Raw genomic sequence first — 129,989 nt, 5'->3', positions numbered from 1 at the left:
CAGGTACCATGGCTCATGTCTGTAATTTCCAGCACTTTGGGAAGCTGAGGTGGGAAGATCCCTGGAGGTCAGGAATTCAAGACCAGCCTGGGCAACATAGTGAGATGCCATCTCTACAAAAAATTTAAAAAATTAGCTGGGCATGGTGATGCATGCCTATAGTCCCAGATAATCGGGAGGCTGAGGTGGGAGGATCACTTGAGCCCAGGAGTTCGAGGCTGCAGTGAGCTATGATTGCGCCACTGCACTTCAGCCTGGGTGACAAAGCAAGACCCTGTCTCAAAAAAGAAAAAAAAGTCTTGGAGTCATTGGGATGAAATCATCCAGTCATGAGATTTCAGGACCCCACTTCTATACAGCATCACCATGTTTAGCAGGGGGGTCCACTGAGACCCTTGGCTGTTTTCCTTGGGGGTCATCTCTCATGACTCCTCTCCCTGCACCTCACTGCACAGCCCTTGTGTAGCAGGCTTTTGGCAGAGCAGCTGCCGCCAAGACAGCTTTTCCCCTGTGTCTTTGCAGCCTCTTTACTCCGGGGCTATGGGCAGGCTGCAGGGGTTGGTCTACAGGTGTGATGAGATGCTCCAGAGCATTCCCCAGGTGGGGAGGAGCCAGAGGCGCCCGGGAGGGAGCACTGAACCGCGAGTCATGCATTAGGTGTCTCTGGGTTTTTCCTGCCTGGCTCTTACTGGAAATAGCAGCTGGTTATTCTTCTTCAGGAGGACACCCCTCCCTGATTTCATTCCACAGGGTTTAGACGGACTGGAGCACCGGCTGCACTTGGGCCAGTCCCTCCACTTACTGGGGGCTCCATTTCTCTACTTGTAGATTGTATGTTTCCTGGGGCTGTGGTAACAAACACAAACTGAGAGGTGTAAGCAAGTTCTGGAGACTAGGTGTCTGAAATCTAGGTGTTGGTGGGGCCATGCTCCCTCTGATGTTTTAGGGAAGAATCTGTTCCACGCCTCTCACCTGGCCTCTGGCAGCTTCCAGCAAAACTTGGCGTTCCTCGCTCTGTAGCTGCTTCACTCCTGTCTCTGCCTCTGTCTTCACATGGCCTTCTCTCTTCTGTGTGCTTCTGTGCCCGAATCGCCCTCTGATTTTCTTTTTTTTTTTTTTTAGAGATAAGTGTCTGGCTATGTTGCCAAAGCTAGTCTTGAACTCCTGGCTCAAGCGATCCCCCTGAGTAGCTGGGATTACAGGCATGAGCCACCATGCCTAGCAAATTCCACGCCCAGCAAATTCCTCCCTTCTAATAAAAATACCAGTCACTGGATTAGGACCCACTCCAAGCCAGTATGACCTCATTTGAACTTGGTTACATCTTCGAAGACCCTATTTCCTTAAAAGGTCATATCCCATGTAGCAAGGGTTAGGGTTTGAACATATATTTACAGGGAACACAATTCAACCCACAACAGAAACGAAAGGGTTGTCCTAGGAGCATGCTCACCTGACATCCCCGGATTTTCTGAAATAAGTGATGTTTCAGGGACTGAACCAAATGGTAGTTGATCCAGCCTTATCTGCAGTGTCAAAGCTCTCACCCTTTTCCAGAGGGCCCCACAGCACCCTGTCTGGGCCACTCTTAGAGCACAGCTCCCTTTCTACTTCCTTTCCCCTATTAGAGGGCGGGATGGGTCTGTTTCACTCCTTATCCATTGGCCCCTGGACCCACATCCGGGGGTGGCGGAGCAAACACCAGGCCTTGAATCCACCTCCCAGTTTTTTCAGTCCTACCTTCCAATATGGCCCAACTCACCCCATCCCCGCCTCCCCAGTTCCACCCCGCCCAGGCGCCACTGCCTCCAACGCTAACATCTCCCTCACCGTTTCCTTCCTGCCTTGCCTCCTCCAATCCACTCTCCACACAGCTGTCAGACAGCCCTTTCAAAATGATAAATGGATCATCTCACTCCCTGGCTCAAAGCTTTCAGGAGATTCCCCTCATTCTTAGCATAAAGTCCAAGCTTCTCCACTCAGCCTCCACATCTGGCCTCATCTGGCCCAGATGACCTCTTCCACTTGTGTCTGCCATCTTTTTTTTTTTTTTTTTTTTTGAGACAGAGTCCCATTCTGTCACCCAGGCTGGAGTGTAGTGGTGCAATCACAGTTCACTGTAGCCTCAATCTCCCTGGCTCAAGTGACCCTCCCACCTCAGCCTCCCAAGGAGCTGGGACCACAGATGTGCACCACCATGCTTGGCTAATTTGTTAATTTTTTAAAAAATTTTGTTGTGGAGACAAGGTCTTGCCATGTTGCCCAGGTTGGTCTTGAACTCCTGGCCTCAAGCAATCCTCTGGCCTCCGCCTCCCAAACTGCTGAGATTATGGTTGTGAGTCACCACACCCAGTCTGTGTTTGCCCTCTTGATCCTCAGAAACACTGACCACTTCTGTGGGGTGTTTTGCTCCTGTTGCTCCACATGCTGGCTGCACTCAGGAGGCCTTCCCTGATGCTTCTCGATCTTTTTTTTTTTTTTTTTTTTTTTGAGACAGGATCTCACTCTGTCGCCCAGGCTGGAGTGCAGTAGCATGATCTCAGCTCACTGCAACCCCCACCTCCCAGGTTCAAGTGATTCTCCTGCCTCAGCCTCCCAAGTAGCTGGGATTATAGGCGTGCACCACCACGCCTGGCTAATTTTTGTAATTTTAGTAGAGACGGGGTTTTGCCATGTTGGCCAGACTGGTCTCGAACTCCTGACCTCAAGTGATCCACCCACCTCAGCCTCCCAAGGTGCTGGGATGACAGGCCTGAGCCACTGCACTCGGCCATATCTCCATTTTTAACAAGAGGGAAGCCCCCTCCTGCTGCTTAGGGCAGGCCACAGTGTCCAGCTAGAATCGATGGCCACGTTGTTTTTCACTGTATGTATTTTTGTGGTGGTTTTTCTTATTATGGGCTGATACCATTTCTTTCATTTATGGTGGTGACAGAAATGTTCCATATTAAATGGAAAGCAGGGCCAGGTGATGGTGGATATGGCAGAAAATGTGAAGGAGGCCTGAGGGAAAGAAGGTAGATTCTGAATTCTGATCCGGCCCCTGATCTGGAATGGATGCTGAGGCTCAGAGAGGGAAAGGACGGGTCTGGAGTCACACAGAGTGCCAGGGGCAACACCAGTTCTCAAGCTCGCAGCCCAGCACTCCTTCCTCTGAGCGTTCAGCTGTACTGGGCTCCAATGCATAATGAATGGAATTCTGAGCTGCCGCTTTCCTCCCAGAAACCCCTCCCATCAAGTCCCTTGGGGACCCTCTCCCCACCTTGGGGTCCCTTGGCCCATTTAAAAACCCAGGCTGCAGGTGAGTGTGTGGAGTACATCCTTTTTAACAATACTCAGACAAGCAAGTCTGGTGCCTAGAAATCATGTTTCTGCTTTGAAACCTGCCACCGACTGCCTTTCCCACTTTCTGCTTAGCAAATCTTCACAGGCCGTGTTTTAAATACTCTTCCTCCTTTTGCTATGATCAAAGGAATTACTTGTTCTCCTGATAGGTGACAAAAGATGTCAGAGAAACGAATGAGAGAATGTGGTTGCAGCCCCCTTTCCTTCGCCTGGAGGAAGGAGAATCGCAAGGCATCTTGGGCTGGGTGGCTTTTAGCATTGAGTAGGGTGGGGGTGCAGAGATAAGGGAGGAGGCTGCAGGCAAGGGCAGAGGAGGGGTCCTCAGGCAGGCTGATAATTTGGCGCCAGTAGTTGACATCAGTTGGATGGGCTGCTCAGCCTGCATTTCCCCTTCTCCCGGGCAGAGCTTCCTAATTTTGCTTTAGGGTACCCACCCTTCAGGAGGCACTGACTCCATCCCCAGCGCTGGGGCTGTGTGTATGACTCAGACCTGGCCACAGTGATGGACTTCAAACTGGGCATGTGACCTAATCAGAACCAAACAGGAGCAATCTTGGGCTTTTTGAGATTGACTGCTCAGAGAGAGAGAAGACGCCCCTTCCTGCTGGGCTTGGGGTAGGGCTGTGAGCCTGGAGCTGCAGGGAGTTTGGCCAAGAGGAACTTCGGAAATGGAGCCAAAAGATGGGGTGGGAAATGGACAGATGCTGAGTCCTGTCCTGATGATCTCAAACTCCTAGATCAAGCTGCATCTGACTATGTAAACTGTCTTTTCTTTTTTGAGACAGGGTCTCAATCTGCCACCCAGGCTGGAGTGCAGTAGCACCATCTCAGCTCACTGCAACCTCTGCGTCCCGGCTCAAATGATCCTCCTACTTCAGCCTCCAAGTAGCTGGTAGCTGGGACTACAGGCATGTGCCCCCACACCTGGCTTTTTTTTTTTTTTTTTTTTGAGACGGAGTCTCGTTGTCACCGGGGCTGGAGTGCAATGGCGCAATCTTGGCTCACAGCAACCTCTGCCTCCCGGGTTCCAGCAATTCCCCTGCCTCAGCCTCCGCAGTAGTCACCACGCCTGGCAAATTTTTGTATTTTTTGTAGAGACAGGGTTTCACCATGTTGCCCAGGCTGGTCTCAAACTCCTGAGTTCAGGCAGTCTGTTTGTCTCGGCTTCCCAAAGTGCTGAGATTACAGATATGAGCCACGGTGCCGGGCCTGAACTGTCTTTTTTGATTAACCTGTTACTTCTTTTCATTTGTGACAAAAGACAGTAATTTCTGATGATCTTTTATCACTTGAACATGTATCTTCAGGCACCCCACCCCCTGCAACAATCCCTAAGGACTTGGCAAATACAGTTTTTTCTACCTCTAGCCACATTTCTAGGCACAATTTCAGCCCTTTCCAGGCTCATCACAGGCCAACACTGGAAGAGTCTCTATTAGAGGCCGCAAGTACAGACTGGGAAACTGAGGCCCTGTGTTGGTCCATTTTGCGTCACTATAAAGGAATACCTGAGGCTGGGTAATTCATAAAGAAAAAAGATGTATTTGGCTCAGCGTTCTGCAGGCTGTTCAGGAAGCATAGTCCTGGCCTCTGCTTCTAGTGAGGACCTCAGGAATCTTTCACTTGCAGTGGAAGGTGAAGGGGAGCGGGCATCCCATGGTGAGAGAGAGGGCAAGATAGAGACAGAGAGAGATGCCAGGCTCTTCTAAACAACCAGCTCTCCTGTGAACCTACAGAGAACCTATTCATTACCATGGGAAGGCACCAAGCCATTCATCAGGGATCTGCCTGCAGGACCCAAATACCTCCCACCAGGTCCCACCGCCAACACTGGGGATCACATTTCAGCATGAGATTTGGATGGGACACACATCCAAACCTTATCAGGCCCATTCAAATGGGATACCACAAAAAGAATTCCTGTCGTAGGTCACGCCTTTGCTGTGATCTCAGCCTGGGTGTCTTCCCACCCAGCAGACAGCCTGAAAAAATGATCAAAAGTCCTTGCAACCCTGTGAGTCCTGCAACCAATGTCCCTCTCCTTGAACCTGACAATCCCACTATACAGGTTCGGGAACTGAGCCAGCAGGGACAAGGAACTTTGGCATGCCTACTCTCACCTCCTTATCCTGGCACCCACTCAGTGCTTCCTCCTTCACTTTTCAGCTAGGAGAGAGGGAGACTGACAACACTGATTATGCTTCTGGATCCAGCCATGCCTGAAGGCCCTAGAGCTAGCTCTTGGATGTTTCCAGAGCCAATCAATCCTCTTTTAGGCATAAACCACATTGAATTTGGATTCTGTTACTTGCAACCAAAAGAGTCCTGATTATGTAGCTGCCTTCAAGTCTCTGTGGGGCTGTGTGTCTGGGACAAAGACAGCAGTCCTGAAAGTCAGGAAGGCCTGACACGGGGAGATCAGGCTGCCCTGGACCACACCCACCCCCTCAAGGTTATCCCAGTGGGTTACAGGCCCTGGTAGCAGTTGGGGGTGGGGACAGGCTGGCAGCGTGGGGATGCAGTGAGGATCAGAATGAGCAGGGTGGGGCACCAATGCCAGGGCAAGGTGCTCTGGGAGAGGGGCTGGTTTTCCAAGAACTGGGGGCATAGAAGCCTCAGACCAATGGTTCTCCAAATATAGTCCTCAGACCAGCAGCATCAGCATCATCTGGGAATTTGTTGGAGATGCACATTCTCAGGCCCTGCCTCAGACCCACTGAATTAGCAGCTCTGGGTGTGGGGCCAGAAAGGTGGGTTTTAACAAGGCCTCTGGGTGCCTCCAATGTTAACTGCTGCTTAAGCGCCACTGCCTCAGACATTAAATGAATTAAATATGCTCAGGGAAGAAAACAAATTATTTAGTATTGAGAACAGATGTCGGGGGCCCAGAGTATACTGTTCACAAGTGTCTAGGGGACCCTTCACAGCTACAGAGGCTGGGCTGGGATAAGGACCCCCGCACTTCTCCCCACAGGCCTGTATCAAGCAAGGTGGCAAAGCAAGGAAGGGCCACCACCTCCAAGTCCCTCCAGGCCCATTCTCCTGGGCCTCCTCCTGAGGACCCTCCTCCACCAAGGAGACCCCATACGACAGCCTACCTTGTCTGGCACACAGAGAGGAGGGGATGGCCCAGGGGCTGTGGGTGCCAGGCAGGGGTTGACCAGATGACCCTGAGCCTGTCAAACTAGGATCACACCAGCCAGATCCCTGAATCCAGCCCTCCCTCCCTCTCTAACTCCAGTTCAGAAACTCTGCCTTGTAGTCAGAATGGGCTGGGTTCTGTGGCAGGAATGTAAGTCTGCATACAGACAATAACCTTAACTCTCCATGGCTTCACGCATCACAGGGTACTTCTCGTGCTCACAAAGTCCAGGGCAATGCAGGCGACTCTCCAGGATAATTTCTTTTCTTTTCTTTTCTTTTTGAGACAGGGTCTCACTCTGTTGCCAGCCTGAGAGCAGTGGCACAATCACGGCTCACTGCAGCCTCGACCTCCTGGACTCAAGTGATCCTCCCGTCTCAGCCTCCCGAATAGTTGGGACTGACACCCAGCTGATTTCTGTAACCAAGACCCTTTTCTTCCATGCCACAGCTCAGCAAACCAGGCTCCTCCTCTCTTGCAGCTGTGCCATGTCAACACGAGGCTTTAGGGGCAGAGAGAACTAAAGAGACACGAACTGGCTCTTAAATACTTTCATCCAGGCAGTTCCACTCCCAGCCATAGGCCAGAATGAGCCTTATGATCCCATGCAGGCAGGAGGAGCTAGAGCGCAGGGGGAGTGTGTGCAGAGCCAGCGATCAATAGAAATCTGTCACCTGCCTGCTGGATGCCACCAGCTGTGGTCCACTCTGCCACCTCCCATGGGATCACTACCTCTCAAAACACCTGTTGGGGACTGACCTGACATAGACCTGGCACTGTGCTCAGCACTGGCTCTCCCATAATGACCAGAACAGACATGGTCCCATCCCATTCCTTAAGGGGTTCATATCGGAGAAGGGAGGGGATTGAACAGACCCTCCTCAAAGTTCCTGGCCCCCATTTCTGTGTCCCTTTTCTGTGAGCATCACCATCCTTCCTGACTCACAGACCAAGCTTAGTCAGCTCTCAACCCTGGAATGAGCCTCAGTTTTCTCATCTGTACAATGGGGATAAAAAGAGACTTAACAGAGGTCATCTGATGATCATGAGAAAGCAAGTCTCCAATTGGTGCAGCCTAAACAGCCACCAGGCAGTGGGACCAGGATTCAAGCTCCCTCATCTGATTCCATCGCTCGAGCCTCTTCTGTGGCCCTTCCTCTTCCTCCTTAGCTGGGTGGACCCTGCAGAGTTTGCCTCAAACATTGAAGCTTTTGCTAAGAAGGAGGGGATCTGAGAGTCCAACTTTCCAGCCACAGCCAAGGTGAGCCGGGCCTGGCCTTGAGCCAACTTGGTCCCCTGAAGACTGCCTGAACTAGCCCAGCCTGATCCCCAAGGCATCCCTGGAACTGGCCCTGGCTCAGGTCATTCCAGGAGGGCCACAGCAGCTGTCCTTCAACCCAGGACCCAGACAGGGCCAACTCCAAGCCCCTCACTCCCACCACCCTTTCTCCACATGTAGATGTGGTCAAAAACCTTACCATGGGACTGGTAAGGCCACCACGGCCACCATTAGAAACCTGATCCCGAGTTGCTGATTAAAACCTGGAGGGGGTTTTAATCAGCTGAGGCCATATGCTATTTAACCAAAGATGAAAGCACAAGTGATAAGCATCGTCTCAGAAAGGATGTCATTAAAGGAAGAGCAGAACAGCAAGAGGCAGCTTTTATCATTAGAGAAGCCCCTTGCAAAGCTCTCGTGAGGGGCTTTGGGGAACATCTGGGCTCGGTCTATTATGCAGTACTTACAACGTCATTGTGTTTGACAACGGCTCCTGAGCCCACGCCACACTAAACTTCTAAATATACAATTAATGTCTATTAATTATAGTTTTCAAATCAGCAAAATGAGCCTTCATTAACTTAATCGCCTCTTCTATTTTATCAGGAAATTGTACTCTTGGTGTTCATAATCCGCACATCTGAAACCCCCCTTTGACAGGCGGCATGTGATGCTTGGCTGACTGTTTAAGGGAAGGCCTGCCTGTCCTCCCCGCATCTAGGCACCCCGCCTAATCCACCCTCGGCCATGAGACGTGAAGCCACTGAGGGCCTCCGAAGTATTTCAAAGGGTTTGTGAGCAGGCATGTGGTCCGGGAGATGGTGTTGGAAGTGAGGCGGCAGCTGCCATCATGGTACCTGGTCAAGCTGGAGCCCAGCTCAGATGGAACTGAATCTGAACCAGTATGTGTCGCGGGGATGATGTGGACAGGAAACTGGCCACTGCCTCTTGCATCTCTTTGGACCCTAGGCAGCCCTCCTTCTCACTGTCAGCAGCCTTGGAGATTATCTCGCTGCTCACAACAGCCAGTGTCTTATGATGTAATTAACCCCATTGCAGACACGGGCAAACTGAGACTCACAGAGGGGAAATGGTTTCCTCAGGACTGCAGAGCAAATTGTTGGCCAAGCTGAGCCTTCAACTCAGCTCATCTAATGCCCAAGATAGGGCCTCACCCTGAGTTTGCATATATAATGGAGGTCACTGTTTTTCAGTGGACTTTCATCTTCTTCTCTCCCCTTGGCATGAAGAGTGCTCCCCTACCCCATGGCTTTTGGGCTTGGCCATGTGACTTGCTTTGGCCAATGGGATGGGAGTGAATGCCATGAGCTCAACCATGTAACTTGCTTTCACCAGTGGGAGAGGAATGAATGCAATGAGCTTGGTGGTGTGGCTTGCTTTGGCCAGTGGGATGGGAGTGGATATGATGAACTTAGCCATGTGACTTAGTTTGGCCAATAGGATGGGAGTAGATAGGATGAGCTTGGCCATGTGACTTGCTTTGGCCAATGGGATGGAAGTTAATATGATGAGCCTGGGCCATGTGACTTGCTTTGACCAATGGGATGGCAGCAGATAGCATGGGCTTGGCCACGTGACTTCCTTTGGCCAATGGAACAGGAGTGGGTATGATGTCCACCATAGCCCCTTCTTCTTGGGTGATCAGGAGATGTGCAGAGAAGAGGGGTGGAGAGAGAGAAAGAGAGAGAGAGCAGGTGAGACAGTCTTTGGACCTAATTGGGTCAAATGCCTTAGACAACTTACACAACTTCCCAGCTTTACCGTCCTCTGGAATAAAATGGACGTGATAGAAAGGCTGCCTCCTAAGGTTGCTGTGAGGATGAAATGGGCAGTGCTTTGCCTGGAAGGCTGGAGAGTGGCTTTGCCTGGTGGGATTCTGGCATCATGGCACCTCGCACCTCGCACCTCAGAGGGCCCAGAGCAAGGAAGTGGCTGTACCCCAACCCCAGCTCCATGGGTCAGCAAGCCCTGGACTGTTCAAACCCTATTGCAGCCTTCTATAAATGCAGATCGTCCTTATAGTTCTCTCCCCTTGGCTTCAACTTTGTTTCCATTGCCTTATTTTAAGCCCATCACCTCATCTCATTTATGCCTTATAGAAATTTATGGCTAAGTGGGGACAGCAGACAGGCAGCTGTGATCTGAGGCCTCTGCAGGAGGCCCAGGAGGGGCATCTACCCAAGGCTTGGGGGTCAGGGAGGGCTTCCTGGAGGAGCGGGGTCTTGAAGAAGGAAGGGGGCAGTTGTACTAGAGACCCACGGCCACCTGTCATTTCAGCTGCAGCTATTGAGGACAGTCTAGCAAGCACAGACTCACCTCATCCCAGCAGAACTGTACCTGGCCTTCCTGCCCATTCCCTGGGGCCTTCTCCAGTCCTGCAGGAAGTGAAGGGGCATCAACACCCCCAGAGACACCCCCAAGACTCAGGCTGGGGCCAGTGGACACATGCTCCAGCCTTTCACCCTGCAGCCAGACACCCCAGGGTCACTCTGTCCTCATCCTAGAGGGCCACATTCTCTAATGGTGACCTCAGCAAGGCACCCTCATGTCACTTTGTCACCTGCCATCTTGCCCTCCTGCCCCATCACTCCTCTCTTGAGCATCGCCCTACCAAAAACCTACCCCCAAGTCTCTGTCTTAGGCCAGGCCTTGGGGAACCCAGGCTCAGGCCAGGAGCAGCTAGGTGAGAGGTGAGGACAAGCACTGCAGGGAGAAGGAGCAGCATATTCTGGGCTGGAAGAGAAAGGAAAGTCCTCCATTGTGTAAGGGTTGTCAGGGAGCACAGGGCAGTGGGTCAGAGGGGAAAGGCAGAAAGTCATGGAGGAGACAGGAGACAGGGAGCTAGTGGCTCCTGAGGGCCTGGTCTGCTGGGTTGGGAGCTGAGCCCTTGTCCTGAGGGCAGTGGGATGGGTTTGCAGTAGGAAGTGCCATGGTCAGATTGGCGTTTTTGTTTTTGTTTTTGTTTTTTGTTTTGTTTTGAGACGGAGTTTTGCTCTTGTTGCCCAGGCTGGAATGCAATGGCGTGATCTCAGCTCACTGCAACCTCCGCCTCCCAGGTTCAAGAGACTCTTCTGCCTCAGCCCCCCGAGTAGCTGGGATTACAGGCACCTGCCACCATGCCAGCTAATTTTTTGTATTTTTAGTAGAGACGGGGTTTCACCATGTTGGCCAAGCTCGTCTTGAACTCCTGACCTCAGGTGATCCACCCGTCTCGGCCTTTCAAAGTGCTGGGATTATAGGTGTGAGCCACTGCACCAGGCTGGTTTTTTGTTTTTTGTTTTTTTTTTGTAACAGAGTCTTGCCCTGTCTCCCAGGTTGGAGTGCAGTGGTGTGATCTCTGCTCACTGCAAACTCCACCTCCTGGTTCAAGCGATTCTCCTGCCTCAGCCTCCTGAGTAGCTGGGATTACAGGGATGTGCAACCACGCCTAGTGATTTGTTGTAGTCTAGTAGAGACAGGATTTCACCATGTTGCCCAGGCTGGTCTCGAATCCTGACCTCAAGTGATCCACCCACCTCGGCCTCCCAAACTGCTGGGATTACAGGCATGAGCCACTGCACCCGGCCCAGATTGGCATTTTTAAAAGTGCTTTTTGTCTGCAGTGCGGGGACTGATGGGAGACAGCATGGCCAGTGGAGGAACCGTCCCCAGGCTGGGGAGAGCCGACAGGACTCTCTGCTAGGGTATGGAGGGGATGGGTAGAGTGGAAAAGGTCTCAGTAACTGGAGTGATGAGGGAAAGAGGAGTCAAGGATGGCACCCAAGCTTCTGGTCTGGGTTACTTGTTGGATTGTCTTGCCATCTGCTGAGCTAGGAGCAGGTTTTGGGGTAAGATGATGAGTTTGTTTTGAGGCATGTAGTTGGGACTCGTTGGCAGCAACCTAGAGACAGTCATGGCAGTGGACGAGATCCCAAGAAGTGAGTCCACGGAGAAGGCCAGGCAGCCAGCACTGAGATCTGAGCAACGCCACTATTTTTAAATTTTTTTTATTTTGAAATAATTATAAATTATCAGAAAGTTGCAAACAAAGCCCAGTCAGGTCCCATGTACCAGTTTCACTGCCACCATCTTTAAAGGAGGATTAGACGAATCTGACTGCTAAAAGTGGCCCAGGGATTCTGGAGAAAATCCAACAGGTTTGCTATCAGGAAAGCAATTTCACTTACAATTCAGGTTTGACTGCAAGTGAAAGTGGTTGAAACAAGTGAGAAGTTGATTGCTTCCTCATATAATAGTCTAAATGTAGGTGTCCAAGCCTGGAATAGAGGTCCTGGTCCTGTAAGTTCTCAGGAACACAGGCTTCTTTTAGCCACTCCACATCTCTAGGGTGTTGTCCTCATGGTCCAAAATGGTGACTGGAATTCCAGCCATCACATCTGCTTTCCAGGCAGCAAAATGGAAGAAGGGGCACAGAAGAACAGAGATGACAATAGGTATAAACAAGCTCTCTTTTTGAAGGAGATTCCCAGGAGCTGCTACATGACACTTACTGTTGACTAGAGTTTAGTCACAAAATTTATTTGCGAAGGAGTCTGAGAACTGTAGTCTTTATTCTTGGGCTCAAAATCAGAGGCTCTATTACAAGGAAGAAAGAGTGTATTCAGGGGAGCAACTAGCTTCCTGTGCACAGAATCCAAGGGCAGAGGGTGCTCTGAAAGGGGGGATGTGTCAGTATCACAAAAACAATCAAGAAGTCAAGAAAGGTAGCAATGAAATGCCCAGTGGATTTAGGGGCAAGAAAGTCCAGTGGCAACTTGGTGAGGATGATGGCAATTATCCATCTGACCCCAGAACCCTTGATTCTGAGTGCCTAATGTTTTCCAGAGTCAGCTTTTGTCTAGTGGATGGGGCAGAAAGACAGAGGTGTTGGAGTTGAGGGTGTTGGACCAAGAGTGCAAATCCAGGCCACAGGTGACAGTACAGCAGCAGGAAGTGGAAATGAGGGAGTGAAAGGGACTCTAGGAAGAGCCAAGAGGGACTGACTGTGAGAAGGACAGGAATGAAGACAGAAGGAGACAGCAGAGTGTGTGGCTTCCATGGTGTGGCATTTCTGGGTTCACAGTGGGGCCCAGGAGTGAGTGGCTACACAAGAGAGAAAAGGAGGCCTTCCTGGTGGTGGGGGCCATAACATTGAGAGATCGGGGTTCAGACACCTGCGGAAATCACCCAGGATGCTGGCAGGGTGTCAGGTAGAGGTGGACGCTGAGACTCTATGGAGTTTTCCCAGTTACTTCAACACCACTCCCAACTTTGCTGCCAAAAGAGCCTGTTTAATGTTCTTGTGGTTGACACCTGCCCCAAACCCTGAATGGCTCCCCCATGGATTCTCAGGAAATGTCCAAACCCCTCACCTTTTCCTTTGAGGTCCTTCTATGATCACCTGGGATGGGTTATGATGCTTTCAACTCTAAGCAACAGGAACCCCAAGTAACAGACACTGCCTGTGCCTGGCTTGTATCCCCTGTAGGAATCATTTGTGTTTGCTGGTCCAATTTCCGACTGCCAGTACCTGCAATTCCACTGAAGCCTATGCCTATGCACAGAAATAGCCCTTGACCAATGACTGACAAGGATGGGTGGGTAAATACCTCAGCTCCCTCCCTGTGCAGATGGGATAACTCTGAGGTATGTTCCACGTGGGCTCCTGGAGTGGAACTTCCCTTCCTTTTCTGCCTCACTTCCCCACTCTCCTCCCTGTCTTTCCCAGGACCACCTCAAAATCAACAACCTGCTCCCTGAGTCTTCATCTCAGGATCTCCTCCTAAGAAAAACCAAATAACTAAAGTGCAGATGCTGGCTGGCTGCCAGGTCATGTATAAGTGCTTGCTCAACATCATTCCCAAGGACCCAGCACTCTCTGTGTGTGCTCTGTGGTCCTCAGGCTGTAGCAAGATGGCCACCACCATGACATGTTACAAGTTCCTCAACAGACTTCCCTTCAGATCTCATTGCCCAGAATAAGGTCACACATGATCTTTCCTGAATCAGTCACTGGCAGAGGTGAGGGCTTTGCCATGTCTGGCTTAGACGAATCACCTATGGACAGAAAGGATGATGGGGTCAACTACAGAGACCACACCACCATCCCATCACGTCTTCTAGTATGACTCTACCACTGTAGATATGTAATATAGTGAAAAGAAAGAGCTGGTTGATGCTCCTTGCCAACCAGCTGTGTGTTCTCACGATCTCACATTCATTCATTCATTCACTCAACATGCACATATTGAATGTTGACTGTGTCCCTGCTAGTTACTGGGGCTGGGGACGTGGGAGACAAGAAAAGCACAGAGGGCTGAATGTGGTGGGGTCTGGGTGGCAGAGGCATGACCCTGGGGATATCCCGACCCAGCTGTTTTGCCATCTGAAATGTCCCACCCCACTGTCTTCCCTTCAGGATCATACCTGCCCCCTAGAGCCCCTCTCCTCCAAGAGGCCTTTTCTGATTTTCCCAAACCAGGAGCCCCCTTGGGTGTTCCAGGGTGTTGTTCTGGGCTGACACTGCCTTGGCTGGCTCTCAAGTGTCCTTTCATGCCCATTACGAGTGACAGTGTTCTTGTTTTCCCCATTAAGGCTCCTAGAGGGAGGGTACTGTGTCCCCAGGTCCTGAGCAACAGCCAGGCAGCTCAACCCTGCAGGGCTGACCCACAGCCTGGGTGGACCCGCCCGGCCCCAGTCCCTGCCTCCCAGCACCTGCCACAAGGCCGCCTCCTCCCCACGCCATGTCTCCCATCAATTTCTTATTTCATAAAAATCAATTTCTGTCCCGTTTTTGCCATGTACATAAAAGACTGTGGCATCAATTAGCCTTCGTTCTCTCTCTCCCCCTCTCTTTTTCTTCCTCGTCTTTTTTGGAAACCTCTTTGTAGGGAAAATCTCATATTTCAGCAATTTGCATTATCCACACACTCAGCTTTGAAGTTCTAAGTTATGGTAAGAAAAGGACCCACTTATCTGCCCATAAAAAATGTTCAAAGCTTATAAATTCCCTGAAACAGATGTACATTATCATTGGATTTGCCTTTCTTTTTGCTAGAGCATGCCTAATAGAGTTTCGGCCGCCCCCTGGCCCCCTTCCCCCGCCCCCGTTAGCATCTTGTCTCCACAGAAGCCCGCTCCCCACTGGGCCAGACCGACTTCAAAGGTCCCAGGCTGTCTGTTAGAAGCAAAGCACAAAGTGGGAACATAGGGGCCTTTTAAATCCCCCACGTTTAAGTCAATATCATGCCTCCCTCCTTTCCCCTCTCCTGGCAGAGGGACATAAGTCAGCCCTTCCCTTTCTGCCTTCATGAGAGCCAATTCAGCAACTACCAGAGAGAGGAAATCGGGGCCTCTTTCTCTCCCAGTCTCTCTGTCTTTGCCCTTTCTTTCTTGCCAACTTTTCTTTTTGTTCTTTCCCTCGCTTAAGAAGATGTTCGGCAGCACGGAAGGTAGTGCTGATCCCACATGTAAGCAAGCAAGCGGATCCTTGAGCGCTTTCATGGGTAAGAACGTCATAAACAACATGCATCCATTTGGTCGTCGTGGGATCCTACCAAGAGAGCCTCCTCTCCGGGCTACTGTTTCCAATCCCTTCTCTGCGTGGTGGTGGCTAGAGTGTCACATCCTCTCTCTCCCGACTGACCTTCTAGCTTCCTGATGTGTCTCTTGGGGTGACGAGCAGACTCTCCACCATTCAGGCCCCCAGGTCCTGCCCATACCGGGCCTCCCCGTTGCCAGCTGTACCCGGCCATACAGGCCTACATCAGTTCATCAAGCGTTCACCCTCCATCCACCCTTGAGGCCCTTGTACCAGCTGCTCCCTCTAACTTTCCACCTGGCTAATTCTTCCTCACCCTTGAGGTCACCCCCTAAATGTGGCTTCCTGGAGAGTCCCTCTGCAGTCCCCCATCTCCATCATGTCCCCTCTGTTATTCCCTCCCATGTCTCCCCAGAAGTTATCGCAGTGGATAAAAATGTCATTTCTGGGTGGAAGCAGTCCCCCCATCCCCCACACTAGATTAAAGCTCCACAAAGGTAGGTAGAGATGATGTCTGTTTTATCGAGTGCTGAGCATGGTTCCTGACACATAGTACTTGATCACTAAATCTTTGAAAGTACGGATGAACAGAAAGCCTGGAGATGATGGTGGCAAAGGCCAGCCAGGCCTGAGCAGGTCCTTTCTGAGCAAGAAGTGCCAAGTGTGGGTTTCTCTTTGCTCTGCCCACGTCTTGCCCAGAAGCTCAGTTTTGGCAGCTCCTTGCCACTGGGGGGTGGTCACACCACAGAGACTGGCCTGCAGTCTAACTAAACTGCTTAGCAAGACGGGGTGAGATACTCGAATGCCAAATTCTTTCTCCCCAGTGAAGAAAGGAGGGAGGAGGGAAGGAAGGGAAGGCGGAAAGTTCACATGCACCACACTGGAAATATTCTGGCCAGGAATTTCTGGACCAAATCACAATCAGATGCTGCCTTTTGAGGACAGAGTCAGAGGAAACGGAATCAGGTGATGTTGGCTAAGATGGCCAGGGGCCCATCTGGAGAGGATCTGGCCAGGGGACTTGAGCCACTCAGAGTCACCCTGGGCCCCGGTACCTAGATGTGCTGAGAGCCCACAGGCTGAGCCCACTGACACCATCTGAATATCCCCAGGAGGTTCTGGGTTTCCAGTCTGTCTGCATGCTGCCACCCTTCTCTGGTGGCAGCATCAACATTCCAACAACTCTCAGCATCAGGAACCCGCAAGAGGGGTGCCCCTTTTCCCATCTGTCTTTATGAATTCTATCAACAAAGACACATGGAGTGTCAACAGCAGGCCATGTGCTAGGTCCCGCTGGGGGTGGGTGGGGAGGCCAGGAATGTGTTGTCCTTCAGTCACTCAACAGACATTGAACAAGCACCTGTCTTTGCTGGGCCTTTGGGATTACAAGATAATCTGGTGAACAAGTGCTTTGGTGGAAACCAAATAATTAGAGGCATAGATAAGTACATACGGTGGATCCTCACCCTCCGTGGATTCTGTATTTACGAAATCGCCTATTCACTAAAATTTGTCTATCACCCAAAATCAATACTCATGGTGCATTCACTTCATTCGTGATATGCGCAGAGCAGTGAAAAGTTTGAGTGGCCCGACAACATGTTCTCAACTGAGGTCGAACAAGATGATGCTCTGCTTTCGTGGTTCAGTTCTCATCCTATACGCAAACATCCTTCTCACAGTCTGTTTAGCATCATGCTTTGTGCATGTTTGTGCTTTGTGTTGGTGATTTGGTTGCTTAAAATGCTCCCCAGGCATGGCGCTGAAGTGCCATCTTGTGCTCTTAAGCACAGAAGGCTCTGATATGCCTTGCAGAGAAAATATGTGTGCTAGATAAGCTTCATTCAGTCATGAGTTATAGAGCTGTTGGCTGAGTTCAATGTTAACGAATCAAGAATATATAGTAAATTAGGCATCTTTAAACAGAAGCACACATAAAACAAGGTTATGCACTGATTGGTAATGAAAATGTTGTGACCAGAAGCTTGCAGGAACCTAACCCTGTATTTCCCCTAGGATCAATAGTTCAGTATGCGCTAACTCAGTGTCAGAGGTGACTTTATAAGATGTAACTACTGCGATGAGTGAGAATCAACTACAGTTACAAACATGATCAATGTTATGAATGAAGGGGACCACAGGGCACCCTGAGAGCTTGGGGCACCATCTTGCTGAAGCTGAGGTCTCGGCCACACCAGCAGCCCCAGCTCCCCTTGCCTCATGTGTCCCTGGACTTGGCTGGAGTAATGGCAGACAAAGGAGTAGGACTGGTCTTTGTCAAACTGTATCAATCCCAGCAGGCTCCTGGAAAGGGAGGGTCATGTGGCTAGCATATGTCAGGCTTATGTTTAACCCTACCATGCATTAGCCACAAGTTAGGTAAGTTGCTTAACTGAACTGTAACTCTGTTTCCTCGTTGGTTTCCTCTCAAGGCTGTTTTGAGGACACTAGTGAATGTGGGCTGGGTGCACAGTAGGCACTCTGTAAGTGGCGGATATGGCATTGTGGACTCCTCAGCGATCCTGCAGCTTAGGAGTTGGGCAAGGACAGATCCAGATGTAGGGTAGTCAAGCATTGCTCCAGAGGCCACCTCTTTCCCCAAGGAAGGCACTGCTGGCATGGCTTTCAGGCTGCCCATCCCCACCACTACCCCTACTGTTTGTAGGACTTAGAGCTGCCACCCCCATAGTCTAGCTTCAAGCCAAGGGCAGTTTCATAATACAAATATGGTATTGAAGGCCAGAGACAGCAGGGGCTTGTCCAAGTTCACACCACAAGTCGGGTCTGGAAGGAACAGAGTGATCCCATCAAACTTGAGAGGGAAAAGTCATGTCCTCAAGTGTTTCTTGAGTGTGTAGCAGAGGCAGCATGCCACAGCAGCTGTCTCACAGGGGACTCTGCAGCCGGGGTGGGGGACAGGACTGCACCTCCTTTCCCATGAGCCTTCTGGAGTCACATTCTCCTAACTGCAGCTACTGTTGCTGTTTTACTTATCGAGGGCCTATTACGTGCCAGGCTCTGTGCTGAACGCTTCATGCCCACTGGATCGTTTACTCATAACAGCTCAGTGAGGTAGTTACCCCAATTAGCCCCATGTTAGAAAAAAACACCAAGGCACAGAGAAGGTAAGTCACTTGTCCCAGGTCACACATCTAGGAAGTAGTAGAACCAGGACTCAGCTCAGGTCCAAAGTCTCAACCATGGGCCAGTCTGCTCATCTTAGCCAAGCCCCCAAGCTGCATTCTGTGGTCCAGCTACTGGATCCTGCAACCTTCTCAGACTCTATCCATGAAGCCAAGTGCACAGGATCTAGGACATCAGGTCCAGAGAATTTGGGGCCACATCTTCCTGGACCTGCAGATGGGCAAGGACCAGACTCCAGCCTGAACAGTGAGATGCAGCCCAGAGAAGTGGGAATCCACAGACAGAGCCTGGCCTGAGACTCCTACTGAGACTGCCCATGTGGCCACTCGGGGAGTTCCCATCCCCTGCCTGATCAGCAGTCTTTCTGCTTCCCCCTCCAAGAGAGCTGGGGGCATTCATCCAGGAAGCCTGATATGTAACAAACTCCTTTCCCATTTCTTGCTTTGCTTAAATCTCCAAAGTCCCTGGAGCTGAAGCCAAGCAGGCCTCATTAGGTCCACTTTACAGAAAAGCAAACTGAGTCTCAAAGAGGGGAAGTCACTGAGCCAGGTACAATCCAGCCAGTCTTTTGAGTTGGGGCTTTCCACCTATCTTGGCTGTTTAAGGAGTGCTGGGCGGGGTCTCACACAGCCTGGGACCCTTTGCTGGGGGTTCCAGCCCACCTTGCCCCATCTAAAGGAGGAGTGGGGCCACACTGTGAGGGTCTCCAGGACTGCCCCGAAGACTTCCCCATGAAAGTCCTCCCATGCCTGAAGCTGCTCCCTTAGCCATCCTCCTGTCTAATGCTCTGCCCTGAACAGGTTTTTAAGTGGCATCACTGACCTCCAAAACTTAGGTGCTTGAGGCTGCGCAGGGGTCATGAGCTGAATCGCATCAAAGCCAGGCCTCAAAATCAGGCTGAGAGGGGCTCCGGGCGCAGGAAAAAAGGCATGTGCACCATTGGAAGGGGCAGGCGGATTGCAGCCATGTGGGAACGGGAGCCTGGGGTAAACCCACTTTCTGATTTTTATGAGAAAAGCCAAACATCCAGGTTTTTAGGTGAAACCCTCAGATTTTGGAAATTAATTAAAAATTTTTGAAACCCTTGATGGGTCAAACATGACACATCGATGGGCCAGGCTAGGTATGGTCCCGGTGAACAGAGAATTGACTTCTGGAGGCTTAGAGTGGGCAGGGGACAGGAAGGCAGGGCAGAGTTCCAGACTCCACAGCTTCCTGGGGAGTGTGGCTCTGAGCAAGTTGGCCTCAGGCCCACTCCAACCCCTCTACCAGGCACCAAGAGACATAGTTCAGCGCCGACCACTGAACTGGCCATGACAGGCCTGCTGATACAAGCAGACCACCCCCGCCAATGGCCTCTGTGGAGTTACTGACCAGTGTTGGAGGTTGCAGAAGCCCCCTCTCCAGACATCAGAGATGTCAGCCTCCCCCAAGTCCTTTGCAGACAGCTGAGGCCATGACTGGAAAAAGGACCTGCAAGCCGGTCTGCGCTCAGCTTTGGGAAGAACTGTCCATTTGGACTCCACACCCCCACCTGGAGTCTCAGGTCTCCCATCTCTAAAATGGGAAGAGAAATTCTAGCCCTACTACAATGTGTGGCTGACCAAACTTTCACTGATTTCCAAGGAAAGAAAACAAAACAAAAACAAAGACAACACAATGAGGTTGTTTTTTTTTTCTTTTTAACTTCTTTTGGTTTTTCTTTAAACAGTAAGGGACTGCAATTTTCTATTCTTTTTCTAATATCCTTATTTAGCAAAATTAAAAGTTGGCGATGATGTGTTGCTTTCCCAGACTTTTATTTGAAATGTGACTGCTTTGTAAAACTCCAGAGTCAAGGACTCATAGGCATGAGGATGTCATAAATTAACAGGAAAGGATGAGAAATCTCCACTCCACTCCCTCCTCCCTCCCTTGATCGCTCATTCCCTCTCTTCCATTCATTAACCACCCACTACATGCCATGCCCTAAGGAAGCAGCTATCTAAGAAGTCCCTGCCTGCAGGGGCTTTACAGACCAGGAGGAAGGCAACCCACAGAGCCAGGATCCTGATAACCACTGCTGACTGCCCCTCTGCCTAGGTACCAGCTAAGGTGGCTCCAAAAAGTGAGGCCTTGCTGGGAAGGAAAAAAACAGCAAAGGTCAGCTTGGATGAACCCACCCAGAATTTTGCAATCAGAAATATCTAGAAAAGAGTTATTTTAGAAGAACAGGGGGATGCCAGGGCTTGGGGACGAGGAATGATGTTTTCAGTGCTTAGGGCCCCTGGAGGTCTTGGTCTTCCTGCTCAGAAGCCCAGGGAGTCCCAGGTTGCCTTCTCCAGTGCTCGCCCTTGGTTCCTGGCAGTTCCTCCAAGGCTGTTGTACTTTAGTCCTTCTTCTAATCCTTGAATGCTCCTTCCTACCTACCTCTCTCCCTGATGTAGAGGCTGGGGAAGAGCTCTCTGAAGGGTCTGACCAGATGTGACCCCAAAACAAACCCTACTAGGGGAAGGACAGGGCCCCCATAAGCTTGGAACCAAGCCTGAGTTTGCAGTACAGCAAAATGAGACAGCTGGTAGTCGCAACAAGCCCTAGTCCCCAAAGGTGGCCTTGACCAAGGACCCCCAAGCAAAGTGGGAAGACTGGGAAGAGAAGTTTTCAAGAAAGACATTCATATCTCCCTAATTTCAGACCCTAGTCCTGAGCCAGAGGAGGGAAGAGAGTGTGTGGTCCATGCACCAGGGGCCACTGTGGACCCACCTTAGTTGGAGGACCTTAGGGGTCTCACTAAACGTGGCCGTCTTTCGCCATCTGTAATTTTAGGATGAGGGAGGAGAGGTGGGTTATCCAGAGGCCAGATGACAGGGCAACTAGAGAAAGAACTCAGCCCAAACACAGAGGGCTCTTACTAAATCCGCCAGCCTCATCCTCTGCTGCAGCATGGCTGCTTGCTCTAACATCCATGAAGTTTTTGGAGGTCCCCGGTGGGGCAGGGGGCAGGTGGAGCTGTCTCTGTCTCCCCTACCACGTTAATGCACATCCTCCTCAAGGCAGGGCCACTGGGATTCCACCCCACGTGCACCAAGGCACAGGCAACAGGACTCTCAGAATGTTATCTATGGGCCCAACCACAACACCATTTCCTGGAGGTGTGGAGCTTGTGAAAAACACTGATCCCTGCACTTCACCCCTGACCCACCTCAGCTCATCTCTGGGGGTGGGCCTGGTATCTGCATTTCACATGCTCCCTGGGGGATTCTTACGGCCCCTGAAGTTAGGCATTTCCCTCAAATCGGGCCCTCTGAGGTCATTTGGGGGAAATTGCAAGGCTCTAGGGGCTTAGCTGGGCTGCCTAAGAAGTCACCTGGGGGCCTGAAACATCATGATGCCTGGGCTACACCCCAGACCCACCACTCAGCATCATCAGAGGTGGGACCCCTGCACCAGTATTTTGTGAACTCTCCCCAGGTGATCCCAAGCATTCAGGGGATGAGAATTACTGGTGTGAGCATCCCCTCTGCCTCCCCGACCCATTGCCAACAGGCTGGTCAACGCCAAAGTCATGTCTAAAGGGCCTCATGTCTAGATAGGGATCTGTGCCAGGCTCATGGGCTAAATGTACCAGGATTCTTCTACTTTGTGGGAGACAGTGGAGGGAAGAGGAATCCCATTGGCTGGTCAGCTGGAGACAGGGAGTCTCCAACAGGCTCTGCCATTTTCTCCCCAGGGTCCCCGTCTGCTACTGGCAAATGGGTCTCACCTATTCCCCCTTCTCATGCTGGAGGCAGATGCTAGGTATAGAAAGCCCTTTGCAGGGAAATACATAAATCAGGAAAATCATTTGGGGGTATGAGCCCCTGAGCAGAGGGTTGGGGTACAAACGACTGCTGGTTTGGGAGATGATGAGACCGAACATCAGATCAGAGCCCCACACAAAGGTCCTGACTGTGGCAAGTGAGCAAACTTTTCATGACTGTGGAAGAGTGTCCTGAGCACAGGTTTTAGAAGTTAATAAAGCGTGTGGCTGAAACATCTGTCTTTGCTCTGCAAAATGAGGCCCTGCACACATCTGGAGAAGGGGTGCGTGTTGGGGGCTGGGTGCAGCTGGTCTGGGGAGGCCGAGGCAGGGGCCAGGAGGGTGGGTGCTGGCGTGTGGCTGGACAAGGGGCAGACTGCCTTGGGGTCTTTCGGGTGTGCAGCGACCAGGTGTCTGCTGTGTGGCAGGTAGCACCATCTTTAACGAGGAGGTGAGGGTGGTGGGTAGAGAGCGTTCACAGCCTGCTGGTACTCAGCACCTCTCAGGGGTCCCCTTTCATTCCTGAGAGCACTGACAGGCCTCACAGAAGCCAGGTTATTAGTGCTGGCATCTGACAGACACACCAAGATGCAGGCAGGCTTCCCCTCCTCCTGCCACACTTCAGAGGCTGCCTTCCCTCTAGCCCAGTAATAATTTGAGGTCTAAACACTGAGAAAACGGGGCTGCAGGAGTGAAAGAAACTGCTCCTAGCTGTTTCCTTTGCCAAAAAGTGTAATTAGCATGGCTGGATGTGAAGTGCAAGAGTCCCCTAGGCTCCTGACCCCCGGGCACTCCCAGGAGATGACAGCAGGCCCCAGTAGCTGGGATCCTCACCTGGCTGTCTGCCTTAAACACACCCAGTCCTCGGTACCCAGTGACAGATCAGCAGAAATCGGCATCCTCTCACCAGGAGTCTCCCCAGGGGAACCCCCATGCTCAGAGCTCAGGGGATGGGGCAGTGGCAACTGCTCCTCTGGAATGGCCTTCAGAAGATTTGCAAACAAGACCAAACCTCTCACCCATACCAGCCTGCAGGAAAATGTGCTCAAAACCTCACCAGCAATCATGGTTTCCCCTTCTAATTTTCCCTCCTTCCTTCCTTCCAACCTTCCTTCCTCTCTCTTTCTTCTTCTTCCTTTGATTCCTCATTATTCAGTATAACCTCTTTATTTATTTGAGATGGAGTCTCACTCTGTCGCCCAGGCTGGAGTACAGTGGTGCAATCTTAGCTCACTGCAATCTCTGCCTCCCAGGTTCAAGCGATTCTCGTGCCTTGGCCTCCCGAGTAGCTGAGATTACAGGCACACACCACCATGCCCAGCTAATTTTTTGTATTTTTAGTAGAAACGGGGTTTCACCATGTTGCCCAGGTTGGTCTCGAACTCCTGACCTCAGGTGATCCACCCACCTCGGTCTCCCAAAGTGTTGGGATTACAGGCGTGAGCCACCGTGCCCGGCCAGTATAACCTCTTTTAGAGGTCATGTACAATCGCATCAAAATTGAAATCACACTTGCTCTTGAACTCTGCAGTTCCACGTGGAAACTTTCTGTCGCCTGTGCTCCTGCCTGTGGGCACCGGGAGAGCTGTGTGCAAGGACTCTCAGCACAGTGTTCGCCAGAGCCTGGGATGAGAGATGACCCTTATGACCACCAGGAGGGGATGGGGCAAGCTGGTGACAGCACCTCTAGTCACAGAAGGCTGAGCAGCTGTTAGAGAGAAGGGGGCAGAGCTCTATGACCTAGGGAGGGAGATCTCCAAATATATTCAGTTACTGAAAAAAATAGCATAAGTATGAACACTATGCTCCTTGTGTAAAAATAAAAGGGTGGGGTGGGAAGAGGATTAAGCAGTAACTGCAGGGTTCCCCCCCTTAAAAATAGATCCGAAATAAATATTGCAAAATGTCAGCATTTGTAAATTCTGGGTGGTAAGTTCACAGTTAATGTTACACAATTTTCTGTTTCAAACTTTGTGTTTGAAATACTTTAAAAATTAACAAAATGCATATGGGAAGATATAGAAATGCATTTATTCTGGTAAAGAACAGCTAACACTTTCACGGTGCTCACAAGGGACAGGCACTCTCATGATCCCCGCCTTTATAAAGGAGAAACTGAGGCACAGTATTTCAGTTGAAGCACAGAGCTACAAGGAGGGAGTCAGGATTCGAACCTAGCAAGCTGGCACCAAAGTCTGTGCTCACAACCCCTACATTACACTGAGGGGCCCTAGGCCACACCCAGAAAGTCGGCATCAGGGATGCTGGCAGGCCTGGGATGGATGAAAGTTTACTTTTTACTGTACACCTTGTATATATACTATTTGAATCTTTTACATGTGCACATTACTATTTTTTTAAATAATGTTTTTAAAGTTGGGCAAGTCCCAGTTACCAAGAAGTAACAGAATCCTGACAGGTGTGGAGCTTAGGGAGGCAGAGGAACTGCTCTAAAACCAGTAGTCTCAACTCCGGGCTGGCCTCCAGGGTTGCAGCAATTCGGGGCCTGGGATGCCATTACTTCCTGTCCGATCTGCACCCCTCCCCTCCTGTCTTCCGGTACAAACCCCACCCCCTTGCGGCAGGTTGGCCACGTGACCCCATCTGGGATGTCATGATTGGTCCAGCTATGGGTGCCCATGGGATGGAAGCCCAGCCAAGCAGAATCCTGCCTTGGGCTTTACACTAACGGAAGGTCCTTTTTCTTATGGTTAGGGGACCCAGAAGGCCAGCAGCCAGGGTTCCCTGACAAAAGCATGTAGTTGAGTACAAGTATCAATCCGAGGGACAAGAGGGAGGGACAAGAACCAGTCTCAGCTGCATTCACATCCTGGACCCTGTCATCTCAAAGCCAGTTCCCTCCCTGCCTTCCAACTTGGTTTCGTTCACTTTGGATTGAGTTGCGTTCTCACTGAACAGAAACCCACAACCCAAAACAAGGGCAGCCCATGGCCGTGATTAAGCTCTGCACCAGTGGCAAAGGGATCGAGTGGGAGACCAGAATTCCAGCTCTGCCCTCTGTGCGGCCTCAAGGGAGTTATGAACTTCTGAGCCTTAGACATGCTTCCTGAGCTGCCACCAAGCTGCCTCATGGGGCTGTCCTAAGGATTAATGTATTAATCCAATCCCAGGCACATCAGTCATTAATAAAATTAAGAATACGGTGACAACTAAGCCCACTACCTTTGGAAGTAACTCCTTACTAACTACATTAAACCCAAACTCGAGGCTCTGGAAAAGAGGATGCCAGCTGGGAGACAAAACGGCAGAAAGCAGGGTAGCTGGAGTCACTTCTTCCTCTTGAGTCCCCCTAGATTCTCTCCGCTCTCCTCTCTGACCTGGGAACATGCCCGTGTGACCCACATCAACAAGCTCCCTTGGCCCGGTGGCTTCCAGCGGCCTCAGCCAATGGATTGAGGGGGCTGGGGGGCAGGAAAGCAGGTCAGGATATTAATTTCCCTGGAGGGTCCCCATGACTGGCTGCATCCTTTAAGCAAAGGTCACAGCTCCTTCAGGTGCCCCTCTCACTCCTCCAGCAATCCTCTGTCTGCTAAAGATAACTCCTTCCCCACTCAGGCCCAGGGGTGGGAATGGCGCCCCACACTGCTAGCCCCAGGGTTCTGCACTCTCATGGGAGGCTTAGCCCACACTTTGTAAATACTGCCTTTATTAAGCTCTGCTCAAATTACCCAATTTGAGTGTGTACTCTGCTTTTCTCTGAGACCCTGGCTAGCTGACTGGTTCTTTTTCAGGTTTCTCCAGGCTCTGGCCAGACAAAATCCTTCTCTGCAGAGGATGCTGCTCCAGGGTCCCAACTCTGGCCACAGTCCCCTTTTCCCACCAAGCTTCTGTACCCCAGCAGTTCTCTCCAAAATCCATCAGACCCCAAAACCCGAGAATGGACCTCTGATGAAAGCATCTGAGAGCTGTCCAGCCCCAAAAGGAGACAAGCAGGGTCACATCTGGGTTCCAGAAGCGTCCAGGGAAGCAAACCACTGATTTATACACACCAGAAAAGATACCTGAGAGTGTATATTTATAGAAAGATACATAGAAATGGACAGATGGCATCTATCTATAGATACAGAAAGCTCTGTTAGAGAACCGTGTAGGTACGTATATATCTGCCACAACCTCCACCACAACCAACAGCACACAATTGCCTGGATCTTGGAAAACCACGCTTGTTTAAGTGGTTGGTTCCCTCCCTAGCAGTTTCCAAAATGAGAAGGATGGTCTCAGGGATAGTCCTTAAATACGTGTGTGTATCACTGTAAAGTAGAGAGGAGAAGAAGGAGAAGGAAGAGAAGTGGATTTTCATGTCGTGCATGGCAGAAGAGATGGGACTCTTGGGGAAAAGGGCTTGATTCCACTGGAAAAGCATGAAAGACAACTCCAGAAAAGACAGCTAAGGTTTCTAGGTTGGGACATAAAAACACAACAGCAAGACGTTCGCACTCTGCAGTCCACTGAAATCCCTTGTAGCACATAACAATCAGTTAAGGGCAAAATAAAATCAGAATAATACTAAGAGGTAGCAGCTGTTTATCTTCTCGGAGATTTCGAGGGTCTCTGGAAGCCGGGCCAAGTAAGGGTGCTCTCCTGGAAGAGGCTGGGGTGGGGCAGAGTTGAGGCTAAGGGCTCCCTGGCTCTGGGAAGGGTGTGGGCTGATCCACACAGATGCTGCAGATCCCGAGCCCCGAGGGAGCCTCTGCCCATTACAGGCCACTCAAAACCAGAGTCATTTCCTGGGCTAGTTATGCAGTCCCCACAACATATAAATAAAAGTTTAGTTCTGTGTTTCCATAGATCTTCTACATGTAGGCTAGCTAAATATTAGTGGAGTAACAATAATTATTAATAACAATAATCATCATAATAACAATAATTAATAGAATAATAATGCCTTGGGGTGTCGGGGGTGGGGTCCTTCATATGGCAGGGTGGGGCCCTGGGGAGGGGCTCTATGTCTGGTAGAAGTGGTGGTAATGGTGGTGATGTTCATGGTGGTGGTGGTGCTCATGTCTCTGGACCGGCTGCCCGGCCTGGCTCTCGTACACCACCAAGGCGGGCAGCTCCCGCAGGTGCTCCCGCCCCAGGACAGGGCCACCTGAGGCCAGTGGTGCCTGCAGGCCCCGGCAGCCCTGCTGGCTCTCCTTGGCTCGGTGCTTGTGCTTCTTGTGCCCAAGGGGGGCTAGGGAGGGGAGGAGGGCCGGGCTGGCAGCCAGGTGGGCGGAGGGGGACACCGCAGGGATGGCGGGTCCCAGAGGGGGCTTGTTTCTTGCCCCTCTGGCCACGTGGCCCACACCCACACTCTTGCCCTGGGCCTTGGGGGACCTCACAAAGTGCTTGCTCCCGTCCTGGGTGCCCCGGAGCCGTTGCTGGAGCTCTGAGACCTTGGCGATTGGGGTGTCAAGGAAGTGGAAGGAGGCCGGGTCCACGCCTTGGGGCTTTCGGTGTGGGACGTGGATGGCTTCCGGCTCATGGGAGCGAGATCGAGTGGGATTGGAGGTGCGGGGGGGCAGTTCTGACTTCTGGGCCACGGAAGGGGAGCCTAGGAACCAATTCAACAGACATTTAATGAGCACCTACTGTGTGCTGGGGCTTGCGCTATACCCCAGACATCACCCCCGCCCCCAGTTCTCCAAAACCAGAGCTACCCCCCAATGCCCTGACTGCCCCTCACTGCCTTGGAGGAAAACTCTCTGAAATGGAACTTTCCCATCTGCTAAGTGGGAAGAACTGGTTCTTTGGTAGGTCTTCAAAAATACTCTCCGAGAGGGAGCCGAGAAAGACAGATGGCAGCAGAGACCCCGAAAACTATCTAAGGTCACTGGGGCAAGAAAGAACTCTAAGTATATTGCTAAAAACATACAGAAGTAACTCATAGAGGAATTAAACATATGAAGAGAAAGGGGAGAAGGGAGTTGTGGGAGTGAAATTGAGCAAGAGGTCAACATATGTCAAGGCTGATAAAGACACAGCAGTGCTGTACTTAGGGAAACCGAGGTTCTTGCTGGAAGAAACAGCCAGGAGAGGTCAAAGTGGTTGCCCCGGGAACAGGGCTTGGGTGGGCTGGGATGGGGCACAGAACTGTTGTTTGTCACTGGGTGCTAAGCCTTTAGATACTATTGGATTTTGTTCGATTTCGTGCATGTATTACTTTAATTTTGAAACCATTTTTAACGTCACTTTCTCCAAGAAGTCTTTGACCTGTCCCATAATAGCTGTCTTACCGAAGCCTGGGGTAGCAGTGAACACCACCCGCATGGCCCGCCTGGCCCGTCCAGCCATGCCCTGCCCTCATCGCCCATTGCAGGGTGCTTGAGTCCCTTACCAGGCCCAAACTGGGACGTGTAGTTTTCTATCCCGGCGAGATCTAAGTAGTGGTTTCTCCTCTCGATGTTCTCATCTACGCAATGGTGGTAGCAGCCAGACTGCTCCAGGCGGCTGTCACCCTGGAACCTACGGCAGGGGAGGCAAGTGAGTGGGATAACACCAACCACCAGGTGGGGGCAAGCGCATAGGCTACTAGGAAGCCCCCAGAATGAACTCTGGACCCTTCATTCATTTCCTTCTTGGCCTTCGGAGAGGGTGGGGAGGAACAGTCCTCTATACAAACTGTGCCTCCATTTCCCTCCTTGCCGATGGACAGACAGACCATAGACCACAGCCCACAGCCCGACCTCCCCGCAGCTTCTGGGAGGAGTGGACGGGGTTTTGCTCTGAACAGGTTCAAAGCTAACGTGAGAGGTTATGGGTCAACTTCTAAGAATGCCCCAGTGCCAGGCTTCAAGCCGTATGTGCCCACTGCAGGTAGGCGGCCTAACCCCTGGCCTGGTTCCTCAGGGGGTGTGGGCAGCAGAATCCCCTTAAACTGTTGGGGTTGGGTCAGGCAGACCCCATGACCTGCCCTATGGCCCAGGATGGGCCTCACCAGTGTGTGAGTGTGTGTGTGCACACGCATGTGTGACTTACACAGTGTGTATGGAGGGGTGGGGAGAGATGCTGCCAGAGGCTTTCTTTTTCCCCTGCAGGGCTCGGGGCTCCCTAGCCCTCTCCTCCAAGGACCTCTTCGATCTGCTCCCTCCTGGCTTCCTTCCCACACAACACAGTACCACCTTCCCCCAGGATCTCCAGCCAGCCTGGGTCCCTCTGATTCTCAGCCCTGTCCCCACACCTGGCTGTGACCCTGCTTGAACCGTTTTTTCTTTCCCCTAGCGAGTACTAAACCAGCTCCAGTCATTCCCTTACCATTTGCACACTAGAGGTTAACACAGCCTTATGCCTGCCGTGTTACTGTTGCTTACTCAATCCCTTTCTTTAAACAATCTCTCTTTCCTTTCCTCCCTTCCTCCCTTGCAGCTGAAGAAGTAACAGGTGAAAGGTAACTACAGCCTCATAATTCCTTATCCACCATTCTGAAGTCCAAAAAGCCTTAAAACTAAGAGTTTTCATAACCCACGTGGCAGCCAGGCCCACCCTAAAGGGATGGGAAGGTGTTTACGGTCTTTATCTCACTTAGTGTGAATATTCAGTCATCTCCCAGCAGAAACAGCAATGCGTCAAAGCCTGATGCACTGCTGAGAGCACCTTTCCAAAGCCCAAAAAATGCTGGCCTCCAGTCCTGTCTGCCCAAGATGTGTTCCATAAAAGGATGTGGACTACATGTAGTTATTTGTTAAGATTTTCATTTGATTTCTGAGTCTGTGCATCAAAAGTGTTGGCTCCCTGAAGAGAACACAGACCAGAGCAAAACTTCCTGCTCTGAATCCTTCAGAAGCAGGTACACAGCTGGTGCTCAACATATGCTCATGTGCACCATGCCCACATACCTGAGCGGGGCTCGCTGCTTCTTCTCCCAGCTCCGCAGGTCCTCAGTGGGCTTGGTCTCTGCTCGGGGCCTTGCGCTCTGCAGGTCTGAGTCCGGCCGGAGAAGCACAGGAGACACCAGGTGAGCCGCCTGCTCCCACCCTCCCCAGGGCTGCCTGGCGTGCAGCTGCTTTGCAAGGCCACTGTGGGAGGGTTCCCTGAGCTGGGGCTAAATAAAGGGGTCTCAAGGCTACCTGCCCTGGACACATCCCCATCTAGCCTCACTTCCTCCCCCAGACTCCCCCTCCAGCCTCACCTCCTCCCCCAGACTCCCCCTCCAGCCTCACCTCCTTCCAGCTGGCCTCAAGGCTTGCAGACGCCATGCTGCCCATAACACCAGCCTTTACTCCAGCTGCATGGCTCTGCCTATATGAGGCCTCTCACCCAGAATCCCTTCCCTCCCCTTCCCACCCTTCCTCCTACCCTTTCAAGGACCCATTTGAACCCCACCTGTCCACAAAGCAGCTGCCCCAGAAAGCCCACAGGTTCCCTTCCGGCCCTCCCAGGAAGGCTCTGTTCCTTCCTGAGATGGCAGGACATTGTTTCCCAGGCTCAGCCCTGCAGCCCTCACCAGCCTGATTGACAAGGACGCTCCTCTTGCTCTGGCTGCCGTCGGGGGCCACGGTGAGCTTTACCCGCAGCATCTTGCTGGATGTTGGGGAGTGGTTGACAGAGGAGTCCACCACCTCATAGATGGTGTGCAGCAAGCTGGTGATGTCCTGAATGGGAGGGAAGCGGAGACCCATGCAGGGTTTCAGTCACAGGGCCTTGAAAATACAAACCAGAGGGCCTGGTGGACGCTGCAGGCCTGAACCCCTCTGGCTGCCCCAAAGCAGACCTAAGGCAGAAACCTGGATGTCTGAGGTTCGTTTGGGAGGAGATCCTAGGAAGCAGAAATGAGGGAGCAGGGAGAGAGAACAGGAAAATCCCATAAGAGAAAAGGAAAAGGGCAGGTTACAGCCAGGGACAACTGGGGCTCAGTCGCACTGGGGCCCTGGAGGGAGAGTGTGGGGCCCACCTTGGAACAGCCTCATCGAGACAGAGGGAGGGTTTAGAAATGGACTCTCATTCCTCACTGCCTGAGAGCTCCCCAAGGATGCTACTACATTCCCTGTACTTTGTATTTTTGTTTGAGATGGGGGTCTCACTCTGTCACCCAGGCTGGAGTGCAGGGGTGTGATCATGGCTCACTGCAGCCTCGAACTCCCAGTCTCAAGCAATCCTCCAGCCTCAGCCTCCCTAAGTGCTGGGATTACAGATGTGAGCCATGAGCCACTGTGCCCAACCCTCCCTTGTGCTTTTGGGCTTCCCTGCAGGGGCCAAGCCAACTCCTTGTACCTGAGAAAGCTCTTACAGTGGGCACCATTCACCATGGCAGCAGGTGAACTTTGAGGTGGACCCAGGGAAAATGGAGTGGGGGTATCAACAGCATCTGCTTCGGGTTCGAAATGAAAAATGGAAAGGGAGATGTGTCCCTGCTATGGGCTGAATTGTGGCTCCCCACTCACTTGCAAATCCACAGGTTGAAGCCCTAACCCCCAATGTGATTGTATTCGGAGTAAGGAGATAACTAAGGTTAAACGAGGTCATGAAGGCGGGACCATGATAGGATCAGGGCCCTTAGAAGAAGAGGAGAGCTAGGGATATGGCTCACACCTGGAATCCCAGCACTTTGGGAGGCCGAAGTGGGAGGATCACTTCAGCCCAGAAGTTCAAGACCAGCCTGGGCAACATAACATTCTCTACAAAAATAAAAAATAAAAAATAGCCATGTGTGGTGGTGCACACCTGTAGTCCCAGCTACTTGGAAGGCTGAGGTGGGAGGATCACTTGAGCCTAGGAGTTTGAGGCTGCAGTGAGCCATGAGCATACCACTGCACTCCAGCCTGGGCAACAGTGCAAGATCCCATCTCTTGTTTAAAAAAAAAAAAAAAAAAGGAAGAGACACCAGAAGAGGTCTCTCCACCACGTGAGGGCACAGTGAGAAGGTGGCCGTCTGCAAGCCAGGAAGCGAGCCCTCACCAGGAACTGAAGCAGGTGTCCCCTTGGTCTTGGACTTCCAGCCTCCAGAACTGTGAGGAATAAATTTCTGCTAAGCCACCCAGTCTGTAGTATTTTATTACGGCAGCTTGAGCTGGCTGAGACTGTCCCTAAAAGATAAACTAATTTGTGAGAACTTGACCAAATCTCATCTCCTCTCTGAGCCCCAGGTACCCTTCAACCAGAACAGGGGTGTCCATACAATGTCTTCCATGTGTCTCAAAACCCTTCTGATTGGGACTGGAGGGCACCGATTCTCCTCACTAGGCCCTTTCTATCTGGGTATCTGCTGTGGTCACTTGTCTAGTGTTGGGGTGCAGGGCAATGTCCTGCTTTAAATGGCATTGGAAACCTCTGGAGAAGACATTTTTTCTCTATGAAGCAGACCCATCCATGGTCAGTTACCTGCCCAGCAATCCTTCACCTCCTGCCTGTAAGTCCCACAGGCTGAAGCAGCTGAGGCAACCCCAGCGCAGCCCCAGCCAGGCAGGCATGTGGGTGGGTGGTCCAGAGTAGTGGGGGCCGACAGAGGCGCTGACCCTGTCCTGGGAGGCACGGCCGCTCAGCTCAGTTGACTTGTCCTTTGACAATGCAGGTGGGAGGGGGTCACACAGAAAAGCCAGAAATCCAGGATCTTCTGTTAAATCTTCAAAATTGCTGATCTTGGCAACTGATTTTTAACAAAACCCTTTGCGGGACCAGACCAGAACATCTGGGGGCCAGATTGAAATTGTGGGGGCCACAAGTTTGAGACCCAGGCTCCAGGCACTCCCTAGCTGCCTTGCTCATCTCGGGGAGGGATCCCACTTCTTCCAACGAGGCCTGCAGAGGACTCTCCTTGTGCCTCCTTTCCTTCCCTCTGGCTTCTCCATAAGGCCCCATTTGCTCACTCTCTCTATCTTGGGCAGCCCATGAAGGAGGTTTCATTATACAGATGAGGCAGCTGATGGCCGCTCACTTCATCCCCCAAACTTCTGATACCTTAGAGGACCTGGAGCCCTGGTGTGTGATCAGGGTGGGGGTGGTCCCAGCAGACCGAGGGTCTCAGAGCCTATGTGCTTTGGCAATTCTAGCTTGAAAATCAACCTCACTGACTACACAGGGCAGACATGTAGGAATCGGTGTGCTCAGTATTTCCTGCATGAACGAACGCCTGAAGGAGGAGCAGGTCTTCTTTCTGATTGGAAAGCTGGCCCACACCCCAGCTCTGGGCTGCAGATGCCGTGAGGTGGAAGCCCATCTGCCCTGGCACTCAGAAGGCATGGAAGGGAACTGTATTTACAGCCAAATTTGAGGGGTGGCGTCAGGGCTAAAAATAGACCAGGGAAACACCAGACCAGTCCTCCCTCCACTCAAAACCACTCCCTGGCTCCTCGGTGGGAGGAAGACATGACCCAGTGAAAACTTTCTCCAGGGCCGGGCTGGGCCACCTTCCTTGGAAACCCTCTCTCCCTTCCTCTCATTATCAAAGCAGTGAAGGACAATGCAGGTTGAAGCTGTCAGCAATCATCTTGCTACTGCCAAGGGGAGAGTCTGCCTCACAAGAAGGGAAATAGAGCTGAGGAATAGAGGAAATAGACTGAGGAAACAGAGCAGTGATGAACACCTTGTCCTGAAGCCACCGAGCCTCTGGGTCAAGCCATCACCAAAGTCAGACCCCGGACCAAATTTCAGTTATATGAGCCAATCTATTTCTTTTTTTTTCGAATACAGCAGTTGGAGCATGTATTCTGTCACTTACATGTCAGAGTCCTGGGTGCTTCGAAGTCACAACTTCCTCCTCCAACCTGTTGAAACAGCCCCTAAACCACAGCCTGAAGAGGAGGTGACCTTGTTAACCCAGAATTCACATATGGCAGCATAAAGGTGAACTTCTCCTGCACTATCCACAGAGAAGAAAACACTCGTCCTGACCCAGGATGAGGAGACCAGTCAGCAAAGCTTCAGTGTCTCTCTGGGAACATGAGGCCCCCACATGCTGGACAAGAAGCTAGTGGAGCCCAGACGTGCTAACCTGCAACCGCCGCGCAGGTGCATGTAACCTCAGATCTGTAACAGGTCTCGTGCCTGAAGATGGGGTCCTCTCGGGGAGGGACAGGTCATCAGAGAGGGACAGGGGAGGAAAAGGAATGAGGAAGTATAAGGAAGGATACCAACCCTCCAGCAGTGCCCTCAGGACCTGAAATCAAATCCAGGTTGCCTGCCAGGGCCTACAAGGCCCCAGAAGTCTGGCCCTGCTGGATCCCCAGCCACATCTGTGTCTCTTCTGCTGATTGGCCACCACAGCCACCTCCTTCAGTTCCTTAAACACCCTGAGCCCCTGGCGTCTGCCTGCCCAGGACTCCCCCAAGGCTGTGCATGCTGCATGGCTCAGCTCCCTTGCCGCCTCCTCCAGGAGGCCTCCCCTGGACCTTCCAGCCAGTCTCTGTCACAGCACCTGTTTATTTCCTTCACTGAACACATCACCGCTCACAGTTATCCTACAGTTGTTTGGATCTGCCTCTTGTCAGAAGGTCAAAGCTCCAGGGCGAGGAACGTGTCTGTTTTGTTCCCTGCTGTGTCCTCATGCCTAGTACCTAGCACCCAACAGATGCACACAGTTGGTGCTCAATATGCAAAGACACAGGCAGGAAGGAGAGAGCTGCAGGAGGAGGGCCCTGAGCGAGAGAGACCGGCCTGCAGAGGGATAAGGAAGAAGAGGTTTGGGATGAGGCTGTGACCAGAGCTGTGACTGCAGAGCCGCTGGCAGGGCCCTTAGCACTGGAGGTGCTCATTCCTATAGCCTCAAAACAAGGCGCTGTGTGGCCTCTTTGTGCCCCCACCCCCAAGCTCCTGGGCAGCATGGCTGAGCAAGGGAGGTGGCCTGTGGTGGTGCCAGCCCCACCCCTAGAGCTCTGGGACTGTGGAGAGAGGGAAGCAGGACAGGACTCGGATGGGGCCTTGGGGCCATCTCCAGAGAGGCCCTAGGGCTCTGCACCTGCCCCCCCCACTTCTTTCCCGGGAGGGACAGTGCCTGGGCTGAGAGCAGGGGAGCTGCCTTCCCTCCCTGTCCTCTCTTCCCACTTGCCAGCAGCTCTGGGATGCCCCTCCAGATCTCGCAGGAACTCCCAGCAACTCCCTGGCTGTTACAGCCTTCCCTAAGGGGCAGGATCGATGCAGGGGTGAGAAGTGGCAGTGGCAGGGTGCTGTGCCCAGGCCCTGTGCCTGCGGGTATGACACACGGCAAGAGGCCAGGCAGGTGCACTCACCTCTCGGGTGACCTTGCCGTTGTTGTCAAAGTCATACAGGGTGAAGGTCCACTCCTGCCGGCTGTCCTCCTCCACGGACACGTCACACTGGAGCTCCTGGATGCAGAGAGATGGGCGGGGCTGGTCCCCTATCTGTGGCAACACTGACTGGGTAGTGGAAGCCTGGGCCTAGAGGCCAGGCCAAGGGGCGGCCACCTGTCCTCTGCCCTCCCCAGACCTTGAGTGGACAGGGAGCACCTTGGCCAAGACAGAACTGGCCCAGGAGGGCAGCCAGAGCCCGGGCAAGGGAGGTTTGGCCTGGAGAGGGAGGCCTGCAGGCGTGCCTGGTGGTCTGTGGGTCTTCAAAGACAAAGGAAACACAGGGGGTTCTGAGAAGAGGCACTGTGGCCTCAGAAAAGCTGAACTTGGACCAAGGGCAAGAAGCAACTAGAAGGCAAAGGAGCATCAATTTGGGAGCCCCAGCAGGATGCCAGGGTAGGACAGCATGAGCATGAGGGGTTTGGGTGTCGGTCAGCCCCGGGATCCAGCCCCTGCAGGGCCCTCCACAGCTGTGTGACCCTGGGCATGTCACTGCCCTCTGCTGTGCCTCAGTTTCTCTTTGAAAACATTATGGAAAATGACAGCCTCTCTCCCACGAGGTTGCTGGGAAGATTAAATGCCCCACCCACATGCCCTCAGCCCAGCTGTTTCCCTGCAGCTGTGGTGGGGACAGTTCCCGACCTCCCGCCTCATGTACACTTTTCTGTCTCAGGGCAGCCCTGAAGAGCCTGGGAAGGAATGCCCAGAGGCAACGGAACAAGGGAGGGTCAGGAGGCAGAGGAAACACCAGGCCTCCTCACCCCTCCCTGGGACAAATCTGAGCGCATGCTACATGGCTCCTAGGAGGCTCTCCAGCAGGCAGAGCCCACAAATGAACCCAGCCTTCACTGGCTTTCCTCCTTCCTCGCACCTGCGCCCCAGGATCACCTCCCCTACACACTGCCTGCTCCCAGTGCCATGTGGTCAGGTCTGCTTAGGGGAATTGGAAACAGGAAGTGGAGGGTAAATGCTGGTGTCCTTTACACCCATGCTTGGAGCACTGTCTGGCACATGGAAAAGCTCAATCAATGGTAGTAGCTGTTATTTTTGCTGTAATGATTAACAGTCATTGAAATAATTATTTCAATCAATAATCAATGAAACAATCATTTCATTATTATCATTTTCAGCAACCTGAAGTGTCTGACCCCAGGGAATGTGAGCCGCGAAGTGGTGAGCTGGTCACCGGAGGGCTGTGTGCAGAGGCTGGCTGAGTGTCAGACAGACAGTTCTAGGAAACATGCTGTTCAGCAGGAAAGGGTTCCACAAATGGCCTTTCAGATCCCTAAGATTCTATGGAAACAAGACCATTCTGTTCCATGGCATGCCAAACTCCACCTCTCCTTCCACCATCAGGAAGGTGGCACCTGGCTGGCCTGGCAGGAGGAAGGCTCAGCTCCCCAGAGAGGGAAAGGCACCTGCCTACAAATGCTAGTGGAGTGAGCCCCAGCACTCCTGGCCCTGGCTGCTGCAGCTCTAAGCCATTTCCCTCCAGCAATTCTCGGGCGCCCACGCTGAGTTCAAAGCCAACCTTGCTTCAGCCACACCCGTTTGATACCTGCCAAGGGCCCTCATTGCTCTCTGAGGCAGTTTCATGTGGCATGACACACGTGCCTACATACATACCCCTACACACACACACACACACACACACACACACACGCATACCCCTACACACGTACCTACACACACGCATACCTACACACGTATACCCCTATACGTGCACATCCTATGCTCACATACCTGTGTACACACACACACACACACACAGCATTTACCTGTTTCCAAGACAGCTTGGGTCTGAGCTTCAGAAACATGAGTTGAGTAATTGGCCACTTGTCCCACCTGTCACATGCGGGTCTCCTAGGCCTCTCCCACACCCCACCTGGGCTTCTCAGTTGAGTCCTGCCCATGGACCACAGCTCAGTCCCAAGTCTGCCCCTTCAGAAGCAAGCGCACTTGGGCTTCCAGGGAGGCAGGATGCCTGGGCCTGGTCTTCCTTCTGCCACTGAGTTCAGCCCTGGGTTTTGCCAAGCTCCCCAAAAGACCCTACAAGGACCCAGGTGGGCTTAGGGCGGGGCTGGGCTCCAGGAAGAAGCTGGCAGCCCTAACTCCTACTAGACACTACCTATCCTCCTCAGGCGAGCCTTCAAGCCTCTTGGAGGCTGGAGTGCTGGTGTGCTGTGTAGGGAGAACAAGCTGTGTGGTGTGGCCTGTGCAGGATGGTGGGGCATGGCAGGGAGATGACACTGGAAAGGGGGTAAGATCGGTCACCAGGGACCCTGCACACCGGGCGTCTCCCCCATGTCCCACCATCCAGCACAGGCCACATCACGCCACTCACTCTCTCCACACAGCACGCAGGCACTTCAGCCTCCAGGCCTTTGCTCCTGCAGCTCCCTCTGCCTGAAAGGCCCTTCTCATCCCAAAGGCTCCCCTGTGCACCCCTCTCCCAACTCCTACCCCTATGCTCAGAGCCCCACCCACCTCCCCAGTCTCTATCCACAGCCGCTGTTCCCTCCTCCAGGCACCGCACAGAGCCTGGAAATGCCAAGTGTCCGTTACCCCACACCCCTCGGCCTGACCCCACTCCGGGCTCCCAGATCTCATCTCATCACTGACTGTGCAGCCACTGGGTTTGGGGCACTCAACTGTCCCCTGGTCACACTGTGCACTACTTGACGGCAGGAACCACACCCAGTCTAAGCTGGGTACCCTGGCAATTAGCCGGTGCCAATCAGCATTGGTCAGAAAGAGGGGCACCCTCTTAAGCACTTTAGACCTTTAGGCGCACGAACTCATGCTGCTGACAACAGCCCAATGCGACAGACATCACCATTATCCCCACCTTACAGGCAAGGCACGTGAGGCCACTGAGACTTTAGGGAACTTGCCCCAAAGTCTCAGAGCCACTAAGTGTATAGCCAGGATTTGAACCCAGGCCTGCTGACTCTAGAGCTATGCCCTGGTGGTCTCAGGAAGGCAAACAGAGGGAAGGAGGGAGGGAGCAAGGAGGGCAGAGCAGTGGGGAAGCTCCATGCAGCAGGCCTGGGCCTGGCTCTCAGCACTGGCCACTGTGCTGGGTGCACAGGAGCGTGCTACACTATCAGGCGGTGGGGAACAGACTGTGCAACCACTGGGTCTGGGGCACTCAACTGTCCCCTTCTCACCCCAAAGGCCCTTCTCTTCCCAAAGACTCCCCTGTACATCCCTCTCCCAACTCCTACCCCTATGCTCAGAGCCTCACCAACCTCTGCCCACAGCTGCTACTCCCTCCTCCAAGCACTGCACAGAGCCACAGGGAGGCACATCCTTGGTGGTGCCCACATGGGGAAACTGAGGCCCAGAGAGCGTCAGGGTCCTGCCCGTACCTCCTGTTCATCCATCCCACCTGAGATCCCCCACAGGCACCCCCAGAACAGCCTCAAGAGTTGGAAGGGAAGGTTTCACCGAGGAAACTGAGGTCCAGAGAGGTGACAGCAACAGCAGGGCCAGAGTCCTGCCTCCCTCATCTACTCTCATGCCCTCTCCCAAGCTACTGGGCACACCCCGCATGGAGGGGCTGGGGCTGGGCTGAGGGGGTGGGCAGCGGTGAGTCCCTGGGGTCTGCCCTGAGCCAGGACGGCCTCAGATGTGGCAGAAGGAACCTCCCACAGAGGGTGCTGTTCATGCAGGGGAGGGGCCTTCCTGTCTGGAAGAGCCTCAGCTTCCCTCCTCCCAAAGCCCCAAGCTGAGAAAACCCATCTCATCTCCTCAGGACCCAGCACCAAAAGGAAACTTACTTCAAACTTCAGCTGCTTCTTGGAGCCTGGGCAGGGTTCGCTCACTCTCTCCATCTTCTTCTCATCTCCGCTGCCCAGCCCGTCAGTCTTCTCAGGAGGCAGGGCCACTGTCCGGGAGGCAGGCGAGGGAGCATGAGGAGCAGGGTCCAGACGCCGGGCAGCCACGCTCACTGCACCTTTGTCCTCCAGGCCTGGCCTGGACATTCTCGCCGGGGGTCTGGGCCCGCTCCTGCCCTGCCCATTTGCTGGGGTCAACATCACACTACTCTGGCACCTGGTACTGCCTGGGAAGACCTTCCCCCAACATGGTGCACCCACTTGCACCGTGGGGGGCCCCCTCAGGCCCCCACCAGCCTATGACTTCTGCCCTATGGAGGCACACAACCACCCAGAGCAGTGTCAGGCCAGAGGGCAGATGGATGAGAGTGGAGGGGTGCTTCTGGAGCCCAGCGAGGGAGCTTAGGGACCATGGCCATTTTCTGCAGTCTCACTGCCTTCTGTGTTGACATTTTGGCCTCCTCAAAGGTGCCACCCACCTGAGCACAGCCTACGGCAGGCACCTTGGTGGATGGCCAGGAGGAGTGCCAGAAACAGAGTTCAACTGGGTTGGCAAAGAAGTGCACACATGCACTCGTCCACATACATGTATGCACAAGCACACATGGACACACATACACACGCACATGCACACATATGTACACTCATGCAACACACCTGCTTGCACACATATGCACACTCACACATGCACACACACTCACACATACACAAAAGGCATCTTCAGGGAGCACGCTCATCCTGAACCTTGCATTTGGCCTCTGCTCACCCCAGGTCCTCCCCTCTCTGCCAAAGGTCACGGTCCTGTGTGTGGCCTGCCAGGAACTGTGGGAGGGTGAGTGTGAAATCCCAGGACCTACTGACACTATTTTCCTGAGGATGCCAGCTCAGGGTAGCATCATCGTCCTTGACCTAGGATCCAGACTACAAAGTGCCATCAATTCTTGGAATGTCCCATAAGCCTCCTTTAGTCCCTTCTGCCATTTTGTCTCTGTCAGATAGAGGGGCTGGGGTTTGCCAGAGACATCTTTTCCAGGCCACACTCACAGCTCCTCTCATCTGATTCCTTCTGTTGCCCTGGGGTAGTAAATTTCGTGTCCTGTTTTAAAGGTGAAGAAACAGCCTGGCTCCTACTCCGGGAAGGGACCCTGGCCCCTCCACCCTGACCCAAGGATGGCCAGGGGGTCATGTGAGGAGCTGAGACTCCCCAGTCAGAGAGGAAGGCAAGGCAGGACTTTCTTGGGAAGTCGGCAGCCTGGAGAAATGGGGCCGCTGGGCCAGGAAACTAGATGGGGGATTTGTGTCTCTCCGATCCCACACTCCCACCACACTCACACACCCCAGCTTTGCAAGCAAGGACCCAAGGGCAGTCCCTGGGCCAGGCACAGTGGAGATGCCCCCAGTGGGCCTGGGCCCCAGCTCTCCTGCTCTGCTCCAGTCCTGCGGGCTGGGAGCTCTCTCCTCTGCAATTAACTAAGGCACTTCCCCTGGTGTCCTTGTGCCTTGGCGCCACTGTACATAAAGATGAGGCAGCAATGACTAAGCACTTGCTGTTTACCAACTCCATCCTCATGAAGCCCTGTGAGGCAGTTATTACGATTACCTCCATTTTCCAGATGGGGAAACTGAGGCTTGGAGAGGATAAGTGCCTCGCTAGTAAATGACAGAACTGGGATTTGAACCCAGGTAGCCTGAATAATGCTCACAGTCAGTCCACTAGGCTGCCCCTCCATGCCTTTCATGGCTCAATTCGGGAGACTTGGTGCTTCTCTCAGCCTGCCTCTCTCTGTCTCATGGAGGCCAGCCAGCCAGGGCAGTGGTCATCTCCACGTGGGTTCTGTTCTCTGGCACTGTGTGACCCTGGGTGGATCACATGCCTTCTCTAGATGTCTCAGTTTCCCCAACTGTAAAATGAGGAAGCTACCAACCCCTTCCCCAGAGGATTCTTATGTGGATCCAACAAGCTCTGATCATAAGGGGCTAAGACCCCCAGTGCACTAGGTCTGGCCATAAGTAGTAACAGTCAGGAGACTGATGGCCCCACTCCACTGACTCCTGGGAACAGCTCAGTTAGCAGCTAAGTTTTCTCAAAACTGAGGCTTCAGGAATGCAAATGGACACAAAAGCATTATATTAAATACATACAGCCTGTGCGGGCAGCTTTGGACAAGGCCCTTGACTCCTCTGGACCTCAGTCCCCTTGTCTGTAAAATGGGAATATGATGGCCTCACTTTCACAGGGCTGTTGGGAAAGCGCAATGAGGAAAGTGCTTACTGAGCACAGTGGCCGGCACGCAGTAAGTGCTCGACAAATGCTGGCTTTGCCAAGGATGTCTGCCAGCTGACAGCCCAGATCCCAACGATCCTGCTTGACCCCAAACTGCCCCACCGGAGAAACCAGAGTAATATCACGGCCCGCGGCATCCTCTACTCACCCCTCCAAGCAGGGGGAAAGAAGAGAAAGAAAAAGAAGAAAGAAAAACAAAGCCCAGCTCCATCTTCAAAGCTGCTGCCTCTCTCTGCAGAGGTCCTGGCTGGAGATGCAAGCTGGCCAGGCTTGTCGAAACCAAACTTCAAGTTCAAAGGGAAGTTATCAGAAAACCACCTTCAGGTTCAATGTTGCCTTTCATGTTTCACTTGATAAAATCCAAAGAAAAGGAACCTCTGTCCCTGCTCTCTCCTCCTCTGGAGCACTCTTCCTCCACCGTGCACGGACAGCCTGTCTTCCCTCAGGACCTCCCCTTTCCTTCCTTTCTCCTCACCTGAAAGGGCTGGAAAACATCCCCCTCGACCCCTCATATGTCTTCCCCAAAGACCAGTATGGCCCGGATTGTCCTCTCTTCACCAGTGGCTCCCTCATCCCATCCCAGCTCAGAAAGCCACCCGGACATCCACAGGTCAGCCGACGGTCAGTGAACCCGCCAGGGGCCCCTCCCAGCATGGGGCCTGTGATCCATCCTGCCCTGGGGCTGTGGGGGTCAGGAACAAGGACAGTCAGCACTCTCTATCCCCACCAAAGAAGGTCGTTCACCCTCTTATTGTCCCCTAACCAGTAGCTAGAAGAGGTGGCAGAGAACCGGCCATGCAGACCCCAATGCCAGGGGCAGGCGCCAGGCCTCATCCACATATGAGCCCTCTGAAACTAAACTAAGTCAAGCCGCCACAGCCCCCAGCCAGCCCTGTGCAGAAGAAACCACCCTCCACCCATCAGTGAGTGCAGGCCCACTGGAGGCGGGAGAGGCGGACTGGTGTTCGCTGCAGGCCACCCAGGCCACGCCAAGGGGGATTGCAATGATGATAGTTGAGATCAGCTTTGGCACCAGAGTCTGAGTCCATTCTCTGCCTCTGATTCCTGTTTAGCCCAGCCATTTTTCCCCTTGAGAAATTATCTTTTGGGGGCCTAATTTCAGGGGGTGCTGATCATACTGATCACTCTTCAATTGAAAGTCTGAGGAACTATAGGAGACACTGCTCATTTGGAAGAAAAAAGGAAAGCAGGGGACCAGGTGGGGAAAAAAGGCCTTTCACTTGCCTAGAAGCACTTTTGGGTGACTTAGTGCAGGAGGTGGCAAACTACACTTGCTGAGCCAAACCTGGCCCACCTCCTGTTTTTGTAAATAAAGTTTTATTGGGACATAGCCATGCTCATTTGCATTGTCCATGGCTTCTTTCACTCTGTGACAGCAGAGTTGAACTGTTGCAACAGAGCCCACAAAGTCTAAAATACACACTATCTGGCCCTTCATGAAAAAGTCTGTGGATTGATTGCTGCTTTAGATGTGTGCCACCCTCCACTTCCACCAGGATATGTGCTTCATGAGCAGGGCACAGACAGTTTCACCTATTACTTGCCTGCTTGGCTGGAAACCCTTGTGCAGTACACAACCTGCCCAACCATACAGTGGCTGTGGAAGAAAGAAAATGTCAACTCTGCTTTCTTAAGGCCTATTGTCAGCCCATATGAATCTGGGGGGTTGGTAATGGTTTGTGGAGCTCCTTCTCTTTGGAAACTGCTCCCTGTCCCTCCTCACACCACAGCCATGAGGAGTCAGCTTGCTGTGTTTACCAAATGACAGTTCTCTCCCCATTAGCTCCCAGCCTGGCAGCTCTCCACCCTCAGCAACTGCCAGATTAAATGCATTACTTGACCATCTTCACCCGGCTCCCTTTGATGTTCCCTTCTCAAGCTTCAAAATACCTTTTGGAGGGAGATCAGACAGCATTAAACAGAATTACTAATTAATTAAGCAAAGTTAAATTTTAAACACTGTTTGTTGTGTTAGCCAAAAGCCTGAACAGAACAGACTTTTTTCCTCCGCTGAGATCAAAGACAGTCTCTTCCCTCTCCCCTCCCCCAGTTTAAAAAAGGGAGGGGTGGGGAGGAAGAGAGAGCGAAAGAAGAGAGTGAGGAAATACCTGAATGGTGACAACTTTGATTGTGGGTCTAGACACCCCTCCCGCCTCCCCATGGGCCCAATGGGAGGCTCCTTGGGGACCGCATGCTGTGAGAGCCACAGTCACTCGGGACTGTTTACCCTGGCAAATGGCAGTGACCCAGGGAGCAGGATGGCACAGCCCACCCAGCCCAAGCTGCTGACAGCTGGCGCCACCCAAACAGCAAGAGAAGAAGGCCTGTGAAATAAAACAGACCTGTCCTCCTCAACAGTACAACAGGGTGGGCTCCTCAGGGCTCTTCCCCTTGGTCTGGGGTCACTTGAGGTCACTAGGAGACCGGCTCCAAGAAGCAGGCTGTGCACTGTACAACCTGAGGTGGTGCCACTCATATGACCAATACCCTAGATATGTGTATTGCTTATGACATCCTTTGGACAGATGGCAGAAAGGTGTCTTGAAGAGGGGCAGCTTTTTTCTAATTTGCATGAATGCATCCGGAGCTAGTGGGGTGCTGTCTCCCGCCATTCAGTCTAGCACTTTATTCTGTACAGTCCTATCTGGAACCTTCTAATTGCTTCACAGGAGCCTCCACATCTGCACAGCCAGAAAGCAAGTTTCTTGAGATCTGGCGCCTTCTAGGCTTCTGCTCCCGGGTTGCCCAATGCCTAGCACTTCCCATACGTGCACAGGGCAGAGATTCCGCCAGGCCTGCTGAACTACAGCACATTCTACAGGTAGGCATAAGGAAGCTTGGCTACATAACAAACATGCCATACCTTCTGCCTTGATGGAGACTGGGAAGTGCCATGGGGAGGTGGGGAGTTGAAATTTACATAAAAATCCAAACCTGGGATGATACCAGTAAATGCCAGCTTATCTTAACACAATCCAGAAAGGCCTGGTGCATATGAAACTTGGAAAGAAGAGACAAATTTGAAACACAGTTATGACTAAATCAGCCCCACTAAAGACGAGAAATTACTAACAATTCAATTGCATGGCAGACCCCTCTCTTAGCCTAGTTACCTGGCAAGTTCTTCTCAGTGAATACAATGTAAGATTTAACACAAGCCAGAACTTCCTTGCTACAGTCTGGATGCTCGCCCTGACATATCCACAGTCCTTTCTCAATCGTCCACGTACAGATTATCTGCTGCAAATATTTTAGTCTCAGGGTTGCTTGCCAAGATGTTTGAGTCCACAACCTTCTGACAGCAGCTGTTCGAGGGAATGCAGATGAATTTTAATATTAGCCTCTGCCAAATATAATTAGGCGGGTAAATCTGCTGCCAGTAAAAAGAGAAAGATATCATATGTGCATTCCAGGCCAAATGGTTTCTTGCAGTATCTGTATCAGGCTCTCCTTAGGGAATGAGGGTCCTAGCGATCCCACCTCTGTTTGTAAACACAGCCACATACTGTGGTGGGCTGCACGGAGAGGCTGGTGAAGTTAGTAGTACCACACATTATTCCATTAAGTCCTCTTAACACTGTGCAGGGTGTGCTACTGTTGGCATCGTACAAAAGAGGAAACTGAGCTTAAAAACCAAAACTGATTATGCCGTTTCCCTGCTTAAACCCCTCCAGTGGCCCCCTTTCCCCTAAGGAGGGGTCCAAAGGCTTCCACGACCCGGCTGCTGCCACCTCTCAGTCCCGTCTCTCTGTGGAACTGCTTTCCCTTTTCTGAGCCTGCCATGCTCTCACGCTGTTATCCCTGCCAAGAACACTCTTTCCAGCTCTGCAATTCCCACTCATCCTTCAGGTCTTCAGTTTAAGCCTCCCTTCCTCTGAGCGGCATGCTGTCACACCCTCAGGGCTAGGTTAGGCTTCCCCGCTCAGTGAGCCTTATTACACCATCATTATATCACTCATTTAATCATCAGAATCTTCCGTCAGCCCAATATCTATACCCTGAGATATATATGTCTATAGTGCAGGGTCTATCACACTATAGGTGCTGCATCAGCAGCAGCATCATCAAAATGAAACAACGGTAAGTAGCAGAACCAGGATTTGAACCCAGAAGTTGTGGAACAAAGAGAACTAAATCCCAGTTTCCCAACTCCTCAACCACTGGCCTGTCCACTCTCTCAGACCACAATAGCTGACACCTGTTCCTGCCTGTCCAGCAATCCTTCTCCTCCTTCTGATGATAGCATCTGGCTTTCCTCCCCAGAGCTACTCATCCCCCACTCTCAGTCTATCTAGTTTATGGAAACTGATCCCACTCCAGGGTCGCACTGCACTCAGTACCCCCACCTGACCCAGCTTGTTTCATCCTGAAGGCCACGTGGCTGGTCCTAGATCAGTATGAAAGGAGAGTTTATGAAGAAGCTAATGAAGCTAGGCTTCTGGGCCATCTCACCTACACGGGCCCTTTCCAAGTCAGAATGGGTCTTTGCAAGGTGTTTATGTGGTCATATGTGTTTGTATTTGTAACATTTTCCAAATTAGGCATTTCATCCTCAATCTATTAAGATTGTCATCTAACCATTCTGACATCCTGTGCCTGTGTGAGGTGATACTAGGGGAAATACAGGCATTTCTGGACATGAGCTAAGGAGAGACTGAGTTGGTGAGATATTTATTTTGGTTTGGCCCCAGAAAGCTTCAGGTCCCACAAAACCTAGATCTACCCTGGTCAAGTGACCAGTAAAGTGGTCAGTAAAGTGAGTCCAACATGTGCAAGAACCCCTGTGACCTGGGAACTTTCTTCCACCTGACAGGGCTGTGCTCATAGGATGGGAGTGCCCAGAGCTGGGAACTGCCACCCTTGCCCCCTGTGGGGGAGAAGCTACCAGGGGACAGAGGGAGAGATGATGGAGAGGGAGAGAAAGGGGCAGCGAGTGAGACACGTGTGTGAATGTGTGAGTATACGTGTGTGTGTGAGTGTGTGTGTGTGTGCGTGCATGTGTCCATGACATGGTTTTAGCTCCAGAATCCAAACAGGCCTTTTTAGGCAAGATCTACCCTAGGATTTTTCAATTTCATGAGCCAAAAGTTTAAGTGAGTTTCCAAAAGAACCGAAAGAATCCTGACTTAACAAATCCGTCTCTCTGAGATCCTGCTTTTTAGGAAAAACCACCAGCACCAGCACCACAGCAGTAATTCACTCACCCAGGGCAGTCCCTCTAGGGTGATTTCCAGCTTTTTTACCTGTGGGTGTCTGCCCCTTCCTGAGACCAGAAATGCCACCAGGGACTTCTTCTCCACCATCCTGCCTCCCAGCTGCATTTTACTGCCACTAGATTTTGTTTATGGACCAACTGTAACTGAGGGGAAACAAAAAAGGGGGAAAAGGGGGTGGGGGAGCAAATCCTTCTCAACAAATAACATTCTGGCCTTTTTTTCCTCATCAGAGCATAAGGCTGGTGGCCACTCGGCTTTGAGATCTGAACAGGATTGAGACGAAACATCTGTTCAGGGAGGGAGGGGGAAGCCCCGGGAGAGAAGGGGAAAGGGGAGAAAAAGCCTTCTGTGGGCTAAAAATACCACGTCCCTTCCACTCTCCCCCGCCCATCCCCACCCAAGTTAAAACATGTGATGAAATTCGGCTTTTACAATCTAACCCCGAGCTACTTGAAACTATTAAAGCCTCTCCGGTATCTGACACAAGTCAGAATTTCCACTGTTCCAGCTGAGCTTTTATGAGGAGCAGACTTGAGAGAAACTGCCAAGGTAACAAAGTCCGCTTGTTCTCTGTCACCGCTGCAACTCAGCTTCTGGGGGGACTGTAGGGGAGTGGAGAGTCAGGGCCGCTGACACCCCCCGACAGGACAGGCTCTGAACTGAGGGAGAGGAGCCGGCGGGGCATGGGCACCTGCCCCTCCATCTGGGGGTCCCTGCTGCCCTCCCATGAACTCCTCTTCCTCCCAGCCTTCCTGGGAAGCCACCGCCAGCCCTGTGTATTGAGGAGCCTTGCCCGAGAGTCCCGGGCAATGTCCGTGGCTACTTCCTGAGAAGTCTTGACTTGCTCTCTCTCTGTTTCTTGCCCAACTGCTCCCTGAACCCCAGGCTCCAATCACCAGGTATCCCACGGCCTCCTCGGTACCTCTCCTTGGATGTTAAATGGGCATCTTGAACCCAAATGGTCCAAAAACAGGAGGCTTGATGGTCACCCGCCAAAACCTCCACCTCAGAAGTGACACCGCCAAATCCTTAGTTCCTGAAACCAAAAGTCTAAGATGCATCCCTGATCTCTGTCGTTCCCTCAACCCCCTTCTCACCAGCTCCAACCTCCAGCCCCATGGACCTCTCCCCAGCCCCAAGCTCCCAGGCTAGGCCAGCACCATCTCCTCTCGCCTGCGACCCTGCAGTCACCTCCTGGTTTCATTGCCCTCTTCCTCCCTGCCCATGGGCAGTCCCTCCCAGAAGCCAGAATTCACTTCTTAAAACAGAGGTCAGAATCCAGCAGTCACCCACCCAACCATCTGGGCAGAACCACGCAACCTAAGGGCGTGGTCCCACACTTGCCGACCACCCCACTGTCATTCCTGATGCCACATCGGCCTCCTTTCTGTTCTTCCCCAAACACCAAGTTCCCTCCACTCTGGGGTTCTGCTCACTCCTAGCTGCTCTCCCCCTACATTCTTCCATGGCTGGCTCCTTCCTGGCATCTGCATCTCAGATGAAACATCACCTTCTCAGAAAAGCCTCCTCACTCTACCTCTCCCTGGGTTTTACGTCTTAGCAGAGAACCACTACTAGAACCTTCCATGCTCCTTCGCAGATTTATATATTCATCCCTGCCTCCCTCCTGTGAATGTCGTGACTGCTGGGCCTGCCTACCTTGCTCGTGCCTGTGAACCCAGGGCCCAGTAGAGCCCCTAGCTGCAGCAAATGCCCAGCACATACTGAATGGTGAGGAGTGAGGGGCCAGATTCTGTTCTCAGTCTGCTGTGTGACCTTGGACAGGTCACTTCCCTCTCTGGGCTTCAGTTTTCCAACTACAGATGAAAGGAAGTACAGGCCTCCCAAGTTCCTTTGCCCAACATCTGACCCCTGGGAGCCTGGACAGACTGGCCCAGGCCCCAACACAGGTACACAGGTCCTGCCTGAGAGGCCGGAGGGAGGGGTCACCTGCTTTCAGTGAGGCAGAGGGAGAGGTCACCTGCTTTCAGTGACTACAGGGTGTTGACTTTCCTTCTTCAGTGAGTGTTTATTTATTGAGCACATACAGCATGCCAGACCCTACTCCAGGCACCAGAAGTACGGGGAGGCCTTTGGAGATTCTAACAGGATTAAAGAAGCTTTGCAAAGAGGTCCTCTTTGATCTGGGCTAGGTAAATGATTATAAACATGGGCTGGCACCTCTTCAAGAAAACTGAACCCAGGAAACAAGAATCATGGCAGTTCAAGTGTGCTGGGCACTTACTCTGTACCAGGGCCACCCTTGGGACCTACCTCCATCACCTCACTGTCTTCACAATAACCCTGGCAAAGAAGTGCTACAGGGAACCCAGTGAGGAAATTGAGCCACAGGGAAGTGACTCGCCCAAGGTCACACAGTGAGTGTGGGTAAGCCAGGCTGGAATGGGGTCTGAGCTGCGAATTCATAGAAAGTCAGAATCAAGGGAGGAGAGATGAGGAAGGCAAAGTTAGGGACCATTGCAGAGCTGAACAGGCCCCGAGCTCCCAGAGTGCTGCTCAGCCCCCATCAGGCCTCAGTCTTAACACTGCTCCCTGCTGGGCAGAACCACCAACTCCAGGCACATCCACCCTTGGGCTGAGGAAGCAGAGACCACCCCACGGGCTGCCACATCCGCATGCCAGGCCAGTGGGGAGAGGGCAGCAGGGCCAAAGCAAGGCCTGCCCTGGAAGCTGGGAGGCCTGGGCCTGGTCCCTAGGAGGAGGGGCTGCCTGACTTCAGTGGCTCTGAGCATCTCCTTTAGGGAGCAGGGACCCTGCAGGCTGGACCACGCCCTGCAGAGCAGCCTTCCTAAAGATGCCGGAGAGTGGAGAAATAGAAACCAGGCACTTGAGGATGCGGAGAGACAACGAGCAAAGGCCCAGAGATGAGACACAGAGATAGCCAAGAAGCTGGGCGGGGGCGGGGTTCACCAGGTGAGAGGCAAGGGGGACCTGGAGAGAGGGAGATGGGAGAGGGGGATGAAGCAGTGGCTGCAGCACCCTCAGACACAGTGACTCCTGGAGGCCATGCAGGGGAACGCGGCCTGGCCACCCATTCTCCCCGTGGGGCCCAAGCCGCAGGCTGCGACTACCTGGAGTCCTGCCCAGCTTTGGGGGCAGGGAGGCCGGGTGTGCGCTGAAGGTGAGCATGGGGTCACCCCTCCCCGGTCCTCAGACCTCAGCTGGGTCAGCTGAGGAGGGGTCCCTCTCCCCTTCTCCCCACGAAAGCCTCACCTCACCAGCCCTGCCACGCCCAGCCAGCTCTCAGAGCTTGGGACTTTTGATGTTTACTTTGTTCTTTCCCCAGTTCAAAAGGAGCTCTGTAGCCCTGGCCCTCGCACCAAGCCCAGCCTTAATCTCCCATCCCTCCCGCTCCCAGCTGGCCAGTTAAGGCGGTTAAGACGCTGGATTAGGGCCGGCTTTACATAACAACGCGGGAGCTAAAGCCATCCTCTCCTGGGATGGCTAAAAGACTTCTTTTTATCTTCACGCCTCAGATGGCCTTTTTTCTCTCTTAAACAGCTCTCCAGCCCGCCAAGAGGCAATGAACTTGGCCAACAGGAAGACAAAGAAGAGATTCAGGACTCGGCTTGTTCTCCCTTAGTCAGTAGCACAGAGGGACCCCCCAGTCCCAGGTCCAGAGCAGGCAGCTGGTTTTCTGTGGCCAGAACTCAGTAGCACCTGCTCTCACCAGACCTAGCCATGCGGTGGCCTACCATCCACATCATATCCCCCACCCTGGGGTGGGAGGCCTCGGGCCACAGGACCAAGGGTGCCAGAGGACCACAGATGGTCACTGGGCCCAGGGTCCCTCATGGGGTCTTAAGGGCCACACGGACAGGTCCAGATGCCCACCCGACTCAAACCAGAGCAGCTCCACTCCTACTGCCTTATTTACGGTTTTCACCTTTAAATACTGACATTAGTTTTTAATTTCATAAGGAATACGTAATTGTGGTTTTTTGATTTTTTAAAAAACATAATTTTAGAATTATTGATAATAGAGACAGGGTCTCACTATGTTGCCCAGGCTGGTCTTGAACTCATGAGCTCAAGCGATCCTCCAGCCTCAGCTTCCCAAAGTGCTGAGATTATAGGTTTGAGCCACCATGCCCAACTATGTTCTTATAAAAGTTTAACCATGAAATGCAGATAACACAGACTTAAGTCTCCTCCCATGTTTGGGAAGAGCTATGGTTATCATCTGTCTAGGCCTCTATCCACACAGTCATATGCATATGTGGTACCCTAAGAAACTCCTGAGGATGGTCTGGTGCCTTTTTTTCACATAAAAGATATCAGACTGTATGCACACACAAAGATTTCTGTTCATGGGACTCCTCCCCCTTGATCTGGGGCCTGCTTACATTTGAGTAAAGTTTGCTAGATACCTGGCTCTCCAGCCTGCCTCCAACTTCTAGGCAATGGAGTGAGTATCTTCAAACAGTGCTTCTCTGAGTGCAGTGTTCACGCAAGTCACCTGGGGAGCTTGTTAAAATGCAGATCGGATTCAGCAGGCCTGGGCTGGAGCTGAGATTCTATATTTATAACAGCTCTCAGGCCAGATGTGGCCACGGTCCTCAGGTCTGGCCCATGCTCCCCTTGAGAACTTCCCAGAACTGTCTGCTCTCCTCTTGTGGCCCTTCAGACCCCTGCAGGGCTAGATCCCCCTCCGCAGACCCTTGCACCATGGCCCCCCAGCTCTCCAGCCAGCTGTCTGCCCTAGTCTCAGCAGAGAGGTCCTTCCTTACTCTTACAAGGCAGCCCCCCGTTTGGTGATTTCTTTCCCTGTTTCTGAATTTAAAATCTCCCATTCATGAAACACTCTGCTTCACGCTGTCATCCGTTCCTGGCACCAACTCTGGGAGCCAAGCAGGGCAAAGGCCCTTGTTCCCATTCTATAGATGTGGAAACTGAGGCTCAGAAAGGTGGGGTGGCCTGCCCAAAGTCAAACCAGCACACCAGCAGCCAGCAGACCCTCTACTTAAGCGTCCTGATTCTCTCTACAACATGGCACTTCACCATGAAGAAAGCAAGCAGCGGCCAGGTGCAGTGGCTCACGCCTGTAACCCCAGCACTTTGGGAGGCCAAGGTGGGAAGGTCACTCGAGGCCAGAAGTTCAGGACCAGTCTGGACAACATAGTAAGACCCCATCTCTACAGAAAAATTTAAAAATTAGCTTGGCATGGTGGCATGCAACTGTAGTCCTAGCTACTTGAGAGGCTGAGGTAAGAGGATCACTTGAGCCCAGGTCGAGGCTGCAGTGAGCTACGATTACCTACTGCACTCCAGCCTGGGTGACAGAGCAAGACCCCATCTTAAGAAAGGAAGAAGGACGACAGAGGAGAGAGGTGAAAGGCTGGCTGTGTGTGTGTGTGCACACTCATGCACCAAGAGAGTGACATGATGGAGGAAACAGAATAGGCACTGTGTGTAATGCTTACTCCATGCCCAACACTGCCTGATCACACTTCACACATCACTCTGAGCAGCTACCCTTATTATCCCCAGAGGAGCAGCAGAGTTTCAACAACCTGTCCGAGATCCCCCAGCTAATCCGGTGCAGGGCCAGGACATGGACCTAGGTGACCGGACCCCTACCTGGGCTTGGACCTATGAAGTGCCACACCTGCCTCTTACTCCTTCATCCCACCCTCCAGTCCACCCCCACCCAGAGTCACAAGGTCCCTGTTGTGCCCTCCATCTGCAGATTTTCTGGAGTACACAGGGCACACGGTCAGCTGAACACCCGCTTCCCCCACTCGCTGCTGCTGGGAAGAGAGCAATGGACTCCGAATACCTTCCAGCCGAAAGTCGTCCTCCTCTTCCTCGCTGAGCGTGTCTCTCAACACGTCGCCCACGAGCTCCTAGAAGAAGACAGAGCAGAGGCATTGAGCAGGGGTTGGGGGAGCCCAGTGCTGGGACGTTAAAAGCGGTGCCATGAGGACCCTGGGCTGATTCTTCTGATTGGAATTCAGGTCAACTGAGGCAGATCCTATAGCACCTGAAAAGTTAAGCGCCAAGGTGGGTCCCTCCTGCCCTTAACATAAGCCCACACGCATCAGCACAACATTCAGGCCCCCGCAGGCTATGGCTCCACCGGGTCTTCCATCATGCCTCCCATATTTCACCAACACACATGCCTTCCGGAAACCAGCCTGATTCCTTGCACACACCCTGCCTGTTCCCCACCAGTGAGTTAAGGATATCTGGGATCTCATGCCAACCAACCTGACCAGGAGACGTCAAGTTAGCGAGGGGAGTGTTGCTGGTCCACAGGCTGGGAAATTTCTAGGATGTCAACAAAGGCCCCATCTGTCTGACCCACCCTAGCAGGATAACTCCAAATATGGAAGAAGCTAGACCATACCTTGTCAAACTGTCTTCTGTATTTATTGGTATTCTGCCAGAAGAGTTCTATGATCAAAGAAGATTCTTTTAAACAAAGTTAAACAGATCTCTTACAGCAGGACTTATCAGGACTTTTCCTATGGTTCTAAACACTGAATCTCCAAGTGCTGGCATATTTTGCATTCTCCAAACTTATTTAGACCATGGAGCTTCGTTTTTCAAAAGTATCACATGATATGCGTGTCCCAAGAAACCCACTTTAGGAAATACTCCTGTTATGGGAGGACAGACAAGGGTTTGGGGGATGATGATGCTATGGTAGCAGTTCTCAAAATACAAAATGACAAGCAATAAAAAAGCCCAAACTCAGCAGCTGTCACCAACTTCTCTTTGTGAAAATAAAAGAGAAAAAAAACAAAAACAGAAACAAAATCCAACCCTCTCCTTAGGGGAAAAAAAATTCTACACCTCAGATGATGCTTAAAAAAAAACCAGTCCTCTTCTTGATGAACAAAAGAAAAAACACAGCTTTGTATTGCTGATCTCATCAACTGGACACAGCTGGAGGTAAGCCTCTTGCTTTTTTTTGTTTTTTGTTTTAAAGACAAACAGCTAACATTTTGTGGCTCTTCTCTTTCTTCTTTCAAATCTTTCTAGGGCATTACACACTCTTTCTTAAAAGCTGTTAAAATGTGGCCATTCAGACTCCGGTGTCCCATTTACTTCAAAACCAGGCTACTTTATTCCTCGAGTCAGGATGGCTTCCCTCTCCTCCTCCGCCAATTATTATAATCATCGAACATATCCTGGGCTTGTAAACTGGCTGTTTGTGTTAACAGAGCCCGAGTTGACAGGGGAGCTGGGAGATGATGACAGGAAAGGGATGCACACAGGTGGCATCATTAGATGGCTGGGACGCCCCAGCAACCAATTAAAGCCCATCTTTCATGCAGAAGAGAGACGGGTGCCGCCGCCCCCTGAAAGGCTGGTAGGCAGAGCTTCCTCGAGGGAACAGGCAACAGTCTTGAAGAGAATCTGCGCACCTCTTCATGCTGAGGTCTTCTGCAGAGCGGGGCTCTGCGCCTGCCACCCTGACTGCACTGCAGCCGGGTGACAGCATCAATGAGACGTCTGAGTACTCGTGTCTTTTTACTGGCACACTTGGAAGAGTTTAAAGACTCCAGACATCGCCACCAACAAGGCAGCCGTGTGGGACCCTATGACGATGACCGCGTGTGCTCAAGGCACCCCAGTCACCACCGATGACAGCTTCAGCACTCCCTGCTCAGAGGACCAAGCTCTCTGACACACTCAGAAAGCAGAGTTCTGGCAAGTTCTGGCATAGGCCTCTCACCACTCAACAGTACCCTGCTCTGGAGAACACTGGAAAGCTCCCCGGAGCCATGGTTCATGGACGCACGGTGCTGGGCCAATGCTCAACTTTGCAAAAATTCATCTCCCCAGCCAGGCACGGTGGCTCACGCCTGTAATCCTAGCACTTCGGGAGGCCGAGGCAGGTGGATCACGAGGTCAGGCAACCTGGCCAACATAATGAAACTCCATCTCTGCTAAAAATACAAAAAATTAGCCAGGCGTGGTGGCAGGTGCCTGTAATCCCAACTACTTGGGGGGCTGAGGCAGAAGAATCGCTTGAACCTGGGAGGTGGAGGCTGCGGTGAGCTGAGATTGCGCCACTGCACTCCAGCCCAGGTGACAGTGTGAGACTCTGTCTCAAAAAAAAAAATTCATCTCCCCCCACTGAGCCACACGGCCCAGGGTCTATGGCGTGCAGCGTGCATGTTCCTAGAGCTTTGAGTCTCTAGGCCAGAAGCCATGTGGGATGTTGAGCCAAACACAGGATCACATGCTGGCTGTACCGCCTGCCTCGCCTTTGGACCTCAGCCTACTTATTTGTAAAATGGGCACAGTCATCAACCATAATAATAATCAAACAGCTGACACTTACTGTGCATTTTCCATGTGTCAGGCACCACGCTAGGCACTTTATAGTCATTCCTCAGTACCGGTGGGCGACTGGTTCCAAAACTCCCTGAGGCTATCAAAATCTGTAGATGCTCAAGTCCCTTATATAAATGGTGTAGTATTTGCATATAAACTACAAACATCCTGCCCTATACTTTAAATCACCTCTAGATTACTTACAATACCTAACACAGTGTAAATGCTATGGAGATGGTTGTTATACTGTATTGCTTAGGGAATAAGGACAAGAAAAGTCTGTATGTGTTCAGTACGGATGCTTTTTTGTTTCCAAATATTTTCTATCTATGGTTGGCTGAATCAACAAATACATAGCCCATGGATAAGGAGGGCCAACTGTGTAAGCGTGTATTTATTAGCCTCCTGAATCATCACGACAGCCCTGGTCTTTCCATCTTTCAAGAAATAGATGCTCATTAAAATGATTTGCAAATTGTAAAGTGAGGGGTATAATCATTACTGTTATTTTCTACAAAGAAAGTGGCCTCAACCCTGAAGTACCATATGAGACCAGAAACAGTTCTAATGACAGTCACCCGTCATCTACCAAGTGCTCACAGTGAACAAGGTGCTGACCAGCGGGATCTTCACGGGAGGCTCCGGAGAATGGCCTCCCCACAGCCCTGCATCTAAGTGGCTAGGAGGCTCCAAGAGGCTGTGACCCCCTTTGGATCACCTGCCAGCAAGGGGCGGAGTGGGGACTTGAGCCAGCTCCTTCAGATGCCTCAGCCCGGGCTCCTACTCATGCAACCAGGGCTCCTGTGGGCATGGGAGCAGAGGTGGCCAGGAGTCCTGGCACCTACCAGGGACCAAGGATCACACCTAAAGGAGTGCAAGAAAAATAGCCCAGCTGGCAGCTCCAGTGGGTAAGTGGTCAAGGGTTCCCATCTGCCTAGCAGGACTCAAAGCTCCCCTGCTCCTCCCCACAACTTGGGGACTTGGCCCTGCCCTCAAGCTGAGCCCTGGCTGGCAGCCCCACATGTCAGGGCCAGGGCCAGGCCCTTGGCACCATCCTTCGGGAAGGCAGGTGTTGCCAGGAGACATATTCAGAACTTCAACGGCGCCACTGGAAGCCCCTGTGCAGAGGGCATGGAACTGGAGGGGTCAGACCTTGGTTCAAATCCCAGCTCTGCTTCACACATGCTGCGCCACCTTGGAGAAGGAACTTTATCTCTAGTGCACCTCAGTCTCCCCATTCGTAAACAGGGGCAACAGCAATCAGGATATCTGGAGGGGGTGGGGCTGTGAGGAGTGAGGAAGTCATTGCATGTGAAGCGCTTAGCAGGGCAGCTGAAAGCATGAGTGGGGTTCATTAGGTCAGTAGTTACTGTTTATTACTCCTGCTATTGTTATTGTATGGTGACCAGAACACTGCTGGGACAAGCCGAGAGACTCGCCAGACCCCAGGTGCCCTCACAGACACCTGGAAACATGCCCCATCCTGCCCAGGACACTGTTTTCAGAAGACTGCATTTCACCCTTGTGTCAATCCTTTCAGGTATTCCAAAGGACTGCCATGATTACCCTGTTTTACAGATGAGATGACTGAGGCACAGAGAGGTTAAGTGACTTGCCCAAGGTCACACAGCTAGTAAGTGCCAGAGCCTAAGTCCATACCCTTCACCACTGCACCTGGGAAACCCACATGTGGGGCTTGGCTGCAGTGGTGACCCTCCTCCACTTATTTTGTCTACTTAGTTGTCACTCTGTGATCCCAGGCCCCTCCCCTCTGGCCTCCAGGACAGTGGGCCTTAGCCTCTGCTGCAAGTTCTGATCAAAGACCTTCCTGGGTCTCCAGGGCCTCTGCTCCACCTGACCTGGGGCTGGGCTGCTCCTGTCTAATGGCCTGGATTGGTGGCCCCTCAGGCCACATGCCCAGATGTGCTACCTTCCTAAGTCCCAGTGGTGCCCCATCAGCTGGCCCTGGGAGCCCCTCCTCTGCTCTACACTGGGCCCCAGGAAGAGAGGCCAGCTCCTCCGGGCACAGGGTGTGCAGCCAGCACCAGTCCAGAGCCCAGAATCCAGGCACGATACCTTATAAGGCCTCCGGGGATGGGAAAACCACATCAAAGCAGCCTTGGGGAGCGAGCTGGAGTTTGGTTGGGGTTTTTCCTCTCTCTTTGAGACTTCCTACTTCTGAATGTAACATCTTCCCCCACCGCCTGCCCCAGCAGTGCTTTGTCAATCTTTCTGTTCTCTAAGAGCTAACAGATGTTGGTGCCACGGGTTTCAAAGCAAACTCCCGGTGCCCACAGAACACGGCACAACTCACAGATTCCAAGAATGTACAGGGTTGGGATGTGCCGGGGAAAGAGGAGGGGGGCAGGGCCTAGGCCACCCTGTAACCCTTAGATCCCAGCAGCCTACCCTGGAGCTGCCCAGGAAATTCCTGGCGAGCTCTCTCTTCCCAGCACACTGAGGCCGCAGCCTGGCCAGGTGCTCTCAAGGCCTTGCTGAGAGCAAGCTCTTGCCTTCCTCTTGTCCCCTCTCGGGAGGCAGGACAGGGATGCTCCACTCCTCAGCGTCCAGATCGACCTGGCAGTCGGGGCGCCCGGGCTCCGGGCCCAGTCCCACCCTCAGCAGCCGAGTGGCAGCAGACACATTACTTAATTTCTCCGGCCTCCATTTTCCCCTTCTGTAAAATGAGGATTTTGATGTCAAAGAGCAGTCAATGAGAAAACATAGACAACATGCCTAGGATGGTGTCTGATGCGAAGCTGGAAGCACTAACATCGGTTTTTCTCCTCTTCCCGACACAGGCTCGGGAACATTCTCACATTCCATCCTAATACCTGGCGAGCCAGTGCCTCAATGTCCACCCTGGGACGATGCTCACATGTGTCCAGGAGGCACATTCGAATCCAGTGATGTTTAGGGCAATGCACTTCCTGTTAACCTGCAGTCAGGAACACCCTGGATGCCCTCAAAGGCATGTGGGCTGGATCTCTGCAGAGGAGTGCCACATGAGAGGGACGCCAACAGAACAAGACAGACCTGCAGATCTCCCGGGTAGAGGGCCAGACCACAGGACGGGCAAAGGAGCCATCACAGGAAGACACGCAGACTGTGCTGCTACCTGTACACAGAGGAGAGCACCAAACCCATGTATGCCATGAGATTGTCCCCGTGTGGGTGAACATGCGGAAGACGACAGCCACGGTGACCTCCAGAGAGGGGAGGGCAGACAGAGGCAGAGGGTGTGGGGGGGGTCATAAACCCCAGCCTTATCAGAAGTGTTCTCATGTTTAACTGATGAGTATATTACTTGGGTAATTAAAACCCAATTTAGTAAAACTGCAGATAATAACCCACTTTACAAAAGAAAACAAAAGCTGGGAGATTAAGTAACAAGTCCAAGGTTTCATGGAAAGCAACAGAGTCAGGTAGCCCCCTCCAGGCCTCGGCCCCCTCGTCTCTAGAATAGGGAGGCCAGACAAGATGATGCTCACAGTTCCCTGGAGCACAGACCTTCTGGGGTTCCAGCCCGCATCCCATCAATGGGCAGATCTCTTCTCTAGGGCTATACCCAGGAAACAAGAGGAAAACCGGGGCTGTCCATTTTCTGGGCCTCAAGTTCTATGTCTCTCACATATACCTCTCCCCTGCGGACCTGTTATCTCTGCCCACACAGCCTCCCTCTCATTCCCAGGCCCCCAGGGCTTTCCTGGGCCTCCATAGCCCACTCTGCCTACAAGCTCGGCAGGCTGAAAGTGCTAGGAAATTACCCAGCCCATCCCAACACTATACAACATGCAGGCCAGTGATACAAAAATAATCCTCATCAAAGGGCAGAGAGATGGAAAGAGGGCATGGCAGGCAGCCTTTTGAGAGGGCTCCTGGAGGCCTGGACCCAGGGATGGGAGAGGCTGGGGGCATCCTCCTCCCCAGGAGAGGAAAACAGACTCGCCCCTCCTTGCCTGAGTCATCAGAACCCAGGCCTCAACATGCTGCTTCCAAAGATAAATGGCATCTCTTTCCAAAGGAGCCAAAATATAGGGCACAGTCCTCAGCCATTCCCCTGAAGACCCCTGAGCCCACCACAGCCACAGGTCACCTGGTGGTGGCTCCTGGCTCTGCCCACCAGGCCTGTCCCCTGGATGCAGCCAAGCCAATTGGAACCCTCCCCTGGGACCCCTCCCTCGGGAGCTGACGGGAACGAGCCCTTCTCTGGTGCCAAGGCTGCATCTCATCTCATCGGCAGCTTCTCAGAGACAGCTCACTCAAGGAGGCAGCTCACACAGAGACAGAGGCCAGTACTGGGACCAGCCTCAGGCCCAGCCTTCTCCAGAAGAAGGCTGCCTGTGGGCAGGACTCTGGGTCTGTTTTGCCCTCAAACAGTGCCTGGTACCACGCAGGCACTCGAAAAAGTATCTGTTCGGTGAACCCTGGGGCAGGCCCACCCTAACCCGCCCTTCCCACCGATGGGACGGTCACAGAAGCCACTAAATGGCCTTTGCTGCTTCCAGCAATTCAGGTCAGGTTTCCGTTACTTGCAACTAAAAGCTCTGGCTCCCACAGCTCCCAGAAGCAATCCACAGCCTCCTCAAAGCTAAATCCAGGATTCCCTGGCAAGCTTGGGAGCCAGTGGAGCGAGCTCCTGCTGCCCTGCTGTATCGCGGGCCCCTGCAGGAGCTTCACCTGCAGACTCCACTCAGAGCTGCAGAGGCTGAGGCGAGAGGGAAGACAGGCTCCTGGGGCTGCACACACAGACCAGGCCTTTCGTGTTTGGCCTGCAAGGACCAGGCCTTCAAGACTCCAAAGACATTGAGCAGCAATTAAAATTCCTCAGATTTCTCCTGGACTATTTTTATCTGCCCAAGATGCAATCGACATGCTCCTAACTGTAGATCCCCGGCCTTCAGCTCCCCACATCCTGGGGACCCCAGCCTGAGCCTGCTTCCCGGGCTTGAGAGTTTGCACAGGGAAGGTGGACAGCCAGCAAAGAGTGGGACGGCAGGGCTGGCAGGAAGGACTTCAGACCCTGGGCCTGACTCTGAAACCACCATACTCCCTTCCTCCAGCCCTCAGGCCTGAGACCCGACAGGGTGCTCATAATCCCTAGAGACGGGTTGCCCAATCCTGAACCTCAGCCAGCCTCAGTCACCAAAGGGCCAGCAAAGGCCACTTCCTGGGCTGTCACACCAGCAAGTCGCAGGCATCCACATGCCACGGTCGCGCCTTCCTCCAGAGCCATGTCTCTGGGCTACCATGAGTACTTAAATGCTTCTCTTTAAATTGGCTCTCTCTCTCTTTTTAACCTAGTCTTGCCATAAAGCAATAAGATCAATAAAATCACAGGTGTTGGGGGCCTTGGTTTGGTTTGGTTTGGTTCTTAGATGGGGGTCTCACTCTGTCCCCCAGGATGGAGTGCAGTCGCATGATCACAGCTCACCGCAGCCTCCAACTCCTGGGCTCAAGTGACTCTCCTGAGTATCTGCGACTCCCACCGACACAGGCCACCGTGCCCAGCTAATTTTTTAAAACTTTTTGTAGAGACACAGTCTCGCTATGTTGTCCAGGTTAGGTGTTTTTTGTTGTTTGTTTGCTTGTTTTGTTTTGTTTTTTTAAGGACAATTCATATTGAACAAATTCAGAATCATTAAAATATAAGACACCCACCACTTACCCCTCCAACCCCTCAATAGGACATCAACCATTGAACCATGCTTTCGGAAAGACATGATTTAAAGAACCCACCCCCTGGCCCCCACAGTGGTCAGGCTGGTTCCAACAAGTAGGAAGACGGTGGGTGGGGGAGAGACACCAGACAAGGTCGGCACCAGGAGACGCCACCAACCTTCCCACCTGGCCACCCTCCTTGAAGACTCATGGCTTCAGTGTGATTTCTGAGCATGGAGAAAAAATGACTAATGGGGGAAAAAAAACCCAAAACACCAAAACCAACAACAGAAAAGAGTAAATCTTGACATCACCCAGAATGCTCCCTGATCTCAAACTGCTGGCATTTCAGAGCCCTTACGAGATGAACCAATGTAGGGCCAATTGTCCAGAGCCAGGCAGGGCATGGGGTGGGGAGACTTTGCTGTTCGTCTGACCACAATTTTCCGACTAGACAGTGTTCAAAGGCATTTCTACAGTGGAAACTGGGATCTGATGGGCATGTTGGGGCCTGGGGGTAACTGAGGTCATGAATATAAAGGACTCAGTGATGATGATAACCAGTCTTAGTCAGTGTGTGACGTCTGCCAAGTGTTCCATGAAGCACGTTAGGGGCATCACCGACCAAGTGCTCCCAGCAGCCCTAGAAGCTGGGCTCTGTGATGACCCCCACTTTGGCCATGAGGAAACTGAGGCTTAGAGAGGTTAAGTGACTCACTCAAGTTGTCAGTCAGGTCTGGGTTTGAGCCTTGGTTCTTCTGCTTTTATACTGTGTGACTTTGTACAAATGAGTCTACCTGACTGTGCCTCAGTTTCTCCAGCTGAAAGTGGAAATGACAGCCCCCACCTGGCAGGGCAGTTGTGAGAGGAATGGAGAGTATGTGTACAGTGCTTGGTGAGTGGCCTGGCTCAAATAGCGTGTCCCAAGTCACAACTGTCACCTCCTTCTCCCTCCGGGCCCTGGTCTTTCATTCTCTTCCCTCACATGCTCTCTTCTGCCCTGGTTTTTGTCAGGGATGCCACAGCGGATCAAAGCCCAGCCCAGCACTGCCTCATCACCCCAGAAGGCCTAAGGCGACCCCACTTCTGGCCAGTTGCAGAGAGCAGAGAGAGTGCACTCAGCGCTTGTCGGAGTCTCTGCCCTCCCACCCACTGCTGACCACACACACACAGCCTTCCCACCCACCACTGACCTCTCTAAGCCACTGCCCACCACACCACTGACCCCACCACACCACTGATCCTGCCCCACCACTGCCCACCACACCACTGATCCTGCCCCGCCACTGCCCGCCACACCACTGCACATTGCACCACTGACTCCACCATGCCACTGCACATCGCACCAGTGATCCTGCCACACCACTGCCCACCACACCACTGGCCCCACCATGCCACCACCTGCCACACTGCTGACTAGCCCGGCCACTGGCCCACCACGCCACACAGCCGAGTGCTGATAAGAGGAGAGGCCCGAGGGCCTGTGGCGTGCCTCTGATCACCAAGCAGCTGGGGCGGCATCTGCCAGCAGTTCCTGGCCCTGGGACAGGCCCCCTGTCTGCTGCCAGGGTCTAGCGCGTGTGACCTGCCGACAGGGTGGCCCTGAGCCAGGCTGCTTATGACAGGCAGCACTGTCATCTGGCCCCAAGGAAGGGTGCTCCACAGCCATAGGCCACCTCACTGTGGGGAAAGGATGTGTGCTCCTGCCCAGGGAAGGGGCTTGGGGACCCAAGAAGCCTGAAATTTCTTGCTCAGCCTCAGGAATGAAGGGCTTGAGCTTCTTGCTTTTCTGAACCTAAACGAAATAGATGAAGTAAGAGCCTCTTGATTCCTATACCCTGAGGCCTCATTTTACGGACAGGACAAGAGTGTCCATGAGCACAGGTGTGCATGCACACACACACACACACACACACACAGAGTCCACCCACGCAGCCCTGCAGTGCCCTGGAGAAACCATCTTGCAGAAGCCATGCTCCTACCCACTCTGATCCCATCAGCCCTGGGCCTCCCATTCTCATCTCCTGGCCCCTTCTGTCCCCTTGTCCCCAAAATAGCTCTAAGAAACTTGTCACCATCCCTCTCACAGGCCAGACCGCCCACTCGGAGCCTCCTAGCCCTGGGCCGTCCTGTCCCCTTCACCCGGAGCGCCCTCCTCCCTCTACTGCCAGTGAAGTCTTTTGCCTCCTCCCGAGCCACTGTGGATTTCGACTTCCCACCATCCCCAATCACCAGATGAGGACATAATCAAGAGGGTCACACTGGCGGCTTCCAGAGGACTCAGTTCATTCTGAAACTCAGCAGTTCACATGCTGCCAGGGCTGTGATCGAAAGCCTCAGTGGCCACATGTATAAAATGAGGGCACCGATCCCACCCACCTGCCACGCAGCAGTGCACGATGATCACACCAAAGGTGGGTGTGGAAAAGCCGAGAAGGTGAGAGGGGCCATTTGGGAATGAGGGCCCAGGGTCCACAGTGCTATCAGATAGGAAGCTGCTGAGGAGCAGCCTAGTCCACTCCTGCGCTGTTAACAAACAAAAAGGTGCATTTTCCAGAATGTTTCTGGAAGGCCACACTCCACTTCAGAAATGGGAACTGGGGCACTGTCTCCTTCAGCTGTCCGATTTTCTGGGTGATTTGAATTTTATATTTATATTCTCTCTTTTTAAACCAAGAACATTCAACCCTTTTATACTGAAAAAAAAAATAACTTTTTTCAAAGCGGTTTTTCCATTAAAACAAATGATGTGGCTCTCCCTCCTGTTTGATGTCACCAAGTTGCTCAACAGGCACCTCAAACTTCATGTGTCCAAACCGGACGCCTGGCGGCCCCCAAACCTGTCCTCCCCAGTGCCTTCCCTGTGTACACAGGGCAGCTCCCTGCTTCCTTCACTCTGGCCAGACACCCTAGAGGCTTCCGCACATCCTGTTGGCTCTCCCTCAAAACACATCCTGAAACCAATCATTGCCACCTCCTCCACTTCTGCCACGTGTTCCAGGCCACAGTCCTCTTGAATAATGACAACCATTTTCTATTCTCTGCCCTCGCCACCACCCCAACCCCTACCCAATTCCCCAAAGTCCCACCAAAGCCCATCAAAGCCCCACCCAATTTGTCTGCCCTATCACCTCCCTCACCCCTTCTGTTCCTCCCCGTTCACCCGCTCGCCCGCAGCCACACAGGCGTCCTTGCTGTTTCTCCAACAGGTTCAGCTCATTCCCCATTCAGGGTCTTCACACGCGCTGTTCCCTCTACCCGGAAGGCTCTTCCTCTGGATAGCCCCTCCCTCCTGCCCCTCCTTCAGGTTTGGGTTCATTATCACCTTGTCACCTAGGTGAGGTCTTCCCAAATCTCTTTATTTAAAACTGCAGCCCCCTCTCCCACACTCCCTTCTTTATTTATCTCTGGGGCATTCCCACCATCTGACACATTATGTATCAACGCCTGACGGCGGAGGCACTCGACCAGCGTGTGTTGAACCACCAAATGCAGCTCTATATTTACTGACTCAGAAAAACACGCCCTGCATTTTCTTGAAAGAAAAAAGTAGTTGCCAAACAGCAGAGAAAATGTGATTACATTTCCTAACATTATCTGCACGTGTTTCCAAGCGCTGTAGTAGGAGGCACACGTCTGCAGAGACGGGCACCAAAATGCTCCCAGAAATGGTGCCCGGTGCTGGATTCCAGGTCACTCAGTGGTCTTCCATGAACACACATGATTACTTCTACAATCAGAAATTACAGCAAAGTGTTTTGAAGGAAAAAAAAAATGCTAAAACATACAAAAATGGGCACCCAAGTTGGTTCTAGAAAGACTCACACTCAGAAGTCTGCTAAAAGGGTCCTGGCCCTAGCAGTGGCAAGACCTACAGCATTCTGGTGAAATGGGTGGCCTCCTGATTCCAGCTGGGAGGGAAGGTGGAGACTCCAGACTTTGGGCCACCCAGACCCCATTGCTCCCTTCCACAGCCACACAGTGCACCCAGGCCACAAAGAGGCCACAGCCACACCCCTGCCTGCTTCTCACTGCTCTCGCTGTACATGCATAGGAAGCCAGGGGCTGTGTAATGCAGACAGCGCTTTGATTCCAGAAATGGCACGAGACCAGCTGAGCATGCAAGCCAGGCTGTCACTGGGGGCTCAGGGGGAGCAGGGTGGCACTCTCTCCTGCCCATCCCAACCAGCACACACCAAATTTTGCTGTTGCCATTCTCAGGCAACCAAAGATCTCAAAGCAAAAAGTATGGGGATCTAGAAGGCCACTGCCTGCCCCTGCAGGTCCAGTCAACAGCCCACATCAGGGGCCCGTGTCACCACAGGGTGGTCACCTGGGAAGCCAGTGAGGTCTGGGAGAGGCCCTATGGTCAGCATGGAAGGTTTGAGGCCACTCTTGGGCCTGGGTCTTCATGGCAGTGACTCCACCCATCACACCTGTACCTCACCCATCACACCTGTACCTCACCCAACAACCCCAGGAGGTCCATGTGTGAGCTATTGCTGTTTTTACAGATGGGGAGACTGAGAGTCATAGGGGAGGCAAGAGAGCGGTAAGGCTAGGAGAAACGGAGCACTCCCGAGAGGAAGGCCAGGGCTCTCAGGACATGCCCCTGGGTGTTCCTGGATCTGGAAGAGAGGCCTCTGCTGTCTGAGCCCCACATTTCCACCAGGACCACCAGCATCAGGCCAGGCCAGAGCCTTTGTTCAGAGATTCTGACCTGCAAGAAGGACCCAGCCCCTCTGAGAATGTCCCCCTAGAAAAATGCCATGCAAAGAAAATTGCACATTGAATTTAAGGGGGTTCATGAACCTCCCCACTACAAGTCCTTTTGTGAATTTTAGTTTAGGAACCTCTGAGAGTCCAGATGGGGAAACTAAGGGCTCAAAAAGGGACAGGACTTGCCCAGGGTCACAAAGCCAAAGAGGAGCAGAGCCAGGATCCGAATATAGAGGACCCACAGCTGGCAGCAAAGAACCAGCGAGCGATGAGTTCCCTCGGGGAGCAGAGGCACAGGACAAGAGCCCCCACACACCCTGACTGCCAAGGGCTGGAGCACCCAGACCAACAAGCCCACCCTTGGGCGGTTTCTCCACAAGCACTGTCTCAGGCAACGAAACATTTCAAAGGAAAACGTAGTGGGTCCAGGCATGGGGGCCCAGGACGTTTGGGGAATGCTGCGTGGACTTCTCAAGCCTTTCCAGACCACCTGCAGCAGGCCTCCCACGAGGTGCTCACAGATCAGGGGTCTCCTTACTTCTTTAGACCCTTTGATAGCAGTCCACCTCCCCAGGGCACCGTGTGCACGTGCAGATCCCCCCGGGTCTGTGTGCCCCCCTCCCTTCCCTATGTGCTCCCTCCCAGCAGCTCACACTTGGGGGCCCTCTTCAGAGGCCTGCCCTAGGGCTACGTCTGCAGACTCAGAGAACTGCCGTGTCCCCACCCCAGGTGGCCCTGAGCCTGGTGCAGGAGAATGAAAGCCCATACCTCCTGTCAGGACAAACTCAGAAGCATAATTTATACCCCAGAGCTCCCCCAGAGGGTCAGACTAAAGCCAAGACTTTGCCTGAAATGGCACCTGTGCTTGGCTTCTTCCTCTTGTCTGTCCTGCTTCCTCCACTGCCTCACTGGCCTGCCCTGCCCTGGGACAGTGTCCTGAGTGAATCACTAGCACGTGACCCTCACCTCAGGCTCTGTTTCTGCAGTCCCTGACCTCACAGGGCTCTCCCCTGAACTACGCGGGTAGTTGGAGGAATCCTGACCCACTTGGTGAATTCACAGGGAGTAGGCAGGCCAATGAATTGCAAGCTGGTTGGTCTCGGACAAAGCAGGTGGAACAACAGTCCAGCCCAGAAAGGCAATGGTCACACTGTGGCCAATCCAGCTACGTGAGAGGCCAGGGACCCTGATGCCAGGGCTCAGGCCTGAGAGGCAGAAAAATGGAAATGGACATTTTCTTCCCACCCCACCCCACCCCACACCAGCCCCACTTCAGGAAATCCCCTCCCCATCTTTCAGAGCCTAATTCAAGTGCAAGAAGCTTGTTCTAAGCACCTTGTGCCCCAGGAACCTCTCTCATTCAGCCAGCGCGTTTCAGGCTGGCTTCACAGACTGTAAGGACTCGGGAGGAAGCCGAGGCTGTAGGAAGCTCTTTGTCCCTCATCTGGCTCCTGCAGTGGGCATCTGCAATTCGGAAGCCCCTGGTCTCCAGCCCCCACTTCCTCCTTCTTCTGGGAACACTTTGATTTTCCCTGGCGGCTTTCTAGACCTCACAAATAAAAACAGAGGACATTCGGTTAAGTTTGAATATCAGATAACAGATCATTGTGTAGCATAAGTATGTCCCATGCAGTATTTGGGATAGACTTAAAACACAAAAAAAATGAAGTGCTATTTATCTGAAATTCAAATTCAACTGTGTGTCCTATATTTTATCTGGAAACCCTGCCCCTCCATTCCTCTCACCCACATGGTGTGGGCAGGCTGATTTCTCCCCGTGACCACCAGGGAGGGCACATGACCCAGGCCTGCCCAGTAAGAGCTTCGCACCACGCCAGCCATGGGGACTGGTCAGGGCCGGGCACACAACCCAAGCTATGCCAAGGAGAGGCAACCCCAGGATATCTTCTTTCTCTCTGTTGACTTTGGTGAGATGTGAGCTGAGAGCCTGACCCTGCTGAGAGCACTTTACCACCTCACAGAGAAATTCTAGCTATGAAAAAAGCTAATACCCAGGAAAACAGAGCCACGAGGGGATGCAAAAGGGGTCCTGACAACATCATTTGAGCCCCTGGATCAAATGGTGCCTGAAGCTAGTACCTCCCCTACATTTTTCAATGACGTGGACCACAAAATCTCCCCTTTTGGCTTAAGCCAGTGTGAGCTTATTCTCCTCATAAGCCAGTGAGTGAGTCCTGCTCACTCGCTCCTCCTCACCCTTGCCACCCGGGCATGAGGCTGGGCAGAGTCTATGCTCAGAGAACATGTTTAATTTCACTAAGGAGGATGGTGTGGGGCGATGGGAGAGCCTGAGTTCTCCAGTCAAGCAGGCACAGTTCCCGGCCCCACTCGGTCCCATCCTCGTTCCAAGTCCTTGCACAACAAACTCTCCATGAGCCTTGGTTTCCCTGTTTGTGAGATAAACATAGGTACTTATACCTGGACTGCCCATATAATGCTAGTGCCTTAACCAGGACACTTTAGAGAGACAAAGGGAGTGCTGTTCATACCCAGGTTGGGAGAGACTGGAACTGCCCTGGGTAAAGGGACCAGGGATGCCGTCCCTACAACTGACCCTGCCTGTCTCCACCCACTTCTGCACTAGCCCTCCCCCACAGCCCATGCCTTCAATTCCGCCCCTCTCCCCCTCCCCATCACCACCCTCTGTGCAGGATGCTCCCCTACTCGCTGCTTCTCGCTGCCTCCTAATTCATTCTTCCAGTCTCAGAGAAGCCATCCCGGGAGCCCCGGGCTCTGTGCGGGCCCCACTCTGCGTCCTCCTTGCAGCCTTTGGCACTCTGCGAGACAACTACTTGTGGCTTGCAGGCTCCCCAGCCGGCTAAACTCGTTGAGGACAGGGTCCGTACATTTCTCCCTCATTGCTGAAGGCCCTTACAGAGCTGGCATGGTGCCTGGAAAACGACACATAAAATAGCAGACAAAAAAGGACACCGCTAACCCTCTCTTCCTCCTCTCTGCAGGCTCTGTATTTTCTCTGTGCATCGATAAAACCATCCTGGCTGCGATGCCAGGCAGGGACAAGTGAAACTATGAATCATGGAGTGGGGAGGGCATGGGGCAGGGCTAGGATCCACCCCCAGTGGGCCCAGGACATGCTGGCAATGTTCTCAGAGCCAGTGACTCGGGGACAGTGGCCTTAGAAGGCCCCGCCCAGTCCAGCAGCCCCCAGGCGGCGGCAGCAGCAACGCGCTGGCCTTGGGACAGCTTTCATTGATCCAAGGCCAATGTGGACTGGACCTGAGCCGGCTGCCTATTCCAGCATCCAGCCCTGGCCCCTGCTCAAAACACAGGCCCGGCGTCTCCCTGTGGCCTTAGCCAGCTCTGCCCTCAGCGGCAGCCAAGTCACTGCCCAGAATGCAAATGGGGCAGGTGCAATGGGCTTCTCCAATCTGAGACCAAGGCCATCACATCCCACACACAGCCCAGGTTGTTCCACACACAAGCAGACAGGGTCCCCTTGGGTTGCTTGGCCCCTGCCCACACAGCTTTCCTGCCTATCCCCGGGCAGCCACCCCACCTATTTCTTGGTTCAGCCAGGCATATAGCCTGAGGTCAATTACCTGGCGAACGCATTGCCACACCAGCTCCCTGGCTCACACCCCAGCCCAGGTGGCGCACGCTCATTTTATTTTCACAGGGCCCCTCCCTGGCTCCACAGCCTTCACTGGCTCCCTGCTTCAATCAACTCAAAACCCTCTGAAGTCTTGCCGTAGCTTCTCAGTCCAGCTTACTGGGAAACAAATGGTTATGGTAGGGAAAAATGCTAGCCTGGGAGCTGGGCGTTCTGCCTCAGTTTCATCTGTACAAAAAGAGGAAGCATGGCAAGAGGGTATCTCCAAAGACTTTACTGCTACAGTAGAGCATGACTCCACAGGCTCAGGAGAGGGCCAATTCAGCCAGGCCCCAGGCTCCGTTCCTCCTCTGCTGTCTTCAGGCCACCCAGAAGGGCCACTGCCCACTTGCAAAGCCAATGATCCGTCCTCAGTACCGTCTGTCTCAGGAGGCAAAAGTATTTTGAGGAGAAGGAAAGAAAAGTGTGGATGTGAATGCTTCCCTCAACTCTGCATCAACCCAGCACCCAACCCTCCCAGCGCCAGACACCCTGCCCCCAGGGGAGCCACAGTGGCTACAGATGGAGAGAGAAGCGCAGCTCACAGGCTGAGGAACAAACGGCAAATATCTACCTGCATGGAACACCAGGAAGGACCCCATCAGCCTCAGCCTAACAGTCAGTACCTCAAAAAAGAATTATCAGGTTAATTTAAAAAGAGGCTTCATTCTGGCCGGGCACAGTGACTCACGCCTGTAATACCAGCACTTTGGGAGGCTGAGGCAGGCAGATGACTTGAGGTCAGGAGTTCGAGACCAGCCTGGCCAACAAGGTTAAACTCCGTCTCTACTGAAAAAAAAAAAAAAATAGCTGGGCATGGTGGCAGGCACCTGTAATCCCAGCTACCAGCTACTCAGGAAGCTGAGGCAGAAGAATCACTTGAACCTTGGAGGTGGAGGTTGCAGTGAGCCGAGATTGTGCCACTGCACTCCAGCCTGGGCAACAAAGTGAGACTCCATCTCAACAACAACAACAACAACAACAACAACAAAAGGCTTAATGCTAATGGCCACAAACTCATAATGGCAGTAAAGGAGCAAACGGCATTGCCAGGTGGTGTGGGGCCCAGACCATGCCCCCACATGGCCTGAGGCTTGGGTCCTGGCTCTGTCACCTACAGGTTGTGTGATGCTGGGCAAACTAATAAACTTCTTTGTACCTTAGTTTCCTCCTCTGTATGATGGGCAAATAATAATATCTGCCTTGTGGAGTTGCTGGGAGCATTAAATTAGCTCACATTTGTAAAGCGCTTGGAACAATACCTAGTTCCTTAGAAGCACCATATAAATGCTTGTTAAATAAATAAAAATGAAAGTGAATATAAAGTACATAAAGACACACTTGTAATGTAAAAGAAGGATGACCATCTCAAGAAAAAGAAGGATGACTGTTTCTAAACATCTTTAGCATTCGTTGGTTTTAACATATAGGAGGGTGTGAACATATGTGTGGATTTTTTTCTTCCTCCATCAGGCATAGGCCAGACTTACATGAGGATCTGATGTGTTCTAATATTATTTGAACAAACACAAAAGTATCAGTATGGGGAGATGAGGTTAAGCCCAAGAGTTCTGGAAAAGGTTGGGCCTCCTCCAAAAATGGGAAAGCTGGATTGGCAGGAGAGGTCACCTATAGTATCAAGGTCAAAAGAGCGTTCAGGGCCAGGCACAGTGGCTCATTCCTGTAACCCCAGCACTTTGGGAGGCCAAGGCAGGAGGATCACTTGAGCCCAGGGGTTCAAGACCAGCCTGGGAATCATAGCAAGACCTGTCTACAAAAAATTTAAAAATTAGGCTGGCATGGTGGCATGCACCTGTAGTCCCAGCTACTCAGGAGGCTGAGGCAGGAGGATTGCTTGAGCTCAGGAATGGGAGGCTGCCGTCAGCTGGGATGGTGCCACTGCACTCCAGCCTGGACGACAGAGCAAGACCCTGTCTCAAAAAGAGAAAAGAAAAAAAAAAGAGAAGAGAAGAGAGAAGAGAGGAGAGGAGAGGAGAGGAGAGGAGAGGAGAGGAGAGGAGAGGAGAGAAGAGAAGAGAAGAGAAGAGAAGAGAAGAGAAGAGAAGAGAAGAGAAGAGAAGAGAAGAGAAGAGAAGAAAAAAGAGAAAAGAAAAAAAGAAAGCATTCAGCAAAGGCCTCCAACATGATCCATTTGCCCGCTGCCTTTATAGGGGAGCGTGAACTACCCAGACTTGGGCCACCACCTCTGGAGGGATGAACCCTCGGGGCGGCTCCACTAATTACAGGTTGGAACTAGCAAGGCACAGCCCTGTCTTAATGGTGCCCCCGACCAGGCTGACTAGAGTGGGCTGCAAGTGCCAGCTGCCCAGAGCTTCCACGGTGCAGCACCTCAGGGCATGCTGGGCTACAGAAAAGCAAAACCAAACAAAACCCATGAGGAAGGCGTGGGCTTAAAAAGCTCTTTTTCACCACCAGTGAAGTTTAATGCTTAAGAAGGAAGTCAAGAAACTCGACTGGTGCTTGCGTCTGAGGGACTGGTGCGAGGAAACTCATTTCCGTATTCTCTCTACTTTCTTGTCTGTCTGAAATGTTCTACGAGAAATAGTATTAAAAAGGGGAACTTAGTCTAAAGAACAGGGGCTTGAGTTTAAACCATCTTGGGAGAAGCAGCCAGGCCCAAGGCTCACCAAGAGTCACCGCGCAACGAGGAAGATCTGAGTGCTGGGGTCGGAGAAGACATTAGGTTTCCTTTAGGCACAGAGAGGTCACAGCAAAATAGGAAGACCAAATGGTGTGCCGCACTGACCACGTGCCAGATGCCCTCCCAAGCGCCCCATGTTTATAACTCATTTAATCGTCACAACAACCATGAGGTAGACGTTGCTACTTCCCCATTCTACAAACAAGGAAACTGAGGCAGACAGTAGTTAAGAAATATGAGGCCAGGCATGGTGGCTCACGCCTGTAATCCCAGAACTTTGGGAGGCTGAGGCAGGTGGATCCCTTGACGTCAGGAGTTTGAGACCAGCCTGGCCAACATGGTGAAACCCCATCTCTACCAAAAATACAAAAATTAGCCGGGCGTGATGGCGGGCGCTGGTAATCCCAGCTAATCGGGAAGCTGAGGTGGAAGAACTCTCTTGAACCCAGGAGGTGGAGGTTGCAGTGAGCCGAGATCACACCACTGCTCTCCAACCTGGGCAACAGAGCAAGACTCTGTCAAAAAAAAAAAAAAGCAGAAGAAAAGAAAAGAAAAGAAAAGAAAAGAAACTTGACCAAGTAGCTAACAAGTGGCAGCACTGGGATTTCAACCCAGCCTACCTGGGTGCATGAGGCTGAGCTCTAGCCACCCTGCTGAGCTGCTGCTTCATTTCAGCCAAGAACAGATCTCAGCCCAGTGGGGTCAGATGCAGAAACAATGGCAAAACAATGGATTAAAGCTATAGCCTCAACAGCATAGCTTTGGCATGGGCTTATTTGCAAGGGCAGACAAGCTGATAACTACCGTTACCTGCTGTTAGGGTACGTGACCTGTCATTCTAAACTTGCAGTCTCAGTCCCAGTTATTTAAGTTAACTTGAAATCAGCATTTAAATCTTTAAGAAATACTGGTTCCTCTATTAGATATGTAAGTTGAATGAACTGAGCAATAAACAAAATACTGAAGGGTGTACGTTCTTCTTTCCATGTATGAATGTGGCCTGGACATTAAGGAATCCATCAGTACCAGGGCACCAGCCATTCCCGTTTCATTTGCTGTCCACCCAAATCAGCCACACCTGCCCTGAGGACATTTGCGCTAGGGTGGTGATCCCCAACCTTTTTGGCACCAGGGACCGGTTTTATGGAAGACAACTTTTCCATGGATGGGGGCAGAGGGAGAGGGGTCGGCAGACGGTTTCGGGATGAAACTGTTCCACCTCAGATCATGAGGCATTTGATAGATTTCCATAAGGAGCACACAACCTGGATCCCTTGTATGCACAGTTCACGATAGGGTTTGCACTCCTGTGAGAATCTAATACCACTGCTGATTTTGACAGGAGGCGGAGCTCAGACGCTCACCTCCTGTAGTGCTGCCCAGTTCCTAATACCACAGACCTGTACCCGCCCTTGGCCCAGGGTTTGGGGATCCCTGCTCTAGGGAACTCTTTGGGATTCCATTTACTGATTCAACTCTGGACTTAGGTCCATGATACATCCCAGCTGTAGGAGCAGAGGCAAGTCCAGAGGTAAAGCATCTCTCCTTAGTGACCCACACCTTCTTTCAGATCCATCAAGATATATGCAAACTGCAGAGCAATTTTTCCATGTCAGACATAGAAGCCAGAGAACAAAAGTTACCTGGAAAGCCTAGATAATGCTTTTCCCCCCAAAGTAATACAATGTTGGACTATGTTAATAGAAGTATTACACCTATATTTTGGGAGGTGACGATTCTACTATTTTCTACTAGGTTAGGTGCCACCTGGAAACAAAATTTCATATATAAAGAAAGACATAGCTACACCAGCCTTGTTATTCAAAGTGTGGACTAAGGGCTAGCAGTCTTGTCATAGTCTAGGAAGTGGTCAGAAATGCAGAGTCTCAGGCCCCATGTACCCTACAAAATCAGAATCTGCATTTTTGCATCATCCCCACACAATTCATATACACATTCAAGTTTGAGAGACCCTGGTATAGGGACGACCAGAAAGATGACTGCATGATTACAGCTAATATTGATATACCTAGCACGTACCAAGCCCTATTTTAATACATGTGAGTACTTTATATCCACACAGCTTTGGAGTCGTGGAGCTGATGGCATAATGGTGAAGGGGTAGGACCTCAAGGAACACTGAGAACCCACGACGACCTGAGAGATGGGATGGAAGAAGCCAACTTCCTGCCTTCAGACAGGGAGAGAATGACTCCTTCACCAGAGGAAGAAGGACAATTCTCCATATTTCTTGAAGGCAGAGCAGGACTAATGACACGTAAGGCCCAAATTCTCTATCATTCCAGGAGCTAGAGTTGTCCAACAAAGGACAATCAAGGGAGTGAGCTTCCTGTCACAGGAGGTATCCAAGCAGATGCTGGGAGGCCTTCTGTACAGGATGCACATAAGAGGATTCCCATTTCACAAAGGAGTCAGTCTTGATGGGTTGAACTTTTCTCTCTAATTGCAAGGCCAGGAAGGCGTCTTCTATATCTACTGGGAACCGGAAGGTGAGTGTGCTCCCGTTCCCCACCAAAAGCTGCTTGTGGGTTGCTATGGCCTATGACATACTAGGAAACCTCTGTGGTCTCAAAAGTCGGAACAGAAGATGGGGCCTATTATTAACCCTTCAGCCCCAGCACCTCCCTCAACCTAGATTGCAGACACGTGGCTCACGGTGGTCCTCAGGTAATAAGCAGAGCTAAATGACCCCTGGCTGGAGATGGGAGGGGAGGTAGGGAGACAGCCACCCACCCCCTGCCCAAACAAGGAGACGCCTCTGTGACTCAGTGATCCACGCTTTCTCAAACAGGGAAACTCTTTGAAGAAGTCCCCCATCCACTCACCAGTGGGCCACCACCTTGACTAACCAGATCCCACTTGCTGGTATCTTCAAGTGACTGCAAGTTTTGCTCTGTTCACAGAAGAACAAGGTGAAAATGAAAAAACTTTGATGGGAATTTGCCCTCTAAAATGTCAAAGGCCAGGGAAATGGACCTGGCATGGAGGCAGCAGGGCTGAGGGTCAGAGTCTGACCACCGGGGTCAAACTTTCAGCTCCACCCTGGGTGGAGGGTGAATCTAAGACCTCCCTGAGCCTTATATTCTTTTTTTTTTTTTTTTTTTTTTTTTGAGACGGAGTCTCGCTCTCGCTCTGTCGCCCAGGCTGGAGTGCAGTGGCGCGATCTCGCTGAGCCTTATATTCTTGTCTGGAACGTGAAGATGAGAAGAATCCCTGCCTCGTGAAACCTTAGAGCAATGCCTAGCATGCTGTAAGCACCACATCCAATGAACACCAACAGTGGACAGGAACAGAACCCTTGTGAAGAGGGAGCTTTACTGAGTATGTTCGTTAAACAGGGCACAGACTCGATGAAATGACAAACACACAGCGATCAGCACGTCTGTGACACCCAGGGGTCACTTGTTCAATGCTAGCTGTTATCACGGTCCTTCCCACTGCTATCAGTTATTACTATTACCAAACTCCCAATGGAGACAAGACCACAGTGTCACAGAGAACAGTGTCCAGCCCAGGAGGAGGAGGTACAGAGAGGAGGAATGCAAGACTCTGAGGGCTGGGGCGGGAATGACTTGGGGCGTGGGGAAGGCCCTGCCTGGGTAAACGCTTGGCGGCTGGATCTAGGAGGCAGCAAGGCCTCTGGAGAGCCAGCTCCACGGCCTCAGAAGTCAGGCCAGCTTTCAGTTCCCGGCATCCGGGCCCCACGTCCCCCATCGGGCCTGCTGCCCAGGGCACTCAGATTCTTCCAAGGCCCAGGATGCACGTCCAAAGCAGCCTCTCAGACTCAGGCCCCGAATTCCTTGGCCAGCAGGGTTCACGTCTCCATGCGGCTGACAGAGCCCAGCTGCCGGGCGCCTTCTCCTCTGCTCCCACCAAGGCCCTACCAGCCCCTGAGCCCAGGAATTGGGAAGTGCTAGCATCCCCAGCTCCTGCCCCAGCCACATAATCAGTACAAGCACCCATGAGGGACTTTAGCTATCCCCCTTGGTTCCTCTGCACCTGGACAGTGGCAGGTACTACATGTTCAAAATTGGAATCTAATGACAGGTTTCCCCATCCACCTCCTCTGTGACCTTCTCCAGGGACTGGAAGGAAATCCCATGAAAGAACAAGTTTTACAGAAAAATTAACAAAAAAGAATCCTCTCTGTTCTCCAAAGCAGCATACCCCAAATCTGGCAGCACTCGGACTCCTGAGGACAGCAAGGGAGAATGCCATGCCTGGGCTCAGCAGCAGGTGCCTTCAATCGGGGGTCCGTGCAGCCAGGCCCACATCTCGGACCTCAGTCTGGGCGCCTGGGCCTCATTATGATCTACAGACGACAGCCCAGAGCCCTCAGATACACAGGTGCTATAGGGTAAGTGTAGGGGTGTCAAGAAGCTGCTGTCCACACTCATAAAGGGCTCAGCAGGGGACATCCTAAATGAAAGAGACCCTTGTTTATCCATGGAAGTCAAGGGAAAGAAACCAAACAGCCCCAGTAGCTCTCAATTCTCCATGTGCCTATGGCCTTCGGTTGCTTATAAGCTGGCTGGTATTTTAATAATTGCTAACATTTACCAACGGCTACTCTGTGCCAAACACTGTGCCACATGCTTTACATTTATCCCCTTTTCAAACCCTTGCAACATCCCTTCTATTATCACACCCATTTTACAGATGAGAAAACTGAGGCACAGGTTAAATAATGCCCCAAAGTTACACATTTGGAAAGCGGCAAAGGTAGGACCTTGCCCAATTCTAGGACCTATGGGCTGGGAAAAGACCCTTCAACCAAACTGGGGCAGGCTGATTACATTCATGTACTAATTTGTTCATGCCTAACTGATTCCATACCCTTTTGGGGGAGCCCTCCCACACTGAGACTGGGCTTAGCCATGTGACTTGCTCTAGCAGACGGGACGGTAGTGAATGTGATACAGAAACTTGATAAGGCACTGGGGAGTCCACTTCCTCTCTCAGACCCTGTCCCTGCAATGAGAAACGCCTGGCCTGCTGGAGGGATAGGACATACACAACAAGGAGAGGCCACTGGTCCCAGCCAATTCTGATCTAGACCAGGAAGCTGTGGCCAACTGTCTTGAAGCATGAGCAAGCCCAGCCCAGATTAACCCAGCCCAGGTCCATACAGCTCCCACCTACTCGCAGATGTGGGAGGAATAACTAAGTCTTAGGGTGGTTTGCAACATGGCAACAGCTAACTGATATGCCAACTGCACTGCTTGTTCTCTTTTGACACAGGAAAATAACTGCCTGAGAATTAAGAGAATGAGTGAGAAAGACATTTAAATCAAAGGGTTTGCTTTAAATGAGGGATTGTCAAAAAGTTACTGTGTTTAGATCAGGATTCAAATTTTAGAATTCTTGACAATACCCATGAAGGGATCAAGCCACATCAGGAGTCACAACTCTACTCGCTCCATCACACCTGTGTCATGTCCCTTAAATGGAACCCTTTATTGATCTGTTCTCCTCTTTTATATACTTAAAAGGCAATGCTCTACCATATGCCAGGGGACACGGCATCTTTCTTCCATGCCAGCCTGACATGAAGCTACACCTCTGTGTCAGCTATCCATCATTGTGTAAAAAAAACTGCTCCTGAACTTAGTGACTTAAAACCATCATTTTACTATCTCTCCTGATGCTTTGGGCAGGCTGGCCTCAGCTGGGCAGTTGTGCTGGTAGCTCCTGAGTCTTGTGTGGTTGCAGGGGGAGGAAGGCTGGGGCTGCTGTCATCAGGAGTTTGTCTGGTCTGGAATACCCCAAATGGCTCATGTCTGACGCCTTGGCAGGGGTGGCTGGAAGGCTGGGCTCAGCTGGGACACTAATTGGGACATTGGGAGAACTGGGCCTCTCTCTTGTCCTGTTCTGTCTCAGAGCCTCACTCTCCACGTGACCTCTCCAAGTAGTTTCTCCAGCAAGGTAGCTGGACCTCTCATAGGGCAGCTTGGGGCTCTCAAAAGCACAAAAGCAAAAGCTGCCAGGCTTTCTTACACATCCCTCCCACTGCCTCTGTTGGTTAAAGCAGTTACAGGGGCCACCTAGATTCCAAGTGGGGAGTAAACTCTACCTCTCAGTGGGAGGGCAACAAGTTGCAGCCACTTTAAACCACCAAACCTCTCTCCTCCTACACGCGGCCCCCTCTGCCTAACACCCAAGTCGGTAGCAGCACACATCCTGAAATGGAGCAATAATGCATTTTTTTTTTCCCGGGATGGAGTCTCGCGCTGTCGCCAGGCTGGAGTGCAGGGGCGCAATCTCGGCTCACTGCAACCTCTGCCTCCAGGGTTCAAGCGATTCTCCTGCCTCAGCCTCCCGAGTAGCTGGGATTACAGGTGCCCACCACCACATCTGGCTAAGTTTTGTATTTTTAGTAGAGTCAGGGTTTCACCATGTTGGCCAGGCTAGTCTCGAACTCATGACCTCGTGATCCACCCACCTCGGCCTCCCAAAGTGCTAGGATTACAGGTGTGCACCACTGCGCCTGGCCACAATAATGCATTTTTACCCCAATGCACACTGGGCAGCAGGCCTGGGATGGGTCTGCAGCATATGCATTGAGTAAACAAATGGTGTATTCCCAGCAGAACCACAGATAATTCGTGGATGAACATCAAGACAAAGGTAGCAGCCTTGGAACCCCAGAATCCCTGCTGTGTCATGAGAGTGCCCCAAGGTGCCATTCCAGAATGAATGAATGTGTGGGATGACCACTGAATGGCAATGTTCCTCTCCCTGCACATACACAGGGATGTCTGGAAGGTATGAGGCAACCACATTCTTTGCAAATACCTCAGTCTGAAAATGGGCACCTGCAAGATCCAGACTCCCCTGGGAGGGTCCACTTTAGGATATGTGGGAGGGGGCAGCTCTCTCTCAGGGCATTTTGAATCTCATTTTGGCTGGGGCTCTAGGCACAGACCTGAGGGACTGCTGTAGGGAGGACAGCCCTGCGAGAGTCCTTAATCATCTAACTAAAACCACATTCAAGGCATAATTAGCAAACAGCTCCAGATTCATGATCTGAGGCCCACTGACTCTAATGGACTAATTAGGTGAGACATCCTTGGGCGGGCAACGCACTCTGGCCTTCTCAGAAACATCCCAGAGAGCTCAGCAGATCAAGGCTGGCATCTGGTCCATGAGCTGCCTTACGATGGCTGGGCAAAGAGACAAACGCATTACTGGGCAAGAACTACACACAGCTTCCAGAGATCAACAAGGCAATCCCTTCCACCCCAGCAGCCCCAAACAACCAATCCTTGCAACACTCAGATCCTGGACACAAAATCCTTTGCTCTGAGCAATCAGCAACATGCTCTCTGCCTCCTGAACCACCCTGCCCTTTCCAAATCAAGGCTAACAGCAATAAAGGGCACGCATGCCTGCACACACAATTCTGCCCTCCCCAGATCCCACTCCTCTGTAAGCTAACAGCCACTGAGAGCTGCTACAAGACAGCACCTCATCATCCTGGATCAGAAAAATAAATCACCAGCTCTGTGGAAGCCCCAAAAGTACTCAGGGCCTCAAATCCACCACAGATAGCAGACACTTGCTGTTTAGCCAGTTCTCTCCATCCAAGGTGCCTCTGAGTAAGTGGCAGGGGTCCCACAAAGCAATAGGAGCTGGCAGAAGGCAAAGCCTTAGCAAAGGGAAAGTCTGCATCTTTGGGAAGCCCTCGATGCCTCTGACATTATAGCAGGTACAAGCAGGAATGCAATAGACATGCTGAGTGAATGCAAGAGAAAGCACCCGAGAGAATGAGAGCACTCAAACCCTGCAGCACTGTTTGCCAAAGGGCTCCCTGGCCAGAGAAGCTTGGGAAACTGGTCCCTAAACTGAAGGAATCCTGAGTAATACGAAAACTCCCTATTCCAGATTCACAATGCACATTAGGACAGTGAAGGCTCTGAGAATTCCTGCAGTTAAGGAACTTATTTAATGGGTAGTTGTAGCAATTGTTTCACAACACTAATTTTGCAAAGAATCTTTTTTTCCCCAGAATCTCCAGTGGGATAATATATTTAGGAAATATTGTCCCTGGTAAGCAATACATCAGTACAGGGCAGATACCGCAAGCCCCAATCCCATAGGAGCTAAGGAGCTAAGTTATTTAAATAAGTTAAATGGGGGCAGGTTTAATATCTGCATAAGAGGCATATGGAAACACTCTTCATCTCCATGAAGAAATATGCTCTAATTTTTCAGAAAACAACCATTTTGGTTCATCTTTTCTCTTCCATCTTTGATAGCAATTGTTTCCTATGAGAGAAATAGAAACATTTATTTAAAAGCAATATAGTTCTATAGAAAACCAATGTGCAAAGGCAATGATGAAAAAAACAGAGAGAAAAATGAGAAACAGGGTTGGTGGGCACTGCAGGGGCTCTGGGGGACACAGGCCCTGTCCAAGAGCACAGCCACATTCAGCTCCACTTGAATATTGCCAGGCTAAGAGGTTGATGCCAATGATATTAGCTTTTCCAGTTTTTAAAAAGAAGTCAGAAATCTGGAGTTCTGAGTGAAATTCCTCATTTTTAAATGTTGGCCCAAATTGTTTCAAAATTGAAAGGGTCAAACAAAACATTCCTGGGAGCTAGAGTCAGCTCACCAGGTTGCAATTTCTGCCAAAAATGACAGAGTAATGCTCATTCGACTGGTGCTGCCACCCGTTTCCCAAGCTTCTCTGGCCAGGGAACCCTTTGACAAGGGTTTGAGTGCCCTTATTCCCTCGAGTGCTTTCTCTTGCATTCACTGAGCGTGTGTACTGCATTCCCTGCGTGTACCTGCTATTATGCCAGTTGCATTGAGGGCCTCCCAAAGATGCAGACTTTGCCTTTGCTAAGGCACCGCTCTAAGCACTGGGCCCTCGCCTCTCCTTGGGCAGGCCCTGGCATGTGTGGGAAGGGGTGAGCACACAGTGTGAGGCCAGAATGTCCGGTCCATCAAGGGGATCCATCATGGTGTCATGACAACACTCCCTAAGGTCCTTTTCAGAAATAGAATTCATTCTCAAATCAAAACTAAAAACAGAAAGCCCACCTGGAGAGGCCAGCAAAGGAAGACATAGTCCACGGGACTGAGAGAGTGCATGTGTAGCGGGTTGGGGTGCATGCTTAGTGGGTTAGAGTGCATGTATAGCAACTAGCCGGTGGGACCAAGACAGTGCGTGTGTAGCTGGTAGACTGTGGGACTGAGAGAGTGCATGTGTGTAGCAGGTTAGGATGCGTGTGCAGCAGGTACCTATGGGACCAAGAGAGTGCATGTGTAGCAGGTAGTCTGTGGGACCAAAACAGTGCATGTGTGGCGGGTTAGAGTGCATGTGTAGCAGGTAGCCCAGGGGACTAAGACAGTGCATGTGTGGCGGGTTAGAGTGCGTGTGTAGCGGGTAGCCTGCAGGAGTAAGACAGTGCATACGTGGCGGGTTAGAGTGCGTGTGTAGCGGGTAGCCTGCAGGAGTAAGACAGTGCATACGTGGCGGGTTAGAGTGCGTGTGTAGCGGGTAGCCTGCAGGAGTAAGACAGTGCATGTGTGGCGGGTTAGTGCGTGTGTAGCGGGTAGCCCGCAGGAGTAAGACAGTGCATGTGTGGCGGGTTAGAGTGGTAGCGGGTAGCCCGTGGGACTGAGAGAGTGCATGTGTAGCAGGTTAGAGTGCGTGTATAGTGGGCAGCCTGTGGGACTGAGAGAGTGCATGTGTAGCAGGAACACAGGCACAATGATAGCCTTATTAGACCCTCATAACAGCCCATGTGATATGTGGCTGAGGCTTTATTTAAATATTTCTTTCTTTCTTTTTAAAGATGAGGCTCATGGATGTCAAGTGACTTCTCCAGGTGATCATAGTGACATTTGCATTCCCAGAGACAAAAGCAGTCCCTGATGAGATAAGGCAGTGACCGAGACATAGCCAGTGGTCTTGCCTCCAGGCCAGACAGGTACTAAGCTGCCCAGGAGAACTACAGGCTGCAGAAGGCCTCCTGATGGCCTGCAGAATCACAGGAGATGGAATGCTGCTCTCACACTTCTCTCAGAAGCTGACTGACAGACACTGCAATATGAGAAATGTACACAGTGTGGGTATCTGATCAGAACCTGGGTGTGAGTCTCTCAGCAGAGCACTAGTAGATCCCCAGGGGAACATCACTCCACACAGTAAAAGAGGCAGAATCTTCTGGAACATGGAGCTGGACATAGCCAGCTGAAGAAGAAGAAGCCAGCAGAAAAGGAGGCTCAGGTACCAAGGGCACCTGCAAAGGGAACAACGACTCAAGCTGGTACTATGGCAGAGATGGCTACCTGCCCCCAAATATTCCTACTTCCTCTTCCACAGTGTAGAGTTGTCAGCAGAAGGTAGCTGCCCAGATGGGACTACATTTCCCAGCACCTCTTTCATCAGGGTGGGGCCATGTGATTAGTTCTCACTAATGGAACATGAGCAGAAGTGGTACAGAATGATTCACAGTCAGGGATCTTAAGCAGTGGGAAGAGTTTTTCTACTCTCTTATTCCCCTTTCACCAAGTAGAAGCAGAGAACTCAGGCTCTCACAGATGAACAAGCCACAACATGGAAGGAGCCTGGACCACTAAGTCACTCATTTTCCAACCAAGGTACCTGTTTTGGACTGGTCCATGAGTGATAAATAAAATTCTAAACTTCAATGTCAAGGTGTCTTTACTACAACAACCAGAGTTGCCCCAGCTAAAACACAAGTGGAAAGAAAGAAGAATACATGGGTCAAGAAAATAAGTCCTCACTGGGGTAAGAAGCTCAAGGCAAAAGCAATACAGGAAAAAATCTATCTTCTAAATCATATCAGTCACCACCTCCTACATACAATGCCTCCCACCTGAATGCCTCTACATAAAGGTCAACTTTAAGACCCCTGGGTGCTTAGCTATGCCTACCTTGATTAAGAATGGCTTACAAAGACAAATACTGCGTGATCTCATTTATATGTGGAATCTAAAATGGGCAAACTCAAAGAAGCAGAGTGGAACGGTGGTTGCCAGAGGCTAGGGAAAGGAGGAAACGGAAAGGGGTGACGGCCAAGGGGTACAAAGTTTCAGTTATAACGCAAGATAAATAGGTTCTGGAGATCTACTGCACAGCATCGTGCCTATAGCTAACAGTACTCCATTATATATTTAAAATTTTCTAAGAGGGCAGATCTTAAGTATTCTTTCTCTATCTCTTTCACACAAATAATAATAATAAAGAGGGCAGGAGGAAACTTGGGCAGATTATAGACATGTCTATGGCCTTGATGGTAGTGATGGTTTCATAAGTGTACGCTTATTCCCAAACCCATCAAGTTGTATATATTAATTAAGCATAGCTTTGTAAAAGTCAATCATATCTCAATAAAGTGATTTTTTAAAATAAAGAATGACTTATGAAAACTCATTTAGGGAAAAAAGAAGGTTATTTACCAAATGTACTCTACCCACCCACCCAACAACCCTCCGCTGGGAAGGTATTCCTACTATGTCCATCAACAAGTGAGGGCCACAAGGTCAGGAGGTGTAGTGACTTGGCCAAGGTCATGAAACTGGTAGAGGCAGAGCTTGGTTTTAACTTAAGACCCTATTCCTTCCACCTACCCAACCTGCTCTGAATGGTGTAAAATATTTGTATCATTTCCCACAAATCACTTTCTGCCTTGTATAGGGCCAGCCAGGTATGGTGGCCTCCGCAACACAATGGGCACCTTCTGAAGGCAGGGACTCAGGCCATCCATCAGTGCAGTCTCACAGGGCCCAGCAGGGGCCTCTCATCACTGACTGCAGGGAGTCACATGCTGCTTGACTCCATGCCCTCACCTGTTGACGGGGATGGTAGGAATACCTTCCCAGTGGGTCATTGGGTGGGTGGACAGAGTATACTTGGTAAATAACTTTCTTTTTTTCCCAAAATGAGTTTTTATAAGTCATTCTTTAAAAAAAAAAAAAGCACTTTATTGAGATATGATTGACTTGTAAAAAGCTATACTTATTTAATACACACAACTCAATGAATTTGGGGATAAGGGTACACCCATGAAATCATCACCACCGTAAAATCCACAGGCATACCCACAATCTCCCCAAGTTTCCTGCAGCAGCTCTCAGGCCAAATTCTGGTGCATTTTCAGGATACTCAGGAGGCTTACACCCCAAATCCTGTCCTCTAACCCAGCTCTCTCCACCAAGGATAATCAGAAACATAACAAAAGGCACTGCTTCCACTTCTGAACAATCACCATTTGATCATAGCAATCTGGCTATGGATGGATAATCTTATGAGTCATTCATTATCAATATTTAAACCAGGAATTACCATCACTAGGGGTTACATCTTCTTTGCTATCTGGAGGAGGAGAGGAGAGGGAGTGACTGAATGTCTTCATGTAATTGGACATGGGGGTGAGTATAGCTGCTTCTCCCAGCTCTGCTCTGAGGCTTGCGAAGGCAATACCCACATCTGCCCACCACCAAGCCTCCATCTGTCCAGGGCCTGTTCAGGGCCTGGGTGGGACCCTCAGGAGAGTAAGGGCAAACTAGCATATAGTCCCAACAAAAGGCAGGAATAAGCCAAGAAGCTAGCAATCAATTCTGGGAACTCAGAATCTTCTAGAATATTCTTGAGCCCAGGTAGGAGGCTTGGTGGGCTCTGCAGCCCAGATGCTCCCCTACGGCAGGGTTTCTCCACCTTGGCACTGTTTACATTTGGGGCCAAGGTCATTCTTTGTTGCAGGGGCACATCCTGTGCACTGCAGGATGGTTGGCAGTATCCCTGACCTCCACCCACTAGAGGCCAACAGCACCCCCCACCCAGCCATGACAATGAGGAATGTACCCAGACATCCTGTGTCCTGTGCACTGCAGGATGGTTGGCAGTATCCCTGACCTCCACCCGCTAGAGGCCAGCAGCACCCCCAACCCAGCCATGACAATGAGGGATGTACCCAGATATCGCCAAATGTCCTGTGCTACCATGGAGAACCCCTGCTCCAAAGGATGCAACAAATGGTGGCCACATCAGAATTTAGGCCTGGTGTTTTCCCATTTTCCATTTTCTCCTATCTGGATTTTTAAGTGATATGTCTCCATTTTTAAAGTTTGGCAATTAATTAAATATTTTTATGCTGCTAAAGCCAAAAAGCATGTGTAAAGGTCACTGGCCAGAGCCTCCACCAAGCCCTCTGCTAAGTCCAGATGGAAAATGAAAAAGCACATAACCTACTTCTCAGTGTTCGAGCTCCTGAGTTCAAGAGCAAGTCCGTCCCCACAGCCCGGTGAAGGAGCCCTGGAAAGGGAGGCCCATGTTATTTCTTGGGGGAATATTGCCACAAGATCACCTGTCAAAGGGGCTCTTCAAATCCCTTCTCCCAGGAACAGAGATAACCCCATTTGTTCTTTCTCCCCCAAAATACAATTACCCTCGTGCTGATGTTCTGAAAACCAGGCCCTAAGCTGGCTCTGGCCTATGAAGCAAACACTTGTGAACCACCCGCCTATAAAACCAGCCAGCCTCTGGGCACTGGTGAATCTTTTAGTGCCAACATTACCCCCAGAAGACTGGCCTCCCTATCTCTCAGCCCCTAGTTAAAGAACTTGATCTGAGCAAGTTTCCTTTCCTTCCAGCGAAAATCTGGGTTACTAGGGGGAGGGCAGTAGAGAATCTAATAAATCTTAGAATATACTTCTTGGCTAAAGGAAAAAAAAAAAAAACACACCTACTTACTGGTGTCATGAAACAACTTTCCAGCTCTCTCAGAAGACAGCCGGGTTCAGAAGTTACTATTGTATTCAAGCTGTATTAAATCAAGCTGTGAGAAGCACCAGGGTTATGCTTTTAAAGAATGCCCTAAGCCAATTCTGATGTTTAAAGGGAAAAGGAAAAAGTTTCCAAGGCTTCCATAAATTCCAAGGAGAGGAAGTTTCAAACTTGGGTGTTCACAGACCACGGCCCCCACATAGAAACAGCTTGGTTTCATGTATTTGGTTTTACTGTTCAAACTTTAGGGTCTTTTAACTTTTTATTTTTACAGGGCTCAGAAGAAAAGGGAGAGGGAGCCATTTGCTCACCAAGTGCCAAAGAAAACCCAAGCGCCTCCCTCAGAGGGCCTCTGCCTGGGACGACAACGAGGCAAGGATGTGGGGAGGGGACCCCCTGGCTCCTGGCACGCCCCAGGCACAGCTCCTCCTGCCCGCTGGAGGCCAGGCCTGCGAGGCCAGCTGCTAATGAACTCCAACAAGATCAATCCAAGGCGAGACCACGCTGCACTGCCATTCGGCCGCGCCTGGGCCTCGGCCACCAGCAGCAGGAGGAGCAAAATGGAGAGTTTCCAAAAACAAGATGAGGCCCAGCCAAGTCTCAAGGAATCCTAAATTTAGTCCCTCGGGGAAGACGGCTGTGTCGACTCAGCCAGGACACCAGTGAGGCCCGGCATCCTTTGAAATGTCAACCAAACTAAACAGGCCCTCCCAGGACACCTCAGCCCCCAGTTCTGACTCACACCCACATTTCCAATCCCTAGCCCCCACTGTCCAAGGCCTGTGTACCTAGGAGGTTGGGCAAGACAAGGGAGGTATACCCATTTGACAGGAGAGAAAATTGAGTCCCAAAAGAGGTAGTGGTGAGGTAGAATGAACATAGGCAGTCCTGCATTTGGATCCAGCATCAAGTTCTATCACCCAATACCCACGTGACTAGGAAGAAGGCATTCTGCCACTTGGAGCCTCAGTTTTACCATCTGTAAAACGGGAGTGAGACTGTCTATTTCAAAAAGTACTGAAAAGACATAAAATTTTAAAATTTCTATGTATATATAGACACACATGCATTACATATACATACATATATGTCATATACATGTGTGTTAAAAAGAGACTGCTGGGCTGCACCCCAGACATATATAGTCAACAGCTGTTGTTTGTGCCAGCTCAGCACCCTCACCCCCGCCCCCGCACCCCTCTCAGCCCCTGTGGCTGAGGCCAGCCCAGCCCGTTTCCGTGAGAGTTCTCAGACACCTAACTGAATCAGAATCACCAGGAGCTGAACCCAGGTTATTCAATTTTCCCCAAGCTATTCTAATACACAGAGACACTTTTAGGAGCAGCTGCCAGATAAATTCAGAAGATCCAAGTGGCTAAGCTCAGAGAGGGTGCGACCCTCCTCCTAGCCCTCAGGAAGCGGTACATCTGCAAAGGGTCTCAGATTCTAAAGGGCTGTCAGGGTGGGACCCTCTCCCAGCTCTGAGCCAAGATGCAGAACCCAGAAGGGGAGGTCCTGAGGGGCAGAGACCAGCAGAACTCTGATCTGACCCCAGAAAGCACTTGCTGGCTCCCCGCAGCACCCGGCTTCACACTGCAGGGCAGGTCAAGGGGATGAAGAAGAGCCCAGAAGCTCCAAAGGGCCTCGCTTTAACCTGATGGGGGGAGAAGGAACAAGGAATGTCCACCTGCCCACAGGGCAACTTCAGCATCAGGAGGTCTCCATAGCAACCCTCCAGCTGGAGTCATTCAGCCACCTGGAGACCAGACAGGGTGCAGCGGGGCACCACAGGGATTGAGACTGTGTGGTGCTGAAGGTAGAGGTGCGGGTTCCAGCAAAGAAAGAAATAACAAAGACCCTCCCATGGCGGGGAAAAGACTTCCAGAAAGGACTTTCTTCTTGGAGGGAATGATAATCAGTCCTAAGAGCAGCCTTACTGAGCACCTCCAGGCCACACACGTTCACTGATTCACACACCAACTCCAGGAGGAAGATTCAACTAGTAGTTTCGCTTTACAGATGGGGAGACTGAGGCCTCAGAAACATTAGGAAAGTTGCCTACATTTGCACAACTGCTAGGCAGCAGGCCCAGAACTCAAACTCATCTGATTCCAGAGCCCACTCTCCCACCCTCTTCTGCACGGGGCAGGTCAGCACCCCTTCCGACCTCATGATTCTGTTGGCTCCAGAGACTGACTTTGGTCAGCACTCTTTCTAACCTCCACATCTCCTGGGCTTGAAAGAAACTGGCTTTGGATCTGTCTCTGTCGGACTCAGGGACAAGCTCAAGCCCGGACACCGTGCTGCACCCAAGCTGGGTAAGAAGACGAACCATAGGGGTGGTGAGCACTCATTTTTAGAGATGGGCGAACTGGTGCAGAGAGGATTTCTCTGATTCCCAGAGTCCCACAGCAGATCCCCTGAACCCCTTCTCACCAATCTGCCGCCTCCCCTGAGTTAGAGCACAAAAGACAGGGCGGAGCAGACAACTCCACTACCCCCAGCCATCAAGCCAGGCCCACATAACACACGGGGTTCATTCCCCAAAAAAATCCAAGATGGAAGCAACTACCCCCACCCTCTAGTTTACAGACAGGATAGCTGAACCTCAGAGGTTGAAAGAAATTGTCCAAAGCACACAGCAAAGCACTTTCATTCTCCAAGGATTAACAGATGCCTATATGTGTCAGGCCCTGTGCAAGGCTGTGGAGCCCCAGGAGTTAATGACAATATCCTGCCCCCTGCCACCAGAGGGGTGACAATACCCTGCCCCCTGCCACCACAGGTGAATAACAATATCCACAACTCCTTGCTGTTCCTGTGGGAGGTGAGCAGTAACTCAACTGCCACATGAATAAGTCACAAATGACCAATGGTGGTGAGCATTCCAAGGAGGCAGAAGGAACAGGATGTTAGGAGAAGGAACCACAGTGAAAGCTGCTCTGAGGCACATGTGAGAGCTCCATCCTGGAGGGTGAGCTGGGGAGAACAAGGGAGAGTACTGGGAAGCATCTCCAGCTGCAGGAATAGAGCGTGCAAAGGCCCCGAGTTGGGCATGTGATGGGTGTGTTCCAGAAGGGAGCAGGGCGGCTGGGACAGAGTGAGGGGAAGGGCGGCCGGGGATGAGAAGCAGGAAAGGGGCAGGTTGTGCTCAGCCTTATGGACCATGGGAAGGAATTTAGATGTTCCTCTAAGGACTGTGGGAAGCCGCAGTAGAGATTCAAGTAGGAGAGGGAGTGGATCTCATTGGGTTCTGCAAAGTCAGCCCGGCTGAAGCAGGGAGAAGAAATTCAGCGGCTGTTGGAGTCCTCCAGGAGCAACAGGATGATGGCTTAGAAGAGGATGGGGACCATGGTGGGCAGTGGGCAAATCTGAGATTCATAGAGTCATAGATTGACGAAAGGTGTCCATCTGGCAGCTCTGCAGGGAAGGAAGGGGAGGAGTTAGGAATGACCCCCCCAGGATGCCTCTCTGAGCAACAGATGAATGGAGAGCCCTTCACTGGGACTGGGAGGCTGGGAGCGCAGATGGGTCTCAAGAGTTGGTGGGGAAGGCTGCTTCCGACAGGCTGTTTGGGTGTGTAAGCGGCAGTGAGTGGAGGGCACCCAGGTCTTCGGAGCACTTGAAACTCCCACGGTCCCTACCAACCCCCAAAGCCTCCATGTGCACAAACCCTGGTTCCACCAGGCTGTGTGGCCAGCTGCTCGTCCTCATCCTGGCTGCATTGCTGACCTTCCCCTCTCCGGATCATGTCTCCCTACAGGAGGCAGAGCCCTGGCCTCTGTGTCTCTCAAACAGTGATCTCCAAAGACAGAATTTGGGTTTGTTATAGGAGGGCTGCCACCTGCAGCCCCCTAGGCCAGAGCCCATGTCACTGACAATTTCCAAGGCCTTGAAAGGGACCTTTAATCCAACTGTCTGTGTTGAGCAGGCCATGGGCAGCCCCTCCTTCCCCTCCACTTTCCTCTCAGCTCTCCCTTCAAAGGCAGCCCCAGGGAGGAGATGTCCAGCACAGCCTGGCCCTGACAGCCGGACAGGTGCACACCCAGGAGGGTCCGCCATGAGCCCAATGAAGGATACCACCACCCAGCCCTCAGTGCAGAAGCCTCCCTGTGCCTGGCACAGGGCTGCTATGGCTGGGGTGGGGGCTACATCACTCCAATACCTGCCAGCCACATTCCACCCTCAGCACAAGGTGCTGCACAGATGTTACAGCACTCCTGGCAACACATTTCCCAGATGGAAAAACCAAGGCTAATAGACATGGTCACTCCATAGATCCTGGGAGTGGAAGTCCTACCCCGTTCTGCCTCCAAAGGCTGGCCGAGCTTGTCACATAGCACGTGAATAATAACTGTCCTACGTATCACCTGCTTTCTGTGGCTAGCTACGGAGCTAAGTGTTTCACAGGCATTCTCATCTGATCTACACGACAGCTTCACGGGCTAAGCACCATTTTCACTCCCATTTTACAGATGAAGAAACAGAGGCACAGAGAGGTTAAGGCACTCGCCCAAAGGTCACACAGCTAGTAAGTGGCAGGGCCAGCATCTGAATCGGGCCTGACTATCTCTGGGGCCAGTACAGTGTATCTCAGTTCCCATTATCTTCCCTCTTCATACAGAGCCTGTGTAGACCATAACATTTTAATATCACAGGTATTCTGTGGATCTGTTTATATACTGGATGTATATCTGTGTTTTATACTTAAAAAGACTAAGACTCCTTTGCCCCCCAAGAACCAATTTCTGCCTCCATGGGGTCAACATCATCCCCATGGAGTCAAGGCCAGTGCTGTGTGACAGGAACAGAATACAAGCCACACATGTAATTTTAAATGTTCTAGTAGCCACAATAAAAAACAAAGAAACAGGTGACATTAATTTTAACAATGTTATTTAAGCCAATATATCCAAAATACCGACATTTCAAAATACTATCATTACATGTGATTTTTTTTTTAATTATTAATAAAAAAAGTTGACAACCTTTTCCTTTTCTACGTTAAGATTTTGAAATCCCCTGAGCACTCCCAATCCAGACCCGCCCTATTTCAAACGCTCAGTGGCTGCATCACGACAGAGGCTGCCATGGTAGGCAGTGCCTGCCCGGCTCCAACCACTCTGCTAAAGCAATGTTCTGCATCTTCCCCAAAACTCCTGAAAATCCACCTATGCGGGACTTCCTCCATCCAAGGAACCCCATCACTCCTAACCAGAGGGTTCCACTTAATAAGTTATTGGACCTTCTACAGACAAGACACCATGCTAAAAAGCTCACAAGATACAACAAGGAGTAAGAACTGGCCTCTATCCTCAAGCAGCCTACAATCTAAGTGGGAGGAGAGGAGTGAAATAATTACCAACCCTACTGCACACCGGGCTCTGGGGCTTCTCACCCATTCTCTTAATCTTCATACTCATCCTGGGATATGGGTTCTATTATTACCATCCCATTTTATTGGTAAGGAAATTGAGGCTTGACAGACCATGGATCTTGCCCAGGGTCTACTTATTTGACTTGGCCAACCCAGGGCAGAACAAAGATGTTAGCAAAGCCATGTGGAAGCTTTTAAGAACAAGGAGGGCAGCTTCAGAGAGGGCTTCAGGGAGGGTGTGAGTGAACCTGGAGGCAGCATGAAAGGGAAGAAGGAAGCAGAGAGCCAAGGATAAAGCAGGGGTGTATGTATTTGCAGGGAACACAGAAGCAATAAGTGCATTTCTGATGGGCGAAACTGCACAAGCAGAACCTTGGAAGCAGGAAAAGGGGCCAGAATTCTGGGCGCTAAAACGCTGTAGCATGAAGCTGGTGCACAGGGCATGGTATGAGGAGAGTCCAAGTTCAATCACCCAGACATGGGAAAGCATCCACTGCCCAACCCATAGACCATAATGTCAGCGGAATCTGACTTCCCAAAATATTTATCAGAAGGCGCTGGGCACCAGACTCCATTCTGTAAACCTGGATGCTGTTCCAAAGCTGAGATGATAGATCTCCCAGAGAACCAGATAAACTCTCCCTCACATTCTAAATAATGAAGGGAAGGTGGGGAAGAGAAGGAGATAAATCAACCTTCTCCAACTGCCCAACTTAAAAGGATTATGGTCAGAAGCAAGACGGGAGCAAGGGAGCCATCTCCCTATCAGGCACACGGCTGCTCCAGACACAGACAAAACTTCTACCATGCATCCTTCTTCCACGTTGGGGGAGAGAAGCACCCAGTCCTAATACACAAAGGTCAGTCCCATCCTCCGGGGGGCAGAATTTCAAGCCAATCTGTTTCCCCCTAATTTCCAAGAGAGAACAGTCCCTTCCATGTACAGAGGTGCTGACTGGAGCTCAAAGAATGAGGCCCATAAATCTCCAACCTGCTAAGGAGGCCCAGATTTCAAACCTCCCAGTGCGCCAGCCCACTGCACTCAAAGGCACAAGCAAAGGAAGCTGTGGGATGAGTAGATTCAGGAATGTGGATGAAGGAAGACCCCCCTCTCTCGCTGCCAACGATCACCATAGACATTATGGACTGAATAAATGAGGAAGCGCTTGACACAGATGCTCTCACTTAATCCTCCTGAAAGCCCATGAGGCAGGTCCTGCTGTTATCCCCAGTTTACAACAAGAAATGACAGAATCACATGGCCGGGAAATGGCAGCACCAGCTGTAACCTGGACTTCCTGTGTCTCCAGCTGGGGCCCCCCATAGGCTGGCCTACCACTCTCAGTTTCTTCCCCTCTCTGATATGCGGTCCTGGTTTCAAGCCCAGTGCTAACCACCTCTCTTCCCTGTTCAACACCCTTAGGCTTCCGTGTGCTTGCAAAATAAGCCCCAAATCCCCAGAGATGGTTAAGAAAAGGTAGGCGGGTGCTCAGGGGCCCCCCAGGCCTTCGCAAGCCAATTCATGTCACCCACTCCCAACTCCAAAAATGCAGCCCACCCTCTCAAACGGCCCATCCAAGAAGCGGGCTTTCTGGCATCATATTTTCCTCCCACAGAACGTGAGAATAAAGGGCTCTTTGCTTGTCTCCTGAAATAACTGGCTCTCGCCATAAAGCAATCTTCTGCCCAGTAAAAATATTTCTGTAAAACTTGGTAACTCTATCTGCGGTTCCTTTTCTGAAAGTCAAAAATCTTGGGGAGTGAAATATGGCAGAGGCCGGCTTTATGACAAGCTAATGAAGTCATGTCTACCCGAGACAGGCCCTCCTTAACACTGTGATTAATTTGCTGTTAACCACAGGGACTTTGTGTCTTAATATACTCAAAGCAAAGCACCAGTTCACATTTCTACCAGAACAATACCCACCACCCCAGACCTGGTGTCCAGCCAGGCAGGTAGCGGAGCCATGGCTGGGATCTGGGGCCAGAAAGGACTCAGTTGAGATCGGGGATTCTGCCAAAGGGCCATAACACACAAGGGAGCTGTCACCTGTGGCCTGTCCTTGGCCAAGGAGGAGGTACAGCTTATAAAATAAGTGAGGGGTGTCCCGAGATCAGAGTGTAAAAGGCACTCACAGCTAAACCAAACTAACTCCAAGACACCTAGAGAAGCCCCTGAAACCTCCCTAGGGCTGGGTTTTCCCATCTATAAATGGGGAGCAATCATCTCAGGGGAACTCCTGAGCAATCAAATGTGATGTCCCCTCTCAACATCTTCTTCTGACAAACGGCAATCACACCCCTTCCAGGTGCTATTTTCAGCCCCAAAGAAATGGAGACGGGTTTACTGGGAATCTTCCAGAACACAGCAGCAGATCCAGAGGCCTTAAAGGGCTGCTGAGTACATCGGCCGGGTGCTCACTGCATGCTAACACTTCAATGGCCATATGCATTACTTCATCATTTAATCTTTGAAACAACTCCAAACGGTGGGCATTCTGTTCCTCTTTTTATAGGTAAGAAAACTAAGGCCCAGCATCAACACAGTTCAGTATAAACCCAAGTCTGAAGCCTGGTGCTAAGCTCTATGCACCCCTCAAATTGGGAGATCACATAGGGAAAAAGGAGTGAAGTAATGCAATTAAGTCTTAAAAAAAAAAAAGGGGGGGGGCAATAAAAACTAAAACAGGAGTTCCTAACCTGGGGCCATGGGTGCCCTGAAATTGGAATGACGGATGTAAGAGCATTTATCTAAGGAGAGAGACACAAGAGATTTGGTGGATTCCCAAAAGTGTCTTGTTACTCACTCCTTGAGGGTTAAAAGTCATCAACCTATGATCATCATAGAGAGGTCAGAAGCTTGAAATGAAGGCTGTAACCCAGGTGGGCTGCATGGAGGAGGTGGCAAACCACCTAGGCTCTTCCAAGATCCAATGGCAATGGGTGGGTCAATAGTCAGCTACCTAGCTGCCGTCCTTACCCAGCCTTGCCAGCTGCTGACCAGAGCCTTGTTCAGTGATTCTGATTCCAGGGACCAGGCCGTCCACAGCTGTTGGCTCCACCCATACAGTGTGCTTTCTACAGCCTTCTCCTCTCAAGTCAGTTTCTCATTAGGGAGGTTCAAGGGATGCGGGGAAGGGGGTGATCCCAGCCTCCACTCCAGGACAGGCATGTGACCCAGGACTGTCAGAGGCACAGGGATGGGTTCTGGGATGTGACCCAAGTCAAAACAATGGGAGCTCCGCCTGGGTTTTTGCTGGAACTTTCTTCTCTAACAACTGAAGCTGGAAGTCTGGACTGCTGGGAGCCAAGTTGCCATTACCTGGGAAGGGTGTGCCTAAGGATGAAGCCAATCTAAAAGAAAGCAGAGATGAAGACACAGATTGCTGTCCTGGGACATAGTTTGGGCTGGTGGATCCAGCTGTAACTGAAGTCCACTCCCTAGTTACACAAGCCAAGAACTTGACTGTATGAAACAGTTGACATGGGCTTGAAATCCAAAAGGTCCCAACGGATCCACAGAGAAAGTTCACACCTACTTAACCACAAGCTCCCCCTGAAGCTGCTTTCCTCCTCGATTCTGTAGACACCAGCCAGAAGGAAAAACTCCAGCTTTGCCAGAAAAATAGCAGAGCCACACCTGGTGATCGTATCAGGATGTGCAGCGTGCGTCGGGGGCACAGGGCAAGCAGTGGAAGCAGAAATGCACACTGTTGCTCTAAAGCCGACCACAGGCAGAAGCCCACAAATGATCTAAATGCCCAGCAGTAAGGAATCAATGCAATGATGGTCTATCCTTATAACAGAAGGCTTGATAGCCATGAAGAACAGTAAGATTATACATTCTGATATGAAATGATTTCCAAGATAAGTTTAAAAAGTTATGTTTTAAGAAAGCAAGGTGCGGAGACAGATGTATACATGAATCTTAAGTTAAAAGAAAATCTTAAGTTAAGGTCTGTATCACTTTTCATTGTAGTTGTTGAGAGACATGGTCTCGCTCTGTCGCTCAGGCTGAAGTGCAGTGGTGCAAACATGGCTCACTGCAGCCTCGAACTCCTGGTCCCAAACCATCCTCCCGCCTCAGCCTCCTAAGTAGCTGGGACTACAGGCACACATCACAAACCTGGCTAGCTTTTTGTTGTTACTGTTGTTGTTTTAAGAGATGGGGTCCTGCTACATTGCCCAGGCTGGTCTCAAACTCCTGGGCTCAAGCAATCCTCCCACTCTGGCCTCCCAAAGTGCTGTGATTACAAGCATGAGCCACTGCACCTGGCTTCTATATCACCTTTTTTTTTTTTTTTTTTTTTGAGACGGAGTCTCACTCTGTTTTCCAGACTGGAGTGCAGTGGTGCAATCTCAGCTCACTGCAAGCTCTGCCTCCCGGGTTCACACCATTCTCCTGCCTCGGCCTCCTGAGTAGCCGGGACTACAAGCACTCGCCACCACACCTGGGTAATTTTTTATATTTTTAGTAAAGGAAACACGGGGTTTCACCGTGTTAGCCAGGATAGTCTCGATCTCCTGACCTTGTGATCCGCCCACCTTGGCCTCCCAAAGTGCTGGGATTACAGGCATGAGCCACCGCACCCAGCCTCTATATCACTTTTTTATGGTTCTCCACCTTAAATGAATTTTTCAATTAACCTACAAATACCAATGCTTCCTGGTCTTGTTGGCCAAGACAGCTTCTGCTGTCTGTGCAGGGATAAGCATGCACAAACAGAGCATGGCTAGAAGTATCTTGAGGAGCCCACTAGAGCAGATGCCTCCAAAGGGGGAAGCTGGGAGGTGGAGGTGGGAGGAGGCTTCCTGTGTACTGCATACCTTCAGTACTATTTTGGATTTTCTTTTCTTCTTTTTTTTTAACCATGCGTATGACTTAATTTACAGAAAGGAAAAAGGTGAGGACCCTTTCTGAAGGGCAGAGGCTCTCTTCAAAGGCACAGAACAGCCTGGCTCCATAAAAGAGGTGGGGACTTGGACAGAACAGAACAGAATCCCTGCCTCTCTGCGGCTGTGTGCCCTCTGGCCAAGCTGCATGGCCCCTCTGAACCTCATCCACCTGGAAAATGTTCTTGAGGATCTGCCATGTGCCAATCAGTGCAAAAGGCCCAGGGATACAAGAGTGAGCCAAAAAGAACTTGACCAGTGGACTTTGCAGTCTGGCCTCAGTTTCCCCATAATAATAATTTTGATCCTGGCCACGTTTCTGTGAATATTAAATGCCTGACAAAGCCCTGTGAGGAAGGCTTTGCAAGCCATAAAGCCCTGGGTAAATCCTGGCTGGAAAACAGCCACCCACTCAATGCTGCTGCCTCCAACTCAGCAGGGAGTTTACCTTCCAGTGCCCCAGACCCAGAGCCAAGAGGACGAGACGCCAGTAGCAGCTGCTGAGCAGAACCTCCAAGGTTAAGAAGGCTAGAAAGGCCCCGATTTGTGACATCACAAGAAGGTGCTCTGATCCAACCATCTAGAAGGAAGACCATGATCATTCCCCACCATGGCCATGGCTGCGGCCAGCCAGGGCTAACCAAGCCTGAATGAAGCTATGTTACAAGGAAGGGGCTCTGGACAGGCCCCAAAGACGGTTAACCAGTACTTCCTGTGGGGGAGAGCTTTCTTTCCATGACTACCTGCTGTGAATCACTCCTTTGCACTCCTTTGACGCCTCCCTGCCCACTGAGGATGGAGTTTAGCCTGACACACAGGGTCTTCTCCATGCATCCAGGGCTGTGCCCATTGAGGATGGAGTTTAGCCTGACACACAGGGTCTTCTCCATGCATCCAGGGCTGTGCCCACTGAGAATGGAGTTTAGCCTGACACACAGGGTCTTCTCCACGGGTCCAGGGCTGCATCCACTGAGGATGGAGTTTAGCCTGACACACAGGGTCTTCTCCATGGGTCCAGGGCTGCGTCCACTGAGGATGGAGTTTAGCCTGACACACAGGGTCTTCTCCATGGGTCCAGGGCTGTGCCCACTGAGGATGGAGTTTAGCCTGACACACAGGGTCTTCTCCATGCATCCAGGGCTGTGCCCATTGAGGATGGAGTTTAGCCTGACACACAGGGTCTTCTCCATGGGTCCAGGGCTGTGCCCACTGAGGATGGAGTTTAGCCTGACACACAGGGTCTTCTCCATGCATCCAGGGCTGTGCCCACTGAGGATGGAGTTTAGCCTGACACACAGGATCTTCTCCATGCGTCCAGGGCTGTGCTGTCCAATGAGGTAGCCACTAGCCTCATGGGGCTATTTAAGTTCACATTTAAATTCATTCAAATAAAATATATCTTAAAAGGCAGTCTCTGAGTCCCAGTGGTCACATTCTAACCCACAGGTTCCCAGAGGGGACAATGCAGACACAGAACATTTCCATCATCAGAAAGTTCTACTGGTCAGCACAGTCTAGAGGTCGCTTCCACAGCCCCTTCTTCTACCCATTCTACGGGGGGGGGGAACCTAGCAGCCCTTTCAAGAGAGGCAGGTGTCAGTGACTGCCAGGGAAGCTCTAAATCCGCTTGCAAGTTTAAGCAGCCACAGTTATGGGGATGTGGGAAGAGGAGAGAGAACCATGGAGTGAGAGCTTGTCATGAGTGAGGGCCTGCACTGGCTTCTCTGTAGGGTCGCTCATTAGGTCCCGCTACACTACAAATGGGGAGTGCCCTCCTCCTCATCCCTCTCCAACTCCTGCACTCTCCTGTCACCTTTCCTTCAGGGTCCAGTTGGCCCAGCTGTTGCCCAGTACAGAAAGGTTCTGACTCAGGCTCAGGAAACCCCAAGGACTCTACATTTTGAACAGCACCCAAGAGATTCAGATGTAGGTGGTCCTCGGCCGCATCGAGTCCTCCCCAACTCCACACCCTCTGGCTGTTGTCTTCTCTCTCCACTCCTTCTGATAAATCTTCTCCATACAGTTGCCTACACATGCTGTTTCCTCACCTGTCATTCACTTTTAAAATACATCACCTTTTTGAAAAATACAAAAAGTAGCACATGCTCATTTTTTTAAAATCAAACAAACTAAAAATGTACAAAATGAAAAGCAAAATTCTCCATTCCTCAGGGAAATAGTCCTTGACAGTGTACTCTTCCAGATCTTACTCTATGCACCTGCAGATACATAGTGACACAGGCCTGAATAGACTTTTTCACACTGTAAGAAACAGGACCATGGCCTATGAATGTTTTGCAGTTGCTTTGCTCATTCAGCAGCGTTTCAGGGTCTCTTTCCTGTCAGCAAGAGAGGCCCTTACTCGCTGGGCTTTGACCAGTTGCAGAGAGCTCAATGAGAAGTCCACACCTCTGTTACCTTGTACCCTAGTGATGGATGTTTGAGTTGTCAAAAACTTTCCATTCTTCCAAATGCAGCCATGAATGTTCTTGTAAGTATGTGCTTCTGCTCCCCTGCACATATTTCTTAGTCCCTTCATGAGCCACCCAAGTCTCACCTCTGCTGTCACTTCACCAAGACAGTTCCTGCCAGACCCAACTGTGACCGCCAGGATCCTAAACCCAAGGGACACGTCTCAGTCCTTTTCTATAACTCCACTCTCTCTGCAAGAGACCACCTACTCTCTGGTAGACTGTGTGGATGGCCCCCAGTGAATCCCACTTCCCAGTATTTATGCCCCTGTGTAGTTCCTTCCCCTAAATCTGGGCTGGACCTGTGACTTGCTTTAATGAAGAGAATGTGTTGTTGCTAATTCCTAAACCTTAAAAAGTCCTGGCCGTTTTTGCTTCTATACTCTTGGGAAAGACAGCCACCATGTAAATCTGATTACCCTGAGACTGCCATACTGTGAGGAAGCCCAAGCTACTCATGAGGTGAGACCAACTAGAAGAGAACTGAAGCCCCAGACATGTCACTCATTTGGAGCTGCTGCAGTCAGACCCTTGCTGTTAGAGCCACCCTAACTGTGCTACATGGAGCCACAGACAAGTTGACCCTCCCAGGTTCGGTCCAAAGTGCATACTCTTAAGCAAGTCACAAAGTGATCAAGTCACTAATTTTTGGACTTTTTTTTTTTTTTTTTTTACAGCAGTAGAAACAAAGCCTTCTCCTTTCCTTTAATGCATTTTTGAGAGGAGGAAGCAGAAGGCAGGAGAGGTCATAATAGATACCTCACAGCTAAGCTGGACGCACCCCCAGGCTCAGGGTTCCCAGCGCAGCATTGTGTCCAACCCCTGATGACTCAGCCATGTCTGTCTTTCTCCTGGGATGAAGCTGCTGCTGTTGGCTTCTCAGGGGAGAAGCCATGGGGCCCCCCCATGGGACTGCTCATCCTCTTCATTCCCTAAGCAAAGGGAGTGAGCCAGCAGCAAGCACCCACAGCATCCCTGGGAGCACTGACCCAAGCCCAAAAGTCAACAAATCAAACAGCTCGGAAAGCACAGAGAGGTCAGGAAAGTTGCCCTAGGTCACACTGCTAGTGAGAAGTAGAGCCAGGGCTCAAAACCAGGCATTCAGGCTCAGGGCCTACACCAGTGACCCACACCAGCGTTTTTCTAATACTCTGATTATGACCTATAGTAAGAATTATATTTTACAATATGCCTCTGCTGTAGATAGATAGATAAATAGATAGATAGATAGATAGATAGATAGATAGATAGATAGATAGATAGATAGATAGAGATATATATGTATGGGTTTGGGTATAGGTGTGTGTGAAGTGTGTGTATACATTTTTTTTAACTAGAACAAAAAATTACACAAAACAATATTTACTCTTACTATATATAATGTTTTCTCATATTTTTACTCTATTTCATTTTGGTCACTAAATTGATGTCATGAACCATGAATGGGGCTGAGACATACAGTCGAAAAAAAAAAAACTCGCCTAAACTGATTTAAGATGGCTCTAAAATCACACTGAGTGATCTGAATTTGAATCTTGCTGAAGCAAGATTCCACTTCCAAGTTAAGTGACCTTGGGCAATATGGTTGACTTCTTTAAAGCCTCAGTTTCCCTGTGGGTAAGATGGGCATAATAATAACAGCTGCCTCATAACAGTGCTCTGAGAATCCAGCACTATGAACAGTGCTTGGCCCAGAGCCTGGCACACAGCAGACACGCAGCAAGCAGCAGCTACGCTGTTACCACCTCCTCCTCGGGCTGCAGCTCCCAGACTCAGCACGGGGCTATGCACACAGTGGGCAGCTCGCGGGCACACTGAGCCTGCAGCCACTGAGAAAGCAGGCACGTGCCCAGGACCAGCTAAGGCAGTGGGTGCCTTTGGACTTTCCAGGGCAGGGAGCAAGCAGAGAAAGTCCCCAGTGCCCGCTGAAAAGGCAACTTTGTTCCTGGATTATAGTAGTTCTCTTCAATCATCTTTTTGCCTTTGAAGGGGGAAAGAAGGGTAAAACAACAAAGTCAGGATCAAAAACTGTCCTGGAACAAGGCTCCCTCTGGAAACCAGGCATGGAATGGGCATGGCACCACACACCAGCACCCCCAAACCCACTCAGTGGAGCCACCGCAAGCCGAGGCCTCTGAGTGAGGGGCCCACCAGCCCACGCAGCCTTCTGAAGTTAGAAAAACATTCTCCGGCCTGAGCCCATTAGGGAGGCTGTGGCCTGAGGGAAGACAGCCCCATCCTGCTAACAGGGTCCTTTTATGCTCTGCCTCTCCCCTCCCCAGGGCCCCAGCTCTATGCTCAAGGCCAGAAGGCTTGGGCAGCCCAGCAGCCCAGCCAATCCGCTCCAGGGTGACACTATTTCTTGTGACTGACAGGTTCTCCTCCCTACCTCTTCCAACCTGACCAGAAAGCTGGAGTCCACAGACACCAGTAACACTTCATGGAAGACTTGTGGCAAGGAGACAAGGCCTCATGACGGGATGCAACATACAGTGGTACCACCCAGCCCGGCAGGCACTGCCCACTCCCTGCTGCTGCACCACATAGTTCTGCCCTAACACCTCAGAGACCGGAATGTGGTTCCAAGTCAGACACTGAGAAGGAGGCTGAAGACTTTCTCTGTGCACCAACCCTGCATGCCTCCTGCCCTTTGCACATCCCGTGCCTTCTGCCTGGAATACTTTTAATAAACCTTTCCCCACCTAGCTATTTCCTATTTATTCTTTGGGTCTTAACGACTTACGCATCACTCCCTAATCCGAAGTAGAATCCTCCCTTATTCTCCTTCCCCATTCTTTTCCTTCACTGCACTTAGCACACTGGTACCACACTCAGCACACATCCAGGTGATCACTAGCAAACAACACTGGCAAGCTGCGAAAGAAGGGGTGACATCTCCTTTATTCTTTAACTTGCTGAAATGAACCCATTTCTATCCTTAAAACAACCCAGTGAGGTAGGAACCATTACTCTACCCATTCCACAGATGTGAAAACTGAGAATCAGAGATGAGCCATCACTTGGCCCAAGGCCACCCAGCTGGGGAGAAGTGCAGCTGGGACTCAGACCCAGGAAGTCTGATTCTGCAAGTTCTAAGCACACCTCTGGCACCTTCTATGGGCACATGCTGGTCTTCAGCATAAAGTCTCCCAGCCCACATCTTTGTTTTGTTGTTTGTTTGTTTGTTTGTTTGAGACAGAGTTTCACTCTTGTCACCCAGGCTGGAGTGCAATGGCACGATCTTGGCTCACTGCAACCTCCATCTCTCGGGTTCAAGGAATTCTCCCGCCTCAGCCTCCCAAGTAGCTGGGATTACAGGCACCTGCCACCATGCCCGGCTATTTTTTTTTTTTTTTGTATTTTTAGCAGAGACGGGGTTTCGTCATGTTGGCCAGGCTGGTCTCAAACTCCTGACCTCAGGTGATCCACCAACCTCGGCCTCCCATCCCAGCCCACATCTTTACTTACCCTTCCTGTGCCTCCCACATTGCTCTCCCACCAGACTGAAATACACTGTGCACAGCTTCCTGGCAATGAGCCTTTGCTTGGCCTGCACTCTCTGCCTTGGATGCAGCCTGCATCCAGCTCTCCCTGGCTGGGCTAGTGACTCTAATTTGCTGGGCCTGCCTCCTCATCTATGCGATAGCAGAATAATACCTAAGGCAGTTGTGAGGATTCTACAAGAGAATGCATGGAAAGTATTAGGCACAATGTTTAGTGCATATGATACTCACTCGTGTGTCCTTTTATCGCTAACATACTGCTTCTCTACCACCACCACCATCAGAATCTTAAAGGTCTAAATCAGCAAACACAAGCCAGTGTACTACAGGCCAAATCCAGTCGTCTGAGTCACCCAAAGAAGGTGTTTTCTAAAAATTTTAATTGGTTAACAATAATTTTTTAAATTGGAAAAGTTTCACATAAAAATTCAGACAGCTGGATTTTCTTAATGATCAGCCCGTGTGGCAACACCAGGGCCATATTCCCACACGGCAGTGATTGGCTGGGGTTGAGTGGCACTGCCCCCTTGAGGCAGGGTGTGTGTTCCCCAGGGGGCACCCCGGTTCCCATCCCTCTCAGATGTCTCCCACTGAGCCTGTGGCATTCATTCACATGACCTCTCTGGCCCCTGTAGGTCCTTAAGTTTCTAACCCCTGATCTCAGTCTTACCATTCTTCAAATCCCTACTCACATGCCCACCTCCTTCAAAAAAACCCTCCCCAACCTCCACAGCCCTGTGCTTCCCTTATGGTTTTATAACTTTAACAGTTAACTTGCACTGAGTACTTCATGCAAAGATCCAAAGTAAAATATTAGCCTATCAAATGCGGTCACATTTAAAAGAATAATCTATCATGACAAAGAATTTCGGAGGGCCAAGAAGGTTGCACTAGGAAATCCAGCAATGTAAATCAAGCATACAAATCACACACCACATTAGCAAAGAATGATCCATTCCATCTGCATCCCAACAGCATGTGACAAAATTCAGTAATTATTCCTGATTTTACAAAGCTCAGAAAGCCAGGAGTTGAAGGAAGCTTTCTTAAACAAAAAGTATCATACTTGGTAGTTATTAAACAGAGTATGAGATTCTAACCAATGCAATGAGATTCTAACCAATGCAATAAGAGAAGAAAAATCGATGAAAGGCCATGGGGAGAGCTTAGTTCCACTCTCACAGAGGCAAGAACTATGTCCTAGTCCTCACAATTTCCACAACACCCTAAGCACAGTACGTGGGATAGATAAAGCAGTCAAATATTTGTGGAATGAATAACACCCCAGATGAGTTCTGATCCCTGGTACATGTTCTCAAAACATCCAGTACTTTTTGGAGGCACATATCACAACTTAAATTGCACAACTTGTTTATGAAAATATTTCTGTTTTCCTACAAGATGGTAAGTTCCATGAAATCAAGGCCTTCACTCTAGGTACCAAGCACAGGTGTCCCTGGCCTAAAGCAGGTACTCAATGCCTGCTCCAAGAGACATGAGGGCCTACTGGAGGGTGCAGGGTGGGAGGAGGCTGAAGATCTAAAACTACCTGTTGGGTACTGTGCTTATTACCTGGGGGATGAAATAACCTGCACACGAAACTCCCATGACACACAATTTACCTGTATAACAAACCTGTACATGTACCTTGAACCTAAAATAAAAGTTAAAAAAAATATATAAGGCTGGGCACAGTGGTTCATGCCTGCAATCCCAGTACTTTGGGAGGCCAAGGCAGGAGGATCATTTGAGGCCAGGAGTTTAAGGCCAGCCTGGGCAACATAGTGAGTCCCTGTCTCCAAATTAAAAAAAAAAAAACAAAAAACAAAAAACCCTACTGCAGATGCATGAATGAATGCACTCAATAGATACTGCTAAATTATCATGATTTTATTCTACTTCTCAGCTGGAGAATCTGAAGCCCAGGCAGGGAGCCTTTGGCTGAGGCAACACCAATGTGAAGCCCTCTCAGTACCCTGGTGTCCTCTGAAAGGCGTCGGCCACACGCACACGCCACAGCCCATGTGACTTAACAAGTAAGGAAAGCAAAGCCCAGACCCATGCCTCAGAGCCCTCTAAACAAACACATCCAGGACCCACCCCGGCGGGTCAAGCCGCCACTGCTCTGAGGCTGGGGATGACTTCAGTGCGGAGACCTGAGGCTTTCCTCCCAGAGCCCCACGACTGGTGCCCACAAGGCTAAACAGCTCCCTTCTGCCTTCCCAGGAAGCTATCAAAGAATTACTTATGTCTCTGGAAGTGCTTGTTTAGAGAAGGTTCTCCACCCCACCTGGGCTTGGCAGGAGTGCAGCATCACCAGGCTGCCCTTCAGAGCTGCTCAGGCTTGCCTCCAGCCCCTGGAGGAGCTCAGCCATCTTTCACGCGGAGAGTCGAAGCCATGAAGCAGCGGGAAGCTTCCCAGGATAAACGGCACAGGGTGACATCAAAGTCCTCCTTCCAGATTAAACAACTGAGGCCTTCAACTCTCGCTTGCGTTCCTTCCAGGATATTCTGGGCTCCTGCCTCAGTTCTCTCTCCGATGGAATGGCAGATATTTTGTTTGTGAGAGACTGAATTTTTTCCTTCCTCAGGGAGAGGGTGGGGGGGGAAGGGACGTGGGGAGAGAGAGGAAGAGAAAGAACGTCTGTGAGAGACAAGAGCGGCAAAAAGAACACGTGTGAGTGGGCAAGAGAGAGGGAAGGCAGGGAGGCAGCCAGAAGTGCCTGGTTTGGAATCCAACAAGTGATGTGAAAAGTCCAAAAGTGTCTAAATCCAAGCATCTTGTGATTCACAGCCATGGGGCTGCAGGACCCCCCAGCTCACCAGTACCGGGGGGCTGCACATCCTGTCTCGGACAGCCCTGCTCAGCCCACATGGGGGACCCTCTTTCCATAGGCACAGGCGCGCTGCAGCTCTGGGGCATGATTAGCTCTCTCTGGGGTTTGCTGGTCACTCCCTCTTGTTCCCTGGTCCCTGAAGAGCCTCCCTCTTGAGCAGCAACCCCACCCCACAGGTCCCCTGCAGCCCTGACAGCTAAGCTTCCAGCCCTGCAGCTGACCTCCTCCCCCAACACAACAGCAGGGCCGCCAACCCCAATAGGCCAGGTTGCGCCCCCAAGGACCTGTCCATGACACAGGGGCAGCACGCTGACTGCCCGCCCTGCTCCACCCAACATACCTGTCCAGAGGGACAGACAGGTAACTCAGATGTGCCAAGAGCCACCAACGCACGAGGCTTTCCACAGACAGTGCCAGGAACCACTTCCAGTTCCCACAGGCTGCAGAGCCATTTGGAGGCCACATTCCCTTCTTGATTACCCGCTTGATTCCACACAGAAGCCTCCCGGCAATCCCCCACCCCATCCTACCAGGGCAGCTTGAGCCTGGGGCCTCGGTCAGCTCTTCCCCCCACCTCCAACTCCTTCCTCCTCTTTCCTCAGCCTCAGCGGCCCATCCTGCCCCCTCCCTCCCAGAGTGCCTCTGTGTGGTCCTAGGAGTGGGCCTGGGTACTCACTGCTGCTTTGTCCCCTTCATCAGACTGGATGCCGCAGGAGGGCAGGAACCACATCTCTCTTATTCTCCACCGTATCCCCAGAGCCTGGCCCAGTTAGGGACTTATTAATTCATAATTAATAACAAGGCCAAGTGTGGTGGCTCACATGTGTAATCCTAGCACTTTTGGAGGCTGATGTGGGAGGATGGTTTGAGGCCAGGAGTTCAATCCAGCCTGGGCAACAAAGCAAGACCCGATCTCTACAAAAAATAAAAATAAATTAGCCGGACACAGTGGCGTGCACCTATAGTCCCAGCTACTCAGGAGGCTGAGGCAGGAGGATCACTGTGAGGCCACAGTGAGCTATGATGCCACTGCACCCCAGCCTGGGTGGCAGAGTGAAACTATGTGTCTAAAAAATAATAATAATAAACAAAGAATTATTGATAATAATTTATACTAATTCATTAAGCTGAGTGCCTAAAAGAAAACGCCTGGTTCCACCCTTCCACTCCAGACAGGAGGACCTGGGAAAAGATGGAATTTGGAAGCAGGAATTAAAGGAAAGAAGCTGACCAGGGAAGAGGAGCTGGGGAAAAAGGAGGCGGGGAGGGTGACCTAATCTATCTTCATTTCTTTCTTCTTTTTTTGCTGCTGACAGTTCAGCCTTGATGTTTCATGCCCTCGCAGGGACAGTTTGATCCCAGAGTGTACCTGAGCTTTCTGGTACAAACAACAACACTGTCCATCGATCCATCCATCCCCACCTTCCAACATCCCCACTGGGCGAGCAGAGGAAACGTCCCCTGAGTTCTAGGACCTTGCAGGACCCACAGCAGGTGCCTCCTGGATTTGATTTCCCCCGGGTTTCCTACAAAAATGTGAATGAAGAGGGTGCTCTTGGGCTCTAGAGAACAGAAGGCATGCACAGTCTGGCTCAGGGGCATCCAGCCTCCTTCCCCAAGAAGAAAAGTCTCAAAGTGAGGACAAGACACTCCTCGAAGCCTCTACCGGAGACCACATCACAAAGACCCATTAACGTGCTAAGAAGATGACACCCATGGCCGCCACCCACCCATCCTGAGGGACCTATGGAAAACCAGAAGGTCCCCCCACTCCCCAGCACTCTGCCCAGCCCAAGCTCTCCCAGCCTCTGCTTCCCATCCCCCAGGAGGAAAGACAGTGCCCAGGCTGGGCCAGGCAGCTGGCCCTGGTGCCCATGAGCAGAGGGGACCCTCCCTGGAGAACTCGAAAATGCCAGTCAACAAGGCCCAAACACCTCCACCCTGAATCCTTCTCCAGCCTTAAAGCAAATCATCTTTTAATCCTGAAACACCAAATATTTAATTTATGCTCTACCTCAAATGTCAAGCCCACCTCCCAGCACATAGCTTTGAAACCACGTAAAGAAGCCTAACACTTTCCATATGGCAAAGACATGGGGCCTTTTAATTGTGCCAACTGGTATCATTCAAGGGTAATTCCCTTGGAATCCGGCACTCGGGCAACAGCTGGGCCAGCCTCCAATCTCATCACCCAACCCCACACGTCCCCATGGGCTCCAAGTGAGCCTGCACCCTCCTCATCTTCTCCAAATATCAAAATGCACTAGGTACCCCCAAATTACCAAACTGCCTGGCAGCCGCCTTTGATCCAGAGGCGGGCTTGCCTGCACCATGGCTCTCAGCCTATTTCTTCAGGCAGCTCTGCTGTAAAAGAACAAAAGGGCCAACCGGGGCCGTGGGGAGGAGATTGTTTTAAATCTGGTTGTACATATTCACAATCAGCCTGTGAGCATACACAGAGGCACACAGGTCTTCACCAAGTGTTTCCCACCTGATACCTGAGTCCATTGCACTATGTAATCAATCTATTAAGCTTTTTCACTTGTCCATTCTATTTTCCACACCCAGTGTTTCCAATTGGTTTTCTTCTCTAATTGCCTGTTGCTGCTTCATGTTTCCAGCATCCTCCGTTTCTCTCTGAGTTTATGATGCTTATTTTGCTTTCTAATTGTTTAACATGGTGTTCTTTGCCGCATGTGCTGATCAGTTTATTGCTCCTCTTCCACAGTACTCGTGCGCCTCCCATTTCTCATTCCTTTTCTCCTATGAGCAATTCCCTTGGACTTGCTCATGTCCCCATGGAAAGGGCAAAAGCCCAGCCCCTGGCCTGCGTCCCTCCAAGTGAGCCTGCCATGAGAGTGGGGGAGGCAGAGAGCCTCTAGCACTCTTATCCCAGCCCTATCACTCCCTGTTTGTAGGCCCCCATCTCCAACCCTACAAATGTCTTCAGTGAATCTCCCAGTAGGTTCCCTTCCTTCCCAGGTTCAACAGTTATAATCCCATCATAACCCGCCAGGGATGAAAATATTATTACACCCATTTTGCAGATGAGCTAATTAAGGTATACAAGGGCAAAATGGTTTGCACAGGTGACAAATCACTAGGACAGAGCCTGACCTCATTTATTTCTGTATTTAAGAGGGCAGGCTTAGTTTAATGCCAGCAGGGTCACCCTTTCACATCTCAGGACCCTGCAGGCAACTTGGACTCATCTGGGACATTTCCCAAGCCCCTCAGACCTCATCAGGAAGGAAGAGGGCAAACAGGGGCCACTCCTGCTTCTGCCTGCCCCACGACTGGCTCATCTCGAAGCACCCCCTCTCTGGGAGTTTTGTATGTAGCACCCTCCAGGCGGATGCCCTGGCACAGGGCTTCTCTACAAATGGCTTCTCCTAGAAAGTGCTCCAGAAAGGGAGAAACACACAGTTCACACCAGCGGGCTGTCAACACTACAAGGTTATGGGGAGGATTAAGATAATGTAAGCAAAGTGCTTGACACATATAGGCACTTAATAAATACTAGTTATCATTGCAATAACAATAATACTAGTTGGATGAGCCACTGTGTCTCCAGCCACTTAGCTGACAGGCCACGTAAAGGACTAGAGGCAGAGACTAGCCCCAAAACAGGCCTGGGGTTGGTGGGAGGACCTCTGCCAGCCCTTGGAAACCAGCAGACCTTGGAGCCCACGCCCTCCTACATCCTGATGATATCATGGAAGAACCTACCAGCTACCTACCCCTTCGGCACCAGAGGGAATCAGGGAAATGAACTAGCCTGAGGGTTGCCCATTGCTGTCCTGTTCAATATCTTAGTGCTTCCCAAACTTGGGGCATTCCGTTCCCACATTCACAATTTTGACCACTTGTACTTAATATTTTTCTCTGAATCGACTTCACGTTAGACTCTTTTTTAACTTAGCTTCATCCTAAGCAATAAAATCTGCAAAATCATGGGTTTGATGTCCTAGTTATTTTTTTTTTCTGGTAAAAAAAAAAAAAGATAACTATTAAGATTTAAAATGTTCCCCCAGATTCCACCTGAAAGCACCTGGAGGATGCCTGGAGTGCTGTTCCACACCCTGGGCTCCCCCTGAAGTTCTGACTCCTTATCCCTACCTCTGCAGACACACTGGCTGGGCCATCTGGGGCCAAGGTTGGTGAAAACCCAGGCGTCTGGGTCCCCAGCAGCAAGAACAACTCCCAAGGAGACAGAGGCCGGCCCCCTGCATAACAACTTTGATGGCTGGGGCCCACCCTCCAACCACCTGACACATGTCACGCCAACGGCTCTGAGCCTCACATCTTCAAAAGTACTTTGAACAAACATTAATGACCTCTCAGCGTTTCTCTGAGAGAGGGGGTGAGGGAGGGAGGGGGACAGGCACCATCCCATGCTGTCCTCAGCTGGGGGAAGAAACTAGGCAACAGAATTCCGTGACTTCACCAAAGCCACAGACTTAAGCTGGGGCCCCCTCCCCACCCTCCCTCACTTCCCCCAATGGCAACTTTTACTGGCCTGCATTCCTCTCGCTGGGAACACTACTACTTAATTAAAAACGACAGACTTTTGTTTTCCTCTCCCTCTTTCCTCCTCCCTCCCATCCTCCCAGACTGGATGCCAAGGAGACCCACCAAAAACATGCGGGTAACATTTGTTATGGCTTTGAAGATAAAAGTCAATTGAAGTAAGCCCTCGCTGTATTTCAAGTTTTCCCTCTAGCATGGAGCAAGCTGCCTGGCAGTTTAGAAAAAAAAGAAAAGAAAAAGAAAAAGAAGGGACTGCAAATAAATGTCATTCTGCAGGAATACTTTGTAAAAATAAACAGGCTGAAAAAACCCAAAACTTGATTAATGGAAATCCACTCAGTTGGCCTGTCTGGAGCTGTAAATGCATTTGTTCATACGGCTAAATTAGACCATTTTCGTTGGCCTTTAAATAAATAAGTAGATCAAAAACTAGAAAGGGCAGGGGAAGAAGGGGAGTTTTGTAGTTCTGTTTTTAAAGGGCCCCAACTGCAGTGCCCCCCGCCCACCAAGATTTGACCTTTACTAGGGGACAGCAGCTCCAAGTCCGACCCGGCCAACAGAAGACAGAGAAGCCCCCAGCTAAGCAGTGGCGGTGGAGGAGGACAGGGGAGCTTCTCCTAGGCCCAGAGGTTATTTCATCCACACACAGGAACTGACTTTATCCACAGGTCCACCTCCCGACACCAGCACTGCAAGCGAGCTGCCAGGTCCCACCACCCAAATACAAACACATCTGAAGTCTCCACTGGCCTCTCCCCAGCCCATGGATAAGACCAAAGAACTAACCAGACCTGAGACTCAGTCTATTCCCCCTCTAAGTTAAAAAAAAAAAAAAAATTAAATGTCACATCAAAAAGTTGATTCATCCTTTGATCCTAGGCTTGCGCGAGTTCCACGCAGACTGCCTGAAAGCCCCGTGCAGAGTTCCGGAGCTCACAGGACATCTGTGAACGCCAAGTCCCAGGCCAGGAGCTGGGGCTGGACTCACTCATTCCCATCACACTTAGTGCTCCTCCAGGAACTCCAGCCTCGGAGACACACGGGGTGAAGGCTCAGGGCTCTGCCCAGGCTACAGTGGAATGAGGCCCTCTATCTCATACGCCAAGTAAGGGGTCTTCCAGGTCTCAGTCCCCCTAGATCTGCTACCGAGAGGGCCGCCTGCTCTACTGGGGTTCCTGTACAGGTGGCACTGATGAATGCCACAGACAATCAGAACATATTCAGATCCTGGGGCCAGCACAGCTCTGCCTTCCACCCAGACACCCCTAATACCCCCTTCTCTCTAGCCCCTACTCCACCTCCACCTCTGAATGCTGGTGGCAGAAACAAGGTAGAAGTCAGAGCAGGCCCCCAAATCCCTCCGGTACAGGCACGATTCCCCATCAACTGGACCTTCACCACCTCCCCACCTAGGACCTTTCCCCCAGGCAGCCCTCTGCCTCCAGCTGGGCACTTCAAGGTTCTCCAAGGCATGCGGGCAGAGGGTCGCGTTGGTGGGGCAGGGGGCAGCTGAGAAGAGATTTTCAGACCCAGAAGCTGTGCAGGAAAGTGCTCAAAGTTGGGGTGCATGGGTTTGGGGACCCATCTCTGAGGCTGAAAGGAGGCCAGGAGGTGCGGCAGGGGTGGGGAATCATACCCGGGTGCTTCGGCCTATGGTGCCCGCCAACCGCAGCTGTTGGGGTCCCGAGACACCGCCCGGGCAGCGCTGTCTCCCGATCCACTCCTCGATGCCCTTCCGAGCCCAGGCAGCGCTCACCGCGAAGCTGTCACCTGTGGGGGGGACGACATGAAGCCCCTGAGTCTGGCTCCAGGGGCCAAAAGTTACCCCCGCGGAGGGAAGAAGGAGGCGCGGTGGGAGGCGAAGGGCCACGGCACGGGGGCCAGGAGGGGGTTCGCGGACTGGGGCAGGAGCCAAGAGAGGGACGCGGGTAAGTAAAGGGGGGTTCTGCGAAGCCCTAGGAGCGAGGAGCCAGAAGGGGGCAAGAGGGGTGAGCAGTACCCCAGGAGGACGGGTTTAGGGATCAGACCAGGGAGCGCTGGCAGCCAGGACTGCGGAGGAGAGGGCTGGGGGTCAGGAGAGGGGCCGCAGTAGGTGCAGGAGCCAGGATATCGGGAGAAGGCGCCGGGGGGCAGGAAGAGGGGGCAGGGTCTTGCAGGGAGGCTCTTGGGGGTCTGAAGAGAGGGTGCCGTGAGAGCCGAGGGCAGGGACGCGGGAGGGGGAGGGGTTGAGGGTCAGCGGTGGGAGCGCAGGACCGCGGGGAGCGGGTAGGAGGGACAGAGGAGGGGGCGCGAAGGCTGCTCAGGGAGCGGGCTTGGGGGGCCGATGGCCGGAACTGGGGCTTGGGGGTGGCCCTGGTCATAAGACCTGGCGGGCTGGGCCGTTCTGCCGCGGCCGCGGTGTCCCCCGCGTCCATCCCCGAGGTCTGCGCCCCGCGCGCCCCTACCTTCCGGGCTCTCCCTGCGCTTGCACACGGCGGCTGCAGGCACATCGCGAGGCGGCGGCGGCGGCAGCAGCGGCGGCGGCGGGAGAAGGAAAGAAAGGAAGGGAGAGAGTTAGCGACCGCGGCGGCGACGGCGGCGGGGCCCAGGGCGAGCGCGCGGGCGGGGGCACTGACCCGGCTTGGAGTGAAGTTTCCCCATGCTGGGGCTGCGGCGGCCCGGAGCGTCCCTAAGCCATGCGCCCGGCCCGCGGGCCTGGCGCCTCCCCTGGCTCTCCTCCTCCCGGAGCAGCCCCCGAGCCGAGCGGAGCCCGAGGCGGCGCCGGGACGCGCTCCTGCCGCCGTCGCCGCGGCCCGACTGACGCCCGGGAGCGCCGAGCCCCCAGCCCGCCGCCGCGGCCCGCGCCTCCCCGCGCGCCCATTGGCCGGTGCGGCGCATCAAAGGCAAGGCTGGTTGCGGCGGGGGCGGGGCCGGAGGCGGGGCATGGGCGGGAACGAGGGCGGGGCGCTGACGGGAGGGGCGGGACACAGTCCGCGCTCCCTGCCGCGGTCTGGGGCCGGGGGCCGAGCTCCGGGGCTGGCGACCCGGCGGGGCGGCTTGTCCAGGAGGCGTATTGGGACAGAACAGCCCGGCCATCGCTAACTGTACTGTCACTTCCCTCCGCTCCACGTTCCCTCTAAACGGGCAGGGCGGGACTCGGCGGCTCCAATTTACAGGTGGGGAAACTGAGGTTGGGAGCGGAGACCTTAGCTGCTCAGGTGCAAGCTTCGGCAGCGCTGCCTTTTCCCAGTCTTCCCACAACCTACCTTCTGCAGAAAGTATTCATTACCCGCCCCGTGACCCGCCCCCCACCACCGCACTCCTCTAGTTTCTTATTTGGGGAGTCCAGGAGGAGCCCCCAGCGCACCCCCGGCCAGTGTGGGCCCAGCCCTCTCCAGGCAGCGACAAATGTCCAAAGCGCCCCGTTATCAGCCAGTCTCTGGGATCTCCTCGTCCGGGGGCCCGTGGGTGCCCGCCCGGGTCGGGGCGCGCTGCCAAACTGCGCGGCCCGGAAGGGGGTAACCGCTGAGTCTTTGATCTTCCTTGGTTTCCGCTCCCCGCTGCAGTTCGCCAGACCCAAGGGTTTGTTTGTTTTGTCTGGGGAGGTCTCTGCGGGGAGGTCGCGCGGGGGGAGGGGGATGGTGGCGGTCGACATCAAGGGATTCCACCCCACCTTTGTGGCTCTCAGAACGCCTGCCCCCTTCTGGGGACACTGTGGGTCCGTGTTACGCTCGCCCTGGCACCAGGCAGCTCGGGCGTGGGAAAAGAAAACCCGGAGCTCAGAGTGAGACCAGCCCCGACCTTTGGAGTGAATTCCCTGTGCTCAGTTTTGTGATCTGTATAATGGAGGCTCCATTCTGCCCTTTTTGCCGACTCTCTAGAGCAGCACTGCCCAATAGAAATATAATGTGGGCCACATTTGTAATTTTAAATTTTCTTGTCGCCGCATCTTTTAGAAGTAAAAAGAAATAGATGAAATATTAATAATATATTTCGCTTAACTCAATACAGTCAGCCCTCCTTATTCACAGGTTCCACATCTGTGGCATCAACCATCTGTGAACTGAAAATATGCAAAAAGAATAATACAGCAAAAATAAAGAATAAAAAACTTTTTAATACAGTATAACAACTATTTACATAACATTTACATTGTATTAGGAATTACAAGGAATCTAGAGATGATTTAAAGTATTCAGAAGGATGTGTGTAGGTTATATGCAAATACTACAGGATATTTTATATAGCGGACTTGACATCTGGGGATTTGGGTATCCTCTAGGATCCTGGAACCAGTCCCCAAAGACACCAAGGGAATACCGTATATCCAAAATAGTATAATTTCAAGATATAATGAGATATTTTACATTCTTTGTATTGCACTAAGTCTTTAAAATTCAGTGTGTATTTTACACTTAAAACACATCTCAAAGACTAGCCATATTGCAAGTGACCATTTGCACTTGGCTAGTGGCTACTGCATTGGGCAGCATCACTCTGGAAGATCTACATGTCTCAAAAGGACATTAGGAATTCACAGCCCCCCAGAGTCATAAATCTCTTCATCCAAGTGTCTTACTTTCATGTTCCAAGCTTCCTTTTTTAACACCCTTTTTGGTGGAAACAAAGGCTAATATTATAAGCAGGTACAGTAAAATCCTTTTGGCCGGGTGGTTTCATTTGAAGAGTGCTGAAACCACAAAAATATATTACTGTTGTCATTTTTATGTTACAATTCTTCATTCAGTACTTCTGATGTGCCAGTCCTCGTCCTCCATCATGTGTAGCCCTCGTAACCACTCTCTGATGCAGACTCATACTTGTTCTAGAAAGGAGGGAACCTATTCAACTCAGAGAGGTGAACTCACTTGCCCAAGGTCACACAGTTCATCCATGACCCAATTAGGAACTGAACTCCAATCTGTTGATTTCATTGCCCAGGCTTGTTTTCACTACATCAGGTTGTCCCAACACAGTGCAAAACTAATGTTCCACCACTAGAAAGAGAGTCTCCCATCTGGAAACAAATATGAAGGGCCAGCTATGTGACAACCATTGTTTTAGGCACCTAAGATACATCGGTGAACAAAATAGACAACTGCCACTCTCATCGAACTCCCACTCACCTAGGGGGAAGATAGGCAAGAAACAATAAATGCAATGAATGAGTAAACAGTGTAGTAAGTTACACCAGGGGTAACAGGCCATTTTTCTTTCTTTCCATCCCATAAGGACCTGGCAGCAAACAATTTTGCCCTCTGGGGGACACTTGGTAATGCCTGGAGGTATCTAGTGGGTAGAGGCCAGGGTTGCTGCTACACATCCCACAATGCATAAGGCAGCCCCCTCACCCTACCAGAACAAATGATCCAGCATCAAATGTGGGTAATGCTGAAGTAAGAACCCCTGAGCTGTAGGAACATGAAAAAGTGGGGCAGAACTGCGGGGGTCAGGTGTAGGAGGGAGGCAGGGGTTTGAGCATCTGAGTCAGAGTGGGCACCCTCTTTCAGACCCCTCAAAAGGCAATGGAATTCGTCTGGAATTCCTGTTTGCCTTTCTCACCCCTCCCTACTGGTACCAGGGTGCCTCTAAATCAAAGCAAAGCTTGGAGCATCCTTTCTCACAGTGCTTAGAAAGTTGGTTACTTTCTTAAACCGGTCCTGGCTTTCTTCTTCCATGAGAAAAAAGTATCCCCTCTTCCCCTTGGGAATTTCTTTTTACAGTTCAAAAAGAGATAAAAGCAAGAACTAAAACTGCAGTTAGCAGTTTGAGTCTTGCGGGGAGTAAATCCCAAATGTCCAGCCCAGACACAAAGCCCCCCTCCACCTTCACCCTGGTGCCTCCCAGCCCAGCAGGCGCCTGGGACTTCACTGCTATTGGAATCATGATACCCCTACCCGGATCTGGGGTGAGAACCCAAGAGATGGGCCTTGTGGCAAAATGTTAGCCTGTCCAGGTCTCTGAGAAGGGGGTCTCCAGGGGCCACCAGCATGCTGTCTACCTGGGGTGGCCATTTGGCTTCCGAGGGCTTCCCACTCCATAACTCACTGTCTTTTTATGTGTTTTAATAATTTATCTGGCCCATTTCTTGGGCTGTATACTTACAGTGACACATCTTTTTCTTTGAAGATTTCCTATCCTTTGGGGGAGGAGAATGGGAAAGGAAGGCAAGGAAGAGATAAGAGAGAGAGATTATAACAGAAACGGGTTTCATGGGGCTTGAGATTTAACAAGGCTGGTTTAGGTGAAATCTGTCAGACATAGAGCTGGGAGATTAAAAAAAAAAAAACCTACATCACCCAAGTTGGCTGCCCCAAAGCTTGTCCCTGAAGTTAAGCCATCTGATCTGCCCCTTCAAATGCCACTTCCTAAAGGAAGCCCTCCTTGACCTTCCAACCTGAAGGGCTCTTCTCTGCTCTGATTAGCCAAGGTTTCCCTGCCCCCTCCCATCTCCACTTATTTTATGCATAAGGCTAAGTTTCACTCCTGGAGCCAGGGCTCCTTGAGGCCAGGGTTCTTGCCTTACTTGCATCTCTGAATGCAATGCCGAACACAGCACTGCCTATAGCAGGTGCCATCACACCTGCTGTGGAAGGAGACAAACTCTGTCTGCCCAGCCTCAGCCAGGAGCATGTTGTGGTCAATAAGGAGGGAGTACTGCCAATAATATGATCTGGGATATATGAAGGAGAAAATCAGTTCCCAAGTCTCCACTGGTTCCTCCTGGATCCCTGGAGTTGCTTTATTTTATAGTTCCCTGGTGAGTTTTGGCATTGCTAAAGGGCCTGGAAGCCTAGTTTGGGTGAGGAGGGGAAAGTTAGACTACTCTGCATTAGAAAATATCAGGCATTTTGGAGGGAAGGGAAAACAAAGGTCTCAAAGGAAACAGCATGAGAAGAGAGCGATAATGGGGCCTAAGAAGGCACAGCCAGCAAGGTGGGGACTGGCCAATTCACTTTTGGGACAGTGAGCTCTAACATGCGATTGGCAGTGCTCTCTTCTTCCTTTGTTACTCCAACCCCTCAGCAAAATCCTAGCCACTTCCCTGGGTTAGTGGCACAGGACAAAATTAAGGAATCAGAAAGATGACTCCCACAGGTAATTAATGGGGCCAACAGCAATCTTCAGAGTGGAGATACCCTGCAGGAGAAAAGATGGGAGCCAGAGGCAGCCAGGAGGCATCAGGCCTTAGATATGAGATGGAGGAGGCTGGGCTTCCCCAAGAACTAGGGCTGGGGTCTCCAAGCCACTCTGTTTGGGTACTAAAGGCAGAGGGAACAGCACATGTAAAGGCCCTGAAGTGGGGACTGCCATGGATGTTTTGGAAACAGCAAAGAGGCCCCTGGCTCTGGAGCAGAGAGAGCATGGTTTGGGAGTAGAGGGGAGAAGATGAGGTTGGAGATGACTGGGCCAAAAGACTGCTGCTTGAGTACAGTCTGGATGTGGGTTGAATTGAATTGAATTTGTGTACCACCAACTCCTCCTGGGTTCAGGATGTTTGAGCAAGTTTAGAGCACAGGCTTCCCAGGTGAGCCTGGAGGAGAGGGAAAGCCAGCCCAGCCTCACCATCTCCTTGGCAGGTGCCTTGTTCTCCTCCCAGCCCTGCCTCTCTGCTCTTCTTCACACTGGGCAGAGAAGCTATATTAGTCCGTTCTCAGACTGCTACAAGAGCATACCGGAACTGGGCAATTTATAAAGGAAAGAGGTTTAATTGACTCACAGTTCTGCATGGCTGGGGAGGCCTCAGGAAACTTACAATCATGACAGAAGGAGAAGCAAACACGTCCCTCTTCACATAGCAGCAGGAGAGAGAGGTGCCGAGCAAAGGGGGAAAAGCCCTTTATAAAACCATCAGATCCTATGAGAACTCACTATCACAAGAACAGCATGGGATTAACTGCCCTCATGATTCAATTACCTCCACCTGATCCTGCCCTTGACATATGGGGATCATTACAACTCAAGGTGAGATTTGGGTGGGAACACAGAGCCAAACCATATCAGAAGCCTTTCTAGTCACAGCACCAGTCTTTGACTATTCCCAGACTTTGTTAACAAAAGAGCAAAAGAAGCCCCTATCTTTTTAAGCCTTTGTTTTTCAGTTACATGCAGCCAACCAGACCACCACACAGCCTCTCCACCTATAAAATAGAAGGAAGGGTCCAGAAGGTTAGCATTTCCCGTAATGGGTTCCCCCGACCACTGGTTTGTGAGATGCTATTATTATGTGCAAGAAAGGACTCCATGAGAAACTTTGGGCAGCCCTAGCTTAGCCAAAAGAAGACAAGTTTTTTCCTGCAGGACTTGTCAGAGCTTTCATTGAGTAGCCAAGCTTTGTGATTCTCTAAATGGAGAGCATCGTCATAAGCAGGGTTTCTTAAACTCACCAGACCAGGAAACCATTTCTGGAAAACAAGTTCATGGAACATGCTTTGGAAAATACTGGACCAGATGACTTTTAAGGTTTCTTCCCATCTGAGATTCCAACTACTGACTCCAGGAGCCTAGACTTGGGGGGGTGATAGGAAGGAAAGCTCAGTGAGGGGAGAGCCAGTGTGGAAAGGTTCCCTGAAGGAGACCATCTGCAAGTGTTGATGGTGTGTGTTTCATGTGTTTTTGGACATATTTGTCCACTTATAGCCCTCTGTAAGTGTTCAGCAAATGAACACTTACTATGCAAGTGCCTCCCATTGGTACACAGTTCTTAAGGCCACGGCTCCAGGAGTGAAGGAAAAGTGGTCACTATAGCAAAGCTCATAGTTAATTTTCCTGTATCACCTGCCTTCCCTTCCAGCTTAGCTTCCTCCTCCTCCTCCTCCTTCTTCCATGGCACAGAACACAGCTTCAAGGTGGCCCCTGCCACCACGTTGGTAACACCTGACTCCTTCACCCCTTAGCCAGAGCTGACTGGATGCCTGACCCATTGGCCCAACCCATCAGGATCTCTTTGCAGAATCTGAATGGAGAGGCCAGGGGCCTGCAGTCCACTTCCTGGTGGTCTCTACAGCTGTAGAGCTCCATAGTCCCAGGGGTTGGAGCAGCTTCTTGGGGTCGCTGTGGGCTGAAAAATAAGCAGGAAGAAGCAGGAGTAAGAACCATTAGGGGAAAGCAATGATAGTAAACCCCATGGAGAGAGAGACACAGACAGACTGGTCCCTGACTAACTGTATGTGCTGACCTTGGATCCCTCCCTGTAAAACTCTTAATCCCCCTTTCTTGAGCTAGGGTCAAATAGCCTAGAGGAGGGCTCCCTGGAATTTAATGTGCATATGAATTCACTGGGATCTTGTTGAGATGCAGTGTGAGTGGAGCCTGAGAGTCATTTCTCACCAGCTCCCAGGTGAGGCTGATGGTGCTGGTGTATAGACCACACACAGTTGGAGGCTCTAGAAAGTCAAGCCTTCTCAGAAGCAACCAAGGTTACATAGCTTGCCCTTGCCTCGCATAAGCAGGCGTGCTGGGGAGGAGATGGAGAAGCCAAAGTCAGGGAGGCAACCAAGAAATAAAGGTGGGTGTTTCTGTTTTATTTATCGTGTCATTCAATGAAGATTTGTTGGGTGCCTAATTTACATCAGGCTTTGTGTCCACAAAACAGACAAAAATGCCATCCTCATGAAGTTTATATTCTCACAGAGGAAGACAGACAATAAATACATAAGTCAGTGAAATATGTGGTGTGTCTATGGGAGAAAAAACTCAAGTGATAAAGAGAAAGAAAAAATACCAGGGCAGGAGCTAATGATTTTAGATAGACAGGTCAGAGAGGATAAGCTTTGTGCAAAGACTTGAAAATGAGGAAGAAACAGAGGGAACAGCATGTGCAAAGGGCCTGAGGTAAGGATATGCCAGGAATGTTTTGGAAACAGCAAAGAGGCCCCTGGCTCTGGAGCAGAGAGACTACAGTTTGGGAGTATTGGGGAGAAGATGAGGTTGGAGGTGACGGGGACAGATCATGAGACCCTTATAGGTCTCATCAAAAACTTCAGCTTTCCTGGAGAAAGACAGGAGTTACTAGAAGAGAGTTGTGGCTGGGCATGGTGGCTCATGCCTGTAATCCCAGCACTTTGGGAAGCTGAGGTGGGTTGATCCCTTGCAGCCAGAAGATTGAGGCCAGCCTGGGTAACATGACAAAATCCTGTCTCCACAAAAAATAATTTTAAAAAGTAGCCAGGTATGGTGATGCATGTCTGTATTCCAAGCTACTAGGGAGGCTGAGGTGGGAGGATTGCTGGAGCCCAGGAGGCAGAGGTTGCAGTGAGCTGAGACTGCACCACTGCAGTCAAGCCTGGGCAACAGAGTGAGACCCTGTCTCAAAAAAAAGAGAGAGTAGTAACCAGAGCAACTGGGCTGCTGTGTTGAGAATAAGTGTGGGTCACAGGGCTATGGTGGGGCACCAGGCCTGAGATGATGGCGACTTAGACCAGGTGATGGCAATGGAGGAGGTAAAAGAAGTTGGACACTGAATGTATTTTGAAATTAGAGGCAACAGCATTAGCAAATGTATTGGACGTGGAGTGGGAGAGAAACAGAGAAACTAAGGAAGCCGCCAAGATGTGGGGCCTAAGCGACTCCAAGGATGGAGCTGCCATGAACTGCGATGAGGAAGCCTGCGGGTGGAGCTGGTCTGCCAGGCAAGGAAGAAGAGGAGCTCCATTTGGCATGTTGTTTTGAGACGACCGTTGAGTGTCCTGGCAGTGAGATTGAGTGGCCAGTTGGATCTATGAGCCCAGAGTACAGAAGCAAGCTGCAGGCTGCAGATATGTGCCCAGGCATCATAAGCATGCAGATGGAATTGAAAGCCCAACACTGGATGTGATGCCCTGGGGAATGACTGTGGACAGAGAACAGAAGAGGGCCAAGGAGAGAGCCCCATGGCCTTGCAAAGATGAGAGGTCTGCAAGTGTCGCAGGCCGCAGACACCCGTGAATTCCGCCTGCCTCCTGCGCATCCCAGCACCACGGCGGCCTCTTGGCTTCTGTTCCCCTCCTAGAGAACCCTCTCTTCCATACCTGCTCGCCACGCCCTCTCCCTGCATCCCATGGCAGGCAGGGTTCCTGGCTCCACATCTGAACTCTCAAAGCACTTCTTTGTTCAAACCAACCCTAGAGATAAATGAGACAATGTGTGTAAAACGCTTAGGGCATCCAGCCGAGGGGACCTCAGCAGATGCTAGCTCTCTCTGATGCCCTGGTTAGAACAGCGTCGCCCTCTCTGCCTCCGCTGAGGTCCTGACCCCAAGTTAATCCTCTCTGCTCCTGCCTCGCATCACACTGTGGCTGGCACACAGTAGGAGCTTTTGAAATGCTTTGCTGTAGGCCTGAAGGGCTGAACACACAGGCCCATCTGGCCAGAGGTGACACTGCCCCCACGGCTTCCCCTGGCCTTCCCCAGGCCCCCCTCCCACATCATTTTGTTTCTTCTGACTCTGTGCCCAACACAAGGTCACTGTCACCTTTTCGTTCCAAGAAGCCCTTGCCAGTATCACATCCACCCCTGGCGAGGCCAGGAAGGCAGACGCAGGCTGCTGCTGGCGGAGGGGGTGGGCAGCCACTGTCGCCCCTTCCTCTGAAACCACAAGGGACAGGGGTGTTTTCTTCTCTTCTGCAGAACTGAGAATTCTCCATTTGCATCTTCCAGCAGCTAGCCGGGGTACATCCTCCACCTGGCGCCTCTTTTAACATCATTTCTGCGGACTTCTCAGGGTGACAAGTATCTTTGTTTTGAGCCCCCCCTCCAGCCCCTCCTGTTCTCCCTGGATTCTAACTCTCTCGCAGGCTTCCGCCTGCACAAAGGGACCATTGAGAGGCAGGCTGTAGGACGCCGCCTTTGATCTGAGGTTCTAATAACGTGTGTATGTTTGTGTCCCAAAACAGGGCAGCAGCTTCGCTGGCTCACGGAGGCAGGGGGAGGAGGAGAAAGTGGGCAGATCGTTACACTGGAGGCTTGGTCATGAGCATTGGTTGGCACGTTTGGAGGGCACCCCCACAGATCCTCGTTCCACAGGCAAAGACCCTGGCACGGTTATGATTTGCCAAACCAAGACCTGTGAGGTTAGTGGGATGGCCCGGGCGCTCCATAGAGCCAGGGGTTGCAGGTTCACCAGGGGAAGGGCAGGAGTCATAAGGGAGGGGGACTTGGACCAGGTGGATCTGGTGGCAAACTGAGCAGCATATACCCAACACAAAGGAACAGTGGTTGCTGCACACCAGCTGCCAGCTGCAGGCCCAGGGCTGCTAGATCTTTTGATTTTTCAAGAATAGCTGGAAATCCAGGTTTCTAGGTGAAATCTCCAAATTGTAAAATATCGGCAACTAATTTTAAAAATACGAAGCCATGGTGCAGGCCAAATGAAATGCGCACCTCTGCAGGAATCCAGCCTGTGCCTGCTGGCTTTGCCGTCTGCCTGGGTGGACTCACCCAGAGAAAATGTGCCCTGGAGGCAGGGAAGTGTCGGGAAGGGAAATAACTCAGACCAGGCTGTCTCCAAGAGGGGAAAGGTGGGGTGGGGATGCCGGACTGGGACCTGCTGCCCCAGTGTTCCCCAAATCCCCTCTCTGCCTCCAGCATGATTTCTCTGGTCCCTTAGCAAATGGGTGCCTAGTCCCTCCCATGTGCAAGGACAGCGCTGGGCGCTGGGGATGCAGGAATGAGTTAGACAGGGCCTCTGCCTGCCCTCAAGTCCACTCAGAGAGACAGAAGTATGAGAAACTGAACTCTACCAAGGCCCCACTAGTACCAGGCCCTGTGTAAAGGGCCATATGCCGTGTGTTCTCTCCTGCTATCCTGACAGTCCCCGAGGGAGAAGAGATGATGATACCATCTCCACTTCACAGATGAGGAAATGGGATCAAGGAGAATAGAAAAAGCTCCTCAACCCAGTAACCAAGACTAGATTCAAACCCCGCTACTTGTCAGCAAAGCCCTCATCTGTGGACGCCACTCCACACCATCTCAGAGACTGCAAGATGGGTCGCTCAGGTTTAGGCCATGGAACTCCATGAGTTGTGCAGTGCATAACCTATACAACTGTATGTGCTGACCCTGTGGTAGAACAGAAAAATTGCAACATATTAAGTGTTCATCAAAGTATGTATAAAGCCCTGAGGCTGAGCTCAGGAATGTCGAGGCTGGGGCTTTTCTAAGATCCCTCTTCCAACACAAATTTTGCTTCTGGTGAAGAAACACCTTCCTTCTTTGCCGAGACCTGCTGCATTCCTTGAGTATCCATGAGAAGTAAAGACCAAGCAGAACACATTCATTACTTGGCTCTACCATTTGCCCTCAGTTTTCCCATCTGTGAATGGGGACAGTAGGACCATCCTTGCAAAGTTATTGCTAGGAAACAAAACGAACATGCCTGAAACAACTGGGGAGGAATCTCAGGTGAAATGTGATGGCTCTGACTTTGTTACTTGTCAGCTGGGCGACCTTGACCACCTACTCATGCTCACTTCTTTTGCCTGTAAATGGCATACAGTGCACGGCTCAGAATGGGCTCTCAGCAGGGGTTAGCTGTCATCCACGTGGCCTCATTCTCCTTCTTTATCATTCTCTCTATGGCCTCCCAGCAGTGGAAACATGCTCAGAAGGGGCCAAGCCCCTCTCCTGCATACAACCTTCCATGGCTTCCACTTTCTTCAAGCATCCGGCCAACACCTTGAAGACCTCACTGGGCAGCACAGCACTGGCCTTTCCAATGGCATTTGCAACAAAGGAGCAAAGTGACAGAGCTCCCTGCAATGTGAAGTGAGGTGGGGCCACACTACCTGCTGCCACCTGTCCTCAGACACTGTTCCCTTAAGTGGGGTGAGGAGATGGGGTGGGGCCAATGCTCCTCCATCCATTGCCTTGGGTCTCTCCAGGGGGAACCCTGGGGGAAGGAGGGCCTAGTCACAACACCTTATCTGGGGTTGGCAGGTCAGGGTCAGGCCCTAAGAGAATGGAGCAGGCCTCAAAAAAGAAAAGAGGAGGGGAAGGAAGGGCTGAAAACAGGGCCTGGGAGCTCCTTCCTCCTGTGCTCCCTGCTCCTCCCCTAACGCCTTAACCTTCTTCTTTGTAAAAGGATGCTACAGGTCCTCTTGAACTACACAGCCCAAATGGCTAGGCAGGGAGAGTGAACCTTTGAAAAGCTCCTTAGCCTCATTAAAAACCTGGAAAATGGAAACTAAACAGCAATAAGATATTTTGAAAGGATTGATTGATTGATTGATTGATTGATTGATTGAGACAGGGCCTCACTCTGTCACACAGGCTGGAGTTCAGTGGCATGATCATAGCTCACTACAACCTCAACCTCCCAGGCTCAAGCAACCCTCTTGCCTTAGCCTCTGGAGTAACTGGGACTACAGGCATGCACCACCGTACTTAGCTAATTTTTTTGTAAGTTTGTAGAGATGGGGTCTTGCTACGTTGCCCCAGCTGGTCTTGAACTCCTGGCTCAGATGATCCTCTCACCTCAGCCTCCCAAAGCATTGGGATTATGGGCATGAGCCACCACGTCCAGCCTGAAAGGGTTTTAAACAATGGAAAGCTGTAGTTACCATCAAAACCAGTACTTCATTCAATTCAGTGCTTGAGTGCACATGTAACATTCTGGATATTTCTTTTTCCTTTTTTTGAGACGGAGTCTGGCTCTGTCACCCAGGCTGGAATACAGTTGCACGATCTCAGCTCACTGCAACCTCTGCCTCCTGGGTTCAAGAGATTCTCTTGTCTTAGCCTCCCAAGTAGCTGGGATTACAGGCACCCGCCACCACGCCCGGCCAATTTTTGTATTTTAGCAGAGACGGGGTTTCACCATGTTGGCCAGGTTGGTCTCGAATTCTTGACCTCAGGTGATCCACCCACCTCGGCCACCCAAAGTGCTGGGATTATAGGCATGAGCCATCACACCTGGCCCATTCTGGATATTTCTAGCTTCAGATGAGAATAATTTAGATTTCAAGCATTTTTCGTTGCCAATATAAATGCCAGGTTTTCTGTTCTTAAAAAATCCTGAGATGTGCTAGAATAATGAAAGCCAGTGCTGGGATGTCCAGGCTCCTCCTCATCTCACACCCCAGGCCTCCCTGAGCTCCACCATCTGGCCAGTTCCTCAGGTGCCCACGCAGCCTCCTGAGCCTGGGTCCTCTCTGTGCGTTTCCCCTCTCTGCTCTCCCAACTCCTGACTCCTGCCCACCTGTCAGTCCCAGCATAGATGTTACTTCTTCCTCCACAAGCCAGCTGGAGCCCTAGGGAGATCTCACCTTCACCCCGGGTGGCTTAGCAGGAGCAGCAAGTTCCTTATTCCCCATACCCTCTACACAGTATCCAGAAAAAATTCTGGAGCCAGCTGTTAAAATAATAATAGGAAAGGCTGCTTAGGAAAGAAGGGGCTGAGGCTGGGGTCTGCAGGAGAGGCAGGAGTGGGGAGGGCTCCCACTTTTATGTAGCCACCCCATGAAGATCAGTCCCCAGCCAACCTCTGGCCAGAGGGCCAACTCCATGTGACCTGTGGAACACGTGTGGTGATGGACTGCACGTCTCTGTGTGACCCTCCAAGGTGACCCCCTGAGGGGCTGTCAGGCTGCCATGCACCAGGTGCAGGACAGGCACCAAGCAGGGTGCCCTGGGCAATGTTGAGATGAAATCAACCTCCAGGAGATTAGGTGCAGTCGGGGAGTGCCACCAGGCACGCAAATAACTACAGGTCGAGGTAAGCCATGAGATAATATATGGAAGATCTTGGCACAGAACCTGGCAAGCCGGAGGCATGTAATAAAGTGGCTCTCATTATCATTATTACAATGGCATCAAAAAGTAACGCTTTCTTCAGGACTTTTTGATTGTAAGGTACACTGTCAGAACCCAACTGAAACTAGTCCAAGAAGGGAAACTTATGGGCTCACGTAAGCCAGGTGTTGGGAGAAGAGATCAAGAGCAGCTTCAGTCTTAGAACCTAACAACCTTGCTTTGAGAGTGAAAAGATAATTCTTCCCCAGCTCAGATGAAAAAAGTCCTAGGGAAGGAATCTGATTGGTGGAACTTGGGTCATGTGTCTATTCCTGGACCAGTCACTGTGGGAGTTTGATTAGTCCACATGATTGAGTCTTTTGCCCAATCCTGTGGCCAGATGGAGTTGATTGGTGACCACACCCCAACCACAGTCTGGATGGGAAGAATGAAGTCACCCAAAGGAAGAGGGATGTGGGACATTATCTTACTTGAGGAAGGCAGATTGTCCTCCTAACAGAACTCAGGGTCTGCCTGAGAGGTCTTAGTCTAACGTTATGGATGGAGATAGCGAGTCTCATATTTTATGGACTAGCTTGCCCAAGGTCACATGATTTATAAGTGGTGGCCCTGAGACGCCTCTATAAGTTTCCTTACATCTAATCCCCAGGAGCCTGGCATTCCGAAGGAAGAGAATGACCATGGGCAGGCATTAATGTTTCTCACGGCTGAGTCAGCCTCCTGCCTGAGCTAGTCCCGCCATGTCCGGAACCAAGCCCGGTCTTTGGAGATGACTTTAAATGGATGGACTTGGCCTCTTGGTCAAAGCACAGGAATGAGAAACTGAACAATCCGAGGAACAAGTTAACAACCATCTTTGGCCCAGAAACACAGGTGACCTCGAGACCAGAAGCCCCAGATCTGAAGGAAAGCCAGCTTAGCCAGGGAGCTGGAGGGAAAAAAAAATACTTTAGTGAAAAAAGAAATAAAAATATATATCATACACTGCCTCAGCTTGACCTTAGTGATGTTCGGTAAGGTGATTTTTGGATTCTCTCCCATTCAGTGGAACTATAGGACACCCTTCACCAGATGGCCCTGGGCCAAGGATGGAGGGAAATTATGATGTGATGCTGCCATCTCGACTCCCACATGGATCAGCTGACACCACTGGGGGGAGGCCTGTGCCACCCTGGCAGGGGAATAGTTCAGTCTCTGATAACATCTGCAAGAACTTAATGCTTCAGAGTAATCAGAGGCCAGTCTCTGTCCATCTCCCTGACCTGTGCATACCACATCCCATCCTGGCTTCTACAGCTCTTAACTCCCAGGAGCATCCAGTATTTTTCTTTTTCCATCTCGTCTGCTATCAAAACTTACCTGTCCTGAGCCCGCTTCCATTAGTGCTCTATGAGAAGCCCGGCTCATCTGACTAGGATGCGATGCTATTAGGGTTGTGAGTGTCCTGGGCAAAGGTGCCGATCATCTTTCCCTTCCAGAGAACACATGCAACGCCTAGCAGAGAGGCTGCCCCATGTCAGAACCCCATGGCTGGCTCTAGGGATTGAAGTGATCATCCTGACAGATGCTCAGGGCAACACCTTCTTGGCATCCCCAGTTCTTTCTTCCATGAACAATGAGGTGCCAAGTCCTGTCCACTCTCCCTAAACCTCTCTTGAGTCTGCATCCCTCCCTCAGCACTGCTACTGTCCAGGTGTGATTAAAGGTGGACATACATTATTCATCACTCTCCCCATGAAGCCCTTCCCTCTGGGCTGGCCCTGTGGCCACTGAACTAGCAGAATGTGGTAGAGCAATGCCATGCTCGTGCTGGCCCTAGCCTTTAAGAGGACAAGCAGCTCTTGTTTTCTCCCTCTTGGAATGCACACTTCTGGAACATTCCCTCTCGTGACCCAGCTTCTGTGCTAGAAGTTCAAGCCACGTGGAGAGGTCATGTATGTGTGTCAGTCGACAGCCTCTGTTGAGCTTCCAGCAGACAGCCAGCCACAGCTGCTAGCCATGAGTGTGTACCATCCAGGATGTCTGGCCCAAATGGGTCCCCAGTGACTGCAGTCCCATGGCGCAGAACTACCCTACCAAGCCCAGTCAAGCCCCTGAGTCACAAGAGCTCATAAAGCAGGTACTGTTTTGGCCGGGCATGGTAGCTCATGCCTGTAATCCCAGCACTTTGGGAGGCTGAGGTGGGTGGATCATGAGGTCAGGAGTTCAAGACCACCCGGTCAACATAGTGAAACCCTATCTCTACTAAAAATACAAAAATTAGCCAGGTGTGGTGGCACATGCCTGTAATCCCAGCTACTCAGGAGGCTGAGGCAAGAGAATTGCTTGAACCCGGGAGGCGGAGGTTGCAGTGAGCCAAAATCACACCACTGCACTCCAGCCTGGGTGACAGAGTGAGACTCCATCTCAAAAAAAGAAAAAAACAAACCAAAAAAACAGGTATTGTTTTGAGCCACGGAGTCTTGTGCTGGTTTCTTATACAGCAATAGGTGCCCGGAACACCGGGTTCAAGTCCTCATCATCCCTTCTGGGTCATATGCAAGTTTGCTAACTAACAGATCTGCCAGCCTCCACCGCCACCTATTTCCCAAGGTTATTTTCCAAGCCCAGAACTGCTCATGTCATTCTTCTGCCCAAGCCTTCAATGGCTTCTCATTGTCCATAGTGGTACTGAGTACTTACCCCGTGAGAGTACACATCAGAATCACCAGGGCAGCTTCTTCAAAATACAGATATTCCAGCTGAGAACGGGGGCTCATGCCTGAGAGGCCAAGGCGGGTGGATCACTTGAGACCAGGAGTTCAAGACCAGCCTGGACAACATTGCAAGACTACAGCTATACACAAAATACAAATAAAAATTAGCTGGGCATGGTGGCACATGCCTGTAGTCTCATGAATTCAGGAGGCTAAAGCAGGAGGATCACTTGAGCCCAGGAGTTTGAGGCTGCAGTGAGCTATGATCACACTACCGTACTCCAGCCTGGGTGACAGAGCAAGACCTTGTCTCTAAAATATTAAAAAAAAAAAAAATTCCACTCAGAGGGTTGGAATCAGGATATCAGGTTGTGAAAAAACATCCCCTGTGTGATAGATTCAATTGTTAGTCCACAATTCTTCCTTGTCTCCCTGTATCACGATTCACTGTGAGCAGACAGGACTACCCCACACCACTGATGTTGGACTTGACTGTGTCATGCGTTCTGCTCAGTTGAATATGGGTAGAAGTGATGCTGTGCCAGTTCCAAGCCAAGGTCTGAAGAGGCATTGCACATTTCCACTCCTATCTCTTGCACTCCAGCTCTTCACCATGAGTTTGCTCCAGATGGACACTACCCTTTCAACCTGAGTCCCCAAATTACAAACATACAGAACAGGCTTGAACCCATCCCGTACCCTGGCCCAAGTTCAGCCAATACTAATCAAGTTCATCAGAGTCACCCCAGGTGATTTGCAGACCTGTAGTGAGAAAAATAAATTTTTGTTGTTGTATGCCCTGGTTGGGGTGGGAGGTCACTTTTTATGTAGCATTATTGTCGTAATAGCTAACCAAAGTATCAGATGATCCTAAAGCATGTCCCTGCTTAAGAACCACTAGACCAAAGGCTAAAGTCACAAACAATTCATCTGGCAATTGAGACCTTCCTTGGTCTTGTTTCCATCTGGCCTCATCTCCCAGCTTCCTCTTCTGAACCAATCAAGGTTCTGGGTGCTAAAACAGAATCCAATGTTCATGAACCCTAACAGAAAAGGGACTCCAAGGTGGCTATAAAATCAAACTGAGAAAAAAATGGACGGAAAGCAGGGAAAGTCAGGCAGGTGTGGCCAGGGTCAGAAGAGGTCACAGGCATAGTAGAGGTGGAGAAAGAGACCACTGCTGGTTACCTGTGCACCAGGCGCTGGATCCTCAAGCTGCTGTTTGCAAAGAGGGTATCTCCAGCTCTTCCTGCTCCTTTGGAGAGGGAAGCATCCCATTGGCCAGCCATGTCTTGGCCATCAAAGAGAAAGAGAACATGTGTTAGACACCTAAAGGGAACAGGGGTCCCACACTGGGCAGCCAAGATCCCCACAAACATCCCCAGTAAGCTTCACATTCCCTACAAATAGGAACTGAGTTGATACGTGTAGAGCTCTTCAACTTTTCCTGGCATGTAGTAAATGCCATGTGAATGTTCTTAAAATAAATATTAAATATATAACTTTTAGACTATTGGCTAAATAAGACGCTTTGATTGTTCTTTTCAAGGACAACTCAAAAGCCACCCTTTCTCTGAGACCTTTCTTGATCAGGTGGAAAGTGATGTTTCTTTTCTCAATGCCTCCAACACGCTTGATCTGCCTGTCCTTCTTGATGCAGCACAGGAGCTAGAGTTATCTGTGGTCTTGTGAGACGCGAGGTTTTCCCCAGTGCCGAGGTCAATGCCTGAGGTCTTACAGGTAATCAGGAAGTACGGGTAGAATATCGGAGCAGAGGGACCTCTTGCCAACTGTGAAATCTGAGCCTGCCTCTAAACCCTCAAAACATGGGCCGTGGGAACACACTCATTTCTTTGCACTGCTGTGAGCCTGGGCCAGTGCGTGCAGCCTGATCCAGCACAGGGCCTGCTGGCAAAATGCCATGGTGCAAAAGGCTTCCAGGTGAGAATCCCTGATTGCTCAACCCCATATTTTAAACAATTACTCTCAGCTTTTGAGCTGAGCATCCTGCCTTTCCAAGTTTGCTGAGCCTACTATTTGGAAATACTTTGCAAATTGGCAGCTCCAAGAAAAAAGTCCTGGAGTCAGAGTGAGTGACCTCTGACCCAGATGGAACAGGCTGCTGAGTCTCACCTTCATGCTTTCTCTAACCCTGGCCCCTTTGTTAAAACCCTCTTCAAGTCTATTGTGTAAATGAGCGCCACTGAGGACAGGTAGCATGTTTCATCCATACCTCCTCTGCTCCTTTTCCTGATCCCCAGTGTGCTTTGACTCCCAACAGCCAACACATGCATCTCATTGTCAGAATGCTTTCTACAGCTTGCCAGACACCGCAACCAATGATTGGCAACATGGGAGTATCAATACCCCAGCTCCCTT

The 129,989-nt window shown here is 51.4% G+C and overlaps 1 protein-coding gene across 2 annotated transcripts; it reads right to left on the bottom strand.

Moving 5' to 3' along the window:
• Positions 1–11,756: 11,756 nt before the first annotated feature.
• Positions 11,757–112,067, bottom strand: NKD1 (NKD inhibitor of WNT signaling pathway 1). Of its 2 annotated transcripts, XM_055366037.2 has the most exons (10): positions 111,819–112,067; positions 111,648–111,680; positions 110,840–110,973; positions 52,627–52,693; positions 39,249–39,355; positions 35,389–35,484; positions 30,672–30,819; positions 30,064–30,148; positions 28,566–28,693; positions 11,757–27,782 (listed from the first exon to the last, which is right to left on the bottom strand). In XM_055366037.2, the coding sequence occupies exons 1-10, from the start codon at positions 111,841–111,843 to the stop codon at positions 27,193–27,195; spliced, it is 1,413 nt and encodes a 470-aa protein (XP_055222012.2). In that variant the 5' UTR covers positions 111,844–112,067; the 3' UTR covers positions 11,757–27,192. The 2 variants fall into 2 exon arrangements, with proteins under 2 accessions (XP_055222012.2, XP_055222014.1); XM_055366039.2 differs by lacking the exons at positions 110,840–110,973; positions 111,648–111,680; positions 111,819–112,067 and adding an exon at positions 96,311–96,703 and having other exon boundaries at positions 26,243–27,782.
• Positions 112,068–129,989: the final 17,922 nt, after the last annotated feature.

Source organism: Gorilla gorilla, chromosome 18 (assembly GCF_029281585.2).
Source record: "Gorilla gorilla gorilla isolate KB3781 chromosome 18, NHGRI_mGorGor1-v2.1_pri, whole genome shotgun sequence".
In the NCBI taxonomy this organism is placed as follows: Eukaryota; Metazoa; Chordata; class Mammalia; order Primates; family Hominidae; genus Gorilla; species Gorilla gorilla.
The sequence above is the reverse complement of the archived record's forward strand: the minus strand, read 5'-3'. Positions and strand labels throughout refer to the sequence as shown.

Bases quoted from the DNA above. Each gene is read 5' to 3' on its own strand.
- NKD1 (XM_055366037.2), bottom strand. From the start codon at position 111,843: ATGGGGAAACTTCACTCCAAGCCGG. The intron at 52,694-110,839 runs GTATGATTCCCC...GTCTTCTTCTAG, and splicing joins CCATAGGCCGAAGCACCCGG to GAGCTCGTGGGCGACGTGTT. The intron at 35,485-39,248 runs GTAAGTTTCCTT...CTCTGCATCCAG, and splicing joins AGAAGCAGCTGAAGTTTGAA to GAGCTCCAGTGTGACGTGTC.